Here is a 144179-nt window from a genome sequence, read left to right as displayed (position 1 = left end):
ATATTTCTTGAAAATAAAACAGGACACTATGTCCTAGAAGACTAAAAAGAGATGAGTTAAGATATACTGCGACTTCACACAGTCATGAATTTGGGTAAAAATAGTAAAACAGAGCAACAAAGGTGATAACATTTACTATTAAGGATTGCATGTGAAAGAGATGGACCAAAGACACAGGCAAGCAGGTCTTACCTGCCAAGCCTAAGGATCAGAGTCCTGTTCCCTTCACCTACATGGTGGGAAGGGAGACCTGACTCCTGAGCCTTTCTCTTCACACACACACACACACACACACACACACACACACACACACACACACACACAGATCTCAGTAGCATACATGTGTATGTGTAAGTATGTATGCACGTGCCTTACAACACACACACATACACACACACACACACACACACACACACACACACACACACACGAACTACTGAAGGAACACTTGTATTTCCGGCTTGGGTGGAATATAAATGATTAATTCTAAACATGTTTAAACAGGGCTCCATCTCCCTGCCCTCTTTTAGTTGGATGTTTTAAAGGAGAATTTGGTTGTCATCGGCAGAGCTGTCAGTCTGTGAAAACCAGATGATAAACAAATAAACCTTCGCACCTGATGAGGCTGTGAACAACTGAGGCCTCCTGTGCATGATTACACTAGTGTGCATGTTCTGCAATAGAGCTGAAGGGCATCCCTCAGAGTGAGATAGACAATGGACGGCTTTCCCTCCAAAACATTAGGAAAGAGGGTCTTGAATGAAAGAAACATTGAGAACTCCAAGAAGGGCCATTGTTCATATCTCAATGTACCCTAAAGGATATTTATTCATGTAAAGAAACATATTCTTAAAAGTTAATGGGCTACACCAGGTTTGGTGGCACACTCATGCTTTTATTCCCAGTGCTTGGGAGGCAGAAGCAGGTAGATCTCTATGGGTTTGAGACCCAACCTATCCCATCCAGCAAGCCCCAGGATAAATATCCCAAACCAAACCCAAAACAAAAGACAATCTTTGGGCTTGTGTTATTCTAAATATGTTAATAAATTAGCTATGATGAATCCCCTACAATGCTCTAACTTTAATGGGTACATCCTTATTTTAAAAGAACGGTGGGTATGATACATTTAATATCAATGAGGACATCTCACTTACAAGAATTAAAATGTATATGTCTATACATTTTGCTTGCGTCTGCCCACTCATATGTCATCTGCGTATGATGCTGTCTTAGTGTTGTACTTCTGTGAGAAGAAGCCATGACCAAGGCAACCCTTATAAAGGAAAGCATTTAACTGGGGCTGGTTTACAGGGTCAGAAGTTTAGTCCGTTAGCATCATGGCAGGTAGCATGGCCTCATGCAGGCAGAAATGGTGCCAGAGAAGGAGCTACAAGTTCTCCATGTGGATCCACAGGCAACAAAAAGAGAGAAAGCCACTGAGCTTGACTTGGGCCCTTGAAACCTAAAAGCCCACCCCCAGCCCCTGCAAGTAACATACTTTCTTCAGCAAGGCTACATGTCTTAGTATTTTCAAATAGTACCACTCCCTATGAGCCTGTGGGAGCTATCTTCATTCAAACTACCATGGTTACTCTGCATAATACTGCTCAGCATTAACACTGCACAGCAGTCATATTGTACAGCCTTATTGAGAACAGCACACTTTCTTGCAATCTCCTTATAATTTGGGGGTTATTTTCTGCTACCATGAAAGTGAAATAGGCTTCCTTTTACATAGATGCTTTAGTTTTCCACTGTCAGATGCATTTATACATTCTAACATTTATTCGGTTTTTCATATTTTTCAAAGATTCATTGTTTGTGAGGGATCAGACACATAGTAATAAAAGACTCATATCCCTAGTGGTGGTAATAGGCACCTGAAGGAAACATTGTAATAAAACCATGAAAGCGCTACAAAAAAATATAAATAGAGGGTTTTATTGAAACAAACTTGATGGCTCAGCCTGTAAGATCATTTGCTATTAAACCACGAGGATTCACATAAGAAACGCAGTGTCGGGGCTGGAAAGATGGCTCAATGGTTAAGAGCACAGTCTGCTCTTCCAGAGGTCTTGAGTTCAATTCCCAGCAACCCCATGGTGGCTCACAAACATCTATAGTATGAGCTGTGCCCTCTTCCGGCCTGCAGGTGTACATGCAGGCAGAATGCTGTACACATAAATAAATAAATAAATAAATAAATAAATAAATAAATAAATAAATCTAAACAAACAAAGAAACACAGCAGTTGCTCACCTGACAAGCCAGTTCTGGGAGGAAGCCAGGGACAGGTGGAGCCCTGCAGCTTGCTGGTAGCCAGCTGTCCTAGTTAGGGTTTCTCGTGCTGTGATGAAACACCATGCGCAAAGCAACTTGGGGAGGAAAGAGTTTATTTGGCTTACACTTCCACACCACTGTTCATCATTAAAATTAGGACAGAAACTCAGTCAGCAGGGCAGGATCCTGGAGGCAGGGGCTGATGCAGAGGCCATGAAGGGGTGCTGCTTACTGGCTCGTTCCGCATGGCTTGCTCAACCTGCTTTCTTATAGAACCCAGGACCACTAGCTCAGGATTTCACACCCACAATGGGCTGGCCACCCTCCCAACAGTCTCTAAGAAAATGCTCTATAGGTTTGCCTACAGTCCGGTCTCATAGAGGCATTTTCCCAATTGAGGTTTCCTCCTCTCCAGTGGTGCTAGCTTGTGTCAAGTTGACATAAAATAAGCAAGCAAGCTGGCCTAGCTCCAGGTTCAGTGAGTGACTGTGTCTCAAGGAGATGAGACAGGAAGTGACAAGGACACCCGACTTCTTCCTCTGTGTGTGCGTTCCTGCGTATGTGTGCGTATGTGTGAGTATGTGTGTGTGCATGCGTACGTGCATACATGTGTGTGGGGGTGTCTGGGGGTGTGGGGGTGTGCTTGTAGTGTGCATGCATGTGTGTGGGTATGGGTGTGTGGGGGTGCTTGTAGTGAATTTGTTGATTAATGATTGGTGTGGCTGGGTCCAGTCTGTTGTGGGTGATGAGTACCATTCCTGGGCAGGTGGATTCGCAGAGTGCTTCAGGTCTGCACTAAGTCCTCTGTATATATGCTTTGGTTGTTGGCTTGGTGTTTTGGGGGGAACTCCTGTAAGATTTATCTTTTTATATTCTAATATTTGTGCAAATAATGACAGGGGAGGTGTAAACTGAGGTAAAAACCTGCTATCTCAGTGAGGTAACTTTATTTTCTGAACTATATATGAAATATCTACTTATGAGCCTGATTCTACAACTAAACTGCTAGCTTTTTCGAAATCTTTCTATGTGTGTCCTACCGAGCTAGTTAACCTTTCTCTTGAGCTCCCCCAACAGGAGCCTGAACCATGTCACCATCATGGGGGCAGGGAGGCTCCAAGCCAAGTCTGTAGGGACTTAACCATGTCACCTTTACTATGGTGGGGCAGCTCAAGACTACCCAGCTGACTTTGCCTCAGGTCATAGAGCAAAGACCACAAGATCACTCCCAAGCAACTTGCCTTAAAATAGGAACTTTCCGTTCTTTAGTAGTCCTATTTAAGGAAGCTTTCAGAGGAAAACCCAAACTGCATCGCTTTAGGACATACCTAGCTGTGTTTTGTATATTTGTGCTTTATATATTTTCCTAACAATTAGACTTTCTATGTACAGTAATAAAAACTTCTGCCTGCTTTTGGGATCCTTTTCCTCTTACTAGGTGCCTCCCCAAGCCTTGATGTGAGGGTTTGAGCTTGATCTTATTGTATCTTCTTGTGCTGTGTTCAGTTTAAATCCCTGGGAGGCCTACTGTTATGTGGGGTCTGGGTCAAGGGGGACAGAAGGTGGAGGCTGGGAGAAGTAGAGGACAGAGAAGCTGCCAGCTGAGATGTATTGTATGAGCAAAGAATAAATATAAAATTTTAAAAGTAAAAGAAGAAAAGAAAGCAGGCTGAGCAACAATGAGAAGCAAACCAGTAATTAGCACTCCTCTGTGGTCTCTGCCCCAGTTACTGACCCCCAGATTCTGCCATGACTTCTGGAGGTATAAGATAAAATAAGAACACCTTTACTTCCCAGGTTGCTTTTGGTCTTGGCATTCATCACAGCAGTAGAATCCCTAACCAACCCAGCACCTCACCCATCTTTCTTCTGTTGGGGTGGCCCACCATTGCCTAGATGTTGGCTGCTGTAAAAGTCACTTTTATCCACCTTATGTAATTGTCATCTCAGAGGCTTTACTGTTGAATAAGCTCTCCCTCTCTAGTATGTTCTGAACTCTGGCTGGCTGGTTCAACCCAGCTTTTCTAGCTCAAACTCCTCTGCAAGCTGACTGATTTGATGTAGCTTCTCTCAGCTTCTCACCAATTTGCTCTGATAGGGCTCAAACTAACCCTGGAAGTTCGTTCTAGTCTTCTGATTCCTTCTTATTCTCTGGCTTCATCTGCCTCTGCTGACCTTCACGGAGCTGCATGAACTCATGAATGAACTCAACTCCATTTTCCTGCACCCACTGCACTGCCTCCCAACTGACTTCAACTCCACTCAACTGAACTGACTCAACTCAACTGCACTGCTCCTAAAAAGCCCCCTTTCCCTGTCTGTTCTCATGAGAGTTGGGGGTATCCTATCTCAGACTCATTCTGTCAAATCTTTCTCTGATTCATCACTTTGCCTGCTCCTCAATTAGCTGTCACCTTCAAATATGGCTGCTTCCTTTTATAAACTAACCTTACTTCATTGTTTGGGATTAAATATGTGTACTAAGGGTGTGTCGGAGAAATTAAAGGTGTGTGGCATCTCTGCATTCTAGCTGGATCACATAAAGCTAGAAGGTTTTTGGGTGTGATCAGAACAGCCATGTTGCTGCATTAAAATTCCTCTACAGGCTGTTAAACAAACAAAAAACAAAATAAAACAAAACAAGCAGAACCCTCATCACTGAGAAATTAAGAGTTATTATTCTGTATTCTACACAAGACAGCATGCACTACAAAACCATTGACCTGTAACAGGCCAGCCCCTGTGTGCAGGCCCGGTGACCCCAGGACAGTTGACCCTGCAAGGCTTTCACGGCTACACTCTAAACCTGAATTTCCTTCTAAGCTCATCTTTGTCTAGTCTCTTGCTTTGATCTGTCTTGTTTTCATGTCCTCTTTAAAGGCTGGCTTTGATAGCACAAACAAATTATCTTGGACTTTGGACTTTGGTTTTAAAGTGACTCAATTCATGGTGGTGGTCAGAAAATGAACTATGAAAGAGACTCTGAAATTTTGATTTTGATTTCTGTGATATCCCAGCTTTGCAGCAAGTAAGACCCTATCCATGAGATAAGGGAATGCTAATGGCTATTTTTATGTTTTAGTAGCTCAAATACTGTGGCAATGACAAGGTGTTAGCTTCTGTAGTGCCTTTGAGGAGGAGAAGTAAAATTAAAGAATGTGGAACTGAGTAGCTATTGGTGAGGGATTTTTTTTTGGTATATTCCCTAGAGAAAATACCTAATTATTCATTGAAAACTGGGGTGCTAACAGGTCCTCCTGGCAATCTTTGAAGTAATTCTTATCACTTGTTCATAGAGATCATCTCAGCTGGTGAAACGCTCCATCTAACCTTAATTGTGAGAGCAGCAAAACTTCAAAGAAGCTTAATTTACAGCTCACAAAGTAAAACTGGATGTCAGGATAAGACATGCATACTTCAGGGAATGGGAAATAAGTCTCACACTGACGGTGTCTCATGACATCTTTGATGACTGTGGGTAGTCAGTGTTCTTGGTCACACAGGGGAAACCCTTCCAGATAAAGTCTAAAGTTATTGCATTTTGTACATCAAAGCATTAAAAGGGAAGGAGATTGCAGCAAATACCACATGTGGGAATACAGGACTGATGTATTCAGCAAGTGATGTGGAAAGCTTCCATATTTCAGTAGGAGGCAGAGCAAGAAAGGCCATGCCAGGCTATCTATATGTAGTACACACTGTCCTGCCATGTGGCTCATATGACCTCATATGTCCTACAGTGGCACAAGGATTATTTCCATGAAGCAAAGATGCCCTGTAGAGTCTCTGGCACCCATGTCACTGGAAGCATCCACGTGCATTAGAGAACCCTTAAAACAGGACCGAGACAGATTCTAGCCACGGAAAGTAAACAAGAGACACTGAGCCAATGAGGAAAGCTGCTTCCCCTGACCTGGGGACAAGCTTATGCATCGAATCATAAACTCAGCAGCCTGCCATGGTTATTACAAAACAAAGGGATACATATTACATAACCGCTGAGCAGACCTAGCAGGTTTAGAAAAATTGAACTGGCAAGCGTCTCAGAATCCCATCCCTCTAGCAAACTCACTAGATCCCATTCAGCTCAAGCTCACTCTTTTGACGTTCTAGTAGAAGAAGAGGGAGTAGAGGAAGGAAAAAAAATGGTAGTTCTGTTTATAGATTGTTCAGGTCAGTGTGTTGAGGTGAGCCTAAAATAAACTGTTGTGTAAATATAACGCCATCCAAGGCAAGCCCTGTGAAACAGTGGTGACAGGATATACAGAACGAACAGTTTCAGTCAAGGCCACTCATTTTTGATGAGAGACAACTAATTCAAAATAAATACACAATTCTCACTAGCATACAGAAGTATATATAATGTGCACATTATGCACAGATTTAAAGCTTTTTTTTTTTTTTTAGCTTGACTAAGAATTTAGCAGGCACTGTAATTTAATCTTTATAGTTTCAGGGATAATAGAAAACACAGTAAAGACTTTTTTCTTTCTTTCTTTATAAATTTAGGGATAAATGTGTTCTAACCACAGGCTTGCTGCTAGTTCACAAGCCGATCTGATAGCCTGCTAGCTGGTCTGATCTGCCTCTAGGTTGCTTAGCAACCACTGACATCATCATCTGCCACCTGCCACCCGGTGTGTGCCAGAGGCACCAGGTATAAAAGGACCACCTGACTACCTCTTACCTCTCTCTCTTGCACTCTCTCTAAGTGGTGCCCCCTTTCCCTTTCAATCTCTCTCTCTCTCTCCCTCTCTCTCTCTCTCTCTCTCTCTCTCTCTCTCTCTGTCTCTCTCTCTCTCTACCCTCATTGCCCACTCATGCCCTAACTTCTTCCCCCAAATAAATCTGTCCATATGATTTCTCTTGCATGGCATTACTTTCTCCATGATAACACTTGTAGCCACAGCACGTGATTTTTTTCATTTTCTCATAAAGATCTGCCACCTCTTCACTTACTGGGAGAGCATTAGCGCTTCTCTTTGGCACATCCAAATGGCAGCTTCCCTGCTCTTATAATGTGAGGTCATTATTAATTACCCGAATGCAAGCTCTGCTATCTTGCCAGAGGTATGATAACCAACCACAGGTACCAAGTCACATGTAGATACTGTACGCAGAAATAGTATGCTGGAAGATCAGATTCTCATCCTCAAAAAGATAGTGTGAGATTTTATCAAGGTAATCAGAATGGAGGTCAGCTGTTTGCTGACATATAAAATATAAGCATATTGATAGGATAACAAGCAATATTTAATACATGCTGGCATTCTTCATGCCTATATCCAGTTTAATAGGTTTCCTTAAATGTTTACTTCTGTTTGAAGTAGAGACTTTTCAGTATTAATAACAGTAGATAATAATGATCTCTGCTACTAGGCAACAGTGTCCCAGAGCTTCCTGCTCCTATCTGACCTTGACTCGGGAAAGAAGGGCAGTCACACTGGTTGGGAATGGCGAATTGTTAGTTTGCAATTTTACATTTGATCACTTTGGATCCTAACCAGACAGTGCTACGGTATGACTCTGAAGTGCTCTCCCTATGCTGGTGTTTCAGGGCTTGCTTCCCACAGGTGGAACTCCTTGGGTGGGTGTGGGCAGGGCCTGTAGAATCCTGGAGGATACAGCCCTATATGGTGGAAGTGGAACAGCAAAGGAAGGCTTTGGAAGGCTCTAACCTGGCAATGGGCCAGCATCATCGCCTGCGTCCTGGTCTACCATGGAGGGACTCATTGTCTTCTCTTAAAGGTCGCGTGCTGTCGTAATTTAGAGAGAGCATTATGAAAGGAAGGCACTAGCCTTTAGGAGGCAGGAGGCTCCCCCTAAACCAAGGGCTGTTATATAGTGCTGGTTCCGCAACAGATAGATTCACCAACTCCGAAATGAAAAGATGGAGAAAACAGTGGCTGACAGTGTTCCAACACCACCTTAGGGCTTGATGTGGGAATTTAGCACATCGGTCTCTCCAAGCTTTGATCCTGTGAGTCCATGGGAGCCTACCTCTTAGGGAAGGGCAGTTTGCTTCAGGGACTGTGGTTAGTGTTTGGCAAGTTGACACAAACTAGGGTCATTTGGGAAGAGGGCACCTCAATCCACCCGAATGGCCTGTGAATATGCCTATGAAGCACGTTCTCGGTTGCTGGTTGTTGCTGGGCGCCCTGCCCCTGCGCAGGTGGTCTTGGTTTGTATTAGAAAGCAAACTGAGCATGCGCGGAAAGGAGGCCTGTAAGTAGCTTCCCTCCGTGTCTTGCCTCTGCTTCTGCTCAGCTTCCTGCTCTGACGCCTCTCCAAGATGGAGGGCAACGAGGACATGTAAGACAATCACCCTTTCCTCCCCAAGGAGTTGGTTTTAGTCAGTGTTTTATCACAGCAATAGTGATACAAAGTAGGACAGGGACACACCAAGAGATTTGCCAAATACGAAAGCATGACTGACACTTCAGGTTCCTCAATAGACTGGCAAACAGAAAACAATTGTCATAATGGCAGTTTGGGTTAGACTGACATATTTTAATACGAACATTGTTATTTAGCCAGATTATCCAAGGTGATCTGGCGGCTGCTGCTTAATAGGGGTCTGGCAGAATATTTTTGGTTTTCAGGTGAACCACAGGTATGTCTTGGTACGACTGGGCTTTAATTATAAATTAAAGAGCATAGTAATCATTGTCTGAGACAAACACGGTAACTAGGAAATAAAGCCTCCTGGGAATAAGGATCTGAGTTACCGCTCCAGACAAGCCACCTGGACCATCTGCAGGTAAGAGGAACCAGGAGCTGTTGGGTGAAAGAGAAGATGAGTATCATTTGCAGGCCTGAGACTAATTGCAGCGGACAAAGCTATAATTTTTCCTGCTAATGCCTCTCTGACAAGCATCTCCGGGAATCAAGACCAACCCTATTGCAAAGAAACTGAGACCAAAGGGAAACACTTAATTCCAGAAGCAAATGCAACTCAGAAGTGGAGTTTGTCTAGGCAGCAGAAGTTACTGGGACCTCTCCCATCCCTGGGATTGGGCCACTTCCACCAGCGTTTGTTCTGTGAACATTCTGTTTGATGGTTGCCCATATTGATCCCTCCCTCTGTAAAATTTTTCTAGAAAATTGAAAGTCTTCCACCGGTAATGCTTGAGAACTTAGTCTTCCCTCCCCTAGGGGTTACCCTGTAGCCAGTGGCCAACAGGGAGAGACAAGCAGTGTTGGTCTCTATTCTGTGAGTGGAAAATTCTCTGGGCACTGGCTGGGCTCTGTAGTTTTATGTGGAGTTCAGTTGAGCAGCCCAAGATGCTACTAAAGTCATTCTTGGCCAATTCCATACTTTCCCTTTGTCTGTTCTAGTTAATTAGTCTCTTACAACCCAGGCTCTATTGTTTTTATATAGAGTTCAACTGAGCAAACCAAGACTCTACTGAAGTCATTTTTGTCCAAGTCTGCACTTCTATAATTCTATACTTTGCCTGCTCTTCTTAATCTTTTCCAGGATTCTGTTAAGAACATTCCCTCAACAAATCATTTGTGTGACACTCCCTATCTAACACTCTGTCTCAAGGTTCCCCACCCTGAGTCCACAGGGGACAGCGATGGCCATTCATTTACTCATTTGGGAGCCATTTTCCATTTCCCACTTCACGTGGCAGACTTTAGTATACAGGCTTCCTCCCACCTCCCTTTGCTTTGTTTTGTTTTTGTTGTTGTTATTATTGCTTTGATTTGTGTTTTGAGAATGGCCCTACTGAGCAGTGTAGGGTGAACTTGTTAGAAGGTTCACACTCTCTCCCCTAGCCCCTTGAGTGGTGGGATTTGCACGTGCACCATGAGGTCCAGCTTTTTCTTTCTCTCCTAAGAAGAACAGCTATACAGCTTTCCTCTTGATAGTCCCGGAAACATTCACATTAATTTACTCTTGCTCTAGTCTTCCAAAGGAACCATTTATTTTCCAGTCCTCAGTTCCCCACGGACAGAATGTGTGTTGGTTTCCTGTCATAACCCCGATGATGAAAGCAATGACAGCCAAGAGTAGAACCCGGTTTACATTTAGAAAGCTCAACCCAACAGGTCTGCGCAGAAAGAGAAATCAAGCTACCCACCCCCATGTCATGTGACAGGCATTGTAGCAATCCAGGAAAGCAGATAATAGCTTGTGTTAATAAGCCAGAAATGGAATGAAGCAACCTAAAGGTATCTGTACAGGCAGTGTGCTGGGGAGAATTTGGAAAGTTGTTAGGCAGTGAGCTGCAGAACCAAGTGAAGGATTAAACTTTCAAGTTAGTTATTATGAGGATTCAAAACATATGTTGCTGTATGGTTGTTTTCTTCCAGATTAAAATATTTGTCGGTGCCCCTGGTGGATTTATAGTCTAATAGTAAAGCGTACCTAGTATGACCATTGTTTTAGAAGGTACTGGCAACATGATTTCATGTATATATATATATGTGTGTGTGTGTGTGTGTGTGTGTGTGTGTGTGTGTGTTGTGTGTGTGTGTATTTCATATGGCAGATATCTCAGATATCTCAGGCAAACATCTGATAAAGGTTAGAAAATAGAATGCAACAAAAGATCAAAAAACTGGATACTTATGTTGGTCCTCAGGGAGGGGACATTGAGGTCAGTTCCAGCTAAGAGGTCTCTGGGTCCTATTTCTGAAATGCAGGGTGTCTTCAGAAATGGTGCTTTACCTTGTACCTTGGGGGAGAGGATAACCAAGGGTGATTGCAGTTGGTTCTACATTTTGGGAGTCACTTGTCATTCCTGGACAACAAAAAGAGGGTGTCTCATGTCAGGTAATGGGTTGTTAGGTGGACTTTGGCTTTTGGAAGAAGCACCATCATCCCAGATGAGGAGTGTTCATAAAATTCTGTATGCATACTCAGACACAAAGTGATGTGCATCTCAGATTCTTTTTTCTAGGTGAATAGTTGATAGTTTGGTTTCTTGTGTCAAAGTGGATGGGAAGCGCCCACAAGGCTTCAATTCTACAGAAAGAATTATCAGCAGATGAGGAAAGCCAGCAGAGGGAGAAGTGGTCCTGGGAAAGACCACACCATTTGGTTGTCCAGAATCTAAGGTCATTCCCCCAAACCACATAAACAAGTAAAATTATATGGACTGAACAGGTTATATTTAGGAATATATAATTTAATTATATATGCATAAAATAATAATTAGTGAAAAAAGAGGCCAAGAATTTGAAAGAAATCAGGAAAGCAGTATGTGGGAGTGTTTGAATGAAGGAAAAGGAAGGGATAACATACTATACTTTCACATATTAAAAAAAATAAGTAGGATTCTTCTTTGGCGCATTGGTTTAATGTATGTAAGTTAATTCCTGTGTTACAGGTTAACAAGGGAAAGGTGACACTCCAACCCTATCAACTGAATCAGAAAAATCAACAAATTTCAACATTTTTTTTCATGAAAAATCGTGTCTTGAGCAACTGAGATGTGAAAGGGGCAAATTCTACAGATAGCATCACAGTCAATGGGGGGAAATAGAGCTTTCATTCTATATCTGGCCCAAAGCAAATATGTCCCTGTGTCTCACCTATTCAGTACAGCACTGGAGGTAATATGAACAGCTATATAAAATGTGAGAGATAAAATGCCCACACATCTGAAAGAGAGTGCAAAATGATTTTTATTTACAGATGATATAATTCTATATGAGGAAAACTCCAGAAATTTCATCAAAAACATATAGGATATGATAAATTATCTCACTAAATAATAGTAAATCAACAAATAAAAGTTAATGGCATTCCTATACTCAACTGTGTGATGGTTTAAATAAGGATGGCCCTCAAAGGCCCATATGTTGAGATACTGGTCCCCAGTTAGTGGAACTTTTTGGGAAGGAGTAGGAGGCATGGGCTTGTTGGATTAGGTGTAACCTACCTTGTCACAGGAGGATGTGTGACTTTGTTGGAGAACGTGTATAATGGGGCTGAGCTCAGAGTTTTCAAAACCTACACCAAGCCCAGTCCCTTTCTCTCTCTGCTCTGGAACCATGTCTGTCTCCTTCCCAAGATGGTGATCATGGTAGAACCAAAATAGATCTAGTCATGAAAAAATTCAGATTATTTATGAATGATCTAACTGAACAAATGAAATATGTGTGCACCGAGAATTTGAAAGCATTAATGGTCACAAAATGGGAAGTTGTGCTTACGAATCAAAAGAGTGATTGTTAAAATGTTCATATTAGCCAAAGAAATATAGACTTATTGCAATCCCAATCAAATCCTCAGGGGCATTGTTTATAGAAAATTTTAAATTCTAAAATTAATATGGAACCAAATTGGCAAAATAATTCTGGGACTGAAAATGAAAATAAAATCAAAAGAGGAAACAATGCTAAACTTAAAACTGTATTACAAATATATGGTAATTAAACAATATAATACTGGCATAAAATACATACATAGACAAATTAAGCACAGGAGAGAATTAGAAAATAAATTCAAGCATATATGATGAAATTATTTTAAAAAAGGGGTCCAAAACTCAATGGGTAAAGGATAACTTTTTAAATAAGTGTTGCTGGGGAACTTATATTTGACATTAAAGAACTGAAATTCAATTTTTATTATATATCATACACAAAAATAAATTCAAAATGAGTCAAATGTCCTGAATCTATAAAACATCTAAAAGAAAGGGCGAGAGGACTGAAGAGACAGCCCAGTGGTTAAGAGCACTGACTGCTCTTCAAGAGAACCCAGCTTCAATTCCCAGCCCCACACAGCAGCTCACAACCACCTGTAAGTCTGGTTCCAGAGGTTCTGATGGCCTCTTCTAGCCTCCTCGGGTACTGAACACACATGGTGGCCAGGCAGATGTACAGGCAAAACGCCTATTTTTTTTTCAGTCATTTTCTTTACAGCTGAAACTCTGGAACTTCGAATTTAACATCCTTGCCTGTGTCCTTCTTATCCAACACCAGAAAAAGTTTTGAGCTGGTTCCTGATCTACCCTGCTTTGTCTAAAAGAACCTTCATGAGTCGGCTGCCATACAGTGTCACACGGGTCATCTTACCCACAATTCACTTGGGAAGACCAACTCATCAAGGATGGCGTCTTGCACTGTGCTGTCAGGATGCAGCGTCTGGGGCACTTCTGCTTACTTTTCTTGCGGCTTTTCCGGGTTGGCTTTGGCAGAAACCTCCTCTGAGCAACTAAGACTATGAGCTTCCTGCGGAACCCTTTGTCTAGTTCAGGAACTAGCGGGACTTGGATTTCCTGTAAACATTTCAGCCGAGGAGCTGGTACAAAAACGATAATAGCTTTCTGACCGCCACCAACTCCAGTTTCCTCGGCGATGGTGATGTCGAGCTTCCGCAGCTGCGCATTGAGGTCTGCGTGCATCGCCAGCTGGAAAGGTGCCTGGAAGATGCCAGACTCCATCTTCTCTGGCTTCTCGCCATTGAGCTTCTCAATCTTGGCGCTGGAGCTGATCGTGACCTCTTCCTTACCGAGCGCTGGCTTTGAGAAGGGCACAGCTCTCGCCAACCCTTACAATTAAATTTTAAAATGAAAAGATAGGAAACAGTTCTTTGACATTGACTTTGACGAGGATTCTTTTGGTATTATGTGAAAAATTCAGACTCAAAAATTGAAAAATAAGATCACATCACGCTTCCGTGTGGCAAATAAAATAACAGAACTTCAAAGACGTATCCAAATGGATAAGGAAAAGTATTTGTAAGCAATATGTGAGATACAAGGCTAATATTAAATAGTTAGAAAGAACGTATACAAATCAATGGTAAGAGAACAGTTGTTTTACAATACGTTTGCTGACAGAAGTAGCTGTTATGAAAGCCATGCATCAACTCAAGCCAAACTGGGAAATAAAACAGACCCATACAAACAGTGCCATAGTCATGGGCCATGTAGATTGGGGCGAGTCCAAACCACTGGCCATGTGCTCTAGAAATGTGGTAAGGTTAACAAACGAACCACTGAAAATTGTGAGAAGGAGGCAGCCCATGGGAAAGGGCTCCTTGCGGTGTGCTTGCCTCCAAGACAAACCAGAAGCTGAGGAGCAATACGCCACTAATGACATCCCCTATGGAGATTGGGACCCAGAAGTATCACGTAATGATCATCACTGAGTAGTTTCCTAAAATTAACAGGAAAGACACATGGGTCTCCAACGCCGTATATTAAGCGTTTTGATAATTTTTACGACAGCTATTAAAAGCACTATTAAGAGGTATGTTCCAGAATATACATTTACAATCAATGCAGTTATAGGCCAGCCTGGGCTACAAGGACTTTTCCTAAAAAAACAAGCCAATTTAACTAAACTTGCTAACTAAATAAATACTGTAAAAACTCCCATTAAACACTGTTTAAATATTAACTTAAGTGTCTTAGCCACTCTAGAGTAATAACGAATACCTCAGCATATGCAAGTTTTACAATTTTAAAGATTTATTTTACTTTTAATTATATGTATGTTTATGTGTCTGCATGTGGATGTGTGCACGGTGAACGGGGCGGGGGGGGGGGGCGGGGGGTGCTGGAGGAGGCCAGAGACATCAGGTCCCGCTAGAGTTGGATTTACATGTGATTATGAAAGACATATGCTCTGGGACCTGGGAACCCAGCAAAAAAAGTACATACTATTAATTGCTCATGAATGTCTCCATCTTCAGGTTTCATAGTTTTGAATAGCTAGTAGTGACATCACTTTATAAATATATGACAATGTATTTAAACTTATTATAAAAATTATATGCGATAAAATGTCACAGTAAAACTCATTCTTTTATAGAAAACCATTATTTCATTTACTGTAAATATTCATTTAATATGCAATAATAATAAAAAGAAGTTAAGCAAAAAGAGAATAAGTTATATGTAAATGCATATTTTTGTCTCAGTTGTGTCTCTGTATGTGTTGTATGTATGTATGCATATTGTATGTGTGTGCCTGTCCATGTGCATTTGGAGGCCACAAGTTAGTGTCAGGTTTCTTCTTCAAGTGCTTTCCACATAAGGTTTTGAGATAAAATCTGAAACTGAAATTCACCATTTGTCTAGATCAGCTGTGCAGCCAGCCCACATTCTTTTGTTTCCACTCACCCATCTCCAGTGCTGGTGTTACAAATACACACACACACACACACACACACACACACACACACACACCACACACAGACACACAGACACACACACACACCACACACACAGACACACACACACCACACACACAGACACACACACACCACACACACACCACACACACACACAGACACACACACAAAGACACACACATACACACACCACACATACACACACACCACACACACACCACACACACACAAAGACACACACACACCACACACACACACACAGACACACACACACACCACACACACACACACAGACACACACACACACACACACACACAGCTTCACATGAGTACTGGGGTTCAAACTCAGGTGCTCATGTTTGTGTAGCAAGCGCTTTTTCCATTGGGCTACCTCCAGAGGTCCCTAGTGCCAATTTTCATTTTGGCAAAAATATCCTGCATTAAATCACTATTTTTTCCCTTGTCCTCAGTAAGCAAATAGAATAACCAAACGTGTAAGAATGTAAAAAACAAAAAACAAAAAAAACAAAACTAATGATGTCAGAGTACAGAATGTAAGGACACAGGGCATATTAAAATAAGTGTCTGGAGAAAGGCTAGCGAGGCCAGCTGAGACCACGCCCGACGCTGTTCTCCATGCTCAGATCTGGTTAGGACCCCGCGACTCATAGTCTATTGGGGGAAGAAGGTTGGCTTGATATGAGACCTACAAGGTCTCAACTCAACTCAGAAAAGAGAAGGAAAAATAGTAGAATTCAGGGACAATGATCTGAACGTGACACCAGAAGGAGAAAGGAGTCCAGCGTAGATGCCTCTTCGCCCTGTCTGATACGCCTAGTCCTAATTACTCTTTGGTGTGCCGTGTCAGTTTTGGTTCCCGATTCTCACCTCAGTCGCCTTTGACAGCAACCCAGAGAATCGGAGTTGGCTCGAGCTCAGGTGGCAGGCTGACAGGAGTTGGGCTTGGTTGGGAACTCCCTGTTCCTTCTGTGGTGTCTCAGCTCAGGAAATTGCTCTTCTCTTCCCCCCCGGCCCCACGCTCACTGCACTTGAGGAATTTCTTTCTCCTCCCTTGATTACACATTCTCTCACTGCACCCACAGAGTCTGAGGAACTAACTGCACATCAGCTAGACTCACCCTTTGGCAAGCCAGGACTCCTTTGTAAATTCTCTCATTATTTGTTCTCTAGAGTCAGGCCCAGTGTTTGCTGCGGGTCTATGCCATCCATTGGTTTTCTTTCACTTACTTACTGGAGACCTCTCCCTTTCATGTAAGTGATACAATGCTATGGAAGGACCCTCGCGTGTGGGAGAGAACTCTAATCCTTGTTCTGCCATTAACGTTTGCCAAGTTCCAGGTAAATGCGTTACCTTGCTGGGGTTTTCTAGCTATTTTCTCATGAAATACAGGGTAGAGTTGAAACGAATGTACTTTAATATTTTGCCTTGCCATAAAATTCTGGGTCTTAGTTGGTCCCCAGGGGATCTGCCAAGCTGTCCACCTGTTGCATCTCACAAAGGTATTACTATATTTATTATCATATTCTTTGAGTGTATTTAAATGACCCTAATCTTTTACTTATGCGATGATTTTTTTTTTAACTCATGCTGACTATGCACAAGGTACTTAGATTAAACACAAAGACTGGGAACACTGGAGTCAAACCTTCCAGCCTCACTGGGAACACAGTTGCGCACTCACATACATGATCATGCTGTAGAAGGCAGGAATGGAAGTGACCAGACAATGCTGAATGGTGGCATTCAGGAGTCCCGTAAAGGGGGACTGTCCCTCGAGGCTGAAAAATCAGTTACCTGTAAAAGAAGAAGAAAGAATATTTCACATAAGGAAAACACGATGTTAGGAAGCCTAGAGACTGGAGATTGGGTGTTTAAAGATGGCAGAGGAGTTGTGAGAGGGACAGCAGACATTTATAGACAAGGGGGCGTGGCCAGGTTTGCCCTTCATGGGGCAGTTTCTAGGTCGCTTTAAGCTTGGATACTGTACTATGGATATTAAAATGCTTCTGATAAGTGTTACTCAGAGATGTGTGCTGGTCTTATTTGCATTTGAAGAGGTTTAATTTGCATCCAGAATAATAACAAAGATTAACTGAATACATTTTATCTCACATTTACTATGGGTACAATTGTAAATTTTAATTTAATGTTCATTCCTGAGGAGGGGGCAGGGTTTATCTGTGTAGTCTTGGCTATCCTGGAAATCACTCTGTAGGCCAGGCTGGCCCAGAGATCCACCTGTCTCTGCCTTCCAAGTACTCGAATTAAAGGTATACTACCCTACCTGGCTACAATTGTACTTTTATTGACATACATTTGTCTGTCTTCTTTATCTGAACTACAGCAAGCTACCCCAAACTGGATGGGTTAAAACGAAAGGAATTCTGGGGCCTATAAGACTGAAACCATCAAGGCTGTGCCCCTGTGAAGGTACCTGAGAAGGGCCCTCTTTTCCCCTCTCCTGCCCATCAGCAGCTGTAGTCTCTGAGAATCCATAGGCCACTTTCTTAGAAATGGATTTAAGTGCTTAACACCCAAAAGAATGGTATGTGCCAAGCCATCAGAGAGCCGACTCAGAATCATTCATTCATTCATGCATCATTTATGAGCCCTTCCCATGTGTCAGCCACTATTATAGGCACAAGGACACAGCTGTGAACAGACAGGGAAGGTTTTTTTTTTCTTTTATGAAATACATCTGGGTAGAAGAGACAGGCAATAAATCATAAAACTAACACAGTTTAAAATAGAACAGACAATAAAAAAAGAAATGGCATAAAAGAGAAGGACAGGTAAAGATTTTGTGCCTTAGTTTGGATGGTGAGAGTGGGCTTCTACAAGGAGGTGGCAACTGAACTGAGACTTTAGTAGATTAGGTGCTCATCTCGTGCATGTAAGTGCACAAAAAGTCAGGGGCGGGAACGTCTGGGTGTCTGTGTAGAACACAAGGAAGGTCAGTGTGGTTGCAGCCTAGGGAGCCAAGGGGAAGGAGTAGCACTTATGGGAGTCAGCCCTGCTGCTAAGTATGCACCAGTGCAGATGTCATTGCAAGATGGTTTCTTCTAAAGACACACACACACACACACACACACACACACACACACACACACGAGAGAGAGAGAGAGAGAGAGAGAGAGAGAGAGAGAGAGAGAGAGAGAGAAAGACAGACAGAGACACAGAGAAAGACAGAGAGACAGAGACAGGTACTCAGACCAAGAGTATTGTTTTAGTTGAAGCTCTGAAGTTGCCTAGGAAGACAGCACAGAGGTCTGTGATTCCTTAAGCGTTAAGGAGAAAAGACAGACAGCAACTAAATCACTCTCCACCTTCTTAATGTTTTCCTTTGAGATTGTATTTTAATTACAGCATTTCCCCCTTCTTGCTCCTTCCTACAGACCTTCCTATATACCCCTCCTCACTCTTCTTGAAGGTTATGGCCTCTTTTTCAATAATCGTTAAGCATGCCTGTAAGTATTTGGGGATGGCAGTGTTTGTAGCTGTATCCACTGGGACTGGGCTCCACAACTCTTCATCTTGATTGGGTGTGCCTTTCTGTAGCGGATTTCATCTGTTGTAAAAATAGTTTCCTTAGTAAAGAGTGAAGACTAGAGGTTTGTTAGAGATTATGGTGGTTTAATAAATAAATGGCTGTAGGCTTTCCTCCAATAATCATTTTTTCCTTCCTTCCTTTCTTTCCTTCTTTCCCGCCTTCCTTCCGTCTTTTCTCCTGTTCTTCTTTCTTTTGTGAAGCAAAGTCTTTCTGTCACCATGAGCTCACTGATTAGGGGAGGCTAGCTGGCCAGTGAGCCCCTGGGATTCTCCTGTCTCTGATCCTTCAGTTCTGGGGTGACAGACATGGGGTACTTGTGGGTGCAGGGAATAATTTCCTCTTACTTATTCAACAATTCATTTACTCATGGAGCTATATCTTCTGAAAAGCTCTGAAAAGTAACTTTTCATGCCAGCTCCTCCCATTGAAAAGGGATCTGTTTCCTCATATCAAAGAAAAATCGTGTCGCTATGTAATAACTTGATTGCAAACACATGGGATACCATAGCAAGATGAAGCCTCATCTATGACATTTTAACCATCATTTTCAAGTATTCGTCTTTTCTGAGGTGGCGTCATTTGTTATGTGACTTTAGTTCTCGCTCTTTTACAAAACGGAAAGTAGTGGGCTTTTCTTCATGTGCATGTTGTTTAGCTCTGTGACGTGAGATTGCACACGGAAACAGCGCATCTCCTACCACATTGAGGATGTGCCGAACTAACCGCTGGATGAAGGAAGGTGAGATGGTTGTACGATGTAACTATGCCAGGTGTGCTCTCCTTGCCAGTGCTGGCCCAGAGGGAGCCTTTGGTGAGCTGCAAGTATAAAAATAACAGATTTAATCAGCCTCGCCAACTCATCAGCATGGAATTCCAATAGCGAAAGGATGGGCTTGAGAGTGGTTCTTCGGTTTAGGATTGCTCAACTCGAGATGATGGGTAACTGATCTATCTACATTGTCAAGGAATTGAGACAGGACACAAAACAAGCAAAAGGACAGCTCCTCATCACCATGTCTGCAGCCTCTCTACACCAGAGAAACAAGGGTTCCAGCCCAGTTAACATTTGCTATTAAAAGGTAAGATACATTATATATCTTATATAAGAGTAACAATGAACCAGAATTAAGGCCTGAATGAGTAAGTGCGTGTGTAGGGCCACATTCTTTCCCCAGACGTGGGCTCAGTATCTCAAACAGAACAGTCTGCTTTGTTTACAGCAAGGAAGTCCTACCCATGTGAGCTAGACTGTTAACCTAGTGGTGATCCTATCATGTGACCAGGAACCACTCAGTGTTCTAGGTTCCTCATCAACACTTCAAAGATAGTAACTTATGACTCTATCAAAATCCTGTATGCTACTATTAGATATAAAACAACAACAACAACAACAACAACACCCTTCCCCATGCATCACCCTACATGGAGGAAACCTTGAAACAGTCCTGCTGCAGTCACCCATGAGACAGGGATGCCCACTTCCCCCACTCCTTGATACCACACTCAAAGCCCTAACTGCAGCAGTAAGGCAAGAGAAGGAAATCAAAGGGATGCAAATAGGAAAAAGAAGACCTAAACTATCCTTGTTTGCAGGCGACAGGATATACAGACGAGGTCTCCAAGACTCTATCAGAAAACTTCTAAAAATGGTAGACAGACCCAGCAATATGGCAGGATACAGAACCAACCCACAGAACTCAATAACTTTTCTACACATTACTCACAAACATAAGAAGAAGGAGAGAGTAGATACAGTCCCACTCACCATAGTCTCAAAGAAACTGATATATTTAGGGGCAGACATAACTGAGGAGATGAAGGATCTCAACAGTGAAAACTTTAAATCTCTGGAGAAAGAGAGGAGGGAAAACCCTAGAAAATGAAAAGTCATTCCTTGCTCATGGATTGACAAAATTCATATTGTGAAAGTGACTCTTCTGCAATCCCATTGCGCGGTCTCATCTCGTTCTTCACAACAATAGAATAAAACTATCTTAAAATCAATATGGAACAACAAGAGAGTCTGGATAGCCGAATCAATCTGGATCAAACAGGACACTGCTGGAAGAATGATCATTTCAGATAATAAGATATCTTACAAAGCCACAGTAATGAAACCAATATGGTACTGAAACAAAACCAGACATGTAGACAGATGGAACGCAACCAAAAATCCAAAAATAAATGTATTGCACTCATACTTTATCCATCTAAAGAAAAGGAGGCCACAAACTAAAATTAAAAAAAAAAAAAAAAGAACAAGAGGGTGGCGGTGTGTGTAGGAAAGCTTGGAGGGAGGGAAAGGAAAGGGGGAAATGATGTAAGTATATTATAATCTCAAAAAGGCATCTTTTAAAAAACTGCCGGTTGAATTTTTAGAGAATTTCTTAGAAAAGCCCACACGCATGCTGTTGAGTGTGTGTTGTCTTTATTTCTGGGGAGCTGTGCCTTCTGGATCTGACCCTCAAAATGCTTACAAGACAAGCTAGTTGAATAAGCTAGGGCATCATGTGAAACTGGAAGATGGGCCAGGTCAGCACACAGAGGCTCGCGGTCACCTTCCATGTTAAATCAGGTCCTAGGACTTCATCAAGGACCCAGTAGAACCCAAGAAATATTTGCAAACTTGATTTATACAGGTTTCTGTGATATGATTTATTTCAATGCCTGTATATAGCTCTTTAAGTTGACCCAAAGGCTAGGGTAATACAGTCAAACTGTTTTCACATGCAAACACTGCTTAGAATGTAATCCTTTCAATGTAGTACAAAATACTCTAAAGGTTTCAATCCAGGAGGAATAGTTATCATCTTAGAGATAGTCAAATTATTTACCGAGTGTTAAAAATATTTAAAAACATTTATAGCCACTAAGAATTGCCCAGACTTTATCTCAAAATGTTGCAAAGAAGTTATTTGATTTGAGTGTTGCAGGGTCAGATAAAGTTTGTAAGCCAGTGGACAACCCTTTGATGTCAGTGTTAAGCAAGTAAACTTCAACTTCTAAGGAACCATCTTTCCCATGAGACCTCAGGCCCCATGATTCCGGCGAGCATACTTGCAGTCTTTGAAAGAAAGACAAGACACAGGCAAAAGCATGGGTGTGGATTTCTCTATTAAGACTGAGGTCAGGCCTGGGGACGGAGTGTGCGGACAGAGATAATAAAATGACTTTTTTTTTCTCCAGTCAGGCGATTCTGCTGCCAACAGGTTTGGCTCACTGACTCTGACTAACGTTGAGCAAACCTCCTGAAAAGGCCAGCTATCTAGGATAAAGGAAGCTATCTTCCTTTATCGTGTGGGTTAGCTTCTGTAAAATTGTCACAAACCTAGAAGCTCCTGGGTAGAGGGACTCTGAACTGAGGAATTAACCTCATCAGATTGACGTGCCTACTAGATATCTTCTTGATGGTTAATTGGAGGGTCCATCCCATTGTGGACACTGCCATCCCAGGGCTGGGTAAGGGAGACAGCTGAGCAAGCTGGAGGGAACAAGCCAGGAAGCAGACCTCCAAGATCTCTGCTTCCGTTCCTGCCCACAGGTTTCTGTCTTAGCACCTTCCTTCTCTTCCCTTGATGAAATTTAAAATGTAAGGCAAATACTGCCCCCTAATTGCTTTTGGTGTTTTATCAGTAATGCTAGTTTTCTCTTCCTGGGTCATTCCCTCTGGCCAGATGTATCTTGTGTCCTGGTTTCCTTTCCCTGCTTTCGTAAGCTCTTCTTTATATTTTTCTACATGGATATTTCTTATAATTAAATTTTTTTTTACATGTTGAATCCCATGTTGAGACTCAGTTCTTGAGAATCCAGTTTACCAGAGGATCTTCTCTGTGTCTTGCTTTCCTTGTGTGAAGGAAAAGCTACTCTCTAAGATGGTCGTAATGAATTAAAGGGAACCAATGAGTTTAAAGCATAATTGCACAGCAGCATCTAATTTAGTTTTAGTTAATAAGTAGAATTGTTGTTGTTGTTATTACTATTACAATATCTTAATGATTTTTTTTCTAAACTAGCATGTTAGGAGATCCTGAGCTTTTAAATCACCTGGGTAACATAGGACTAAATAAATGTAAAATAAAAGAATTCAGATTAAAAACTACATAAACTATTGATAAGATCTAGTAGTAAAAGTTCAGACTTAAGATTATCTTATCCGTCAGTCATTTAATGTGAAAAGTGCTATTGATTGGGCTTAATCCACCTGGCCTTCATGTTATGTGGCCATTGGGATTGAGTTCTCCTTTGAATGTAAGGAAAACCAAGAGTTCTCAGTTAAATTGAACCAACTTCTCACAGATAGAAATACAAATGCCAGAAGAGGCCTATAAAAGGCACCAAAATATTTTCCTGGCTTTACTATCCTAGTTATTGCATATATTCTGCAATTACACTGAGGGCATGGTGGTAGCTCAGCAGGGACTATAATTTGAGGTTATGCTTTTCCCCAAATAACATTATTCATATTTAACATAACTATTTAATATTATTTCCCCAAAACTGAAACAGTGGAATAACTTAAGGGTTGACATCCTTTTAAAAAATAAGAATTACAAATATTTAATAAAAATAAAAGAAAATGGGAATCCAGTATTGCCTCCTATCAAATTGAAATAAAACTTTAAAATGTAACAAAAAATAATAGAGAGCTGCCAAAGGAGTCTATTTATCTATCTATCTATCTATCTATCTATCTATCTATCTATCTATCATCTATATATCTGCCTATTCATTATTTATTTATTTTGTATCTTATTCCTGGCACACTTCTAAATAGATAATTTTCTTACATAGGAACAGTTTACATGTGTGTATAACATGTAGCTAGACTCATCTTTATCTAGATCCATCTTAAAAGTTGAAGAAAAACTTAGTATTTAAGATCATGTTGTACTTTGGGATATTTCTGGTGTTATTTGGTGGATATTTAATTTAACAGTATCTTCTGCTTTGTTTAATGGGGTTCTCTGAGATCTTCTCACTCAGATTTACTTTGACTGAGTTCTTTTTAAGTCAGATTTGCTATGGTTAAGAACAGTAGCACAGAATACTGCCTCATTTGGAAGTGATGCTTTGCTTTTCCCAGGAGATCAGTAGCATAAGCCAAGACTGTTTCCAGGACACTAAAAGAACCCTGCAGTGTTTGTGCTGCATTCAGAATGTTTAGATCAATCAGTCTTGTCTTAAAAGTTCATAAGGGCAGTGTTGTTTTCTCAGAAGAATAAGCCAGCTCTCCTGGTGTCATCAGCTGCCTCCCAGTGATGGAGAGATGGCTGGTTTGAGCAGTTATGATAGTGCTCAATTATTTCACGTTTTCCTCTACTCTGTCTTTGCTCTTTCAGAAACAAACACAAAGCAGACATGAATGTGGCACTGCTCAGTTTGTAGAAGTTGCATAGCCTCTGAGAAGCTCTTGACCACACAAATACTAATAAAAGTTGCAGAGACATCACCCAGCTGTCAGTCCCATGTGCTACCTCTTCTTACTTTGTCCTCTTTCACTGTATGGCTGTGCCATCTTCATCCAATGACCTCATTCACTGTATGGTTGTGCTGTGGGAAGCCATGCCAGAATCCTGTGCTTAGGCTGCATTTTGTGACCTTTGAGTTGCTGACCTTTGCCTCACAAGGTCTTGTGTTCTAGGCTATCCGTGGACTATTTACCTTTGAAAGAAGTAGGGAAGTCCCAACTTGGAACCACCTAGAGGATCAAGGAAGTTCTTACAGGGAACTACTCTAAGAACTAGGAAGTTCTACAGAGAGCGATTCAGGTTATTGTATTCTTGCCTGGGGGCTAGGGTGAGTGAGATTAGAATAGATCCTATTGACCTTGCTCTGTATATATTCTTACTAGTCGGGCATTAAAGGAAATCTTAATCAGAAATTTCCTGACTTGATTTGTTATTACTCGCGCCTCTTTATCCTACTTTCAATCCCCACTCCCTTTTTCAGGTGAACCCTGATTTGATTTTTTCCAGCAGGCCCGGGCCTGACATTGTGCCACCTTCATCCAATGACCTCATTCACTGTATGGCTGTGCCACCTTCATCCAATGCCCTCATTCACTGTATGGCTGTGCCACCTTCATCTGATGACCGCATTCACTGTATGGCTGTGCCACCTTCATCCGATGACCTCCTTCATTGTATGGCTGTGCCACCTTCATCCGATGACCTCATTCACTGTATGGCTGTGCCACCTTCATCCAATGACCTCATTCACTGTATGGCTGTGCCACTGTCGTCCAAGGGCCAGACTCAGGGACGAGTGTGAGTGATCTACTTTTTGTTTGTGAAAATTTTCCCTCCCTTCCCTCCCTTCACTCCCTTCCTCCTTCTTTTCCTTCCTTTATCTTCCTTCTTTCTTAACTTTCTTTGGTTAAATCAGAACACAATGTTAAGGCTTTCGTCACAGCAGTTTTCATGCACCCCTTGTTCTTCTTCACCCCTTCCCCACATCCTCACTAGTCCCTTGTACCAGTCTTACTGCTCCCCCTTTTTCCTCTCCTACCCTCTCACGTCTATTTCCTTACCCTTTTCTTTTAGACCTCCTTTTCTTCCTTCCTTCCCTCTTCTGTCCACCATTCTCCCTGCGTCATGTACTAATGCAACGATCCCTTAAATGGCTTCCTTCCTTTCTGTGTCTTCCCTCTAATCCACTTTCTATGCCCAACAATCTTATTTTATCATGACCTTAGGGTTCTCAGTTTTCTTTTTGTTGTTGTTGTTGTTGTTGTATTTTATGGTTATGACCTTCAAACCTCTTTGAATACCCAACCCTAATAGAATAAATTAAGCATACATCTATCGTACTGTTTTTTTTTTTTTTAGTTATCTCTACAGACTACAAGGCTTTTCTACTTCTTGTTGTATGAACGCTCAGCTACAAAACCTTAAAAGGTTAGATGCAGGTGACAAAAATATAATGGTAAGCAGCACACTAATATGCTCTATGGTAATATCTCATGTCCAATACATACTTAAAGTAAAGTACAATTGGATATCTGAGATATTGCTTGGCCTTTTGAATTAACTTACACATCTATTCATTTATAGCCAACTTATCACAACCATACACTATGAGGATTCAGGATCTAACACAGGTGCTGGATCATGTGAGGCAAGTGCTCTATCATTGAGCTACACTCAGCACACCAGACCTGTTTGTGTCATGACTTTTATTCATGAAGTTATAACAAAGAGTTTGCTGTGGTAGGAAACATGGCTGCCTCCTTTTCTCATGAACTCTGCCTGCTTGAATGTTAGTTGATTTTAGTCCACTGTCAATATCAGGTGTATCTGGTTTCATAACCAACTTTCAGTAACTAAGCTCTCAAAAAACACAAAATTTCTCTTACAATGCTGAAGGCCAGAAATCCAAAACCAATACTACTGGGCTGGAATTCAGAATGGTAAGGCTGCAGATTCCCAGGAGGGCTTAGAGAAAGAAGCATTACTTTTGGATTTGTGTTCCATCACACCTTACCTAGCACCTGTGCCCCTAACCTCTGCTTCTGAGACTCCTTTACTTTATTTGTGGTATGACTCACCTTTATAACTACTTAGCTGGCTGCATTTGAGGATTACCTGTCTAATCAAAGGGAAATTGTTTGGGTAGATCCAACTTTAGCACACAGGAATTCTTTTATTTTTAAATCAGAGATTTGGAATATGAAGAGCTTTTTCTTTATGGTCTTGACGATGAATTCCACCCTGTCTCCTAGAAGGAAAAGAAGGGAGTTCAGCGAACATGTAGAATGCCTCTGGAAGAAAACCTCCACCTGCAGACGAGATGAAGCTGCAGCTACCACTCGGATGATAGCCATGTAAGACCCGAGCAAAGAAGCCATCTAGCAGGCTTGTGAACTCCTACCTGGGAAAACCGCGTGGGAACTAGGGGATGATTTTAAGCCACATAACTTATATACATTGTTAGTTACCACTAGAAAATAAATGAGCAACGCAAACCTACATATATTCTTGTAAGAATTAGTTCTTTAATCCTAGTCTCAGTTGTATTCAGCATTGTGACAGTGCTATGAGTTCGAGTGAGTGAGACTGCCATGGAGTGAGACTCCATTCCTTCGTCATGACATACTTGCTTGAATGTTCTTGGCATATGACTAGTAAACCGGTTGATCTAAAGTCAGAGAGCCTGGCTGATCTATCAGCATTTGAAGTCACTATCATGACACTTAAGGGCTTCCCTGGTCTTAATTTTCATTCCTTTCCCTAAATCTCCCCCCCCACCTTTTTTCTTTCTTTCTTTTTTTTTCTTTTTGTTAGAGCCATGTAGGGCACTCACTGATCTCCAAGTGCACTTTGCTTCACACAGTATTGGAAAGCTCTGGAAGAGCTTTCTTGTTTTCCTTGTGTCGATAAGCCCTCTGCCATTATTTAACATGGCCCAACGCAAACATGACCTTTCTTGGGAATATTTCCTATCTTTTATTTTCCTTGTAGAGCAATCTCTGTCCACAGCCCTTTTATACCCTTCTGCATCGTGCATACTATGCAAAGTTACAGTTTATTTTCCTTTCATCCATTGTTAAATTGTGAATATTGCAGGACTAAGACTTGGATTTTTACACATATCTCGTTTCCTCCCTGAGCTGAGGATCTGATGAGGAGTTACCAGGGTTGCTTTGCTTCTTCTGATCATATGACACTGTTTTCTTTGGAAACATTTCTTTCTCCGTGTACTGTGTTAACCACAAAATTCTCTTTGTCCTTGATGGCATAGCATGTGAATCACAGTACGTTGTACTCTGACCTGTGGAGCACGGCCTAGGAATGTATGTGATCCAAACTGCTCGTTAAGATTCTGTAACTGTAGTGCTGGTAAAGAACAGAGCCTGCACAGATTCAAGGCCGATGGTGTCCCAGCACTGCGACAGGGAAGTGGGCATGAGTTCTCATCCCTGACCAGGAAGCTAGCTGCAACTGACACCCACTTACCGAGGAAAAGGTGGTTGTGTCCCATGCAGTCTCATTGGCTATATCAACTACACATAAGCGTACACAGGAAGACAAATGTCCAGCAGTAAGTAGATAGCTAACACACACACACACACACACACACACACACACACACACACACACACACACACACACACAGGAAATAAAACAAACAAAAAACCCTCAGCAAGTTGTTGCTGTCGTCGTCGTCGTTGTTGTTTTAAATCTCAATTTGCTTTATCTGGATTTTTTTTTTTTTGTCTCAGTGGTCTTTTGTTTATATATTATGGTTTCCAATTTTGTGCCTTTTCTGTATGTGTGTGTTTCTTTTTTGATTGTGTGTGTGTGTGTCTGTTTGTGTGTTTAATTGTGGTTTGTGTATTTGTTTGATTTTTGTTCACTTGGTTGTTTTCCAAAGAGAGAAAGACTAGGTATGGAAGTGAGTGAGGAGTCGGGAGAATATGGGGGGAGTCGGGAGAATATGGGGGGAGTTGGGAGAATATGGGGGGGGGAGTGTTGGGAGGAGGGGAAACTGGGATCAGAATATATTGTATGGTAAATTTTTTCAATTATGCTATATATGTATATTAAATTTAAAAAAAAAAAAAAGGCTCTTAGGTGTAATGTTGTGGGGAACGTAAGCCCAGACCCATTTGAAAACAGACTTTTTGCAGTCATTGCTGTAAAGAAGCAAGCCACCAGACAGAAAGGGGAGGAGACCAGCTGGGAAATCTCAAGGTTTACTGCCTTGAATGTGGATGTCTCTGGGTCTACCTCTGTCCCTGCCCTTTGTGGCCCTTCCCATTTCCTGGGAGCTCGGAAAACCTTGAGTATGTTCGTTTTTGTCTTTTGCATGGGACACTTGGGTTCTTGCACACCTGTAAAAGCTCTGCTCGTCACATCAAGTACTTGGCCCGAGGTCTGACTTCCAGGTAGTAAAAGCCAAACACGGTCTGTCACTTGGGAGGCTGAGGCAGGAGGAACACTGCGAATTCAAGGACAGCCCGAGCTATTGAACGAGATGGCCCTTAAAACGCATACACACATACAAGTAACATTATACAGACTGAGAAAGTTTTGTCTGTGGTTTTAGGAATACATATACGTGTTGTGTGTATGCACATGCGTGTGTGCATGTGTGTGTGTGTGTGTGTGTGTGTGTGTGTGTGTGTGTGAAATGACAAAAAAGGGCCATGAATTCAAAGGAGAGTGAGAAAGAAGACTTGGGAGTGTGGACTGGAAGGAGAAAAGGGAAGGAGAAAATGAAATAATGACATTATAATCTTAAAAAAAAACAAATATATTTGAGCAGTCTCTGTTCAATAACGCCACACTATTGTATGGACTGCCTTCTCCCTGTCTCACTTTGGTTTGGGTCACCGTCACATTTGTTTGAAGAAAAGACTAAGGACTCCAGACTGTGTGAATCATCCCAGCTATTTTTGAACTCCGTTGTGAAAGGCTGATTCTCCTGCACAACAAGAGCCCCCAGGAATGCAGTGACTCTCACACACCATCATTACGCACGCTCACAGGTAATTAAATGTCTCTGACAAACGGGATTTGTCATGGCTAGACTAGGAATCACTTACTTTTAGGTGGAACCTTTAACTGTATTGTCTTTATAGGTTAATTGCACCTGAAATATTTATTTCTGTGATCTCCAGTTAATGTTTTTCTTTTTCAGTAAATTCTCAGCAATTACACACTTGTTGCACATTCCCAGAGTTAAGTCTTATCTCTTTAAAGTTCTGATTTGGGAACATGAAGAGAATAAAGAAGTTCTGTTTGTTTGTTTGTTTTTTGTTTTTGGAACTTTCTTATTATTTTTTCACTGATATTTTTAGTTTACACACAAAATACTGAGCTTCATTGTAATGTTCTATACAAATAGATCTTCCTGCTTTGCTCACATCACTCCAAAATGATTGCTTTGGGGTTGCTGAGGATTTTGATGCATGCTAAGGTTGGGTGTGACATAGCATTGACTTAAGTCCCCAGGTCAGCCACCTGCCTGCTGACATGTGCCTCTACACTGGACTGTAAGCTTTCTAGAAACTGCTTCTTGAGAAACAATCACATAGGAATTTCTCTCTTCTCTTAAGGTTGATTAAAAGTAAAGAATTTAAAAAGAAAACATCAGGTCTGAGATTCTTAGAAAAAAATCAATAGTTTCCCAGCATTTTCCATAATAGTAGTTGTAATAATAACAGTATCTTAAATAATACGAAATTTCTCTAACGTCCTGTTTAAAAAATCTTTTTTCTTCATAATCTTGTAAGAGTTGATACAGTTTGTAACAATGGGGTGTTATATTCATTTTTGCCCAATGGTGGTATTGGGCCATATCACCATATAAAGGGAAAATTTAAATAACAAATTCTTCCACAGCTCACTGCTTCAGAGAACAGGAAGCCCAGGTCTCTGCTTAGATCCCTAATTTGCAACTGTTTTCCTTTCTTTGAATTTCAGGATTACTTGTAATGTTCAATTTTTGTTATTTTAGTGTCGTTCACATTAAGTGATTCAAAAGTATTAAAACCAAAATCAATACTAAAGAAAATAGGGTGAAAAAAAAAAAAGACTTTTAAGTCTCTCAGAGGAGATGAAACACATCACTCTATCAAATTGACTATATGCATTTCCTTTTCTTTCCAGCATTTTAAAGCTAGCGAGTGTAAATAATATATTCATAATTATATCTGTAGATTGTATAAAAACTACATTTGTGGCATTAAAAAAAAAAGCTTGAGTATGTCTTTTCTTCCAGACTGTCTGCCTGTAATTACTGATAAAATACCACTTTGCTAAGCCTGATAAAAACCTAAATTCTAAAATTCTGCATCTAACCTTCAGAGGTAGGGTGATCCCTGTTTGTAATAAAATGTTTGTATGCAAGGAACACAGACACTGCATGTCTGGACGACTTTTTTGACTGTTGTTAGGAAGGCTTTGATTTTCCAGACTCAAATAACACTGCTGTAAATTACCTATTTGCGGTTACTCCAAGTCATGTCTGTGCAAAACTATTAGATGGCCTGTCCCCAGTCTCACTTTTAAGCCCAATATTATTTATACTAAGTTGTTTAGAATAACTTTATAAAAGTGGTGTTTGAAAGTAGTAGAAAGCATATAATAAAACCACCAGCATAAAATTTGAGGTCTTTTAAAATGTAGTAATAATCACTGGCTACATCTCTGATAAAAGTGCTCATTTACTTAAAATAATGATAAAAATTTTAAGTCTTAACAGCCTATGAATGGAGTTGATTACTGGGAAAATATTGAAAAAATAAAAGAAGCAGGAATATGGTATAAATGGTATTGAAATAATGCTCTATTTTAATATATTTTATTAATTTATTCATATTACATCTCAAGTGTTATCCCAGCCCTTGTATCCTCCCATTCCTCCCTCCCTCCCATTTTCTACGTACTCCCCTCCTCCCCCTGTATATGCTCATAGGGTATCAAGTCTCTTCTTGTTAGCCTTCTATTCTTTCTCTGAGTGCTACCAGGCCTCCCCATCCTGAGGACATGGTCAAATATGGGAACCCAGAGTTCATGTGAAAGTCAGACCTCAATCTCCACTCAACTGTGGAGAATGTCCTGCCCATTGGCTAGATCTGGGTAGGAGTTCGAAGTTTAGTGCATGTATTGTCCTTGCCTGGTGCCATAGTTTAAACAGGACCCCTGGGCCAAGATCTGCCCATCATAATGTTCTTCTTGTAGTTTTCTAGGACCCTCTGGATCCTTCTATTTCCCCATTCTCCCATGCTTCTCTCACCTAGAGTCCCAATAGGATGTTCTCCCTTCTGTCCCACTATTCCTGGTAAGTGAAGACTTTCATGGGACATATCCCTTGGGCTAGTGTCCAGATATAAGTGAGTATATACCATTTGGCTCTTTCTGCTTCTGGGTTAACTCACTTATTATGATCATTTCTAGTTCAATCCATTTGTCCACAAATTTCGGGAATCCCTTGTTTTTAATAGCCGAGTAGTATTCCATAGTGTAAATGTACCACAGTTTCTTTATCCAGTCTTATACAGAGGGACACTTAGGCTGTTTCCATGTTCTGGCTATTATGAATAAGGCTGCTATGAACATGGTTGAGCAAATGTTCTTGTTGTATGCTGGAGTATCTTCTGGGTATATTCCAAGGAGTGGAATAGCTGGGTCTTGGGGAAGCCCTATTCCCAGCAATAGTAATTAAAACAGCACGGTACTGGCACAGCAATAGGCTGGTTGATCAGTGGAATCGAATTGAAGACCCAGATATGAATCCACACACATATGGTCACTTGATTTTTGACAAATAAGCCAAATCTATTCAATGGAAAAAGGATAGCATCTTCAACAAATGGTGCTGGTCTAAATGGATGTCTATGTGTAAAAAAATGCAATTGGACCCATATTTGTCATCATGCACAAAACCTGAACATAAAACCAGAGATACTAAGTCAGTTTGAAGAGAAAGTGGGGAAGAGCCTGGAACACATTGCCACAGGAGACAAATTCCTGAACAGAACACCAACATCCCAGGCCTTAAGGTCAACAATTAATAAATGGGACCTCATGAGGCTGAGAAGCTTCTGTAAAGCAGGAGACACTGTCAACAGAACAAAGTGACAGCCTACAGACTGGGAAAAGATCTTCAGCAACCCTACATCTGACAAAGGTCTAATATCCAAAATATATAAAGGACTCAAGAAATTAAACACCACCAGATGTTTAATTTCCCAAACCCAATTGAGAAACGGGGCTCAGAATTAACAGAGAATTCTCAACAGAGGAATATTGAATGGCTGAGAAACACTTAAAGAAATGCTCAACGTCCTTAGTCACCAGGGAATTGCAAATCAAAACAACTCTGAGATTCCATCTTACACCCATCAGAATGACTAAGATAAAAAATTCAAGTGACACCACATGCTGGCGAGGATGTGGAGAGAGAGGAACACTCCTTCATTGCTGGTGGGAATGCAAACTAGTATAACCACTTTGGAAATCTATCTGGTGCTATATTGAAGAGAGAATCTTAATGCTTTCCCTTATACCATAATCTTCTGAAATGGTTATTCCATGTTACAAAAATAGAAAAATGGGTTTAGAAAGCAAGCTTAGCCGGCATAGCGCTTGTGCCTGCGAATGTAAGAACCTGAGTTAAACCCATATAGAAATGTATGGCATGGTGGATGAGCTTCAATCACAAGGTAAGGAGGCAGAGACAGGACAGTCAAGGAAGCTTACCGACCGCCAGCACTTCCTAATTGGTCAGCCCCAAGAGTCCAGTGGAAGCCCCGCCCTACAACGAAACAATAACAAATGAAACAACCACATCCGAATGCAAGGTAAAAGACACCCAAGGCTGATTCCTGGCTTTTAGAGTCATAAGAACCCAGGTGCACACGCTTTCACACACGTGATCACCTGCACACATACGAACACCTGTGTCTACTTGAATATACACAAAAAAAAATACACGTTACAGAATTACAAGAATGACCACACCTGTGAGTCATGTACGTAGTTTTGAAACGACAAGATGGCTCATCTGGTAATGATGCTTGAGGCGAAGACTGACGACCTCAGTTCCGTCTCCAGGACCCACACAGTGCAAGTTATTCTCTGACCTTCACATGTATGTCCTAGCACATGCACCCTACGCACAAAATAAATAACTAAAACAAAGTGTTTTTTAAAAGACAAGCCTGGCGCAGTGACACACGTCTTTAATCCCAGAACTCAGGAAGTAAAGGCAGGTGGGTCTCTGTGAGTTTGAGGCCAGCCTGGTATACTAAGTGAGTCCATGGCAGCCAAAGCTACACAGAAAAACCCTGTGTCGGAAAAAAAGAAAGATTTAGTTTCAAAATATGATACCATGTTTGTTGGACATTGTATTCAAATGGAAAACTGAGCCAGTAACTTAATATACAAGAAGACTGGTATACTTGGTATTTCATTTTCTGCACTGGGCCATACCTACCCTTTTATTTTATTGTTCTAAAAGGTAAAATTTACTACTCATGGTGGATCATAATTATTATACCATCACTTGGGACACAGAGGCATGAGGATGGCCATGTGTTCAAGGGCAGCCTGGGTGGGCTACAAAATAAGACATCCTGCCTCAGACAACAAAGATAACTATAAAATGTTTATTACTATCCGGCATATTCAAAAATCCTTTTGATTATGTCCATGTTAAAAAAAGTTCACATCATTCTCAAAACTCTTTTTATTTTTCTGCTCAAATCTGTGTCGCTTCCATTTTTACAGATATTGTTGGAGTAAAGTGAATTCCCTCCAGTGGGCTGTATCCTGATAGCACATTTTGGAAGAATTCTATTGATGGGTCGCTAAATTCTGAAGCTCATCCAAAACCATGAGGGGCTGGGATCCCAACCAAGATAACAGCTTGATTCAACTTCATCACTGAGTCGTGCCCATCCTTAATTCAGAGTGGACGGTCGTGCTTTGAAAGCTGTCCCATCGCTTGTTTGGGCGTTCAGCCGTCAACCAGCAGTTTCGTGTGTCCTTGCCTGTCCCTGACTAGAGCAACAAGCCCTCATTCTTTTTCTTTTTTTTATTTCTCTTTTCTTCATTTCTGGTCCTTTATAATTTATCTACGAGAGGTCTTTGCACACTCTGACACTAAACATGATCTTAAGAGATTCACATTTCCCAAAGGCCAAAGACCAGATATTTACTACAATATTCTCTACAAAATAATCTATACTTGTGTTTCCAACTTTAACTCTGTAGCTGACCTCTCCACATGTGGATTCCATTGCCTCTATCACATTTTCCTGTTTTACTCACTGTTTTCCATCAGCCCAGACTGAAAATCCTCCTCTTTCTTACCTCTCCTAAACTTCCACCCATTTAACATCCAACTTAAGTACCACAGCCTGTTAAAAGCCATCTTTGACTCTCCCTGCCAGCAATGCTTCATTTTCCCTCTTCCCTCAGTTCTTTAAGCTAGATTAAGGACTGGTATTCTACTTTGAATGCACGTGATCTTCAGCATCTTTCCACCACTGATTATAAATGATCAATTCTTTCTAGGAAGGGCTTATTCCTATATTTACTTTTGCTGTTGCTTGTGGGTCCAGCACAGACATCTATGTGTGAGTAGTGGGCATCAAATATATCTTTCTACACTGAGACCACAGCAGAAAATGAAAATAATTTGAGCTTTAAGATGTCTTATGAAAATGGAAATAGGAGATGAACTCTGTTCTTTATTTTCCGTCTTATTTTTCACAAATGAGAATGGAGATAATTTGCTCTGTGATTTAAGGAAAATAGCTTTCTTTTGACTCAAGCTCTTGTTTTATAATCTCAGAACGTAACTCTGAATTTTATACCATAATAAGAGGTGATAAGAGACACTATGAAGATAACCCTGAGATAAGGAATATCATAAATATGTATATTATAAAGCATATTATAAAGAAGCTTAATGACCCTATGGGTTTAAGCAGAATACCAGTCCTTGAACTAGTCTAAAGTGCTGAGGGAAGATGAAAAATAAAACGTGGCTGGTATGGAGAGTCAAAGATGGCTTTGAGAGTCAAAGGTGGCTTTGAAGAGGCTGTGGTTAAGTTGGATGATAAATGAGGGGACAATTTATGCTTATTTTATAAAAAGCATTTTAAAAAGCCTGCTCTTAGAGTGCAGGTAGAATACCTAACTCTTCATGCACTCCTTTTCCCTACTCAGCAATGTTTGAAGCAGAAATTCCCATACGATTAAGTACTCCAAGTGAACTAACAGCCTGGCTAATGCCTCCTGATGGCAAGTAAATAGACCAATCAGATGCAGAGAATCACCGTGGGTTCTTTTCACAACCAAAAGGTAGATTGGCTGGCAACGAGTATGGGGGTAAAAGCAAGTGGTGTGGGGTTGTGCTATGCAAGCAGGAAAGATATTCCTATGATACCCTAATATGCTCCCTGATGAACTCAAACATGAATTAATTGCTCAACAGTTTGGACAATCAAAGTTTACACTAGACAGTCAGTGTTGGCCTAAACTACCGCAAACCTGCCTATCTTCTGTGTATGTAATCTTATCATTCAAACCAATAACACTACAGATTATGTTTCTTTCTTTGAATGTCACCTTTGAGGGACTGGTCTCAGCTAGTTATTGAAATCTATTTAATTGATAAGATTCTATAAAGTAGAGGCCTTATAATCCTAGCTCTGGAAAATACTTTGTTCAGAGACATTTCTGAAACCTATTAAAGAAACAAATGTTCAAGATGTAGATGATTTCAGCCCTGTTATGTAAGTGCAGATATTTACTCAAATTAATTAGTACCCCATTTCTGAAATTTTCTTGAAGAATAGTTAACATGTGTATAACTGATTTCCTGTTGTTAAAAATAAATTCAAGGGGCCAGGAGGTGGTGGCACACGTCTTTAGTCCCAGCACTCAGGAGGCAGAGGCAGGCATGTCTCTCTGAAGTCAAAGCCATCCTAGTCTACAGAGTGAGTTCTAGGCCAGCCAAGGATACACAGAGAAAACCAGTCTAGAAAACCTCCCGATAAATATTATTATTATTGATTAATCAATTAAGGATTGTAAAGAAGGTGACTGCATTTTTAGCATTGAAAATGAGATGGCATGAAACAGATATGAACATGGAGACATTTATTTGGGGAGAAAGGATGAAGAGTTGGGACCAGTAGGCCATGAGGGTAGGGAAAGACAAAGACAGAGACAGCGGGGGAGTGCTTAGAGAAAGTGCAAGAGAAAAGTACAAGAGCAACAAAGAAGGCAAAGGATGCAGGTGGTCTCTTTGTCCTTTTATGCTGGGCTCACTCCTGGTGGTGGGCAGGTGATGATGTCAGAGGTCGCTAAGCAACCTGGAGGCAGGCTTGTAAAGCTGTTTCTATGCTAACAGCAACTCCAATTGAAGTGCCTCAATGAGGCAACACTTCCATCTTGATCAAGAGGGCACACTTCTCACAGAGGAACAGCAAGCACACTAGGTCATGGCATCTACTTGGTTTTCATCTTCACAGATAGAGACTATGTCCTTTCCCCATTGGCTGCCATCCAGGCCTTACAGTCTTTCTCCACTGGATAATTTTAAAAGAGTCAGAGCAAAGTGAATGAAAAGAATAAGTTTATCACTTAGTTCACTCAAGTTCTGAGGATGTAGCCTGCCCTTTCCATAAATAAATGTTTTACTGGCTGGGGAGGATTAAAACATTAGCATAAAACTCTTAGTGTGTGAGGGTGACAAAAAGACGGGATGTCTTTGCAGCAAACACAAGTTTTACTGCCTTTGATAGAAAAGATTAATGTTTACTATTTCTTACACTCCGAGTTGCTACAGTTGGGGCAGTTAAGTGTTCTCAGTATCCACTGAAAGTTTGCAAGTGCTTTTATCTCCCTGATCTCTGGCAAAAACAAAAGTATAAACAAAATCAAATTGAATAAAGATTAGCACGAGCTTTGACTTTGAAGTTTAAATTAACTTTAGACAGGTACACCTCACACACACACAGAACCCTGAGTTTGACTGTCCTGTTGCCTAGTCAATGTCATCCTTCCTGCTCTTTCCCTGCAGAGCTCTGGCTGTGTGTGGATGTGGAGTGGACTGAAGTTGATCTTTTGTTTTGTTTTTTGTTTGTATGTTTGTTTTTCGAGTCGGGGTTTCTCTGTGTAGCCTTGGTTGTCCTGGACTGGCTTTGTAGACCAGGCTTGCCTCGAACTCACAGGTATCCATCTGCCTCTGCCTCCCTAACGCTGGGATTAAAGGCATGCACCACTACTGCTCAGTGGTTTAGACTGAAGTTGAATTAAGCCACTTAATGTTATTCTATAGTTATTCATGACTAGTAAATGAATATAAATCTCTCTCCCTCTCTCCCTCTCTCTCTTCCTCCCTTTCTCTCTCTCCCTCTCTCCCTCCCTCTCTTCCTCCCTTTCTCTCTCTCTCTCCCTCCCTCTCTTTCCCTCCTTCCCTCCGTTCCTCCCTCCCTCCCTCCTTCCTCCTTTCTCTCTCACTCTCTTTTCTTTTTAGAGGCAGCAAGCAGCCGGTGGTACTGAGGCAATGCTTCTTCAAAATGGGGCTCTGAGGAAGAGCTGGGCTCCACAGACAGACTTGAACTAGGAGTTTCAGGTGAATCAAAGTATCTCAGAGAGCAAGTTTTGGTTATTTCAAAACAGGCAACAGGAGAAGTATAAAGACCAAAAAATGCAGTGAAAGAAATATCCAGGAAATAGGTGTGGCTATACACTTGACCTTCCCCAAAAGGCCAAGAAGGTTGAGAGGAGGCCAGTGAACTCCAGTTCTGGCAGTGCAAACATTTTAATGCTTGAGAGCAGGGATTCTGTGGTTTTTAGCTGTCTCCCTTGACCCCCACCCCCACCCCCGAGGAAATTTGTGGCTGACCCTTGGGCTCCAACTGGTGGAGAAAAGAAGAATTCCAACAGTGGTAATTGAAAGCAATGATACAAATCTCCCACAGAAACCTCATGAGGAGGTGCCCAAGGGTCCCAAAAGCAGTTAGATTCTAGTACAGGGAAAGGGGTCTATAGTGGTCTGCAGAGGTGTGAGCTGCTTTGAGGGCAGGGGCGACAGGAGGTGGGGGGCGACGACAGAGGGACATCCCTAAGGTGTGAGGCTCAGCTGAAGAGCTTTTATACACAGAACTGACAGCCAGGAGGTTAGTGGAGGAAAATTCGGTAAGAAAACAAGAAGGTGATTCATGTTGAATTCTGCGACGAGATTTGGGCTTTAGGAAACCGGAGCCGGTACTGAGGCAGCTGGGGAGGAAGTTGAGGCAGGATGGCCATTGAAAAGAACCTGAAAAGGTGTGACAAAACAACGGGAAGGAGGATGGTGAGTGGGCTCAGAACAAAATGGCCGTCTTCAGTCCATTTACAGTACTGCAATTATTGATTGGGTTCTAGCTCAATCGACTCTCACTAGCCCCTTCCGCCCTTCTCCTATTTCTGGTGTTGGTTTGTTTCGTAGCCGTGATGGATTAGCATTTACTTTTCGGCACTAGAGTTACAGTTGATTTCTTCTATTGCCCTTTGGCCATTTCTTGGTGGTTTTTGTTTTGTTTTGTTTTACTTTACACGTGTGTCCTCTTGTGATTAAAATGTGTTCCTAACGTACTACTGTCAACTTTGCAATAATACACAACTGCTTCTTTATAAAGAAACAGGTAAGCTTTCTGCTCTTCGTGCTGGCTTTAAGGGAGATGAGCCTACTACCGTGGAAGGGCTTATTTATCGTTCTTGTTAATCATTATTGACATGCATCTAAAGAATTCACGTGTTTGTGTTTAGTGTTAATTTTTACTTCATACTCTGAGAACAAGTTTCTTCAAAATTTTTTTGTTTACATAAAAGTGTCTGTATTTTACTTAGTATTGTTTTGATTTAAAGCAAAGGAAAATTTATGGTAATTATTCATACACCAAACCCTTTAATATCATGGTATCACTTAATTATACACTAATTTTTATCAAATATGTACTATGTGCTAATCACTCACTGATCTTAGGTATTTTTTTTACTACTTACCAAATGCTTCTTACTAATATGGCATTTGAATAAGTATTATCGTATTGATCCCTTGTTTATCTCTACTTTCAAAGAACATTTTTGGATACAAGTTTATAGGACGAGTCAATGTTTTGTTTCTACTGTTTAACATATTAATTTTAACTTAATTTTATGGTGAGAAATTAGTCTTTGGATCTTTATTTCCTTTATTCATTTTATTTTGCTTTCACTGATTTTTTTGCCTTTATTTTTCCTTTTGTGTTGTTGTTCTTGCTGGCTTTCTGTCTTCTGGGTTCTTTTCTCCCAATCTAAACAATGAGGCTGAAGGGCCACACAGAGTGAGTGAGAAATGGAAGCTTTATTAAATGCCTGGTACGAGAAAGATCCTACCTAAAGCTGGAGGCTCACCTAAGGGTGTCTTAAAAAGAAGTATTCCAACTTCTCGCTTTTTTTCCTCATTTTTACAAAAATGATATTGGTCCTCATGGTATCAATTGTTACTCACATTTTTCTCTTCTCTACGTATTTCAATTTTTTACTTGTTAAATAGTGTTCAGGTAACATGTATTGACATATTTTCTAGTTTGCTTGTGAGTCCAGCTCTTTTCACACACACACATGCACGCACACACACACACACACACACACACGCACACACACACACACATGTGCACCCACATACACACATGCACAAATGAAAAGAGAATAAAGTATTTGTCGATAATTCTAATATATTGAAAACTAGCCTTGGCCGGCTGTGAGATGGCTTTTAGGAACTGCCTCTTTTATTACTGTTGTTAGTTTTATTACCGTTCGTGTTTCTGCTTCTTTTATTATCATAGTTCCTGTTCTACTCAGGCTATCCAGAAGGAAAAATAAGGAAGACTGAGAAACGCAAAATAATGAAGACTGAGATGTGGGTTTATTTAACTTTGAAATTTTATTTCTTCCTTTTGCAGTTAGGTTGAGACGCAGCTCCATCAGACTTTTCCATGAGTCGAAGTGAGCTGTGGCTATACTTGGAAATCCCTTGCACTTGTGGTGTGGGGCAGCAGCCTATTTGATTGTTAACTGTCCTTCTCAGAGTCACTCATTTCAGCCAGTTATTTCTTTTCTGTCGTCAGCATGTGATGTGAGGGTTACACTTTGTTCCCAGCCCTATCCATCCGCCCATTCCCTATACCTCACTCTCCCAGTTATAGTTTCTGGGATCTTGAACAACTCCTTCCACTGTGCTGGAGACTCTGGGTTCTTACCAGACACATTTCTCTCCCCACACAGGTGAAGAATCATTTTTTTTTCTGTTTGACATTCTGCCTACTACAATGATTCATCCCCACCCTTCACTTTTAGCACCTCCGGGAATGAGGCTGGAGCTCAGAGGGGCCTTTTTATTCTTTGGCTTACATTGAACACTGGGAAAAACCAATTCAGAAGGCCCCGTGTGAGCAATTCTGCTGAAGGAGGGTGATTTTTACTACAGTGGCGCTGAGCCATAGCCATCTGGCAAAAGGAGCCCTGCTCATAGCATCCTGGATTTGTTCCTCTGATCTTATGATTTGGCGATTTTAACAGAATACAGCTCGCAGTGAGTTCATGATGGACAACTCAGGGCCAGCGGCCCCTTGTGATCTTGTTGGTAGATCCTCCATCTCTCCAGGGGCATAGTGGAAATGGTATTGTCCATGGCATTTTTCTAGAGCTCCTATTGGGACTTTCACGAGCATCATATTCTGGTTGGCTCAAGCGGCAGGGCAGACTACACTACAGCCTCTGTCTGCACACACCTTCATTATTGTGGGCCCCCGGGCCCATCTAATTCTGCAGCCTCGAATGTCTGCTGGTAAAAAGCTTCAAGAACTTTTAAGCATGTGGTGCTTGCTTTCAAAGATGTTATCTTTCTTTTCTTTCTTTTCTTTCTTTCTTTCTTTCTTTCTTTCTTTCTTTCTTTCTTTTTTTCTTTTAAATAATATCTCAGCCACGGTATGAAGCTCCTAATTTCACTGGTGTGAATACTCCTGAATATTTGGGCAATGGTATTTTCACTGGGATATATTCTTTCCCTTTGTTACTAGGTTCTGATCTTTGAGGACTGACTCAGATTTGAAAACTAGCACTTTTGTCAGGATGGTTGCCTTCAGCCTTCTGTTTGTCCAACGTATATTTGTTTCTTCTACAGAATCAAATGATGTACCCTTTAATTTCTATATACTGGTGCCTACGCTACTAGGATCTGGTAAACATCTATTTAAGTCTGTCCTTCACACCTGGCTGCTATTGTACACGCACAGAGGGTGCATGCAGTAAACTGCTACCAGTGGCCTTTATTATTATTATTATTATTATTATTATTATTATTATTATTATTATTATTATTTATCATTGTAGATCTGCTCTGTGACTTACTCTCCTGGCCTACTGACACTACTCTCTGCTTATCTTTGGTCTATTTTCTTATCCTCTTCACTGGGGCATTTTTTACAGTATGGGAGAATGGAGTCTCTTTTTGAACCTTCCATTTCCACTCTTGGTGGTGGAACTACTCTGTCAAGCTCACTTTTGAGTTTCCTTTTTCTTTTCATCCTTTCTCTTTTGTTTCTTTCATTTCCTTTCATCCATTCATCTTTTTTCCCTCTCTTTCCTTTCTTTTCCCCTTTACTTTCTTTTCACCCATTTTCTTTCTTTCCTTCCTTCCTTCCTTCCTTCTGTCTTTCTTTCTCTTGCTTTAAAAGGATCAATTAAGCCATTCCCTAAGCCTTCTATGAAACTTCTGTTTTTTTCTTCATCCTCATCTATGAACCACTGCCTTTTTACACTCCATCTTACAATTTGGGGAATGAGTGTAACAATCTTCCCTGGAGTTCTAGGGACATTTTAGTACATCCATAGTTGATGCAATAAGGATTAAAAAAAAAAAAAAAAAAAAAGACCTTACCATTCGTTTAAGTTGGTGTGTGGAAATGTTTAGGGGAGAAAATAAGAGCAAACATTGAAGGTTTTTTATTTCAACAGAAGATTTGAAGCCATGAGTTATTTTGAAATCTTTCTTATATTCAGTTAAGACTACATTTAATATTGTGAGTTTTTTTGAGACTCGCATGTCATGGTAAAGGAGATTGTATTTGTTTCTTCTTTACTTTATAATAAGAAAGTTCTATCTGCCTTGATAACTACAAAGGTTTATATTTTTTAAACATTTATAAAAATGCACAGTGAGGCTGTGAAGTGATAGAAAGCAAGATAAATATTTCATTATTACTTCCATGAAACAATCCTCCTGTCCTGTGACCTTTTCAAGAATTGATGTGCTACATGCGCAAATTATAGTCATAAATTATCTTCCCTCAGGAACTGACTCACCCACTGGATGAAACTCAGTGAACAAAGTCATTTGGCTTGTGAACTCGTGATTTAGTACTATTGCTTCAGTGTAAATTTCTCCAGCAGAGACATTCCATACATCAATAAACAAGGGTATATACACTGACTTAAAGGGTGAAAAGATGAAAAGTTGCTCGTTTTTGCGCTTTCAAATACTTAGTACATTAATTACCTGCTCTGTGCACCCAGAAAACAAGAACAGATAAGAAACTGCTTGTTGCCTGTGCTTTCTGGCTACATGTCACTGAAGAACTTCTTATTAGAATTAAAATTAGAATTAAAAGAGTCTATTTTTTAAGGATTTATTTTATTTTTAATTATATATAGATGTAATTATTTGTGTATGGGTACATACACATGAATGTGGTTACCTGTAGAGGCCAGAGGAGCCATTTCTCTCTAGAAATGAAGTTATAGGTAGTTATAAACTGCCCAATGTGGGTGCTGAGAATCAAACTCAGAGGTACATTCTCATGACCAGTGAGGCATCACTCCAATTCTCAGTGTGTTCGATGTACTTCTTGATCAATTTTGTTATTACAAATGTTCAGGATCCTCAAGAAGGTCACAAAACAATTATATTAATAATTGCAGTGGCAAGTTGTAGACAGCGGTGGCTACCCTAGGGTTACAGTCCCAGAATCCTTCATTTCTTTTACTGTAGTGAAAAATCTCTACAATTTAATTAATCCTATGGTCCTCGTGTGCTTTGATGGGGATCATATTGCTTCTGGTTGCAAAGCAGTATGTGAAGCTATGGCCACAGACTTCCAAATCAGAGTCAATTGGTCTCTTCCTCTAATTCATTCTTCATTCGCAGTGCTGTTACCCCACAAATTTCACTAGGATTTGCTCATGTGACCAAAATGCCAACTGAATTAGTTGTATGTAACTACTGATTTTAGATAAGAAGGTTGTGTCTTCACCATTGATAACACTATATTTTGTTCTAACTTTGGGCAAAGTTATCTGCCTGGTCAAGAGAACACTTGGGTAGTCTATTAGCTGTTCATATAGCACATGTATAGTTCTAAATCAGCAACCAGTGAGAACCTGGCTTCCATTAAAAACACAAATGTGTACGACTCATTGTATTAATGTGCTGGTTAGTGTTATGCCAACTTGACACAAACTGGAGTTATCAGAATGGAAGGAAACTCAATTGAGAAAATGCTTCTAAAAATTCCATTGTAAAGCATTTTATTAATGAGAAAATTGATGGTGGAGGGCTTATCTCTTTGCAGACGATGCCATCCCTGGGCTGGTGGTCTGGGGTTCTTTAAGAAATTGCATGAGCAAGCAGGAGCAAGCCAGTGAGAAGCACCCGTCCATGGCCTCTGCATCAGCTGCTGCCTCTATGTCTCTACCCTGTGTAAGTTCCTGTCTTGACTTCCTCAGTGATGGACTGTTACCTGAAAGTGTAAACAGGAATAAACTCTTTCCTCCCCAAGTTGCTTTCCCAAGTGTTTCATCCCAACCACAGTAATCCTAACTAAGATAATGAGCTACATTTTTGTTTGTTAACAGTTGCAGACATATAAGATCTGGCACAGAGGCATAGTAGCAGGCAGGTGTGGCAACTCAACCAAGAAGCTAAGACCTCAGATCAACAGCAAATTAATGAAGCAGAGAATCAAATGTCTAATAGGGTGAGGTTTAAACTCGAAAACCCTACTGCAGAGACAGTTTCTTCAGCAAGGCTATACCCTCCAAACCTCTCCAAATATCACCATTAACCAAGGACAGAATATTCAAATAGCTGAGGCTACTGGAGATGTTCTCAGTCCAACCACTGCAATCAGTTTTCTTTTACTATAATGTAATACAGGGATCTGAGCATCTTCTATAGAAATTACATTCATTAAATTCATTTTTATTAAAGCCCAGGAATGTGGTTCCAGCTCTAGAGGTCTCAAATGGATAACATCACATTATATGCAAGGGGGACAGATCACGGGGCAAAATGGGAAGCCAGAAAAATGTTAGTGAAGGCCTACTAACTACTTTTTTCTAGATTCAACCTCTTGAAAGTCCTACTGAGGAGGACCTGACTCCCAGCACTTGAACCTCTGTGACACACCTACAAACCACATCCAGACAACAGAGGAGTGAAAGCTATTCATCCCTACACTTGTGTCTTCAGTATGCAGATAGCCATGGCCAGTATCTCCACTGCAATCTACTGTGAAGTCCTAAATCAGAATCACACAATTAAAGCCATTCTGTGTTCCTGAGATACAGAAACAGTCATTATTCTAAGGTATGTCTATCATAATGTGTGCCATAGAAGTGGAAACATAACATACAGACTAAGCCAATTAGTGACCTTTATTCCTTTGCACTAAGAAAAACAAGGGAGGACATATAAGCTATGTTGGTCAACTTAGACAAAGCAAACCAACCACCACCACCACCACCAACAACAACAACAACAGCAAACCTGCTATTAGTATCACCACCCCCGATTTCAAGTTGTACTACAGACATAAGACATAAAGTAATTAAAGCAATAAGGTACTGGCCTTATTGATTAATGAATTAAAGATTCACATAAAATCCCATGCTCCAGCAGCCACATGACTTGACAAAGAAGCCAAAAATACACACTGGAGAAAAGACAACATTTTCAATAAATGATACTGGTCAATCTGGATAGTGAGATGTAGAAGAATTAAACTTGATTCTTATCTCTTAACCTACATGAAACTCAACTCCATATGGATCAAGGAAGGATCTTCACATAAAGTCTGAAACCCGAATTTAATAAAGAAGAAAGCAAGGCAAATGCTTCAGCTTACAGGAACAGGAAAGAACTTTCTGAATAGGATTGAATAGCACAACATTAAAAACAACAACAGACAAACGCAACTTCATAAAACTGAAAAGCTTCTGTACAACAAAGGACATCTAAAGGAAGAGAGTCTACTGAATGAGAAAAATATTCTTACAAGATATACATCCAACAGAAGGTTAATGAATAGAGTATGTGAGTAATCCAAAATCTAGACTCAAAGAAAACAAACAAAAATATATACCAACACAAAAAAGCTGATTTAAAACTGGGGCATGGAGCTGAACAGAGAGTTTCTCAAAATCATAGCTGGGAAACACTTAAAATAATATCTAACATCCTTAGTCATCAGGAAAAAATGCAAATTAAAACTATTTTGAGATTTCATCTTACCCCTGTTAGAATGGCTATGGTAAAAAAATAAATGTGTGCATATGAGGAAAGAGAAATGCATATTCATTGTTGGTGGGAGTGCAAATTGGTATACCCACTATGGAAGTTTTTGTGACAATTCCTGAAAAAGCCAGAAATATATCCACCATATGACTTGGCTCTACTCCTCTTTAGTGTATACCCGAAAGGACATTTTTACTTTAGTGTACTTTGGGGTATACTTTAGTATACACCTTAATGGAAAGAGTTGTTTTTTCATCCATGTCTATTGCCAATATCCAAGAAATAGAAACATCCTAGATAGCTGTCTTAGTTAGGGTTTCATTGCTGTGAAGAGGCACCATGACCAAAGCATCTCCAACACAATACAAGAGATGGAGGAAAGAAACTCATGTGCAGAAGATACAATGGAACAGTTTTGATGCAACCATCAAAAAAAATTTTAAATCAAAAAAAATTCCTGACAAAAAATATCCAAGAAATCAGGGACACCATGAAAAGACAAAACTTAAGGATTTAAAAAAAAAAATTGAGGAAAGAAGATTCTGTCTCTAAAGCCTAGAATATATTTTCAACAAAATCATAGGAAAAAAAAACTCCCAATTTAAATAAAGAAAAGCTTATAAACATATAAGAGGCCTACAGAACATGAAATAGAGTACAGCAAAAAAGAAAAATCTCCCACCACATATTAACCAAAACACTAAATGTACAGAACAAAGAAAAAGTATTAAAAATAGTGAGGAAAAAGACCAAGTAACATACAATGGCAAACCTATCAGAATCATATCCAACTTTTCAGCAGAGACTATAAAAGTCAGAAGGGCCTGAGCAGATGTCTTGCAAACTCAGAGAGAACACAGATACAAGTCTAGACTACTATATCCAGCAAAACTTTGAACAACCATTGATGAAGAAAACAAGATATTACACAACAAAACAAATTTAAACAGAATCTATCTACAAATCCTGCCCTACAGAAGGTACTAGAAGGAAAGCTCCAACCCAAGGAGGCTAACTATACCCAGTAAAAGACAGGAAATAGATAACTTCACTTTAGCAAAACAAAAATGAAACAAGCACTACAACCAACATCAAAATCAAAAGAAATAACAGGCACTGGTCATTAATTTCTCTCAACATCAATGTTCTCAACTCTTCAATAAAGAGACATAGATGTGTAAACTGGACCCAACATTCTGCTGCATACAAGAAATACACCTCAGCAACAAAGATAGACATTACCTGAGAACAAATGGCTGGAAGAAACTCTTCCAAGCAAATGGGCATAAGAACTAAGCTGGAGTAGCCATTCTAATATCTCATAGAATAGACCTTTAACCATAATAAATCAAAAGAGATGAGAAAGGACATGTTGGACTCATCAAAGGAAAACTCAACCATGATGATATCACAATTCTGAACATCTATGCCCCCAAATACAAGGTTATTATGTGGGTACATTTTAAAAAGAAACATTAATAAATCTTAAGCCACACATTGATCCCTATTTCAACACCCTTCTCTCATCAAATGATAGGTCAATGAAACAGAAGCTAAACCAAAAAATAACACTAAAAGATGTCATTAATCAAATGGGCCTACCAGATATCTACAGAACTTTTGACCCAAACACAAAAGATTGTATCCTATTCTCAGCACCTCAGAGAATTGATCATATAGTAGGTCAAAAAGCATGCCTCAAAAGATATAAGAAGATTGAAATAATACCTTGTATCCTATCAGACCACCATGAACTAAAGCTGGACCTCAAACAACAGCAGAAATAACAAAAAGCCTACACACATAAACAAAACATCTCTCTACTAAATGAAAACTGAGTCAGAGAAGAAACAAGAAAGAAATTAGAAACTTCCTAAAAGTCAATGAAAATTAAGGTACAAAGTACCCAAATTTATGAGATACAATAAAATCAGCGCTAAGAGGAAAGTTCATAGCACTAAGTGCCTTCATAAAGAGATTGGAAACATCTCATACAAGCAACTTAATGGCACATCTGGAAGCTCTAGGAAAGAAAAGAAGAAGACACATACAAGAGGAGTAAATGGTTGAAAATAATTAAACTCAAGGTTGAAATCAATAAATTAGAAACAAAGAGAACAATTCAAAGAGTCAACAAAACTAAAGGTTGTTTCTTTGAGAAAATCAACAAGATAGGCAAATCATTAGCCAAACTAACTAAAAGGCAGAGACACTATTCAAATCAACAAAATCTGAAATAAAAAAGGAGGCATAAAAGATACCAAGGAAACCCAAACAGTTATTAAGTCTCATTTCAAAAGCCTATCTACATGCCACAACAAATGAAAACCTAAATGAACTGTACAAATTTCTGGATAGATTCCACTTACCAAAGTTGAAGCAAAATCAGGTAGACAAACTAAATAATCCTATATCTCCTGTGGAAATAAAAGCAGTCATCAAAAGTCTCCAATTAAAAAAAAGGCCCAGGACTAGGACCAGATGGTTTCAGCATAGAATTCTACCAGACCTTCAAAGAAGAGCTAATAACAATGCTTTTCCAACTATTTCACAATATAGAAATGGAAGGAACACTATAAAACTCATTCTATGAGGCCACCATCATCTTGATACCTAAACTACACACAGACTCAATAAAAAAGAGAATTTTAGAGCAATATCTTTTATGAACATTGATACAAAAATACTCAATAAAATACAAACTGAATCTAAGAAAACATCAAAGGTATCATTCACGATGTCTAAGTAGTTTTCATCTTAGACATGCAAGGATGGTTCAATATATGGAAATCTATCCATGTAATCCACTATAAAAAAAAAACTAAAAGAAAAAAAATAAAACATATGGTATCTCCTTCAATGCCAAAAACAAACAAACAAACAAACAAAACAACATTTGACAAAATCCAACAAGCATTCATGTTAAAGTCTTGGAAAAATCAGTGATACAAGGCACATGCCTAAACATAATAAAGGCTATATACAGCAAGCCAAGAGCCAACATCAAATTAAGTGGAAATTCCTAAAATCAGGAAGTAGACAAGGCTGCTCACTTTCTCCATATCTCAATATAGTACTTGAAGTTCTAATGAGAGCAGTAAGATAACAAATGGAGATAGAGAGGATCCACATAGGAAATGAGGAACTCAAAGTATCACTGTTTAACAGATGATAAGAAAATGTACATAAATGACCCCAAACATTCTACAAAGAAAATCCTATATCGGATAAACACCTTCAGCAAAGGGACCAGATGCAAGACTAATTTAAAAAAATTAGTAGCCCTCTTGTATATAAATAACAAACGGGCTGAGAAAGGAATTAGGGAAACTATACCCTTCACAATAGCCACAAATAATAGAAAGTATATTGGTGTAACTCTAGCCAAACAAATGAAAGACTTGTATGAAAAAAAAAGCTTCAAGTCTCTGAAGAAAGAAATTGAAGAAGATATGAAAGGATGGAAAGATTTCCTATGCTCATACATCAGGAGGATCAACATAGTAAAAATGGACATCTTACCAAAAGCAATCTACAGATTCAATGCAATTCCCATTAAATACCTACACAATTATTTACAGACTTTGAAAGATCTCTTAACTTCGTATGGGAAATCAAAAATGATCAACTAAATGATCCTGTACAATAAAAGATTTTCATAAAGGATTTCCATCCCTGATCTCAAGCTGTACTATAGAGCAACAGTAATAAAAAGTGTGTGGTACTGGCATAGAAATAAGCTGGTTGATCAATGGAATAAAATCGAAAACTCAGAAATAAATCTATACACCTATGGACACTTGATTTTTGACAAAGAAGCCAAATCCATACAATGGAAAAAGAAAGCATCTTCAAAAGATGGTACTGGACTAACTGGTTATCTACATGTAGAAAAATACAAATAGATCCATATTTATCACCCTGCACAAAATGTCCAAGTGGATTAAAGACCTCAACATGAAACCAAACACATTAAATCTGTTAGAAGAAAGAGGGGAAGAGCCTTTAACTTACGGGTAAAAAAGATAGCTTTCTGAGCAGAACACCAACAGCTCAGGCTGTAAGATCAATAATTAATAAATGGGACCTTATGAAATAGAAAAAGCTTCTGTAAGGCAAAGGACACTGTCAAGGAAGAAAATAACAGCCTGAGAGAAGATCTTTGCCAACCCTACATCTGACAAAGGGCTAATATCCAAAATATATAAAGAACTCAAGAAATTAAGCACCACCAAACCAAATAATCCAATTAAAAATGGGGTACAGATCTAAACAGAGAATTCTCAACATAAGAACATCAAATAGCCAAGAAACACCTAAAGAAATGTGCAACGTACTTAGTTATCAGAGAAATGCAAACCAAAACAACTCTGAGATTCCATCTTATGTCCACCGGAACGGCTAAGATCAAAACGTCAAATGACAACACATGCTGGCTAGAATGTGGAGAAAGGGGAACACTCCTCCATTGTTGGTAGGAGTGAAAACTTGTAAAAACACTTTGGAAATCAATCTGGCACTTTTTAGGAAAATTTGGAATAGTGCTACCACAAGACCCAGCTAGACCTCTCCTGGGCATACAACAAGGACATTTGCTCAACTGTGCTCATAGGAGCTTTATTAGTAATAGCTAGAATCTGGAAACAATGTAGATGTCCCTGAACAGAAGAAACTGTGGTACATTTACACAATGGAATACTACTCAGCTATTAAAAACAAGGAAATATTGAAATTTGCTGAAAAATGGATGGAAGTAGAAATGATCATCCTGACTGAGGTAACCCAGACACAGAAAGGCATGTGCGGGATATACTCACTTATAAGTGGATATTAGCCCAATATAGATGTTCTCTGAGACAATCCACACAGTGGGGGATTGGGACAGATGCTGGGAATCACTGCTGTACTCTGGGTAGGACACTGAGAGTTCTCTCCAGTGATGGACTCCCAGAGAGATTAAGAGTTAGGCAGTGTTCCAGTAGGTGGTCCTCTACACACGCACAGACTGGTAGCACTAAGTGAATATCTGGGGAGGGGGTGGGGATAGTGCATACAAAGTATAGGTTTGCAAACCACTCTAATAGTTCAAATGATCTCAAGTATATATACATATCAATAAAACTGGACTATTTAGAAATTGATGTAACTAGTCTATCCTCTTCCAAACAAACAAAAAATGACCTGTGTATCTTCTATAAAAGTGAGCAGTATTATTAGTTAATGTTTGATCACTGGAAAATGCACTTCATGGCCACCGTGCAAGTATGTTTATCTGAGTTTTGTGCTATCATCATTCTGTTGTTTTTTTTTCCTTTGTTGCTGTCTTTAGGGGAAATGGTGACAAGATCTCTGTCATAAATAACTTCTTACCAAAGGACGGCTGGAAAGTGACTAAGTCAGCTTTGTTTCTGTTGAGACTTGTTTACTGGAGGCAGGAACTAAACATTATTTTCTCTTGTTCCAGTAAAAGTGGGTGGGGTCAATGAAACCTTGCGACGTCTCCGTGAGCTGAGTCACAGTGAGCGCGAGGCTTCCAGGCGAACTTCTATTCTGACAAAGGCCAGGACCTACAGAGAACAGTTCTCCCTTACCTTTAAAACACTGGCATTTTTTGTGTGTGTATTCAGATGTGACAGTGTGGCTGGCAGAGACTCAATAAACATGTGCTTAGCACCAGGCCACTCTAGAGAAATACCCCAGAGACACTTCTGGCTTCTTCCTATGAATCATTATAATTACACTCAAAGATGTGTTCAAGGCAGAAGCAGGGGTTTCTTTGATTTATTTGCAAGTGAATTATCTACTTTTAAAACAAATTAACTTACTTAGATGGGTTAACTTAACTTAGTATTTTAATGGGAGGCAGAGGCAGACAGATTGCTGTGAGTTCGAGGCCAGCCTGGTCTACAAAGTGAGTCTAGGGCAGCCAAGGCTACACAGAGAAACCCTGTCTCAAAAACAAAACAAAACAAAACAAACAAACAAACAAACAAAGTCATTTTAAGGAATGACTTTGGTGTCATAGATCAATGTTAATAACACTACTGATGTAAATTCAATTATTAGAGTTCTTGTTTAAAGTGTGGGACTTTGAGAAACATCTTTAAAGGTTGTAGATAGCTAGTCTGCAAGGTGTAGTTCAGATAGACCGTAGCCTGGATTATTAACTCTTTATGTAATCTGAAACCAGCAAAAATGTGTAACTTTTAGTTATAAATATACTCTTAATTTTAAGGGTCTCATATATACAATCACATAGGAATGAATAAGTCATACATATATGCAGGCTACATTTATCTATAGTAATTTCCTGATAATAAATGAAAGTGACACTGGGAGTCATTTTCCTAGTGCCTTGGCTATCCTAGAACTCACCCTATAGACCAGGCTGGCCTCAAATTCACAGAATTCCACCTGTGTCTGACCCCCAGAGTTCTGGGATGATGGGGGGGGGGGGTACACCACCACTCCTGGCTTCAGTTATTTTCTTAAGGGGGAAAATCCTTGAGATTTGGACAAAGACTTACCCAAGGTAGGAAAGCCTTCCTAATGCACTGGATTTGCACCTGCACTGAATAGCTTTCCCTGGCCAACCATGTTAGCACCATCCTGCCCAGCCCCTGTTTTCTGAATACTGCCTCCAGCTCGTATGTATCTTCTCCTCCTTAGTATAGCTGCCTTCTGTTTTCTGTGTTATATATGCCGGAATCATTGAAGGGCAGCCTCCATTGTTCATTCCTCCTTCTGATTCTTGACAAAACCAATTTGACATTCTTTGTCTCTAAAATGAACTTTATTTGATATTTGTAAAGTTCGGGAGATCCTTAGAACAAGACTTTGAAGAGGTGAGCGCTTCCCTCCCTTTGCTTCCCCTCACCCCTCACCCAACTTTGAAAATTGTTGTCAAAGCAATGAGAATGACACCAAGTTTGCGTGAGAACAGTGTGAACTAAAGCAGTGGGTGAACGTCTCGTTGCTGAGACCTCCCAGGTGACATGAATTAAGTTATCCATACTAGGTTAAACCGTGGATTGTCAGATATTTCCTTGCACTGGGAGACTTTCAGTTGGCGAGCAGCTTTCAATTCCATTTTGAGCTGTCTGTGTTTCTTGGTGGACGTGTGTGGTGGTTTGAAACAAAAAAAAAAATAACCTCTTAGTCCCGTACGGAATGGTACTGTTAGGAGGTGTGGCTTCGTTGGAGTAGGTGTGGTCCTATTGGAGGAAGAGGTCAGTGGGGGCGGGCTTTGGGAACTCAGGTACTCATACCATGCCCATTTAGTGGTTCTCGCTATTGCTTCTCCAGCACCACGGCTGCCTGCTGGCCACCATGCTTCCTACCATGACGGCGATGGACTAAGCCTCTGAAGCTGTAAGGCATCGCCAGTCAAATATTTTCCTTTATAAGAGTTGCCGTGGTCATGGTGTCTCTTCACAGCAATAGAAACCCTAACTAAGACGCCGTGAGAATGAGGCTATCTGTTTCGCATCAACCACATGGCAAGACTCGCAGATGACTTTACTCCTGGGAGTAGAAAGGGGATAGACGGGAAGGCAATGGGCACATGGAAATGTTTAAATATCAAGAAAATCAAGCTTCAAAACTTACCAGTCACACCAGAACAAGAAAACTTGCAACACCCTCACTTGGGCTACATAAAGAGGTGGACATAGCTCTGCAGTGGTAATCATCCCACACATTTGTCATATGACCACCTAGCATATGTAACAAAGACACAAAGGCAGAGAACACCTGACGGGGGCAGGAATTTCTGAGACTTAATATTAGTCATTAAGGTTGGGGCATGGAAATGCCACCTGGTTTTTGCCTCAGTCTACATATCAAGGAAAACTGGACTACCAGGGAAATTCTTGCTAATAAAATGGCTGCAGCAGGTGAACTTGTTATTCAGAAAGTTCTGACATTTTGGAAAGATAAGAAAGGTGGTTCTGACATAGCACGCTCTCAACAACTGGTATAAAATTTAGGTTTTCTAGAACCTTAGGCCCCTTGGTTCTCATCCAAACCTCTTTTCCCTGTCCAGGGTGTTGCTGAGCTTGCAGCTAGCAAAGGTTTTTACTTCTCATCTATGGTGATAAAAGTGTTTATGAACATTGCTAATGCTAATCTCACAAACAAAGAATGGATTCGATGTTTATGAATGACTGGGTTACAAAAGTGGCTTCTCTGAATTCTGATCTGCTTAAAATGCTTAGAACGTTTTGCTTAATTCTATTTTCTGCCTAAAGGCTCTGAAAGAAACTATGCTTTCTTGAACTTAATAAGTGTGAAGAGTGAGCATGACTGAAATATAGTTGTAATGCATTACATTGAGCTAATTTACATCACCTTAAATAATGCCATTGTGCTCAGGTTAGACTGTGTTCTCAGAGCAAAGCCTCTTAATCATCGCTAATTAGTCCAGATCTAACTTCCTGCTTAGGCAGCGCTTTTGCCTTATGAATAAATCCTGAAGAAGCAGTCAATGACATAGAAAATATATTTGACAGTGATGTATACTTGAAATTATTCAGAATACGCCCATTCTTCTTAAACTCTAAGACAGGACAGTATTGTTGGTAAGGCTTTAACGGACCTGTGAAATTCTCAAAACATTTTACTTGCAATTAAAAACTCATCTCATGGCTAGGAAACTTCTTCCTCTTCCTCTTCTTTTTCTTTTGGAAAGAAGGTTCCCAGCAGGTGAGCTTTTGTTAGGGTGCTTATGAGCGTGTGGGGATGCTATGCGGATATGTTTTAGGCTATAGCCCCTGCTGTCTTAGACCTTGGGAGCTGAATAGAATGACTCTGAAGATATCAGAAAGGAGTTGAAATTCTCTAGATGCCCAGACTCAAAACTACTCTGCCATGAGACAGGAGAGGGTAGCAGTTTGTGGAGGCAAGGCCAGCCTATTTTCTGGCTAGCCTATTTTCTAGCTTTGAAAGGGGTGTGTGTGTGTGTGTGTGTGTGTGTGTGTGTGTGTGTGTGTGTGTGTGTGTGTACTTTCCATAAGGCAGAGGGACAGATCTTTAATGTTCACACGGGAAATGTACAATTTATCAGCTCACTGCATGAATTCCTTAGCCCAGCTAAACTTAAAGTAAGACAAGTCAATGAGAAGCAGCTCTCAGCTTGAAAGGATGCCTTCTGAAGGAGTGGTGAACTGTTTACCACTTCTCTGTCCTCCCACTCTTTCTTACACACTGAAATGCTCCATTCTTCTTTCTCCGGCAAGACTCAACTTGCTTTTGGCCATCTGCTTGCAAAGGGATCCTCCTGTGGCTGGTCCTAAAACATAAAGTTCAACATGTGAATGTTAAAGTGTGTTCCCACTATAAATATCAGTGTTCCTCACCAGATCCAGACACACAATTTATAGATTCTAAGTCTTCTATTCACATTCATTTAAGTTTTTCAAAGTAAAAACCATTTTTATTAAAAATTAAAGGAAAACCTTTTAACCGCCCCCCCCCAGAGAATACAATTCCTCTATCAAGATTTTAAATATCTTATATGCAATATGTGTGGATTTTTAATATTAAATTTGCTCCAGGTTAAAGTACTATTAATGAGAATACAAGCAGCGTAGTTATTTCTGTCATTAAATTAGACAAATTCAAAGTAATCTCATTAAGACAGATGGTATTTAAATAAGTTTACATAGAATTAGATTTAAGATCTTTGGTATTTATATTTATACTGTTTTTATAAAACAGGGATTAGAAGCTTTTCATTAGTATCTTGTATTACAATGAAATACTGTCTTTTCAGTTCTCTCCTTCCTGTACTATACCTGTGCTGTTTTTATTTACTCAATAGGGTATTTAAACTTGTTAGTGGTATGTGCTTTCGGATAAATGGTACCCAGGACTGCCTTTTCCTTTCATATGTAAACCTTGAAGGTCAAAGAAATTCTGTTTGTTTAATTACTTACTGACAGCATTTTTGCAAATGTTAACTGACCAAGGGATTTAGGCTATTTCATTTTGTTTTTCTGGCATGGCATTTAGCTTTACTTTGGCTTTTGAGCTCCTCTGGACTCCAGAGTTCTGAGTGTAGCATTCAGTGTATGGTCCTCACTGCATCTCTGAGCTGAGAAACATTTTAAGAAGCCCGTGGATCTTGCTTGGCTGGTTAACTCCTTGCTTATCTAAGACACACACAAAGAATTCTGAGTTCAAGTTCTAGCTCTGCATAAACCAGGTATCTTGGTGTACACCCAAGTAGATGGAGGTGGGGAGATTAGAAGTTCAAGGTCATCTTTGGCTACATAGTGAATTCAAGCTGCATTTCTCAAAAACGAAGGCAGAAGGGAAGGGAAGGAAAAGAAAGGGACTCAAAAGCTTCTTTGGGAGCACAGGCAGAAAAAGAAAACCACACCACATGATATTCCTAAAGTGGCTACATTCGTGACCATGAATCACGAAGGAAAGCATAGTCACACCAAGATATTTGGGTATTTTTCAGGTGAAGATAGCAAGGGTAAATTTGTCTGGGCAGCAAGATGGCTCAGGGGTAAAGACACATGCTATCAAGCCCGATGATCTCTGTTTGACCACGGAGGCCCGCATGCTTGAAGAAGAAACTCAAGTCCTTTAGCCTCCACATGTGCGCTGGGGTGTGTACGGAGCATAACTCCCCCCCTCCCACTCAAGCACACCTGCAGATACACAGATAAATAAGTGCCTGGAATATACCCTAAAAGAGTAACAACATTCATTTTATACAGCATTGCCACTACTTGCATATCCTTTTTGTTTGTTTGCTTGCTTGTTTTTTGAGACAGGGTTTCTCTATGCTATCTTGGCCTTGCATATACTATTTTTAAATAGTGGTCACAAGGAACTTAATTTGGAGCTATTAAAAGATTATAGCTTGGGAGACTTGATTCCCTATGAGCATATACAGGGGGAGGAAGTCCCCCTCAGTCACAATCATAGGGGAGGGGAATAAGGGGAAAATGGGAGGGAGGGAAGAATGGGAGGATGCAAGGGAGGGAATAACCATTGAGATGTAATATGAATAAATTAATAAAAAAAATTACAGCTTGGTTAATGTCAGAGGCAGTCCCCGCTCTCCCCCACACCATGGAGAATGTGGTGTCCATTGACTAGATCTGAACAGGGGGTCTAGATTTACTGCATGCATTGTCCTTGGTTGGTGCACCAGTTTGTGCAGCCCACCCCCCACCTTGACCTGGGTCTAGCCTTGATGGTCTTCTTGTGGGGATCCTGGACACACTGGGTCCTTCTACACCAACTCCCATTCTTCCATACCACTCTCACCTGGCGTCCAGCATCAGTTCTGAGCATCTGTCCCAAACTCTGGTGTCCCAATTTGATCACTTCTCTTTGGTGGGGAGGCCCAGCAGCATACAAGGGAAGGGGAAGGGGATGCAGCCTATCCAGATGAGATCTGATAGACCGTGGTCATATGGTGAGGGAGGGGGGCCCTTCTGTCAGAGGTCTAGGGGAGGGGGATAGGCTGAAAGAGGAGGAAGGGGAGAATGGGAAGATACAAGTAAGGGGATAACAATCGGGATGTAATCTGAATAAATTATAATAAAAACAAAAACAATGATGGCTTGGAACAAATCCATATCACTGCCCTCAGGATGAATAGTGTTGAAACCATCAGTCATGAATTTGTTAATTATTTATAACTTTGTAAAAAAGGAGTGCTATAACATGTTTCTATAGTCCCAGCTACCTGTAAAGCTGAGGACATTTTGAGTATAGGAATTTAAAGTCAGTCTGGGAAACACAGTGAAACTGGTTTTTAATAAGAAGAAAGTGTGGGAAACCAACTTGCGCCTAATTTTAAAAGTAAATCTGTTGTTGTTGTTGTTGTTGTTGTTGTTGTTTCTATTGGATATTTGAAACAGGGTTTCTCTGTGTAGCCATGGCTGTCCTGGACTCACTTGGTAGACTGGTCTGGACTCGAACTCAGTGATCTGCTGGCCTCAGCCTCCTGAGCACAGGGATCAAAGGCATGCACCACCATGCCTGGCTAACTTGTGCTTAATTTAAGCATATAAAAATTTTCACAGCATGTGAACAATATAATTATAACTATGAAGAATATTAAATTATTACAAAGAATGTATTATTGTAGTCCTGGTGATATGAAAGATCATAAAATGAAAGTAATACAACATTTTTATTTAATCTAGCAACAGATATGAATATATGTTTTAGTTGTGACATAACCACAAAATTGATAAAAGACTTAGACTCTGCTATTAAGACCTCAGAACTCAGTGGGAGAGATACAGACACATAAATATAGGATCATGAAGTGTCCTAAGAGAAAAGTAAACAAAAAAATGTTTGACACAAGAATATATGGTAAAGTTTTGTTGTTGTTGTTGTTGTTGTTGTTGTTGTTGTTTAGGAAAACTAAGGGAATAGCCATGGTCATATTGTAGACAGAGGGAACAATTTGTATAAACAAGGTAGTGATTAGCCAACTTCATTATTAAATTATTGTTTCAAATTTCATTGCTGATTGCTAGAGCTTGAATAAAAAGAATGTACTAAGGGTTGTGTCCTGGGTTTTGGCTGCCAGCTGATAGGCTTTGAAGTGATTGGACTTCACTTCAGGTCCACTGAGGGTCCCTTGAGAGAGTTATACTATGTTGACTTTGTTAGGAGGTGATGAAGGTAGTGCCTCATTGAAGGAAATAGGTCACTGGAGTGCTGTTTTAAAAGAAAAGCCTAATCATTTTATTTTACCAATAAAGACTCAGTACCCAGATGTTGGGGTGAAAACCTGCTAGCTCAGAGAGGCAGAGAAACAACCCAGCTGACCTTCCTATTCAGCTCCCATCCCAATGGAAAAGGCTCACAAGCTCACTAGCTCAGCTGACAGCCCATGAGAAAAAGGCCAAAAAACCCAGGGCCAAAAGATTGCTATCTCAAAGCTCAAAAAGCCCCAAAGCCAAAGGCCAAGGAGCTAAAGAGCTAAAAAGCCCTTTGTACTTCTACACACTCTCTTAAATACCCCTCAACTCAGTCCCTCCTACTCTTTACTCCCTGTCAGCCAGTTTCTTGTTCCACCTCTTGATCTAGGGTTAAATTTATCAAATACTGTGTATAGAAAGCTCTTGGATTAAAGGTATGTGCTAGAATTGGCTGAACCACAGCTTAGGCACCTGTTTACAATAAACAGAAAGTCTTGGATTTCAGGTGTGTATTAGGGCTCAACCACACTAAACAAAAGATAGGTTTTTAAAGCTCACAATCTCAGGGATCACAACTGGATCAAATATCCTCCAACACTGGAGATTTGTTCTTTGAGACTGCCTTTTGCCCAGATCACTTCCTGTCTTTCCTTTCTCTGCTCCCTAGACCACCCAAAGTGAGTAGCATCCATGACATAAAACCACTGCCATTGTATTCTACCACAACACCAGAACCGGTAGACCCAAAGACTGTACTAAAGTCCACGGACTGAGTGTTAAAATCAATATTTCTCTCTTTTCTTAAGTTGTTCTTATCATATATTTTCTCTTGGCAACACGTAGTGTGAAGGAATCGGGTCATCTCAGTGACTAAACCTGACCCTTTGGGCTGGTTTGTGGAAGGAATCTGGAAATTTGGTTATGTGCATCAGAGAAGACCAAGGATACTAAAAACATGGCCAAATATATGATGGAGGGCATCTTAGAAGATGAAAATACTGACAGCAATGTAGCTGATGAGGCCTGTGCTCATGAGGTCTCTGATAGAAACAAAAACTTTCTCTATGGGTAATAGGACCAGAAGCCATTCATGTTACATTCAGAAAAAGAACATGTCTATCTTTTGCCTCTGCCCCGAGACTTTGTGAGAGGCTGAGTCCAATCATGACAGATTAATCAGTCTAGACTACCAAGTTAAAAGGCAATTCCATCATTCAGTCTATGGCCTGGTTTCTAGCTACATTGGTATGGAAATTAGGAAACCCTAAAAAATATTTAAAAACTTTGCATCTGGGGGAAAAAAAGGTTATGGATGAGGAGGCAAAGTTCCAGAAGAGATGTTAGAAAGAAGCCACTACTTTTTAATTGGAACAGTAGGAGAGATGCCTTGAGGACAACTAGGGAACTGGCTAGCCCTCAGCCACGGCAAGACCAAGGGTAGGCAGGAGTAAGTTTATTTAAAAGGTTTTCTCTTGAGAAGAGCATCTTGTTTCACAGGGATGCTCAAGAAGCTGTTGTTTCACTGGACCGAGATGCCCAGGTATGAGGAAATGGATGCAGCTGCAGTCAGGGAGTGAGGCTACTACTCTGACCGCACACCTTACCACTGTCCCTGTGAGGCAGGTGCTGCAGACATAGGAAAATGCAAGAGTTCTAGGACAGTGGGAGGCTTCCACCCAAATTTCAAAGGAAAAGCCCAGGCGCTAAGCAATGGGCAATAGGGCCAAAGATTGGAGGTAGCCATTATCATGATGATCCAAAAGCTACAAGTGTAAAGATTAAAGTATTATAAAGACCTCAGGATACAAGACATGTTGGCAACATGAAATAGCTCCAGAGGAAAGCATCAGGAAGAGTGTAGAGCCAGCGTAAATGCTATGTGGGCTAAAAGTGGCAAGGTTTCATCTTTTTGAGCCAATTAGAAATCATGTGCCATGTATGCTGTGCACGGATCTTAAAAGATTTAACCTCTGCCTACCTGATCCAGTCTGTCCTTGCTACATCACATTCTCATTTTGGAATCAGAAGGTCACCTCTGTGCCACTGTGTGTGTGTGTGTGTGTGTGTGTGTGTGTTTGTGTGTGTGTGTGTGTGTGTGTGTGTGTGTATGTTGTATGTACCTGTGTGATATGTGTGTATTTCTGTTAGTTTTATTTGTGTGTGTGGCTTGTGTATGTGTATGGTATATGTGCATGTGTGTGTGGTATATGTGTGCATGATGTGTGTTTGTATTTGTGTATATGTGTGGTATTCGTATTTGTGTGTATGTGTTTATCAGTGTGTCTGTGGTGTGTGCATGTGTGTGTGGTATGTATGTTTAACGTGTTTGTGTATGTGCATGTGTGTCTGTTAAGCTTATACCTATGTTTCTTATCTTATAGGATACCACCACTACTATTTTGTCCCTAAGCATTAGAAAGAAGTATTTCAGACTTTGAATTATACGCATAAACATTTTTGGAGCTTTAAAAACTGTACTAAATTTTTTTTTTCTGTGTGTGTGTGTGAGTATATACCATGTCCGTGTAGCTTGCCATTTAGCCTAGAAAGTTACACTGGATTTCCTGGAGCCAGAGTTAGAGGCAGTTGTGAGCTGCTTGGTATGGGTACTGGGAACCAAAGTCAGGTCCCCAGGAACAGCAGCAAGGGTTCCTAACCACGAACATGTCTCTCCAGAATTGAGTGTTGACATTTTAAAGGGACTCTTAGAGACTAATTAAACGTATCTTGCAGAGATGGCTCTGAGCATTTGGGGGTCAAACGGAAGATGTTATGATTTTATCCTGGATTGCCCATGACAGTTACTTGTGTTGAATATATGGTCTGTCAGTGCTGAGCGTTTGGGGGAGGGGTGAAAACATTAGGAGTTTGGCCTAGCTGGAGGAATTGTGTCACTGTGAGAGTGGCTTGCACCTGGCCCCTGGTTGCTGCTCCTGCCTCTCCCACCCACCCCCCCAGGTTTCCATTTATTTGCTTTGCCTACCACAGTGTTCCTAGACCACGCTCTAAATAAACATCTCCTATTATTTCTGCCATGCATCGCTTCACAGTTACAAGAATGATACCTTAAATGCTGATCTAAGGCTGAAGTTTGAGAGGAAAGAAAGGAACATCCCCACCCAGGGGAAACTCACAACTAGGCAAGGAAGGAAGACATCCAGAGTAGTCCTCTGAAAACTGATACAATAGGACATGATGTGTCCAGGTGTGTCATCTCTTGTGGTGGCTTTCCAGAGCCTCTTAATGATTGACCTTCAAGAAATCGTGATGACTGGAAATGACAATCTCTGTGACCATCTGACGTTCGATAGCAGCGTCGAGAGGAGTCTGGCAAGCAAGAAGATTCCTGGGATAGATTATCTGTGAGATGAGACAAGCACACTAAAGAAGAAAGAAGATGGGTTTGTTCAGAGGTGACCAGGAGGGAAAGGATATTTCAGTCACAAGAAGCCTTGCAAGCACCAAGACGATGCTACTGGTTGAAATGAATGTATGGATTTCAGAGTGTAAAACATGCATGGGTACTCTAGGGCATCGTGAGGGGGTACCCTAGGGTCTCAAGAGGGGGTACCCTAGGGCCTCATGAGGGCGCACCCAAGGCCTCATCACATGTAACCCAGGGAAGCAGGACGGGCCTGCACATAATGCTGCACACCTCATCTTGATAGTGACAACAGTCCTGTAAAAGGTATGAAAGAAGCTGGCTTTGCTAGCCCAAGACTCCAGTCCTGTTAATGCCTGTCTACTGCTCTGAAGAGGCCCAGGGTAAGGTCTTTGGACTGGATGCAGATGCCCTTTCATTTCACTTTATCTCTTGAGTCGCCAGAGCTGATGGCTCAGGCAACTGATCAGGATCAAAAGAAAAAAGAGGAAAGGGAGCCCAGAGTTTCTTTTCTAGGGACTGGCTGCACTGCAGCTGAGGAGGAGAACTTAAACTGACCTCAATTTTCCTATATCTGAGACTGTAAAAGCAGCTTCTGGCCAGAAACGGTAGGGAGAGGGGTCATAAAAGAAGGCTCTTTGATCTGTAGCTAGGCCTCTTTGTGGAGCTCTCCAGTAAGCGCATGTAAACTTAGGCTTAGGCTTAGTAGCTGGAGAAGACTGATGGCCCTGAGTCTTAACTCATTTGTGAATCTACAGGGAAATAAGAAGCAAAAGAGAGACAGAAAATAATCACTTACAAACACACACATTCAAGAGAAAAGGTGGATGAAATTAGACATCTCGACTTCAACTGAAGTCAAGTTTCTCAATTTCAACACCGTTTATTGTTGGTGGCTGTACTTATACTTCTGAGAAAATGGAATTACCTCATAGTAAAAAGAGGACAATTAATCACAAAAACAGATGAATTCTAAAATACAACAGGTCACATGTTTTAAAGCTAAACATTTATCTATGTATCTATAACGTAAGTTCATAGTGAGTTCAGAATGACAAAGGTTGACAGGGACTAAGGTTAATAGGGTCTGAAACTTATAATAATATATGACTTATCAGTTAGGATGGACCTAACTATACATTATCCAGCTATCTCTTAGTCCATAATGAGTTCAGGACAATAATTTTATCTGTCTTTTATTCTAAGAAACAGAGTAAACTCAGATATCTCTAGGTAGCTTCACACCAACTTGGCATTATGGGAAGTTTAAACCAACTAGTGTATATTTATGGTGAAATACTAGAATTCATGGTGCCATCTGGAGTGAAGGCTTATCTGAAGCCCCAAATCTTCTACAAGGCTATCCTGAGTGAGGCATTTGGAGGTCCACAAAGGTATTTATTGTAGCCATAAACCCTCTAAAATTGTTTTAGAAGATCTAAAACAATTTAACTTTTTAAACTATTTGAATCAAGATAAGAGTTCCATAATCAGGGATTAATTCATCAGAAAAATAAACAGTACATGCTCAAACAAGATCCTGTAGGGAGTTTGCTCAATCAGAGCTGGTCAATACCCAGAAAGCAACAGTTCACACCAATGCCAGATGATTTTTATTTTTATTTTTTGGTTTTTTGAGACAACATTTCTCTATGCAACCTTGGCTGTCCTTAAAGTCACAGTGATTCACCTACCTCTGCCTCCCAGGGTGTTGGGATTAAAGGCATGAACCACCATGCCAGGCTCTAATGTCAGATCTTAGAGAGATGCAGCAATGTACAATTGAGAGGGTAGTCAGAGGTTGGTAGCAATTCTGGGGTGCAGCACAGTACAGATCTTGCAAAATACCAGATCCCTTCCAGAGATCTTTCATGCCTAATGAACTTCCCCCAAATCAATGGCTCCTGACAGGGTGTCAGATGCTGGAAGCAGTTCTGGGGTGCACCACAGTACAGACCTTGTAAATACTGGATCATCTCCTAGACAGCCCACATGCCTAGTGAGCTCGCTTAACAGGGGGGCTCTTGGCACAGTCCCTCACTGGGGAGACTGGGAGAGAATTGCGAGTCTCAGGTCTCCATATGCTGCCCCAGGGAAGTAGATTCAAAGACAGAAGATATAAGCCAAAGGCATCACTGCTACAGTATTTACACCTACCGACCCTTTTTAGTTTCCCTGCTTAAATTCCATGGTGTGTGTGTAGGCTTTTTGTAACTTACCAGGAAAGTAGGTCAGAGGGGAGGACATCCTATTGGGACTCTAGGTATGAGAAGCATGGGAGAATGGGGAAATAGAAGGATCCAGAGGGTCCCAGAAACCTACAAGAAGAACATTATGACATGTAGATCTGGGTCCAGGGGTCCTGCTCAAACTGTGGTACCAGCCAAGGACAATATAGGCAGTAAACTTCGAACCCCTACCCAGATCTAGCCGAAAGACAGGACATTCTCCACCATTGAGTGGAGAGTGGGGACTGACTTTCATGTGAACTCTGGTGCCCCATTTTTGACCATGTCCCTTTGATGGGGAGGCCTGATGGCACTCAGAGGAAGGATAGCAGGTTACCAAGAAGAGACTTGATACCCTATGAGCATATACAGGGGGAGGAGGTCCCCCTCAGTCGCAGACATATGGGAGGGGAGTAGGGGGAAAGCGGGAGGGAGGGAGGGAGAAATGGGAGGATACAAGGGATGGTCTAACAATTGAGATATACTATGAATAAATTAATAAAATATGTTAAAAAATTCCATGGTGTGGATATTTCACTAGAGTGCAGTAAGGGAGATACATGGTTAATGACTCCCATTATAGAAACTAGTTTGGGGTTCTATTTTGAATTTTACCACAATTTTTTTTGTTTCATCTCCATAAATAAAACTTACCTCAGTGCACCTTAGCCTCTGGTAAGCAAGCAAGCAAATATAGAATTAAACAAAAATCAATGCCTTGAGAACATCTCTGTAGTCTCCTTCAATCTCCAAGCCAGCTACTAGTCATGTTATAAGTAAGGCCTGAAATCTTCCTGTGTTCTGCTTAGCAATCGGTGATCACAAAGTGTCAAATAAAATTCAATATTTATATGTCATGAGCAAGGCTTGTGGCCGTGATGTGGGTGGTAAGACTGTGAGCAGGTACTCTCACTATTCATGACTCTTACAGGCACTGCCAAGCATAAAGGAGAACTAAGGTTTGACGTTTATCTAAGTCATTAGCAGCTGCTTCTCTTAGTTAAGACATTTTCCTGTAGCCTCAGTTTATTCATCTATAAAATGAAGGGGCTGGCCAAGATGATATCCAAAGTCCCCTTTACGTTTTGGTGATAATACAAGGTAGAATCCTATACTGTACAGTGGCCCTATAACTTTACTCTATGGAGTAAGACTTTGGTTGGATGTTTGCTCTAATTAATTACTCAAGAAGGGATCATGGATTTGAGATGGGGAGATGGTGGGCACACAGGAAGAGTTGGGGAGATGGAAGTACAATGCACTTTCATTGAAAACTGGAATAAAGATATGAGCAATGGCCTCCAATGTGATTATTGTAATAGGCAGTAAGCTAATATTAATTCGAGGAAATATTACATATAATGGGGTCTTTAATGAAGTCATAAGGAGACAACAGCTGGGAAGATGAAAGAGGGTCTCAACTTTTATGTCCAGGAGATGGGAAAAATGAGGCTGTAGTGGCAGGAGTTTTCTTAAGGGAAGGTAGAACTTACACTCTGCTTTTACAACACACATGAGGCAGTATATAAAATACAATAGTCGCTTCCACATTCCATGAGTAATCTACTCCTGAGGGCAAACTGGCTGAAACTACTTGACTGATTTAGTCAAGGAATAAAGTGGCTTGCTTCATAGTTTCATCAGAACTCTTTGTGGCATTAGAATGAAAACCCACACAGCGTTATTTCCAGGCACTAGCTCCTTCTGCTCAGTGGTCAGCGTGGAGAATGCATCTGAATGCTGGCCGAGGAGCTCAGTGAGTCAGAAGTGTGGGCAGGTAGAAGGGGAAGTGGAAGCCTGCGTCAGAGCAGTGTTGGTTTTGGGTAGGCTCTGGTTTCCTTGGGCAAACTTCCACCTCCCTGACTCACGGGATTGACTATGCTCTCTGCTGATCCTGTTTCCCTGTAGCTCTTTTAGACTGAATAAGAAAGATACTGACTAAATGGCCCCTGGTTTCCTTATCTGTAAAATAGTGATATATTTCAAAGTAGATCATTTAGCTAGAAAAAAAAAACCTAAAAAACAAAATAAATGAGAACATCTATATAATCCAGTTGAATATGGCTAAAATGAGAAATTTTAAGAAATGAGATAGACCAGGCATGGCGTGCATGCCTATAGTCCCAACACTTGGAAGATGGGAAATAAACCAGGAGAAGTTCAAGGGTAATCACAGAAACAGTGTGAGTTTAAGACCAGACTACACTACATATGATCTGTCTCAGAGCAACAAAAGTAGGTAAGTGAGGTAAGTGAGATGGCCCAGTGGGTAAAGGCCCTTGTTGACAAGCTTACTGACCCAAGTTCAACCCATAGGACCTACATGGGAAGAAAGGTATTCACTCTAGCAAGTTGTCTTCTGGGTTAGAGGGCATACACATGCCATGATACACACTCCCTACACACACACACACACACACACACACACACACACACACACACACACTAAAGTACACAGAGCATAGGCCTTTCACTCACTCAAGGCATTGGTAGAGAACTTTATTTGACCGGTTTTTTTTTTTCAATTGCTTGTTTCAAACCTCAGTTATACAGGGTTATTATCGACAATGATCAACTTTACTCAATGACTGTCAACAGTTTCACTCCTCGTATTACCAATGAATACAGTTTAAGACAATTGGAAGTATATACTGTACTTAAGTCGAGTTTCTAGAATTCCAGTCTGTTGGTACAGTCTATCAGTGTGCCCTCCATTTTGAAAGTGAAGTATATGCCAAGCAAATGGTTTGAATACGGGCTCACCGCAGAAGGGTCTCTTTGGAATTCTCACACTCCACTTGTCTTGTCTGATTATAATGACTATCTAAAGAGATCCTGAGCATGCCTGGAAATTTTGTATCCCTAAAATCCCTCACTCACTGGTTAGTCTCTAGTCCATAGCACAATACCCAGAAAGTGGAGTTCACCAGGTCATGTACGTGATGTGTATGTCCTGAAACCTAGCATTCAACAGGCCTACTTGCAAATTCCTATTTCCTTGGTGTTTAGATTCTTAAGCAAACCACATCAGTCTGTGGGCTTCTATAATTACACAATCACTTTTTTTGGGCAAAGTTGGGCACTTGCACGATCAAGCCAAATGAAAGATCTCTGCTCCTAAAGTGATCATAGATGCATGTTACAAACTCCGTCCTTCTGAATAATTACCACTCCAAATGAACTGTTGTCTTTGTTTTATGTTTACTGAATTCGGTGTCAGAATTGAGTCAATCACAAGTTTCTTTACAAAATGCTGTACATAGTGATTTTCTAGGTGCAGTAATCATGCCCTTATTTGTACTCTTAAGTCGTTTGTAGAAACACATTTTACATTATTTGTTTGTATATGTGTATGCACATATATTTGTTCTCTCATTGTATGTATTTGCTCTTCTAGTTCCATGTAAACCATTTAATTTTTTTCTTATTAATATAGTATACAAAGTGTCTAATCTGTGCTGGGAATGCTTTCTGGTTATTGACATGTTTTTTCTTTTTCCTTCTCCTCCTCTCCTCTCCCCTTCCTTTCCCTCTCCTCCCCTTCCCTCTCCCCTCCCCCTCTCTCCCCTCCCCCCCTCTCCCCTTCTCTTCCAGAGGTGGAGAAAGAGAGGGACAGAGAGATTGACTGAGAATGTTCTTCTGATTGTGAGCACTCCAAGATCTACAGTTTGAGCTTGTAGCCTGAGAAATCGAATGACCAATGGGTCTAGTCCAGGCCTTGTGGTCAGAAAAGGAGGAGAACAGTTATCATAGCTGCTAGCTCAGTCCCTCAAGCTGTAGACTTGTTGATGGCAGCAATGAAGCCTATACCCCAGTCCACAACTGGTCACAAAGAATCCATTCACACTCTGGAGTTTATTTGTCATACTTGGAGGGGCTGTGGGCTACACTGTCATTCCATTCAGGCTTTTAGTGGACCAGATGAGGTCCTTACAATCACAGCGGACAATCTGCTTTACTCAGTTCACCAATCCAAGTGCTAATTTTATCCATATCCATTTCATAGAATCCCCATCCCTCACCAGTGATTTATTAGTAATTAACCAGCCACACTGTGGCCTCGCCAGACAGGCATGTGAAATTAGGCACGGCAAGGTGGAGAAAAGGTTTCAAAAAGTTTTCTACAGAATTAATATTCTCCGCAAAAAATTTTTTTAAGATATCATAAACCATACATGGGTTTGAGATAAGTGGATTAGCATATATTAGTGGGAGTCACACTTGTTGGTAAGGACAAAGGAACAAAGATAGAAATCATGGGTGGTTGTGGTCCCTGAAACGGTCTACCACTCTGAGTATAGCATAGGGTGTGAAAAGGGAGAAGTTAAATGCCAGCCACACCACTTCCCCCTTTCCATCTTGTTCCCACCTCTCTCTCTCTCCCTTTCTAGTTTATGGCTGAACAAAAACAAGCAAATAAATTAAAACAAAAGAACAAACAAAACAAAACAAAACCCTCAAAAGCATTGCAGCCAGGCATGGTGATGCACGCCTTTAATCCCAGCACTCAGGGAAGCAGAGGAAGGTGGATCTCTGTGAGTTCGAGGCCAGCCTAGTCTACAAAGCGAGGCCAGGGCAGCCAAGGCTATACAGAGAAACTGTACTGACAAACCAAAAATGACCAACAAAAACTAAAACAAAACACCTCAAGAAAAGCAAACCAAACCAACCAAACAACAACAACAACAAAAAAAACCAAAAAAACCAAAACATTGCTAGCTGTACACTATGGGAAAACTGAGATGGGGTTGTGGGGAGTAGAATTTGGTCATGTTCCAACGAGGCCTACGGTTGTCCTTGGTGGGCAGCAGTAAATACTTTTTGGAAAAATAACTGTTGAAAGGTGAAAAGCAGAGACAGAACCAAAGAGAACAAGATGTAGCCAGTGAAGGGACCAAGAGGATGAGCTATAACTTGTGCCCTATAGAATAGTATCAGTGACATCAGGAGGATTAAAAATTAATTTTCAGATCCAAAGAGCTAAGAGAGACATTTATATAACAAACCAGTCTCCCAATTCTGGAAAGCACCAAGAGCCAGAATATTGGTGCAGGATAATATAGGGAGAAGAGCAAGGAGGAAAGAAGAGAAGATAAGCCAAGACTCTTTTCTCCAATATAGATACTTCTAGACTTTTGAGGTCATTCCAGACAAGTCTCCTTTATGTTAGCTGAAATATCTAAAGTAAAAGATGCAGCTGATATTTTACTGAGCATCATAGCTTACCAACAAAGCACAAGGTAGACAGAGCATCCTTGGCTTAGTTCTGTGATTTTGTGGCTGGCTGGGTACCAGCACTGCGATGTTGCTGGCCAGCCTTGGCAAAGAGTGCATCACGGCCTTGTGCTAGCTTAGGAAAAGACCAGTTCAAAATATGGAGTGCAGTTTCCACACCACTGTAAGGTCAGCGTGATCAGTCACATGATGACATCTTGACTATTCTATAATTGATTAGGAGTGATTTTTATTAGCTTCCTAAACTTGGTTGTGGGATGTCAGTCAGTTTAAAGCTTCCCCTTTGAGGGCAAAGAAGAGTTAAGTTTTTCATTAGCAGGAAGGAGTGAAAGGATGCTTATGGGTCTGTCTGATATAGGCACTTCTTTTTTTTCTTGTTTATCTGTTTATTGTAGTGTCAAGAATTGAACCCAGGACCTTGGATAATGTGTCACTGGGTTACATTTTCAGGCCTTGTCTGGTATCTAAATTCTTCAGAGGCACTCAATGATAAGATCACATCAGTTCTAGCTAGAACTGAGACTCTTCTATTAATATGAGATGAGCAAAATCTTGTCCTTCAGGGTCATAATCCCCTACTGTCCAAATACTTGTTGTACATTGGACTTGTCAGAGAACACATTGCTCCTAAATTTTACACTTTGTCCTTTTACTTATAGACCTTAGACAATAACGTCACTTGTCTCCCTGATATCATTCAGTTCTGTCCTGTCAATAAAACAGCTAGTCATCCACTGTCACAAGCAGAAACTTTCTCAGCATGCTTGAAATTCCCAAGTGCTTAGGCAAGGTTAGATGATCTAAGACTCCTTCAGCTAAGCTGACAGCATTGCATTGTGAAGTGGATGTGATAAGTGTACAACCACCCAGTCTAGTAGTGTGTCTCTTGACAGTTTCAGGGTTTCTTTGCCCACCATGAATTAAATATAGCCAAAGCATTCACCATTTGACTGACCTTTGCGGTCCCTCAGAAAACAAAACCTCAAGGGGAAATAGGCACCTCAGGCTTTCGTTAGCTTCAGAAGAGGAGTCTGTGAAACCTTCTCCTGCTTCCCTGTCCCACACCCTCCATCTGCTGCCAACGTTAACTCCAGCAGCTCTTGTTTCTTTCTCCAAGATGGATCCCAGTGACCAGGACCCATGTGCCTGAAGCCAGCACAAAACCTGACTATATTACTTTAAACATGCATCTCTTTTCTGTGTCAGAGCTGGCCATACACTTTTTCAAAGCTACTTGTTTGACTGCATTGTCCTTCCCCGCACACTCAGAAGGAAGGCTTGCCTCAAATGAAGGTCCAAAAGGAAGCATCATGGACGTGCCATGTTGTCCACCCTTTTATGTTTTACTGCTGGCTTGTGCCTTTGATTCTATCACATTTCTTTGTGAGCTTGAGTGTGTGCGTGCGTGCGTGCGTGCGTGCGTGCGTGCGTGCGTGTGTGTGTGTGTGTGTATGTGTTGGAGGCATGTTTCATGCATGTGAGGCTGTCCAAGCAGCCTGAAAGAAATTAAACTATTCTAAAGAGACACTCCAGGATAACATACTCGTGGAAAAAAAATAAATGAGAATTTGCTCAGAAAGCCCCACGTTGGGAGAAGGAAAGGGTGGAAACTGGATAGAGATTTTATAGCCCTAACAGCTTGCTGAGTCACCTTATCGGGTGAGACAGAAGGCCCCACAAACAGAGGTCAATGGTGGCCAGGACCACAAGTTAGCCAGGACTGCTTAGATGTGCATGCCCTCAGCCTTCTATATAAACTTGCACTTTACTTCAGGACCCGAAAGATCAATTAAAAAGGACTCATGGGTCTCTTTGTTCCTCTTCTCAAAGTGATCATACTGAATAAGTTTCCCTGTTTTGCTTTCTACTATTGATTTGTCTGTTTTAATTGACTTCTTGAGTATAGGCAAATAAACTTGGCTACATGGGCTATAAACTACTGTGAAGCCCCAGTTTAGTAGCGTACATGCTGTGTGTGTGCGCGCTCACACACACGTAAGATGACAGCATTTTAGGAGTCAGTTCTTTCCTACTGCTCTTTTTCTGGGATTGAGTCTCTGCCCACAATTTGACAGGCACTCTCCTCTCTTCTTCTGCCATCTGACCTCAAGCCTAGTGAGATTACAAATGCGCATCCTGCATCTAGCCTGTTCACATGGATTCTGCAGCTCAGGCTCAGGCCATCACACTTGCCCATCAAGTAACTTTACCTACTGAAGCCACTTGCAAGTAGTTTTGAAAGGACCATAGGAGAGAAAAAAACCAATTGTCCTACAGTTACACTTTTTGTTACCTATGTCGTCCAAGTGTTATCTTGTGGATGGAGTTGGGTCAAGTACAGATACACGTACACACTATCATCATGTATGTCCAATTGAAGTAGTGTAACTGTCCATGCGAGAGGCAAGATATTCTAAAGAGCGGCACTTTTGTGCCTATGTTTGGCTATCAGACTATTGAAAACTTGGTTTCAAGGAATTGCGACTTCCCAGGCATCTCATGCTGGGGAGATAAAAGGCTGACGTACTGGGGCAAGCAGGCTACAGTAGAAATTACGGTGCAGAAATCAATTACACATAGTGCTAACAAGTCTTTGACAGCCTTAGAGGAGAAACTGAAGCCAGTACAATGAGAGAAGGCAATGGCAGGCAGACAGGACCGCATCTTGGCAAGGACGGCATAACATTGTACATACATAATGCTCTTTATTTAAATACTAGTCTCATGTCAGGGCCTCAGAGGTGGACTTGGAGGGTCACTGGAGTCTTTGCCCTTCATACCAATGTGGTCATACTGAGGAAAGTCCCGTTCTCTGCGTTTCAGCATCACTTGTCTCTTTAATTGGCCCGTTGCAGGTGAGTAGCCAAGCCTGCTTGTTTGATGCCTAGAGCCCAGACTTTGATCCTAACAACTTTGATCACAGTTGAAGCAAGTAAATTATAATAGCTATACTTTGATGGTTACTTATTATATTTTTATACTATACAGAACATTATTAAATACTAATTATTTTCCATTACGCATTACTTCATGAAACAGTTCCTGATTCTTTTGTGTGTGGGGGGGGGGTTCAAGACAGGGTTTCTCTGTGTAGCCTTGGCTGACTGGGGCTCGCTTTGTAGACCAGGCTGGCCTTGAACTCACAGAGATCTGCCTGTGTCTGCATCCTGAGTGTTGGGATTACAGGTGTGTGCCACCACGCACAGCTCATGATTCTTATTTTATTGACAAGCAGGCCCCATGGGACATAGTAACTTGCCGAAGACCTAACATTATTAATTGGAATGGTCTGAACTCAAATCTCTGTGAGTACAGTCAAACCTATACACCAATGATTCATTTTGCCATTAGTGATAACCAGCATAGGTTTTCTCTTTTCACAACAGCATTTGATTTTATTGTGTACATATTTCTGCCAAATACTATGCATTGAAAAAAAAAAAAAAAAAAAAAAAAAAAAAAAAAAAAAAAAAGAAGAAACAGCCGGGCGTGGTGGCGCACGCCTTTAATCCCAGCACTCGGGAGGCAGAGGCAGGCGGATCGTTGTGAGTTCGAGGCCAGCCTGGTCTACAAAGTGAGTCCAGGACGGCCAAGGCTACACAGAGAAACCCTGTCTCGTAAAACCAAAAAAAAAAAAAAAAAAAAAAAAAAAGAAAAAAAGAAGAAGAAGATTACTCATGAAATGTGATGTGAACTGTTTATCCTAAGGACTCATAGCATTATTTTCATGAATATAGGAACGTCTTCTGACTCTGAGGAAACATGATTCAACAGAGAAACATCTGGCTATGCTCAAGTGAAAACGCAGGGCTGCCTCCACCTGCAGACCGAAAGGCCAACTGCAGTCTTTCCAGTTTCCCAAGCACATCTGTTCACAGAGTGACAGCCAATGTGGTGACAGACTGTGGGTATCAGCAGATGTCTGTAAAGCCTCAGCTAGGATGTGCGTCAACACTGAGTGATGAGACACACTGAAAGCAGTGAATGCCTGAAGTGATTGTCTTAGAGAGGAGGTAGGCCATGTGGTCTGGGGCTGTAAAGACGATGAGGATGTAAAAGGGGCTGCATGTTTCACGAAAGAAAATCTAATATCGCTTCACCTGTCAAATGAGGAACACACGGGATTATATAAAACTTAATACATATCTTCTGAGAGCTTACCATGTGTCAGTCAGAGCTTTTAGTGTGTGGGTTGCAGCGGAAAACAAAACACAGATGTCTATCTTCATGCATCTTTGACTAGATAATGAGCTTGAAAATATTTTATAAATTCTACTCAGTCATTCCCATAATGATGTTATGCTTCATGTCTACAATAAATTGAGACATTCCCTATTTCTCACTGATGTACTGGCTCTAGGCAGAGTGTTAGAAATGAAGGTAGTTGTTCCCGCCTTTCATCTCAGCATTTAAGCAGATCTCTGGGATCTCTGTAAGTTCAAGGCCAGCCTCAGGGCTTTAGGATAGCCTGGATTATGTAGAGATACCTTGCTTCAAAAATACATACATACATACATACATACATACATACAGTCAGTCAGTCAGTCAGTCAGTCAATTAGTCAGTCAGTCAGTTAAAGCTGATGTCAGTTACCTGGATGGAGCACCTTGATTTCTCTCAGTCCCTTGCCCACTGCACTTGGTCACCACAAGGTACACTTTTCAAGGGTTGAGACAAACTCTTTAATAAAAGTATGCATTCCTGAGATCCACTTCCAATTTCCTGAACCCAGGTCTCTGGGTGTAGTGCTTGCTGGTCTGTATTTATAGCCACTGGCCCTGGAGATTCCACTGTTCACTCAAGCTGAAGAACCACACCGCCCTAGAGTATGCAGTTAGCAGGAGAAATCAATTGTGAAAGGTCCCAGGGCAAGAAGCTAGCAGCTGAAGCCAGGACTCTCCTATACTGGACATGCGTTTCTGGAATTGGTTTGCTCCCTCAGATCAGCCGAGCATGAACATTCAAGATTTTAGGGCTCAAGGAAAGATTCACTTGTGACTCACCGGAACTGCATGGTTTGCTGCCTTACACAACAGGCAACCCCATCCTATTGAGCTGTTAAACAGAATAAGCCAAATTAAGTAAATAGCATAAAGTAAGTGGAACAAATGGCAGCTGTAGTACATTTAGAAACTAATGGAAATTACCACTCATATAGGCCCTCTGTATGACAAAATACTATATTCTGTTGTTTTAAAATTCAGCCTTGCATTTACATTTATGTGTCATAAAATGGAGTGAAATGAATTAAATTAGAAATAATAATGTTTAGCCATGAGTTTAATATTCTAACATATCCTTCTCTTTCCCTTTTCTTTTTTATTAAAAATGAATGTTCTTCATACAACATATTCTGGTTATGGTTGACTCTCTCTCAACTATTCCCACATCTTCCCCACCTTCCCACCCACCTACATTCTCATCCTTTCTTGATCGCTTTCATTAGAAAACAATCACCTAAAAGGGGAAAAAACAAAACAAAACAATAAAATGAAATAAAAAGCAAACCTGAATAGGACAAAAAAAAAAACTGAATTGTGTTTCTTGTGTTTGTTCTTGTTTGTTTGTTTTGCTTTGTTTTCCATTTTTCTTTCCATTTCTTTTGTCTTTCTCTTTTTACTTATTACTTTTTAATTTTCAGATAGAGTCTCGAGTATCCCACATCTAACTCATTACTGTAGCCAAGGCTAACCTTGCATTTCAGATCTTGCTTCTGTCTCTTCAGTGCGGCAATTACGGACTGGTGTGTGTCACCGCGGGCAGTTTGTGTGGCTCTGGGGATTGACCCAGAGTTTTGTTGTATTGGACAAGCGTTCTACTGTCTGAGCAATATCTGCTGAGCTGTGTTAACATGTTCTTGAAGGCCTCTCCTAACAACTCTTGTTTAAGCTTGCTAGTCTTTTACTTTAATTTCTATGCCAAAGGCATTCAATGAGAAATCAGGAAGTCTAGTCTTGAGCTATTATCTCAATATTTAGGTATCTTGATAACTGATTCTGCTTAGACGGTCTGTTTGGAATCATTCTCCATTCTTCCTTCACTTTCTTTCTCCCAGTCTCACTTTCTGTTGCATTATAACTATGCAAAATACAGTTTACCATCCTGACTCAGAATTTTATTTTAACATACAGAAGCCTGTCTGATGAAACTAAAATGTTTCTAAAGCCTTAAAAAAAAAAACCCTAATAGCTACATATTAAAACCATCAAGGCTGCCCACTCAGGTTCAGGTGCCACACCAGATATTCTTACCATGCCAGGATGCTTCAAAAATAAAAAAATAAAAACAAAAACAAAAATAAAAACAAAACAAAACAAAACAAAACAAAAAATTAGAGATTGGTCTCCTGTTCTTTTTTCATTAGACATACTTTCTAACATTAATCCATGAGATAATATAAGGAATTATTGTTAATGTTGATTTTTACCACTATAGTTATCAATTGATATTCTTTTTGACCTTTTAATCTGAATTATAGAGGGCAAAACATTATAAATGGCCTTTCATGTGTGTGGGTGTCCTGCCCTGATATGTCTGTGTGCCATGTGCTTTTCTGGTGTCCACAGAGGACAGAAGTGGGCGTTAGATCACTTGGGACGGGAATACAGAAAGTTAGGAGTTTCTGTGTAAATGCTGGACATTGAACCCCATTCTCTGGAGAATCGGCAAGTGCTCTTACCCTCAGAGCCATCTCTCTAGTTTCCTGAAAACTCATTTTAAAACAATTATTTACTCTTAATTACACTCTATATGATAATGTACTTTTTTTTTTTTTAAAGAAAACAAGTTTTTTCTTTTTAGCCCTGGTGGGTCTGGAACTCATAAAGATCTATCTGCTTTTGGCTCCTAAGTGTTAAGGTTAAAGGTGTGCACCACCACACCCAGCCCTGACAGTGCTTTTTTTTTTTTTCTCACCAAAACAATAAATACAAAGCAAGCTATAGATATGTTATTGGTCCCATTAATTTGGGGGCAAAAAGAGCCCCATATATCTTCAGGATTTGTATAAATCAATGTTCATCCCTTAATACTTCAAAGAGTAGGCTAACAATGTTGCTCAAGTGGAGAAGAAACATGCCTAAGAAAGGAAGAAGAGAAGCTGTAAATAGCTTTGGGTGTTGTTGTTGATATTTACTTTCCATTCTGGAAACCAAAGCATCAAAACAGACAAATTTAAAGCATTCCTGAAGAGCTGTTGGAAATGACTCAGTAACTGACCATCACATAGATGGTGTTTAGTGGTCAAATCTGAGTGAGTGGCATGGTCACTATACCCAACATTCACCATATTTCTGTGATGAGAACACTGAAAAAACTCTCCTTTCCAGCTATTTTAAAATACATATTATCGTAGCTATAGTTGCTCCGCAGTACAATAGACTACTAAGACATGTTCCAATCCTTGTAGCGTTGTCTTAAGCTCTTTTGACCTCCCCTACAGTGTTTCCCATGCCTGATAACTACCATTCCGTTTTTTTCCATTTTGGGGATCCTACAAATGATGCGTTTTGGCACTTTTTTTTTTTTTCTGTGTCTGGCTTATTTCACTTTAATGATGTCGTGTTTCCTCAGTACCACTGCAAAGGACAGGATTCCATCACTTTTGTGGCTGAAGGGTATTAGATCGTGTACAAACATGTAGTGATAAGTTAGTAAACTCTTGGGCTTTATCCATCTCAACCCAATGAAGGAATAAATACAGCACTCCATTTTGGGGGCAAGGGGGAGGTGTATACCCAAGAGTGAAAGTGCTGGAACACATTCTTATACTTCTACATTTTTTTTGGTGTACTTTTTTTCTTTTTTAATATATTTTATTAATTTATTCATATTACATCTCAATTGTTATCCCATCCCTTGTATCCTCCCATTCCTCCCTCCCTCCCATTTTCCCCTTACTCTCTTCCCCTATGACTGGGACTGAGGGGGACCTCTTCCCCCTGTATATGCTCATAGGGTATCAAGTCTCTTCTTGGTAGCCTGCTATCATTCCTCTGAGTGCCACTAGGCCTCCCCATCCAGGGGACATGGTCAAATATGAGGCACCAGATACGTGTTAAAGTCAGACCCCATTCTCCACTCAACTGTGAAGAATGTCCTGTCCATTGGCTAGATCTGGGTACGGGTTTGAAATTTACTGCATGTATTGTCCTTGGCTGGTGCCATAGTTTGAGCAGGACCCCTGGGCCCAGATCCACCTGTCATAATGTTCTTCTTGTAGGTTTCTAGGACCCTGTGGATCCTTCTATTTCCCCATTCTCCCATGCTTTGAGCAACCTCCACAGTCTCCCACAGTGCCAGTGCTGACTTATAATTGAGCATTAAAACTAGTCAAAACCAGGTACATTCCTGCTCTAAGGCAGGGGTGCTCAACTTCCCTAATACCACAACCTTTTACTATAGTTCCTCAAGTTGTGCTGACCCCAACCATAAAATTATTTTTGTTGCTACTTCATTGTGAATCACGATGTAAAATCTTTGTTTTCCAATGGTCTTAGGTGATCTCTGAGCAAAGGTCATTTGATGCCTAAGGGGGTTAATACCCACAGGTTGAGAATCACTGCTCAAAGATTTATAGGCTAGGAGCCATAGAGCTACAAATCTAATACAGCAGGGACTTAGATGCTTTTTTTTTTTTTTTTTTTACAAAGGGACAGAGCCCTGTATCATGTCTGTAAGCCATTTAGTATGGTTTCATGACTATATTTTAAAGTAAGTCAACAGTAAACCAGCAGAGCGCATGCACTCACATACACACACACAGGAAGAATATACGTAGTGCATTAAGAAAGAATATATTGAAATAGCTCATTTTTGTATTTTTATATCTGTTGTACATTTGGGTGTTATTGAAAATTGTCGGGGCTTTCCGTTTTTTGTTTGTTTGTTTGTTTGTTTGTTTTGTGATTTGCCCTTAGATGTTTGAGGTTTCACTTAACTGGCAAATTAACGAGCCACACTCTTCTCCATAAATATATCTAAATGCTATGACAATCAAAATAAAACAATGATTCACATGTGCACCTTCGTTCCCAGGCCTGATCTGAAAGGTTAGGGTCCTTGGCCCTGCCTCCTGCTAAGTGTTCTGCCCAACACTTTGGAATGTGAACTCGCCTGAGCTAGTTCTTGCTTAGCATAATTTCACTGGTGGCTTGTCTGTCTAAGGTAGTCGGGGGATATTAAAATAGTGCAAGAATAAAATCTCAGTCAGTCAACCGTACGGCCACCTTATAAGGGGGAGGAGAACAATTCCCTCTCCCAAGGGCTTGAGAAAGATTACTTTACAGGCTCCAGCCCCTGCCTAGGAGCCTTCCTCCTCCGGTCCTCCATCTTGGCCCAGCCACAGGCCTCTGCGACCGACTGTCGTTTCACAATAACCCTCAGCCACGGCTTTTGCCTCACTCCGCCATGTGCTCAGTTCTTCCCTTACTCTGCCTTCTGGTCGGGAGCCTGGCTGCCGGATAGTGACCTTCAGGGGCCCCCTCACCCCGTTACAACCTGATTGATTGTACAACTCTCCGCAGTTTAAGGTGCCTAAAAGAAGAGTGTGAGGAAAAGTCAAAGACTGGGCACCCTCATCCTCAGGTACTGGCAACAGAGGCCAATAGCATCAGAGACCAGTGACATCAGAAGCCAATAGCGTTCCAGCTGGGCTGGCATCTGCCCATGTGTCCCTTCCTGACAGGCTGCCTGCTGCCATGAAGGATCTTCTTCAGTATGCTGCCGGCTTCTTGGCTCTTTTCTCCACCGCGTTTTTGATTGTGGCCACCTGGACAGACTGCTGGATGGTGAACGCCGATGACTCTCTGGAGGTAAGAAACCAGCATCCTCGATTTTGATCTAAAAATCTCTGTCAGCCTTCCTGCTGAGCATAGGCTTGTGTACGTCTAGCAAAAAGCAAAGCTAGCCAACAAAGACAAGCTGATCCTTAATGAACCTTAACCCTGTAGGTTTGTTTAACCCTGGCACTAATCTATGAGGTAGGTACTGTTGTCCCATTTCGCAGATGAGGCAACTAAATAATCCATCTGTTTTTCTAAGGGTATATTTTCACAAGTATAAATACATAATTAATGCCTGCGACAGAGTCATCTAGAAACTCCCCCTTTGCTTTCTATGTAGGAAATACAGCATGGATATAGTGACAGCCTGTGTCTTTCTAAGATAAGTGTTTCTCCCTTGGTGTCAGAACTCAGAGTACCATGAGAGATGTTCTAAAGCAATTCATGCAAGGTGTGGAACAGTCTGTGAAAGACTTTCTGAAAGAAAGTAATCCCAGGCCTTTGGAAAAGTGAACTCCAGGTGTGTAAAACCTACTTAGCTGGTACACTATGGGGACACGTGTGTTACTTTACTCAGAGGAAAACACAGAGGGCAAAAGTCTTCCCAGCACACCTCAGTGCTCAGGGACAGGCATAGATTAAAATGGCTACCCAGCAGGAGTGAAGTGAGATGGCCAGGGGGAACTTACACTTGAGGGTTTGACTTTCTCACTGAAAACATTTTTTTTTTAAAGAGGCGAAGTTCAGAAGCTTTTGCTGTGGTAATAATAGGGCTAGTGAGGCAGAGCTGAGCAAAATTCAACTTTTCAAAATTAGGTAAGGCTGAGAAAAATGCAAGTCAGATAAACATCATGACGTGAGGAACTCAGAAGCGTAAAGAGGAAATCCATGTTCTCTCTGCACATCCTGGAGGAATGGTCCACACACGCTAATGCTGTAGCGTCATGGCTATGAAGGTTAAGAAAGATCTGGGGGATGCTTATGCATTTTTATTCCACTTCTGTTTACAAACTCTCAGGTCGGAATTAGGAATGACACTCAGAATTTTTCTCTTCTGTTGTGGAATCTTCCCCCATTTTACTTTTCTTGGGCTGAAATTTCCTCTAATTTTTACATGACCTTTCACAACCAAGGGAGTTGTAAATGCCTTCTTATTACACAGAGTTTGTGTTTCTCAAAATAATTATGAAATGGAAGTCCTCTGGGTTGTCTGCTCTGTACTGAGGCCAGGCATGCAATTCATCTGAGCAGTAATGAAGAAAAAAAAACCGTGCCCTTTGGACAATATTCAGGGGGAAGCACAGATCAAACACCATGAAGCTATTAGTTTCTCATTATCCAGGCTGCCAGGCGTAAGTGATCAATAGAAAAGTATGTTGCACTTGAGTACCTTTTAAATTGAGTTCTTAAACATGCTTTTAAAATATGTAAAATCCCACCCAAAGTCATTGGTTAAACATTCTCTAAGATAGTTTGAAAGTATTTTTGCTTCAAGTGAGAGGTGTTCACCTTCTCCGTTAAGAAGTAGAGTTTTACAAAGAGCCAGACCGACTGAGCAGAAGGCAGGAGCCCCAGCTTTGAGGCACCATCTTCCTTTCATTTTAGTTTGTCAAGTCACCATCCACATTGTACAAGAATATCACTAGTGTAAGTGAATGAAGTGAGTAGTCTAAATTATTAACTTTAAATATTTTAATGTTCTTTTTTAATAATTAATTAATTATTTTACATCCTAATCATAGCCCCCTCCCTCTTCTGCCTTCCATCCCACCCTCCCTCTATCTTCTCCTGATCTCCCTTCCTCTACCCCTCAAAAAAGGGGACCCCCCACCCCCACCACCACCACCAACCTACCCAAGCTCATCAAGTCACATTAGGACTGAGCTTGTCCTCTTCCTAGGTAGTCTGGTGAGGCAGCCTCACCAGGGGGAAGTCATTGAAAAGAACCAACAGTCCTTCCATCTCCACCCCCCCACTCCCGCCCCCTCCCGCTTTCCCACAGACCCACTGCTCCACCACTTTCCTTCAAAAAAGATTATCAATCAAGCACAGCATAGCAAGGTACAAACATTCATACTGAGGCTGGATCCTAAGATTAAAAAGGGAGAAAAGGGTCCTGAGAGCAGGCAAAAGAGTCAGAGACGCCTCCACTCTCACTGTTGGGAGTCCCACAAAAACACCAAGCTAAACAACCGCAGCATGTATGCGGAGGAAGAACATCAGACCCATGCAGGCCCGGTGATTGCTGCCTCAGTCTCTGGGCACCACTATGGGGCCTGCTTAGCTGATTCTGTGGACCTCGTTCTTCCGGTGTTCTCCACCCCTCTGGCTTCTACAACCCTTCCTTCCTCTCAGGGGTTCCCTGAGTTCCCAGTGGAGGGACTCAGGGGAGATCTCCGTTTTCAGTCCTCTCTCAGACTAATGTTTGGCTGCCGTTCTCGGCTCCTGAAATGCCTTTCCTATTTCCTCTGAGTGAAAATGTGTTCTCCAAAGAGTCCGCATGTGGAAACTGGCCTGTAAGCGCTAACTCCCCCTTTCCCTTTTAACAGTCTCTACAATATATTTAAAGGGATATCAATCTCTTCTAATAATTTCTTTAATTGGTCAGGATAAAATTTATTATTTTATGCCAACGTTTGTATGTTCTCATAAGCAATGGCCCCTTTAGGCTGTGTTCTCTCTTGTACATCTTGCCACCGGCCCATGATAGCATTTCTCTTCTTTTAAACAATTGCTGCGAGGGGGTGGGTAAGAGAGAGTGTAATAAAATATGTAAATAAAAACATTTGAAGAGACAGGAGAAGTATTTGGCTCCTAGCTTTGTTAATGTAAGTGTGTGGGTTGGAAAATAGATTCTTTGGTTCAGTTTAACTTGGCAAATACATAAAATGTAGGTCACGAAGAAGCACTGTGCTTATGATACTAAAAGAGAAAAAGACAAAGCAGGTGTTCATCTTGCCTTTCAGGAAGGGACACTGGGTGCTTTTTTTTTTTAAAGATGAGTGTGAACTAGAAGAAATAACACAGATCAGTTCACATTTGAGCAGTAAGTGAGCAGACAACCATTGGAGCAGAGACGATAAAGCTGTTGTTCCCCATGAGGTGTATTGAAATTGGGCTTGTGGAAGATAGGGCTTTCAAGCTAAGCCTCCAAATGATACCGTGTCAAAGGTAGAAATGCCACGCAGGCCTTTGGATGACTAGGCAGTGTGGCAAAAAACAAAACAAAACAAAACAAAAACAAAAACAAACAAAAAACCACACACAGAATGAGGACTATCCCTAGGCTTGTAAAAGGATATGGCTCAGAGCAGGAGGCAGAAAGAAACCAGATAGTCTAGCATTTCACTTTCTTCGAATGATTGTTGGGAAAAGTAACTGCAATAAAAAAATGTAAATAAAAACATTCTTTGGTTTTACTACTGTAAATGCTTTGTATTTAGTAAATAAAAAAAAATTAAAGCAAGAACTGGCCCCCAGGAAAAGCAGTGGGCATGATCCTAAGCTACAGGCTGAGGGTCTCTCCTCTCTCCACTATCCCTGTTGTTCCTGAGGAGACCTTGGTGCTGAAGAGAGTGGTTGGGCAGTCTTTCAGGCCAGTGGCCACTCAGCTCTTGGGCCATGTGAACCACCTTCTCTTGGGAAAAAAATCACATCCTTTGTCTTCAGCTCTCCTTTCTCAGACAGAAGATGGAGCTGGATTCAATTGCACCTTTGTCAGTTGTTTCTTCAACATCCCTTGACTGTCTGCAACCCCTGAGCAAGGGCTGGTTATTGAGGAATCAGTATGGTCAGAGCTCCCCAGAGGGGGAAAAGACTTCCATTGGAAGTTCAGTGTGAATGATGCTTAACTTCAGGCTTGCTCCATATTCTCATTTTTCATCCCTACCTTCCCTCTCTCTTGTCCTTAATCTCACCACCATCTCCTCTCTCTCCCTCCTTCCTTCCTTGTTTTTTATTCTTCCCTTTCATCCCTTTTCTCTTTATGTTCTTCGGATCTCCTCTTGCTGCACAAGTGTTCCTTAGCACCCACAGCATGGCTGTCCTTACAGTGGCTTCCTGGCCATGTGGGTTGCGGATACTCTGAAGCATCTGTAGGTGATTCTCAGAGTAGCGAGGGACAAAAACATTGGTGAACACACAGTCACAGTTCAGTGTGACAAGTGTCATGACTGAGAGTGAATCTTTCTCTGTCTTGGCAGTGGCGTCTTCTCCAAAGTGACCTCTAAACTAGGAGTGAAAAAGCAAGCGAAGGAACAGCAGCGGGAAGTGTTCCAATCAAAGAAAAGAAACTCACTGACATACAGGTGTGATCGTGCTGTACGCTTTTGGTATTATACACATTTTCTGATGGAGACAGGAAATTATAGGGGCTAGGTAATCAAAGGCTTAAAGTATTATGCAAAATATAGGTCCAATCCCATAGGCAAGAGGGCCTCACTGTAGGCAAATACATACATGCCTTTTAGAAATATCAGCCTTTCTGGATGCTCGTGGTGGGTGGCTCAAGGGAGTAATAGAATAAGCTATGAAGAGGCCATCTAGAGGACATTTGCATAAGCCAGGAGGAAAACAATGGTTGTGTAAACTATAATGGTAGTAAGCATAGAAATATGTGGAAAGATGTGGGAAATTTACAGAGGTGGGTGGGACTGGTGATTGCCTGAGCACGGGAAGGTACTGGGGAAAGGGAAGCCGAGGATGAAATCCACCTTACAGACTTGGGGTGGCTGTGGCTCACACATCCAGTGCTTATCTGGACATGGGGATTTCTATACTAAAGTTGTGGAGCAAGCTCCGTAGTACAGCATCATTGTTTTTTTCCAGGTTTAGCTTAGCATGTTCTTCGGTGGGGGAAGTTTCCCCCATACAAGGACTCATATGACTTAGCTTCTTGTGAGGATTAAATGATCCCGTGTACACAAAGTATTTACCACAGCATCAGGTAAACGCAAGCCAGCCAATAAATGTCAGTTGCATAATGATTAATTCACAGTCTGCTGTTTTGTTTTGTTCTGGGGGAGGAGATGACATTTTGTATAACGCTCGCCTAGCTGAGAGATTGAAGAATGAAGTTCTCTTCTCATTGCTGCTATTGATTCTCTTAGAGAAATGTTGTTTGTTTCTCCGGGCAGTGATATGCCCAGCTTTGTACTTATGACTGATTACTGCTTGACTCAAGGAGCAAGGTAGACAACAGAGCCCCATAGCAGAAGCTGCCTATCTACAAGTGAGTGCTCACAATGAATGAGGTTTAGTGATCATAAACACATGACTATGATGCTAATTATCTTGTAGGGTTAGTACTTATTTACTTTCTTGCAGGGGTAGAAACAATACTTTTTAAAGAAAGTTGCTGCTCTCTCCATTATCAGAAGGGGGAAAAAACTGTTTGCGTAGGGCAATTCAATTTTCAGTTAATTTTTTGTTAATTATTTCCTAGAAATTGCTATACTCTGAGCACTGTTATGATTAAATTTTTATTACTTCAATAGAAGGTTGTTCACATTAGAATTTATTTCGCCCTCATAATCAGATTTTCTCCTAGGATTTCTTTTTGCCTTGCCGAAGCTATAATTCCTCCGGACGTAAAGTATGTATTAAAATTATTATCTATAATGTGTGCTCTGATTATTTATATAGCAGTTTTGCCTCCCGTTTGATTTAAAAATCTTTTGGCAGATATTGGAGACTGTGAGTAGACTCCTATTCAGATCACGACTTCCTACTGCACTGAGAGCCACATTACAGGAGCTTAGGGTGCATTTGGGCACAGGAACTCAGCAAGTAGTTGTTACAACGTGTGGCATATTGCTGAGTGAACGAACAAAATATGATCATTAAAGACTCACATTAAACCCTACATAAGAAGCGTGTTTATAGTGAAACAACCATCTTTCAAAAAGCAAGATCTTATACCTTGCTACAATGTAAACAATCAATACATGCATTTGGCTCATTTTTTTTAATAAGATTTTTTTTTTTTTACAAAATAAAGTTCTACTCTTTTAAGGTGTTTAATAAAACTGGTGAAAAGTATAGTTGGCTTAAATGATGAGGATTCTCGGCTTTGTCCTTTAAATAAGAAAAGTTTTTATAAAGAAAGGAAAAGACATCTAATTGTTACTGAGATGAAATTTGTGGCCTCTGACACAGAGCAGTTAGCACTACTCACTTTGCTTTTTTTTTTAATGAAAGATTGTAATGCATGCAACAAGAGAATTATATAAATATCTAAGGGTTTGCATAGGTTCGTGGGTGTAATTCAACTCATTTAGCCATGGGAGTTCTGGTGGCTGGTGCCACAGGACAGCGAAGCCTTGAAGGGCAACGGCTTTGACAGTCCAAATAGCCTATAAGGAACTAGTTAGTGTATGACACTATAGCTCCTGGGTAGAATCTTCATTGATGTAATTGCTAGTGGAGTTTAGAGTGACACCAGGGCAGTCTAAACTCTCCACTTTGAATGCAGTTATTTCAGCTCATGGATTTAACTGTTGTGATTTGTTGGTTCTGCTTAAAACTACACACGAAGCCGAGCGTGGCGACCTATCTTTGTAATTCCCGAACTCGAGAGTTAAACACAGGAGGATTGCTGCAAGTTCCAGGAGAGCTTGAGCTACTGACTGGGTGTCTATTGCATCACACCGGAAGAAGATGAATTAACAGCTGAACATATGCACATATAAGGCAAAAAGTGCACAGTGTAGTGCTGGCCACTTTACACGTCAGATCTCAAGGCAGAGTTAAGCTGGTGGGCGTTTATGTGGATTGACAACAAGCGGAAGACTTTCTGTCCCATAAATATCTCTGGAGCATCTGCTGTGTATCAGGAAGGTGGATGGTGGGATCCATGAAACAAGGAGCTGCATCTACCCTGCTTGTTGCTGCGTTCCCGGTACTAGCTGACACGCCCATTGGAACATGACGAGCGTTCAGTGAGACAGATCAGAACACAGCATCGTAGACAGATCCCTGGGGGTAGGAGGAGCTAAACTCCAGCTGGAAACACCATAGAGGGGTGCCTTACCGAAAAAGGAAGGGGGAAAAGGAATGGCTTTGAAGGGGGATTTGAATTCCGGGTAGAAATTTAATAAGTTGAGAGCGACGGGCATTGTTTTTAGTATAGACCAGGTTTGAATAGTTCAGCGTACCGAGGGACACGCAGCCGGCCGGCTGTCTGTGCGTGGGTGAAGTGGTCTTTGCAGAGTGGGTGAGGACGGGATAAGAAAGCCCCATCAGCAGGCAAGCACTCACTCACTGTTGTTAAATGGTGCCATCCACAAAGAGATGGGGAGACGAAGCTAAGCAAATAGGAACGGGAAGACTGGTGTCTGGGCTGTCTGTCCTCTCTGTCCACTTTGCATTCCCCGTGAGCAGTCAGATGTGTTGGGCCTTTTGTTTTGTTGCTGCTTTGGACAACTTCATCCTCTCCTTGTGTGGGAAATGGTCCACATTTCACTTTCTGGAGAAATTACGTCACTGAAGCATAAATCCCTACAGCATTGCTGTTATTTATACACATGTGTTATTTATACACATGCCAAGTACACGTTTAAAGGGAAGAAGCTCAAAATTAGAATTCTCCATTTCAAATGACTCCGTCTGATTAAAAATTTTTAGCTCCCCATTTTACAGTTTTTGCCCTTTCTGAAAGGTTAGACACACTATTTAAGCACTGGTTAGCCTTTAAAGAACCTTATTTTAAGACTTTCAAGCACTTCCGTTGGCTTGCCTTGCAAAACAGTTCTTAATAAGCCATTTTATCACAGGCAGTGAGGCTGACTGAAAGTAATAGACTGTAGCAAGGAGGGCTTTCCTAGAATAATAACATAAAAGTCTTTTAACCTTGTACTTTGTGCACAAAGGCACCTTTAAGGGCGTCTGCGGTAAGCACTGTATTAAACACAGAAGTTCAGTTAATTACAGCCACCATTCTCACGTCTCTTAGCTTAGTGTAAATACCAAGCGATTTAATAGTATGCCCCTGAGCATTAATACCTAATGAAATTGGATTCCTTGTTTCCTCTAATGACCTCATTGCTTCTCGAAATATGGTCATGGCAGGTAAATGATCAATAGCCTAGAAATTGACACCAGTCCTGGATGATAGTCGAATATCCTTATTATTAAGGGCTGTGCGTGAGCTACACTGAGTACAGCGGGAGCGGCCATGTATAATGCAACGAAAATGTTTTCCCAGCTGACTTAGGCAGTAGGAATATGTGAGCAATCATTGTTTGATTACATAGCCGTGGTTTCGTATCCATTCTAGTTAGGCTAAGCTGGGTTTGTGAGCTGGGAGACAGAGGGCACTGGCACTAACAAGGCCTGCTTTTCTTCACAGTATAGTGGGTCAGTATGTAGCCTCACTCTATCGGTTTCCTGGGGCTGCCATTAAAAAAAAAAAAAAAAGACTTGAGGAAATTATTCTCTCCTAGTCCTGCAGGCCAGAACTATACAATCCAGATCTTTGCAAAGTTCTATTTATCGCCTGTGACGCTCTGGAGAGGGTGGCTCTGGGTATTTCCACATTCTAGTCACTGTGAGTTGTCCCTGACTTGTGACAGTGTGATTCCCAACACCGCAGTGGTCCTGTGGCCTCCTTCCTTTCTGCCTGTGCTTTTCTTTTGTGAACACATGATAAGGATACCGTTATCCATTAGTTCAGACCCTACTTGTACAGTCAATGCTGTACCCTCTTTTCAGTCCCTCACCTCAGTCGTATCTACAATCAGGGCCATAGTCATATGCTCTAGGGACTCATTGAAAAGACTGTCATTCAGTGCATTATGTCATCAATTTTTCTGCTATAATTTTTTTAATGAAACTCAATATAGCCACTACTTAGGTCATGGTATTTAGAAATTTACTGCCCTTTTCATTTGAGCTAATAACTTACACTGTGTATTAGCAATTTTTAATACTTTTAACCTACCTATCATTATCTCCTTTATACAGACAAGGGCATTGAAATTCAAAAAAGGAAAGATCTTGTCCAAGGTTATAACATAGCTATTTAAAACGCCAATCTGTGTTTAAAACTTATGCTTGCATATGTGTATATGTGCATATCTTTCTTTAGAAATCAATGTGTCGGGTTGTACAAGATGGATTTTCCTCATTAGAGTTTTGACCTCTGTGTTTCTCCAGGTCAGATAATCTTCCATAAATCTAGCATATTATTTTCATATTGAACTATAGGGACAGCCTGCCAAATGGTGATTTGAAGTCTGAGAGCCTTGGCACAAGGGTCAAGTTAGGGCCACCTCACTGAAGGCTGTCTGCCAACACCCAAGTAGCATTAAACATTAGTTGTATGTGCACCACAAGCAAGGCTTGGGAGTACACTCAGGGACAGCTCCGTTGAAGTCTTATATCCTGCATTATTATTGACTGTGCTGTTCCAGTGTTTTTCCTTCCCCGAGCCTCCATAACTGCTCATCAATGATCTCTAATAAGCAAATGACATAATAATAGACTTAAATATCGGATACTGTAAAGTATAGACTCAATATAATTGTTACTCATTACCAATTCTAAGTAATTACACACACGGCCATAATGAGAGTATCAGTAGAGTTTTAGCAAGCCTCAAACAGAAGAAGGAGCAAGAGTTTCTGAGAGCTCATTTGACTATGTTACCATGCTCATATTAAATATGGTCTTCTATTGTGAGAAGTGTTTTTCTGTCTTTTTCCTTCCTATGGACATCATCTGAACACCTCTCCATTTGCCGCTCTCTCATCCCCCCCCACACACACACCATATTTTTTATTCTATGGGAATGAGGTTTAACATTTTACTTCCCACAATGACTCTAAAGGTTGTCTGAGCTATCTTTCCATTTCCAAGCCCACGGCATCTGTAACTCAGTCTCAAGAATAATCACATTGCCTCTGCTCCATCGGCATAAGCTCTGTCAAGTATACTTGAAACTATTGTCTGCTAAGGGGTTTACTATTGGTTTTAAAAAGTTTGGGCTGGAGTGATGGTTAAGAGCACAGATTACTCTTCCAGAGGTTCTGAGCTCATTCCCAGCAACCACATGGTGGCTCATAACCATCTAAAATGAGATCTGGTCCCTTCTTCTGGCCTGTTGGTTCATATGAAGGTAGAACACTGTAAATATTAAATAAATAAATCTTTTTTAAATGTTTATGGTGACATACAGTCCACCAATCAAGCATTGAAAGACTCAGGACACTGGTTGGTGCCTTTTGGCTCTGTGTGGACATCATCTTCTGCATGTCAATTCCAAGTAAAAACACTTTACAACTGTCTAATTACATTAGATTATTTCTCAGTCCCTTTATACTCATGTCATAGCTTGAACATTTGCAATATGTCAGCATAGCCAAGAATAAGACAGTCGTGGATCTGCAGCCATTTATTATTGTTGCATTTTTTCATTTATCGGTTTTCTTTGCTAATTTTAAATTTATGAACCTCATATAAAGCAGCATCTTTCTTCATGAAAGTCAATGTCCATAATGAAGAGGCATTAATGTGTGCTGCTGATAGACTTGAGACATTAACATTATCATCTATTGTTTTATAGATTTATTTATGAGTAAATGTTAGCACGTGGAAGTGAGATAGATTGCCGTCATGTTAAAGCATGACTCAAAGACAGAAGAATATATTCAGTTCTGGTTTTATCCCTCTCAGCCATCCCTTATTTCTCCACATGTCCCCTCCAGTTGGGAAGTAAATTAATTTCGTGGCCCATAAAGCCTTTAATTTTCATTGTTTAAGGGAATATAATCTAACAGCATTGCTTTATATAAATAGATTTCTTGTTACGCTTGTAACCACTGCACTTTGCTAGGAAATATCATAGCTCTGAGTTTGCATCTCATCAGGAGGAAATGAAGTTGGTTCCATGAGTGGTTTTACACCATGTCTTTTCCAACCTCCAGGTGAGCACAAAGTGCCGTGGCCTCTGGTGGGAGTGCGTCACCAACGCATTTGATGGAATTCGTACCTGTGACGAGTATGACTCTATATACGCAGAACACCCTTGTACGTATGCTATAAACCTTCCTGTTTGCCAGAAAGTGTACGCCAAGGGACACGGAGCTCAGATTTCTATTTGTCTGTTGTGTGGTCTTAAGGCTTTAATTTGTAATATTGGCAATTAGAAATGGGTATCATTTTTGAAACGTGGATCGAAACGTATTTTTATCATTTTCTTGAGAAATTATAGGCACTTGTATTGAAGCTTGCATAAATATAAAATCCTGAGTCATATGTGTGGCCTTACGTTACTGTGTCTAATCTTGTGTTCTGTGATGGTTCTTTGGAAATTAACGTCTCTTCTCTCGCCCCCTCCCCCCTTCCCTACCCCCACCCCCCACCCCCCACCCCCACCGTCTCTGCTCTGACTCCGCTCCGCGCTCTTCTAGTGAAGCTGGTGGTAACTCGAGCACTGATGATCACGGCTGACATTCTAGCCAGCTTTGGATTTATCACCCTGCTCCTTGGTCTTGACTGTGTGAAGTTCCTACCGGATGAGCCACAGGTTAAAGTCCGCCTCTGCTTTGTGGCTGGGACCACATTACTCATCGCAGGTACTGAGTCCCGGCTCATCCTTGGGTCGTGCCACACAAATTTACCAGTTCTCCTTGCTTAAGACAGTTTATCCATATCCTACCTCCCAGTCGTGTACAGCTCTCATGTGTACCGGTGAACTTATTTAACAACAATTTATTTATACAAGGTTATTTGAGAAAGATCTTTAAGACTCCACTGAATAGTCTGTTCTTTATAAATCAATAAAATAAAGATTGAAGTTACTGGAGAAAAATCTTCGTAGGTGTTTAACAAACGAGATGATCAAACAAAGTGACCTAAGTTAGCTAAGGGTTGAAACCGTTGTCCAGAATTAGACAGCCATACAAGTAGATTTTTAAAGCATGCATTCTGTTTTGAAGTTTGACAAAAGGTATTTCTAAATTAGTTGGTAGATGTAACACTATTATAGGAAGCATGATAACATATCTTTTTTTCTAATGTTTTTTAATAGCTTGGGTGAACAATTAGAATTATAAACCCAAATAATGGTCAATATAGACATTACCAACTCTCCGGGAGGGAAGATTCTTTCCCCAGAGGGCAAACGTTTTTCAAAAGTCTCTTTCAACATATTGCTTTGTCTCCTAGTTGCCACCTTTCTCTTTTAGATCTAGCCTATAATATGCAATTTGTACCTAAACAGTAAAACCAATGTGCTATCATTTCAAGCGTTTGAGAGCCTAATCTGTGGGCTTTAGTCAAAGCAGCCCACTATGGCATAGTGTAGAATATGGTATAGTGACTGCTAGAAACAAAAGGCAGTTTTCTACATGGGATTTGTTTATCTCTCCGCCCCCCCCCCCATTTCCAGCACATTGAACTGAAGGGTATTGGACATAGTTTACATGCAGGTATTTGTGTTTACATGTATGCGTTTCTGGGATAGCCCCGTTAACATGTGGGTGTTGGCTGTATATTGGGGACAGCACGTATCCCAGTTAGGGTCACTACTGCTATGATGAAACGCCATGACCAAACGCAAGTTGAGGAGGAAAGGGTTTATTTGGCTTACACTTCCATATAGTGGTCCATCACTGAAGGAAGTCAACACAGGAGCTGAAATAGAGCAGGAACCTGGAGTCAGGAGCTGATGCCCAGGCCACAGAAGGGTGTTTCTCGTTGGTTTTCTCATCATGGCCTGCTCCGTCTATTTTCTTATAGAACCTAGGACCACCGTTCCAGAGATAGCACCACCCACACAATAGGCTGGCCCCTACCCTATGAGTCACTAACTAAGAAAACGCCCCACAGCCAGATCTTATGGAGACATGTCCTCCCTTAAGGTTCCCTCCTTTCAGATAACTCTAGTTTCTGCAAACTTGACATAAAACTATGTTGCCCAGCACTGTTAATTGTGGGTGTTGACTTTGTATGTGGGGCAGATCAGCTTACTTGTGAGTGTTAACTGTATCAGGGACAGCACAGTTGCATGTGGGTACTGGATGTGATTCTGGGACAGTTTAACGTAAAAGTGTTGACTATGTATCTGGAATAACTTCAGTCATGGATATTGGAAACACAGAGTTTTTTTTTTTTAACAGCGTGTACTTTTAATTGCAAATTAATGTAGAGGGCCCAGAGAGTGGCAGCACATGCCTTTAATAGCAGTACTCAGGAGACAGATAGATCTTGGTGAGCTTGAGGCCAGCTTAATCTACACAGTGAGTTCCAGGAAAGCCAGTGCTACAGAAAGAAATCATGTCTCTTTTAAAAAAACGTTTTGAGACAGGACTGAGACCATAATTTATAATGGAAGACAATTAACGTAGAATGAAAAAAAAAAGGTCTATGTTATTTGTCTTCCATGTTTCCTCTGTTTAAAAAAATTTTTTTTAAATATTTTCATTTTTGAAACTGTCATTAGCCACATGAGACATTATGTTGAGGGACAAGCCATATGTATGACAGGAGCCTCATGAGGTCATAATGGGACTAACATTTTCTGTCATATCATCACAGCATAAAGCATTACTCACAAAATTGTGGCAGTGTTGGCACAGATGAACATACACACACAACTACATGCTACTTGATGACGGTAATGTAAGGTGTATTACCATATTGTATGCTTAATATAATATGTTTTTATCTTTATTTTGGAGTGTACTCCATCCACTTCTCTAAAAACTGTTTTCGATAAAGCATTGTCCTCTGCTGCATCAGACTCCTAATGCTCATGGGTGCAGCAATTCCCCACTGCAAAGTTTCCTCTTGATGTTGACCTCGATTTCATATTGATTTGCTCACTGTCGCCTTGGAAGCAATGAGCTGTGATATGTTTGTATATGTGTAAGTCCATGTGTGTGTGTGTGTGTGTGTGTGTATGTGTGTGTGTGTGTATGCATCTCAAGGTTACAGCATGCCATCACACAAATTTCTCTGTGAGGTGATGATACAAAAATAACTTTTTGGTGATACACAGACAGATGAGCACTGGCTTATTTCATTTCGGCATTTTGTTCTGTGACAAGGCACACTGAGAGGCAGTGATATAAGCTGTCTAAGCCCCCGTTGTCTGTGAATCGCCTTAGCAATGCTGTCGCTTCACACGGCAAGGCGCGTGTGTAACGGTAAGCCAGTCCTTGCGACTTATATTTGGAGGTCGCACGTCATTGCTCCTGATCCCTCTGCCCATTTCTTTCAGGCGCCCCAGGAATCGTTGGTTCTGTGTGGTATGCTGTGGATGTTTATGTCGAACGCTCTTCTCTGATTTTTCACAATATATTTCTTGGGATCCAATATAAATTTGGTTGGTCCTGCTGGCTTGGAATGGCAGGGTCCTTGGGTTGCTTTTTGGCAGGCGCTCTCCTCACCTGCTGCTTGTACCTCTTTAAAGGTAAGGACAAGGCAGGGTAAGCGACCCCCTCTTACCGTCGTCATCCCCAACCCAAAGGAAACATCTCATCAGACCAAATGGCCCCACTACCCTTCACGTTTGCAGTTGTTCAAACAAAGTTGAATTGCAGAACTCAAGGTTTATCCCCCAGTCATGAATATTAGTGGAATAGGAAACCCACAGCTGCACTCTGTCCAGCATTCAAGCACACATGAGCAGTTTATGGACAACAATCATTTATGCATCTATTCTCACAAAATCAACTAAATTCATGTTTAGCATTCAACAGAGAACCCAACCAAGAGTCAATCAATATTTGTTGGCAAATAACTTAATGTATTATTTGGTTTTATAAATATCTACCTAATATACCAGGATCTCTTCATAATAAATCAGAAGAAGTTACTCAGCCATATAACTTTCAGACTGAAATACTTAGAACTTTATCTGAGATTTAGGATTTCTAGATGATTTCAACTGTGACTCTTATGGGTGTGGTGGGAGGTTGTGGGTATGGGGGTGTGCACGTGAATGTCTGTGTGCATGCATATGCATGTGTTTACATGTGCATGTGTTTGCATGTATATATGTACATATATGTGTGCATGCATGTGAGAGAGTGCATGTGTGTGTCTGTGTGCCTGTTGTCTGTGTGTGTGAAAAAGAGACTATGTATGTGCATATGAAAGACTGTGAATGTTTTCATGCATATATCTACATATATGTGTGTGCATGTGTGAGAGTGTTTGTGTGTGAATGTGTGTGTGCATATATATGTACATATATGTATGTACAAGTGTGTGAAAGTGTGCATGGATGTGTGTGTGATTGTGTGTGCTTGTGTATATATATGTACATATGTGTGTGTGTTTGCGTGTGTGCGAATGTGTATGTGTGTGTAAATGTCCTTGTCTGTTATGGAGAAGAACATATAAAATGACTATTTTTTCATTTTGAAAGTTAATTGGGTCATATGTATTTTCATGTGTCTGTATTTATCTCCTTTGAACAGATGTTGGGGCTGAGAGGAACTACCCTTATGCAATGAGGAAGCCTTATTCAACTGCAGGAGTTTCCATGGCCAAGTCCTACAAGGCCCCTCGGACAGAGACGGCCAAAATGTACGCTGTAGACACCAGGGTGTAAAATCTGCCACATACCAATCTGTGTTGTTTAATTAATCAATCAACGTGTTCAAGCTAATAAAATAACTGATCGATTTTGGAGCATTTCTTTACATTTCAAATTCAACCTAATCAATTGCTGATTCAATCAAAAGATTCGATCCTGTTGTCAGTTCTCCTGTCATTCTTGCTACTGCCCCCCCCTCCCCCCCTTCCCCCACCCCCGTCTCTCTGTATATAGCAGTCACGGCTGATAGAATGTAGAAATATGCTTCGGGTGTCTTTATTGCTTTTGGAGATTATGACATGGTGATATTAAAGTGAGATGATGCTTCAGAAACACAAAGCAATTTTAAACAGGTCCAAGGTTCTAATTTTGAAAGGATCGAGGAGCTCTTAGCTCTCCCTGACTCAAAGCACAATTTTTATACTCTCGGGGAATGTGTCAATAACTTGAAGGAAAGTTATTGTTCTAAATTTAAACTTGTATATCAGAATCTAACATATTTAAATATTATTAAAATGGAAACAGAAAATACCAGCCTCATGTACTTGCCTCCAGTGGGAGCTGCAGAAGAGAACTTCCCCATCATACTCGAGATGCTAACGGCAAGTACTAACTTATCGTTGGCGTCAAGGGTGATGCCTCCTCACTAATTCAACAGGTCAGAGTGTGATTTTCATAGTACCCCAAATGTGCCTATACATTGACAAATTACCATCCTGTTGTATAGTAACTTGAGCAGGGAGTTGCTCCCACGTGGATTGAATTCACCTGGCAAGATAAGCACACATCACCAGATGCTCAGACTGTAGCTGTGAATACCGAGAATGGGACCAAATGTGGACAATAGGTATTGATCCTAAGATGCTAAACATGATTCTCAAATCTACCAAAGAAATTCCTCACAAAATATATGTGGTTTGCTTTTAGAATTAAAAAAAAAAGTATGAACACATAAGCCAGTATAGACTCTTAAAGAGCTACATGCATATTTATAAGACAGTCATCTTGAATATTTTAAATCTCTAAGTTCTTTGAAAGGCTACAAAATTTAACCTCAAATTTCCTGATTTCCTCTAATTCAAGCAGATATAATACTCTTGTACTAGCCTTAAAAACCATCAAACAAACTAAAATTTAGTTCTTTAGTGGGGGAAAGGAAAAGGAAGTTGTGAATCTCTGCCCTCCCCAAAGAAGTGTTCTAACACAGAAAACTAAGAACAATGTGAAAATGAAACGCAGGAACCTACAGTGTGTGATGAGCTCACGGAGGTAGCATTGGTGTCCTCTTCCTACTTTCCTCTGCAGAGATTATAATCTTAATTCACTGCTAAGAGCAGCTGACCCCTCTTATTGCTGTGCACGGATGTCATTAAAGGGGTGATGACAGGTTAAAAACTTGTGTAGTATGCAGAGTGTGGATATTATTCTATGCATTTCAAAACATTTTGTGTTCCCTCCCCTCAAACTTGTTTATGGTTTGTGAGTGTTAGATGGGAGCAGGTGGGTACGTGCCTGCGTGTACAATGTGTACAGATATCTTCAGTGTGTACGTGTCTAGAGGTGTGTTCAGAGGCCAGAGGAAGATGTCAGCTGTAATAGTGTTAATTTTCAACTTGGCACAATTTAAAATTATCTGCGAAGAGAGTCTCAAAAAAGGGGTAGGGTAGATCATGTTGTCCTGTGGGCATGTTTGTGGCCGTGCCCTTGACCGTACTGACTAGCATGAGAAGACCATTTACTGCCGGTGACAGCATTCCCTCAGCTGGGGTTCCCGGACCACTGTAAAAGAGATGAGCAGGCAACCTGAGCTCAAGTATGCCTGCAATAATTAACTGCCTTCTGCTCTGACCAGCTGTCCCCACTTCCTGCAGCCTGGATTTCCCTACAGTGATGGACGGCAAACTGGAATTTGGAGCCACATAAACTCTCAAGTAAACTCCTTTGTTAGGATGCTAGATCACACTGATGGAAAACAAAACTAAGATATCACGTGTCACTCAATTGCATCAAAAACAGGGTCTCCCACTGAACCTGAACTTGGTAGTCAGCCTGCCATCTGTGCCTTACCCACAAGCCTCTAGCACTGGGGAGACAGGCTGGTTCAACCACCCCCAACATTTTACTTAGGGGTTGGGGATCCAAACTCAGGGCCTCCTGTTTAGGCAGCAAGTTCTTTTAACCGCTGGGCTGTCTCTCCAGGCAGGCCTTCAACCTTGCTATTTTTTTTCTCCTACTCTAATTTTGTCACAGTATCTAGCATGCTTTCAATATTCTAATAAGTATCTTATTATTCTTCTGAGCGAAGACATGGAAATTAAATAGCTCTCTAGATTATAAACAGTTTTTTAATTTTTTCAGTTATCATTTATATGAGACTATTTCAGAGACTGGCCATAATTCATATTCATGATTATTTTGATTTTAGTAATTAAAATGTTTTGTGTGGCATAGAAGTAATGTCAGCATTTGGGATTTTGAGTTATTTGAAGTATTTATTCTTAATAACACTGTGGTTAATAAGACAGCACAAAACTAAACACACACACACACACACACACACACACACACACACACACACACACACACATATATATATATATATTGTATAGCAGCAGATGTAAAACAGATATTATATAGTTAAGGATTAGTGTGACAAAGTAGTTGCTCAAAAATGCCAAGAAAAGTATAGCATAAGCCTAACTGTACACACACATGGTCCTCTTAGGCTCAGGCATGAAAACAGTCAAGAAGACACTGAATTCCTGCATTCAGCTGTGGCTGCTCATCGCAATAGAAAAGGTGGGAAAAAATGTGCAGCGTTATTTACCTCCCTTGACATGTGCATTGAAATTCACCCTTTGCCATTATATACTTGCATGTGCATTACAGGAAGATGTAAACTACAAAAATTCTCAAATACATTTTATTTAAACACTGCGTTACTATTGTCATTATAACCAATTAACCGAAAAAAGCACAGTGAGAGAGGCATTGTTTATTTTGGTGTCGCTCTGTGGTTCAGAGGTGCCAGTCAGTCCTCAGAGGGAAAGCATGTGGGTGCAGAGAGGCTTCATCAGGACCAGAAAATGAAAGGAAGAAGGAAGGATCCAGGACAAGATGTAGGTGCCAGGGACACGCCCCCAGGGACACATTCTCAGGGACATGCCCTCAATGACCTCCCAACAATTCATCATCCACATTGGAAGACGTATGTTCAGATCAGGATGACATGGGGACACAGGATGGTATGCCCCTTCATCAGCTGAAAAGAACGGCGTGTACAGGTTTTCGGTACTATGAATTCTAAAATAACACTGGGGACCCAGAGTTTCTCTGGTTGAATCCATTCTAATTATTTTATTTCTCTAATTATTGTTCTTCGGTTAGTAGAGACTTCATCAGCTACCTCATATTTATTTTTTCTATTTACACTCTTGTTATTGGTTTTCTTTTCAATAATGTTAATGGCGAGATGCATGCAATCTGTTACTGTTAATTCAATAATGTTAATGTTGTGGCTGTGTGAGGTCACCTGTGTAGTCTGGGCTGGGCTGTATCAGCTGCTCTCTTATTGCTGCAACCGAATATCTGAAGACGTCTAAATGCAGGAAGAGTTCATTTTCACTCTCAGTTTCAGTCCATCCTTCTGTGGAAAAGGCTACAGGGGCAGAGTAGCTCAGGTCATGGTAGGAAAAGTCAGGGACAATTGTGTTATCTAGCTTTCTCCTTCATCACCCACACAGTAAACCTGCCCAGATTCAGGGCAGGGTTTCCCTGCCAATGAATTAACTCTGGAAATGTCCTCACAGACACACCTCATTGTGTGGGCTCTGTGGGTCTCATTGTATCCTCAGTAGCCCTCTGCCTGGTCCAGTTTTTTATTCTTTTTTAAAAATCATCTATTTTTTTTTTATTAGAGTGTATTTACATTACATCCTGATTGCTGTCCCCTCACTCATATTTTCTGGTTCCCACTCTCCCTCCCTCCCTCCCTCTTTGGCCCTATTCCCCTCCACTAGGCCTCTGACAGGGGTGGGGCCTGCATCCCCACCACATCACAACATGAGTCATACATCCCCTTCTTCTGTGTGGCCAGAGGGCCTCCCCGCCAAGGGGAGGTATCAAATGAGGAGCACTAGAGTTTACGTCAGAGGCAACCCCTGCTCCTCCCCAAGCATGGATAATGAGCTGCCCATCATCTACATCTGTACAGGGGGTCTAGGTCCTCTGCTTGCAACGTCCTTGGTTGGAGCATCAGTTTGTGCAGCACCCCTGAGTCTAGGCCTTGATGGTCTCCCTGTGGGGCTCCTGTCCCCTCTGGGTCCTTCCATCCCCCAACTATTCCATACAACTCTGAGCACTCTGCCCAGAGTCTGGCTGTGAGTCCCAGCATCTGTCCAGATCCCCCACTGGATGGAGTCTCTCAGAGGACATCTATGTTTGGGATAATATCCAGCTTTCAATCAAGATAACCCACCCAGGGCTCAGGAAGTTCTGACCCTGCCCTCCAGCCAGCCATTACCTCCTCTCCTGAAGTAACAACCACTCAGTTTCAAACACTGCAGATTTGGTTTTTTTTAATAATATATTTTTAAATTTTTTATTAATTTATTCTTGTTACATCTCAATGGTTATCCCATCCCTTGTATCCTCCCATTCTTCCCTCCCTCCCATTTTCCCCTTACTCCCCTCCCCTATGACTGTTCCTGAGGAGGACCTCCTCCCCCTGTATATGCTCATAGGGTATCAAGTCTCTTCTTGGTAGCCTGCTATCTTTCCTCTGAGTGCCACCAGGCCTCCCCATCCAGGGGACATGGTCAAATATGTGGCACCAGAGTTCGTGTGAAAGTCATACCCCTCAGATTTGTTTTATTGGTTTCTGGACAATTGTCTGTTTGTCACCCCTGCCTGGCTTCTTTCCCTCAGTAGCATATTATGAGGTTTAAGACGCATCACGTGGTTGCATGTAGCTATGTAGCTCACGCAGTTCAGGCTGTTTATTTTGTAACCGTACACTGCTGCATGAACATGCTCCAAACTCCATTTCAGTAGTGGTAGATACTGGATTTGTTTCGAATATTTTCCTATTACAAAGGATGTTGCCACGAGCATTCTTGAATGTCGTTTTGGCAGACGTCTGCGCTCACTTTTCTTGGAATCATACCTGGGGGTGAGGTTGCTCTATCACAGGGACCTGCGTGCTCAGCTAACATACCTGGGAGTGAGGTTGCTCCATCACAGGGACCTGCGTGCTCAGCTAACATACCTGGGAGTAAGGATGCTCTCCCACAGGGACCTGCGTGCTCAGCTAACATACCTGGGAGTGAGGATGCTCTATCACAGGGACCTGCGTGCTCAGATAACATACCTGGGAGTGAGGTTGCTCTCCCACAGGGACCTGCGTGCTCAGCTAACATACCTGGGAGTGAGGTTGCTCTCCCACAGGGATGTGCGTGCTCAGCTAACATACCTGGGAGTGAGGATGCTCTCCCACAGGGACGTGCGTGCTCATCTAACGTGCCTGGGAGTGAGGTTGCTCTCCCACAGGGACGTGCGTGCTCATCTGGTACCAACTTCGATCTCACACACTTGTGAGCCTTCTTCTTGCTTCACATCTATATGAACACCTGTGTTTTCTCTTCCTATAGCCAGTCTGGTGGCTATACATGGCCCTGAAAAACAAAATTAAAATTACATTTAATTTTAGTCTCCTTAGTGGATAGTGGACTACCCTATGCTTTGTAAGTTTACTGTTCATTTGGCTATCACATCAATGAATTTAATATTCAAGGCATTTATAAGTTTTTCTACGTGCTCCTTGTTTTTTATTTCTTATTAAATTTTAGGTGGTTATTATATATTTTTGATATAAGGCCTTGATCAAGGATATAAAATACAAAAGGAATACAGTGAGGGGTTGTTTGGTTTTGTTTTGTTTGGTTGGTTGGTTTGGTTTTACTCTATGAATGGTGCTTTTGAATGAAATTTAACACAATCCATCTCTTTATACTTCCTTTTTGTTTTCTATTTAAATATTTTTGACTTTCTGAGGATATCCTCCTCTGCTTGTTTATAGCCTATGTATCTGAATAATCTTTTACATTTTATTTTATTCAAACTGTAACATATATAAAAAGTGTATGTCTCAAGTTAATTAAATATTACTTTTAATAAACCTAAAATACTATATAATTATCTTTGAGATAAAGAAATAATAGTAGAGTAAAATTCGCAACTCAACATTTATATATGTGCTACATAATTTCTCTGTAATGTGGCTAATAAGTGACTCAAACTTGACAATCATGTTAAGTATTTGAGAGAAGATAATTTCCATAAAATTGTATTGTGTTGTATAGCTGCACAGCTTTCTTTTTATATTATTTGCCTTAGTTTTCTTATTTATAGAATTATAAATTTTTAAATTCTCAAATAATCCAAATTACAATTTAATGATAACATACAGTTCAGCTACGTGTACTATTTAAAAAGCTGGTTGAATACAAGTACACACTTATAAATGTATATACATACTTGTGTTAGTTATTGATATTAAAATTGATATTAATCTAGAGTACTTAGATTATAATATGAAAAAGAATTTATTCATTGTCCATTGTTAATGCCTTTGAAAATAGTTTGCCTAAGAGAAATACTTCGTACATCATAGGGTGACATTTTATTTTGTTTGAAAGCACAGCTGTTTAACTTTTAAATTATCGTTATTGTTGTTATTGGAGGAGGAGCATTCTGTGGTATGTGTATGAAGGTGAGAGGGCGACTTCACAGAGTCAGCTTTCCCCTTCCCCTTTTACGTGGCTGCTTGGGGTGAAATTCAGTTCGTCATATTTGTGTGGGAAGTACTTTACTAACAAAGTCATCTTGTCAGTCCTGTTTCTGTTTTAGGTATAGCTGAAATCTCAGCCATGCATTCCTTATGGCACTCAAGTTCTCTGTTGGATTTCAATATGAGTTTACTTTAATACATTTATATAAAGAATAAAATGAGTGGTTCTGTTGGGTTTGAATAATTATGGCACACACAAGCTTCTCTAGTTGAATGTTTAATCATCAGAGAGTGGCACTACTTTAGAGGCGTTAGAAGGTGCGGCCTTGTTGGAGAAAGCGTGTCATTTGGGACGGTCTTTGAGGTTTGAAAGGCCCACAGTAGGCACAGTGTTGCTTTCTCTGTCTATGGACCAGGATGTAGTTCTCAGCTACTGTTCAGTGCCTTGATTGCTATACCCCAACCAAGATATGAATGAACTAACCCTTGAAAACTGCAAGCAATTCTCAGTTAAATGCTTTCTTTTTTATAAGAGGCGCCTTATAGAACAGTGACAAAGACAAATTCTATAACCGAGAGTATAAATTCTAAAATCACCTTAAACTTTCAGCTCTAAATTTTTTTTAAATTAAGAATTTAGAAATATGTAAAAAATGGTCCTGCTCAAACTATGGCACCAGCCAAGGACAATACGTGCAGTAAACTTTGAACTCCTACCCAGATCTAGCCAATGGACAGGACATTCTTCACAGTTGACTGGAGAGTGGGGTCTGACTTTCACATGAACTCTGGTGCCCCATATTTGACCACATGCCCTGGATTGGGAGGCCTGGCGGCACTCAGAGGAAGGACAGCAGGTTACCAAGAAGAGACTCGATACCCTATAAGCATATACAGGGGGAGGAAATCCCCCTCATTCACAGTCATAGGGGAGGGGAGTAAGGGAAAAATGGGAGGGAGGGAGGAATGGGAGGATACAAGGGATGGGATAACAATTGAGATGCAATATGAATAAATTAATAAAATTTATTTTAAAAAGAAATATGTAAAAAGGAAGGCACACTTATTCTAACACTCTTCTAATAAAAATATAAAGAACTGGGAACATGTTACATGGTTACTATCTGTTTGTGAAGTAGCCTTCCATCATAACATCTGCTGTGTTAATTGTTCATAGCACCTTCATTCAGCCCGTACTTAAGGAAGAAATGATCACAGAAGTTGGAACAAGCACCACAAGGTGCTTAACAATCTCTTCACCAAAAATTAAATTTAAACAAGCACTTATAAACAGTGATAGCCAGAAACACAAACACTTTTTCTGTCAAACACTTGAAAATCATTAAAGACAGAAAGAGTTGGATAAGAGACTTAGAAGTATGGAATAGTATCAATCGAGCAGCAGACAGAAGTTTGAGGTTGTCTTGCTTAGTGCCCTGATTTTATAAAGGTGTTATTTTGATGGGTTTTTTAACCACATGATAAAATAATATTCAAGATTTTTAAACCAATAATAATATATGATAATACTATATTTAAATCTATAAGAATGTGAATGTTACAAAAGAGTGCATTGTTATTTAGGCCCACTAGCATACACATTATGATCAATTGGGAAAACCCTGATGCTTCCTTAAATATTTTTATCACCGTTCTTTTTATTTGACAAAACATTATGCTAAAGAATCCAAGCATTTAAAAAAAAGAACCCTACTAAGTCATTTCCTAAGCTCAAGTCATTATTTGTATCCTAGCCCCAATCTTTTCTCTCTTGTGTGTTTGGATGCAATACCCTTTATCTTCCTCCCTTCCTCTAGCCCATGCTAAATACTTCATACAGGCTGCCTTCCATTTTTTTTCTTGCCACAAGGTAACCAAACGATAGCCTGATCCTTTGGGCTATAGTTTTGTCAGTGGGCCAGCATGGCCGCCCTGCCAGAGTGAAAAATAGGAACCCGGGAACCTCCTCTGCTTCTCCTTTTATCACTCCCGTCCATTTCACACTGCAAACAGGAGGCTTGTCTTTGTGTGCGTCCCTTGCCTCTTGCTCTAGAGCACCTCCCCCTCTTGAGTCTTCCACTGAACACCTGACCCATCTTTAAGAGTGCACCATTTTGGGAGGCAGCCCTTCACTGGACTTGGTTAGGTACGTGTCCCTAACTGTAGCGTATTTGTGTTATATTTCAACTCCGTAAGATTGTGTGATCTTCAAGAGGACAAATGCATTACTCCATTCCAGCCTTTGTCTGGCATGATGCCTAATAGGATTCCAATACCCATTTTGAATAAATGGGTAAATGAATGACAATAGTATACTGGCCTGGAATAGCTATTGTATGTGTAATAATTTATTTGTTCACTGGATCATTCCTTTATTCATACACAAACTTTTAAAATTGTATTGAAGGGGCTACCAATGTGTTTTTAAGCAGCCAGGGCAGAGGTAGGACAGAGCTACATGTTAATTATCACAAAATAATTATCCTCCTGACGGTATATACAAGCTACCATAAGACCAGCTGTCTCTACACCTGTCTGTGTAGTAGAAGGCTTCAGAAGAAGTGGAGCTTTTTTTTTTTTAACTAAACAAAAGAAGATTATACACATTCTCAAAGCAAAGAAGTTACACCAAAGAGTTCTATGCTGAAAGAACAATGCACACAAAGTAATGAAATCAAGAAAGGGCAGCTTAAATTTTATAAAACTGATAACCACACTACAATCCACAGACCTAAAGAGGCTACATAAAAAAGAAGACCCTAGGATGGATGTTTAATTCTCATTCAGAAGGACAACTAGAAAGGACACCAGAGTGCTTAAGGAGAGGGAACAGGATGGGAGCCTACCATAGAGGTCCTCTGAAAGACTCCACTCAACAGGAGATCAAAGCAGATGCTGAGACACACAGCCAAACTTTGGGGCAGCACACAGGGAAACCTAGGGAAGAGTTGGGCGATAGAAGGACTTCAAGGGGACAGGAGTTCCACAAGGAGAACAACAGAGCCAACAAATCTGGGCCCAGGGGACCTGCAGAGACTGATATACAAACCAAGTACCTTATATGGAGAGGACTAGACCCCCTGCTCAGATGTAGTTGATAGCAGCACAGACTCCATGTGGGATCCATAATATGGCCAGTAGGGGCTGCCTCTGACATGGACCCTATTTTCCACTCTGGCAGGGCGGCCATGCTGGCCCACTGACAAAGAGGATGCAGTCAATCCTGATGAGACTTGATAAACTGGAGTTAGATGGTGGGGAGAAGGGCTCCCCCTTTCTGAGGACCAGGAGAAGGGGGAGGGGGAATAAGAAAGGAGAGGGGAGGTGTGGGAAGGATTGTAAGCTTTGTCACAGGTGAAAGCAGTCCTGGCAGGATTTGCCCTTGGACACACCATGGATACTCCCTGAGATTCACCTTGAGATAGACTGGGCAGAGCCATCCTGGGCCTGGAATTCAGGAAGCGGACCTGGGGACTCCATCTGGACTATTGTGTTTCTAATCAACCCTCAATGGGAGAGGGAAACCGCCCCTTGCACGTGAGAGACAGGCAGGCAGAGAGGACAGAGAGGAGCAGCAGGTTCAGACCGGGCTTGAGAGCACGTGGATCAGGAAGAGGATCAGTGAGCAGGCCGGACCAGCGCATAGGCCAGAGACACCTAGGGGGGACCCGTCCCGTGGAACGGATACCGGAAAGTTCACTCTTTTTTCCCTTTAACCTCTTTTCCCTCTTGTGTAAGCTAGTTGGGTTGTATAATAAAGTTTAATTGTTAAGAAACAGAGCCAACAGGGAGGAGATGGCGGACGGGCTACAATCAGGATGTAAAGTTAATAAATTAAAATAAACAAACTTATAAAAGAATATAATACTGCAAGCAATTCTTTATTCTCAAAGTACAAGTGAAGAAAGTGGCCTTTGGCATATACAATTAATTTGCAACGACAACCATGAAAAAATAGTATTCCTTATTCTTTCCATGTTAGAAAAATTCAGGTTATGGTGTTTATGTTAAAAAGTTCTGTATCACTACTGGAATACAATCTAGAGTAAATGCCTGTAGCAAAGTCTTGTTGAGCCAGGCTTTCCCACCAAGCATGAAATGCTGATTCCCTAATGCATCCCCTCATTTTATCCTTTCCTTTATATTTTAATCTTCTTTCAAATCAATTCTTTCATCTTGTTTTGATTTTTTTAAAAAAATCTTAACATTCTCAGGCTTTAAAAAATCATTCCAACCTCCCAGTAGGGAAAGAAATTTGGAATTATGCACAAGAGATCTCTGCAGTAGGTTTTGAAGCCCTTTAGCTCATAAATTGTTCTTGAATAAGATGGATTCTGAAAAGTGGTAATTACCTTAAATGTACTATACACAATCAACACTGTATTCTTATTTTTAAAAGCTGGTGAGTTAGTCATTATAGGATTTTTCTGAAGTTGTATTTGTTCCCTAAAGTAGAAAATCATAAAGCAGAAAACAAATAAATCTCAATAGAGCAGCAGCCTTGTTAACAGGAGAAAGTATAAACACGAGCTGTCTTGATGGTTGCTGGGGCATTACAGAAGGATTTTTTTTCTCTTACCTATGCCATGCTTCTCCCCAATACCTCTCTCTTAGGGGGTTTGCCTACTTCTAATTTCTTATATCCTTCCAAGAAGATAAATAAATTTACAGCAATTATAGACTCCTTGAAATTGCAAATATCATTACTCAATATTACCCCTTAACAATAAAAGTACAAATTAAACATTTGTTAAGGTGTTTCCTCTTATCTTTTTTGTTGTGGGTGCATCTTTCCCTTCATGTTTATTATTGTTTGCCTATTCTGTCTACTCAAACATCTCCATCATTGAAGGGTTTTGCTGCTACCAGCAGTGTTACAGTGAATGTAGTTTTTTAAATATATTCTCTCTCTTTATAACATGAGGCATGGGTCACGTATTATTATATTTTGCTTTTTATAGTTGCCATTTGAGTACGTGTTTCTGAAAATGGAACACACACACACATATATGTTGTCTTAGCCAGTATTTTTTCCTATGAAGATACAACATGACCACGTCAGTTCTTATAAAAGAAAGCAGTTCACTGGGGCTGGCTCCCAGTTCAGAGGTTTAGTCCATTATCATCATGAAGGAGTGAAGGGCAGCACACAGGCAGCCATGGCAGCCAGGAGGTCTACATCTGGATGTAAAGTCAGCAGGAAAGGAGAGCACTGGGCTTGGCTTGGGTTTCTGAAACCCTGAAGCCCACCCCCAGTGACACACTTTCTCCTACTAGGTCACGCCTCCTCCTTCCAAATAATGCCATTCCCTGTGTGCCTATGAGGGTATTTTCATTCAAACCAACACATTTTCCTCCGTTTTTATTCCTACTCTTTGCTGTGCGCTCAGTTTGAAAGCATGAATCACAAAAGTGCTCAATACCTGACACGTATGGCCATGGTGCTTGAAATACGTTCATGTCACGAGATGTTTGGATTTTATATTCACCTATTGTTTCTATGGGGATTTGAAGGAACTGCCAGGGTTTTCTTTATTATATGACTTAGAGTTTATCTTAGAATATACAAAAACTTAAAATATATTAAAATTCTTTTCAATTTGTGTGTGAGCAATAGAATTCTGATGTTCCTTGGGTTAATTCATGTTATTCTTATAATAAAGTATACTCTAAACAAAAAGTAAGAGAGTTTGTTAATTCCCATTGCTTGTAGAAGGACTTATGATTTAGGATTAGAGTTAACAAGTACAAAACAGAGTTAGGCTGAAATTAAATGCGTAACAACTATTAAGAGCTATGCAGTAGGAAAAGAAAAAAATATTTATTTGGTTACTTAAAACAGATCTGAGAAAGCTATCATATCATGCATAAATATTTCCCTTTCTTGTAAGGAGTTAGTAACATAGCTTGAACATCGTTATCACAGTTAATGATACTAACATTTGACAGTTCCTTACTTCAGTTTACGCCAGTGTTTGTTCTGATCTAGGTATGTGAAAAGTACCCTTGACATTGTATGGAACGGCCCATCCTTTGCAACTGATAGAATTCAAATGATAGATTGTAATTTTAATCTCTCTGAACTGAATCGAGAGACAGTTAGCCTGCTTAGCTCATACAGTGGGAAAGTGAAATTTGCTGAAAGCTGTCAAAATAAAGGTGGGGGAGCTAGGGATCTAGATACAGAGAGATTGTCATAGCCAGAGGTGGTGCATGACTCCAGAAAACAGCTTCTTCCAGACACAACAGGACTGATGCACGCATGAGCTCAGAGAGACCGACCAAACGCGTAAGACCTGTACAGGGACAAGCCAGTCAGAAGGCCAGCAACTAGAAGAGGAGGTTGTCACAAAGTGTCACTCCTAACAAAGAAGCTATGAACTCTGCTTTTTTTTAAAGAATAATTTTTTTCTTGCTGTTTTTATTTGCTTGATTCTTTATTTCTTTCTTTGGCAATTAGAGCAGGAGGGAGAGAGATCCTGAGGTTGGGTGGGAAGTGGCGTGGAGAACTTAGGAGCAGGGAAAAAGGAAGCATAATTAATACATTGCATTAAAAGATTTAATAGCAAAATATATTTTACCCCTCTTTAGGGAGCAAAATGTGAAATGAGCTAAAACTAAAGTATAGGTATTATCTGAATAGTTGTCTGCTTTGAAGTCATTCTTGTCTTTACAATAAAACAAAATGACAACAGCTATGTATCCTATACATTTATACACATAGTCATTAATAACTTGTCATCTATCTACCTATTCAATATATATATCCATCTACCCATCCATTCATCAAATTATTATCCATCTGTTACCTAGTATAAAGAAACTGAAAGTCTTACACATTTAGGCCTGCCCTCAAGTCTGCACATAGCATCCAGAGTTACCCTTATCAGCAACCAACTATTGTTAACCGTGTGTGTGTGTGTGTGTGTGTGTGTGTGTGTGTGTGTGTGTGTGTTTGTGTGTGTGTGTTTGTGTGTGTATGTTTGTGTGTGTGTGTATGTTTGTGTGTGTGTGTATGTGTGTGTGTGTTTGTGTGTGTGTGTTTGTGTGTGTGTGTTTGTGTGTGTGTGTGTGTGTGTATGTGTGTGTTTGTGTGTGTGTGTGTTTGTGTGTGTGTGTGTGTGTGTGTGTGTGTGTGTGTGTGTGTGTATGGCTGTTCATCCCCTTTAGCAGATTACCAAAGTATTACTTTCACGTGCATATTCTCCTTACAGCAATAAGACTACCATTCTAGAGATATGTTGTAAACTCAACTTTCTTAACCAGAATATTTTATTAACAACTTAGTGACTGAGCCTACGTCAATTATACTGATTAACCAAAACAGTAGGAAATGAGGATTAATGGACACAATGACAAAACCTTAAGGATATCAGTTCTGAGGAATGATTCTCCGGTCGGGAGCCTCAGGATTTCTTCTGCTGGAACCTGGGGTAACCAGACCCCGGAGCCTCAGCAGGAGCCGGAGCTCTGAAGCCTTCCCTCGAGCGGTTTCTCTAGGAGCATCTTGAAGGGAAGCGATAAACAGCCAAATCTATCCCAAGTCTCCAATCAGCCCCCCGCCGCCAGTTCTGACTCATTTATATATCTCCTCCCAGAGTCTGTTCACGGGATCTTTTCAGCTGGCAGCAATTAAGCTCCTGCATGAGGTGGTTGCTCTTCTAGTGAATTAACCTCACCTGTTCTCTCAAGAGACAGTTCCAATCCCACACTCAGGATCCTAAAGAACAGGTTTCTCTCCTTCACTATGTAGTTTGACATTAGAGAATTTTACACCCAATCCTAACCCAGATCGCTTCAAATGGCATTAGTATATTTTTTTATCCATTACAGATGGCAATCACCACACAGATACCATGAAGGTATACAGTTGTCCACTAATTATTTCTAATGAATTCCCGGCCTTTCTTAGATTTTGTCTCTCATGATCTTTCAGTGGTGCATACTGACTACAGATCTAAATGTAGAAGGTAGTTAGTAACTATTTGCTAAGACCTTCAACATTATAAACGTATCTGGATATGTCTGCTCATTTTCCTACCCAGTGGAGGAAGAAACAAAAACACCAGCACCACTATTTATTAAGGGTAAGTAGCAGGTAGTAATTATGAGAGAAGACAAAGTTACACGAATTTGCTTTTCATAGCCTCTAAGTATATTTTCAGAGTAAGACCTTCCCAGCAAATATGAAAATGCAAACAAGAAACCTGCGCACACTGACGGCTCAGTGAAGCTGAGCGTTGTGGTGCTTCAGCTTGACAGGGTAGTCCAAGACCTGATGCCTTCACTGATGGGCAGTGGTTCCATCTTAAGCCGTCATGCCCCTGACGTGACGAAGCGTGAGGCAAGAACTATTTTCCAAACACACAAATAATTACTTTGTGTTTATCATGAAACTAGCTTATTTTGTAAAGAACACTATTTTTATTGCATTGTTCTTAGAATTGCAGTTAGTTAAAAGGTCATTAGTAATGATAATATTTTACCAGGACATGACATTGAATTTTTTAAAAATGTCTGTATGTAGTAGTTTTCACAGAGCAAACTTAATTTCCAAGTGAAATTTTCTCTTGTAATATATATTCTATTTCCTTTTTTTGTTCTTATCGAAAAAACAAAATCTCTACCAAGACGAGAGTCTTGCAGAAGCACATTTTTCATTGTTTTCTTTGCTCTTACACAATTCTGAAGGATTCCACATTGCACTTTAATGTAATATTCGAGGTGGGTTTCATCTCACAGTGCACACAAATGCTATCCAAGCTGATCGGGCCTCTATTTCAATTCCGTGAAAAATATTAAATTTTAAGGTTGCCTCTTACAAAAAGCTGTGCTTCTAACACAAATGATAGAAACATGAAACTATACAACGGAAAATACAGAGACTATGTGGTCACAAAGGAGAGATGCATATGTAGTGTCATGGTGTGATTATTGCATCCCACATGAACAGCGTAGGTCGCGGTGAGCAAATCTATGCTAGAAGCTCACTTGAAGCCTCATCCTCTGAAGGTGACTATTTTGAATGTTCTACTCTCTTGGCTGGCAAGCATCCATCCATACTCATTTTCAGTTTTGGATTACTCAATGTATCAGATACCTAACACAAATTTGAGCCGCATCGTTATTCCATTATTTGCAAATGTTAACCTCATTACTGACTCGTTTTGCTTAGACTTGTTAAAAGTTTGGTATCAGTAGTAACCCAACTTCAGGCTTCATTTACTCATAAGCTAAAGCCAATTAATCTGTCTGGTTACTTTCATAGGTTTTCGCCCTCTGGTGGACGCTGAGGGAAAGATCTAAACTCTTTAGCAGCAGAAAGAAAATCGAAATGTTCCATTCAAATTAAAGTTTGAGATAGTCAGTTGAAATAGAAATTTTAAGGAGGCACCAAGAAATCCAAATATAGAAACAGACTCTAAAGACAGCAGGAAAGCAATGGGCCTGTCTTTTTGAATGCCCACTTTTAGTGCTGTGGTAACCAGGGGATCTAAATCAGCATTATAATTTTAATCAATATTGCTTTTCTATAGATTATAGAGAGTATCTATCTGGCAGTTAGAGTAATTTCCACCAACCATCTATTGCTCAATGGGGGGAAGTTTCTTGACATCCCATTATTATGACTCAACACAGGTAGTAACATTTGCTGCAGATGGATTAGAAGAAACTATGAGTCTTAACAAAGACCAGACATCAGGCCTTAAACATCAGATGAAAACCGCCTACTGTATTTGTTGATAGATTTTAACTGGGAAAAAAAACTTCTAGAAAATAAGCTTTTTCTACTGTCTCAACCCACCTGCATATACCCCAGTCTCATGCTTTTCTCCCTATGCCTAACCCACAACATACCAGTCCAAACGACTGTAGACCCAGTATGTATTTTGGCTAAACTTGAACTGACACACATATGCAAGTAGCCTTGGATTAGATTGTGATAACTTCCACTCTGGTGCTTACTCTTAGACGAAATCCAGCGGTTGAATCATAGTCCCCATCTCTGGATCGTCCAGCCATTGTCTAGGTATGAATTAACACCAACTGCCTGAGACCCACGTGGGGTGTATTTTGGGATCCTTTGTCCATAGGATACGAATAAAAAATTCTTTTCCTGAAGTCATTTTCTTCAGGTACATTTAATTATTATTCCCATTCTCTGGTTTAAGGAGTAATCCGCTGGAATATTATTTGCAGCTGATACATGACACTGTGCCCATTTAAAAGGGACAGAATACTTTAATTTGTGTATAATGTACAGAAATCAAATCAGTTTGTGGTGCACTGATCTCTCCAGACACTTAAAAGAGAAATTTGAGCTCTTCCTTTCTCCCTTTTCTCTCTTCCTTTTTTCCCTTTACATTTTTAAACAGAGGTTCAGTATGTTGTCCAGGCTGGCCTCAGACCTCACTTGGTTGTCTCGTCTCTATTCCTCAGTGTCCAAGTCACAGGTGTCTACTACCATATCTGCTTAATGTTTTCAACAAAATAAATAATCATCCAGACAATCAAATGCTTAGACAGTCCAGATGTGTGCGTAAAAGATGAAACCTCCTGTGTTTTCACCTCCTAAGCTCACTTAACATTTTGAGTTTCCTTATATTCTGACCTCCCCTGTGGGCTTGAAATTGAGAATTTTCACCTCCAAGACATCTAGTTGCTTAATTGTATGTCTAAGTAAAGCGGCTCATACCTTTAAGTTAAATAACACTATAGATTGGAGAGTAAAACAAATAAGTACTCTGCACTGTATTATCCCACACACCTTTTCACTGGAGTCATGTTTCTAGAAACAACACTTGTCAGTTCTCAGCGATTTGTCTGAGATGCCTATGGCTTTACAGATAATGTACTGGAATGCTTTCATTCAGCGGTCACTTTCTTTGTCTTATCTGAAACCCAGGCATAGGTCTGATGCTATAGTCTGCGACTTCACATGTAATTTCCTACATTCATTTGGTAACACACACACACACACACACACACACACACACACACACACACATTAACGTACTAACAATAATAATTTATCTAAGCCATATCAGTTACTTATCTATAGTTAATCATTTTAGAACAATATCACTTATATTGGTCATAGCTAAATCATTTTTTAATTCATTCAACACCTGATTTTTGTGGTTTTAATAATTGCTTTTATACTTTTTATTTCCATTTTTTCAGCCAGCTGTTTATGGACAGCTTTGCAGTCTATTTCTCTCTGTATCACGCCTCCTAGGTCCTTGTTGCATGCTTCTGCCACGTATGTTCTCACTGGGGTCTGTTTGCCTTAATTATATTAATTAATTAATTAATGTCCCCTGGCAAGTGTGGATGAGAGCCACACTCCTGCCCTTGGTGCTTCTGTGGGACTTCAGCTTAGAGTTTCTCGCCTATTCTTGGTCTCTTCTCTGAAGAGTGCCGCAATGGGGAAACTCAGATTGCTAATGTTGTAGAAGATTGCTCTTCATGTCAAGAAATGATAAGATGACCACAAGGGCACAGTGAAGCAATGGCACTTACAGACCCCGGTACAGTACCCAGCAGTGAAAAGAAGTGCACTATGAAGCTGTGGAAGACACAGAGAAAAACGTGCCGTGCGAGTGTCTTTAAAACCCCAAGGAGCCAAGCCAAGAAGCCTACAACTGTATGATTCCAAATAAACGTTCTGCTGGAAAAGGCAAAACGGGGGAGACAAGGAAAAGATCGCTGGTGGCCAGGAGTGGGAGTGGAAGGAGGAGCTTGGGTATATAAAGCACTGGGATTCTCATAACAATGACACTGCAAGGGCCTCATGGTGGTGCTTGATGTCATGGCAAATCCATCAAAGCCACAAAATGTACAACACAGCAGTGGATGGTGACGATCTGTCGAAGCCGCGTCATCGTGTGAAGGGTTAAACATCGGCTGACGTGTGGAAGACCCTGAAACCCTGTGCCCGTGTGGGAACAGAAACTACAGCAAATGTTTGCACCTTCTCCTCAGGACTGAGGCGAATCTAAAACTGTTCTAAAACTTTGAAAGAAGTTTCCTGGCTACTAGGCTGTCCATAACACACCTGAGGACAAAAGTGGACCTAGCGGACCAGTTTCGAGCTACTGTTGGACTCCAGGAAGGACACACGGCGCAGGGTCATACCAGAGATGTGATAAGAAACCTTCAGAGTCTGGAAATTCAACAGCATTTGCAGACAACACCATTATATGAAGTCGGACAGTAGATGGGACAAGTTCTTGACTGACTCATAGGAGGGTAGGAAATACTTTGGTAAAGCAGTTGAGAAAAGACTGGAGATAGAATTAGTTAAGGTAAATTGACAATCAGGTGCATATGCCAATGATCTTAGGAAGCCCATTCACCAGTGAGGGGCAGCTAGTGGGGAATCTGGCATGGGTTTTCCTGCCCTGCCTCTAAGCCCTGCCAAACGATACTTGGGACTCTCTCATTGCTACTTTTCCTGTCAGTCTTCAAGTGGAAAACTGTACCTATAACACTGTTTCTTCTTATGTTGCTGTAATACATGCAAACTGGGAGGGGCCAGGGAAAAGACTGGGTTCTCAAGTTCACATTTAACAAGGACAATGAGACCCTCTACCCTTCTCTCCTCATATCATCATCATCATCACCATCATCTATGGCTTATGTTTGCAGCAATCTTCCACTTCTGAGTTCATGTTCTCTCTTCTCCAGCCGGGGAACAAAACTTGCCACCTTTCCTCTTCCTTTTCATTTCTTTTCCTCTGTCAATTTCAAACAGAATTTTTCTTCCTATTCTCTCATTTCAATTTTAACTCCAGTGTTCTCCCCCTAGTCACACCTGAATCCACCTCAGGGCCACTGTTAAATTATTAGTTTTATACTGACTCTGTATTAGAGGCTGGCTGAAGATGGAGATGTTGGGACATCAAATAACATGCTGTGGAAGGCAGTGGGAGGCTAAAAGGATGCAAATGACTCCTAGCACGTATTTCTGGACCCTTAAGGACTAAAATGCTAGTGTTGTTATCTAGTATAAAAGTGTAATGAAGCAATGCTACAATGCTACAATGCTATTAAAACATCACTAGGGCCAACGTTTTTTCCTGACATCCACTCTATTGTCTGCTTGCAAGTGTTCAGGCTCCATAGTGGGACTCTAGAAATTTCCACTAAGCTGAAGAATTGCCCCTAAAATCGACCATGTTTGCAAATATCTCCAAGACATTATACACTGTTGGTTCTGGCTAAAATCAGTTCGTTTTCAGAATTTCCTCATACGGAGGTGGAGGACCTAATGCAGCTAAGCATGGAGAAGGGTGCAGTTCAGAGTTTTGAGTGGGAAGGCAGATTCTAGCTGTTGGACTCACAGCCATGTCTGTACCTAGAAAAAAAAAGAGGTGAAAGGTTGTCATATCTCATGTGAATATACAGGCAGTGCACACAGGAGATGAAATCTGGCCTTTCTTGGATCACTGGGGCAACAGAAATGTATTCCTGCCCTAAAGAAAAACATTTACAGCTCTCCTTGCTACAGTGATGGCTGAGTCACCCTAAGGTGGAAATTCCCAAATGATCTGCTTACACATGTTACTGACTAACCCACCTGGATACATTTATAACATAGAAACTGAAACCAGAAGGGAGCTTTCTCTGCTAGGGACCAGGAAGATAATCCCTCTAAATACTAATGCTGTTTTTGCTACTGGTCTCATCATAGGAAACCCATCTCTCACTAAGAGCATTGGACTATTACTAAACCTCACCGTGTCATGCTTAGGTTCTCACAAATACAAATAGTTCAGTGTCTCCTTGTAATAAGTAATAAGCATGTTGAGATAAGTGGTGACAAGCTAGCAATTAAAATGTACACATAATAAAGACTAGACATTCTGAATTAAAGAAAAACATTCAAATTAGTGTTCTTGCATCTAGATTCCATACAATACGTCCATTAAACAAGCATTTCCATCCACAAAGTGGTAACCTTGAGAGACCTTGAATTTTTTTCCAGTGGCTCTTTTAGAAATCACTATTTCCTTGAAGGGCTATTTTTGAGTCACTGGAAAAGATCAATAGTAATATTTTATAGCTCTCTCTTTTTGCATACTTATTCTTTTTATCCTGGGTATTTGTCTAACTCTGAATTACATTGACATTTTTATATATTAACTTTATCTGAAACACAAGCATTCCCACATATTTACATATCGATTACATCTGCTTTTGAAGTGTAGTGGCAGGGTCATTAGTCCCTCAAGAAATGGTACAGGCTACAAAGTCAGAATTGTTTCTCTCTGTCCTCTCACAGGAAAGGACATCTTCACTAATCTTCCTTAAAGGCCTCAGACTTGGTAGCATTTGGTAGAAATCAAGAGATAAGCCAGTTACCAATACAATTCGGATTACTAGTTTATTAGCTCACTGCTGGAATCCATATGCATACTAAAATGATTACTTTGTGTGGATTATGATAATTTAGACTCTTGTTTTCAACACATATGTATTTACTTTACTTCTTATCTTGCTGGTCCTCAGAGTAAGCAATAAAAACTCAATTATTATCACTATATGAGAAAGACTATTTCACTTCTTGCTCTAGTGTTTTTTTTTTCAGAATGGGTTTTTAATTGACTAATCCACCCTATTCAATTATTATATTATATTTTCTTATCTCATTTTTACTTAGCAAAAGGATAAGAATAGTATCTATCTTTTTATAAAGAACATCAATTGTCCAAAGGAAAAAAAAACTTTTAAAAAGGTTCTTCTTTCTGAATAAAGAAAACATAGATATATTGTGGAGAGCTGCGAGGTGCTGCGCCTTAATATGGTGTAGGCTTCTGCCTTCCGCCATCCCGATGGCGAGCGCTCTCTAAGATAAACAAGTCCTTATATGGCAAAAGGCTGTGCAAAGGTAACTGGTGATCTGATGATGAGCAGTCCTGCTCTGACGTGGACCTATGAGGAGGTGGCACCTGGCATGAGCTGATTGGCCCTTGAGTTGTACTTAAGCTTGGCCCTTCCCTTCTTCGGGGCCATTCCCACTGAGCTTAATCCTGAGTAAAGATCTCGAGAAGAAGTCTGGTTGTTGGTGTCTTATTTCCGCTGGACGGTGCGGTGCCAACAATATATCCTATATCGAATGCATATAGAATGTTTAAGATGAGTGAGGGATACAGTTAAGGGTTACTGCTTTCATGTAGCATCAAGTATGGTGCCATGTTGGCAACACGTAGTGATTTAAATCCGTAACATTGTCTTATCAACTCAACTTTAACAGTTATATAATGTGTTACATAATCATTATTAGATGTGACAAAAATCAATAACTAAAAGTATATGAGGGAAAACATTTTGAAGTGCATAATCTTGAACTGAGGTCAGCAAAGCTGGGGAATGGCATTAAAACAGAATTAGAGTTGATTTTATACAGTCTCCTTACCCCAGGAACTACCTCCATTCAGAATGAATGAATGCAATGAACAGTAACTATTTTCCAGGTAGACTGTTGCTGATGTAGACAGCGCAAATCCAGCAGTAACTTAGCCTACAGCCTGAGAACATTTGGCCACTGGCTTGTTTATGTTAGTTTTAATTGATTTGTCCTACTGACATCAATATTGTGGTCTGAATAATATGATTCTGACAATCGGTCCCCGTGGTGGGGAAATATTATCTCTTTTTTTACAAATGTGCCTGTTGCTTTTATTATGTTATGAAAACCACAGGTGTTTTATTGATAAACTAATTAAAGCAATGATCTTAGAAAATGTGGAAATGCTGGTGGCACTCAGAGGACAGATAGCAGGCTACCAAGAAGAGACTTGATAACCTATGAGCATATACAGGGGGAGGAGATACCCCTCAGTCACAGACATAAGGGAGGGGAATAGGGGGAAAGCGGGAGGGAGAGAGGAATGGAAGGATAGAAGGGATGGGCTAACAATTGAGATGTAATATGAATAAATTAATAAAATATGAAAAAAGAAAACAGAAAATGTGTAAATGGAAGATATACCAACTGTCATCTTTTTTCAGAGTATGTTTGCATACAATTTCTTGTTGTCAGGAGTTGATGGAACAGGGGATTTATTTGTTTGTGTCTTTGTTTATAGGGCATGTATGAAAGTCAGAGTTCACTTTGCGAGATTCGGTTCTCCCTCCCAAGGTATGGATCCCAGGGATTGAACTTAGGTCGTCAGGCTTGTCAGCAACTGCCTTTACCCAACCAAGCCTTATGCTTACCTTTTAACAAGTTAACACAGTTTAAACATAATGGGAAAACCCAACAGCTTTGCCAGAAACTGTTGCTTGAAGGACTCATTTATTATTCGATTTTGTCAAACCCACAGATTTGTCACTGAGTTATTATAATCAGAGTGCAGATTTTGTACATGATTTACCGATCTGACTTGCTTTAACTCGCTTTTTCTACCTCTTTCTTCTCTTGCCCCTCATTGGAGCACTGGGAGATGGGGAAGGAGGAAGCCTACTATGGCTTTGCACTCTTGTAGTCCAAGCCGAATCCCGCTTAAGTCTCTTGAGTTCAGGGATCACAGCTACCAATCAGGAATCACCATGCTTGGCCATACTTCCTTGCTCCATTCCTCCCTCGTCACACAGAGGAATACTAGAACGCCTGAACGGGAGCCATCACTCTGGAATACAGTAAGTGTGAGGCTTTGCTTCTGCACCTCCAGAGCACTGAAAATGGTAGCAACATTGTTTTTCAGAGAGCCTTTGCGGAGAACAAGTGAGAGCTTGAGGTACGCACACGCGGGAGATGCTGAATCATCTGCCACTAAGCGGGTCTGTCCACAAAATGTGTGAATGAAGCGTGCTCTCGTCCCTTCCTAAAATGGCACAGGGTATTCTCGTATGGAGTATAAGCCAGACAAAAGATCTCTAACAGATCCTGTAATAAATCCCTGAGCCACCTACAGGGAGGAGGAGTTGCCTAAGTTAAAGCCTTGCTTCTTGCCTATGTCTCTCCAAGTGCTCCCTCCTCCTCCCAACTGAGAGTGCACTCATGTTTAATCACTGCTGGGGGGAAAAAAAAACCAGTACTTCGCTTTTTTATTTTCTGAAATAGGAAAAACAGAACGTCACCTGTGAAACTGCGGAAAAAGATGGAGGCTAGAGAGACTGCATAGCTGGAAGGCAACGGACCTGCACCCGTCGTCCCTGAGAGGCTAAGGCAGAGTGAGTAACCCTGGAGAGAGCAGAGTCAGAGGTCCTTCTCAGGGGCAAGAGGGACCAGTGGACTAAGTGCTGGAGGACTGCCACACAGACTTCCCCGTGGACTGGTGTTGTTTATTAAAATGTGGGTGAAGAGAGAGCTGTCTCTTATGCTCTCTTCTAAGGAATGCTAGGTCACTTAACTTCCTCCAGCTGTCCCTTCCGCTTACTTCCCAAGCCTCCAATGTATTCCATTCATATCATCAAATGCCTACTCCCTCATTAAAATGGACGTCTACTCAGGTTTATAATCTCCTTTCCATGAGATCACAAGTTTACCCTCATTTTTAGGGGATTAATTATTTTTGTTGCTAATACATCGTAAAAATCACTTGGCATTAGCTTTTCAAATGCAAACTAGCACACAATAAATCTAACAAACTAAAATTCTTTTATTTTTATATGTTTTTTATTTTGAAATCACTGCAGTGTCTATTTCACTGTTGTATAGTCTTTACTTTACAGAATGTAATGCAATAATTACACTGATGCAGGTCCATGACTCACCCTTAGTTGAAACTTACAGGTTCCTTTAAGAAGAGGCTCACTGTGTGTTCCCACTCTCCATGGTTGCTGGGAAGAGGGAAGGGACTCGGGAGAAGGAACTGACTGCAAATCTTCTGTACTTTTGGTTGAATTATCAGTTAGAATAAAGTCCCCCCCCCAGAACATTACTAAAAGATAAGTAACATTCTGAAGTTGACAAGAATTTCATGTAAGGTGTCATGAAATTTCACTCTTAAGTCAAGTGATAGAAAAAAAAAACCAGATAAATAACTCTAAGATTAAAGGCCAAGAGAAAGGAGCAGGAACAAGTGAGAAGCTAGCTCGCAGCTGATCACACTTAGGAAGACCTAAGGGCGCTGAGTAGATATTGTAACAGAGATGCTGGTGCTGAACTGGACATGGAAGATAGAGTAGTGAGGATGAGGAAGGGAAGGAGGAAGGAAGGAAGGAAGGAAGGAAGGAAGGAAGGAAGGAAGGAAGAAAAGCTGTCAGTTTGTGGCTGAATCCGGGAACGGGAGGTGTGCCCAGAGCTGAACCGAAAGGGACAATTTGAAGTCTCCGTGAAATGAATCGATGCTCATGAGCTTATTGTGAACCTCCAGTATCAAACTAATATTTATTCTTGCTCTTTATCTTCTAGTTCCTTAACTCCTGGCCGTCTTAGTCCTTCTATTCTCAGACAACCCTTTCCCCTGCAGAGAGTCTGTATGACTTTGTTGGCGGCTGCCATCGCAAAGTTACCACAAACAAGCTGGTGGCTTCGTCAGCAGATTATTTTCCCTAATGATTCTGGAGGAGAGACTCAGAATCAAAAGTCCAGCAGGGCTCCTGTCTTCTGATACCCTCCTCCTCCTCAGCTTGCAGTCAGCCATCATCCTCTTGTGGCTTTACAGCATTTGCCCTCTGCTCTTGTCCAGGTGCTAATCTCCCTTCTGAGCAGAACCAGTCAGACTCCCTTAGACCCATACTGGTTCCGTAAAGTTAATTGAATTGGCCTTCCAAAGGCTGTCGCTCCACACACTTTCATACCCTGAGGTACTAACCATCGGGCCCGATCAGAATAATTGAGTGGACGCACAACACGGCCCACAGCAATGTATATCAGAGGGATAGTTTCATCCTTTCCTGTCAATAAGGAACTCCATGTAGCAGCCAGGGACATAGAAGGGAAGACTGAATGTGATAAATGGTAATAAATATCAAGCTCTCTTCTATCGGATCCAGAGCGACGTCGGAAGGCTTCTGACGCCAGAATACCTAATTCAAGAGCATAGGCCCTACGATGGAGGTAGGATACATTTACCTGAGCTCTGAGTCAGCAGAGTGTTGTGAGAAGATGCTATCACTGGGTCAGGGGATGCTATTCAGGTCTCATGTGTTTCGCTGAGATGCCAAAGACTTTTCTCAGAGCTGATATCTCATCAGGTATCACTAAGCTGTGCTGGTAACACCTTCCTTAAGTGTGTCCTATAGGGATGCAGAGCCCAGTGCCTACTTTTTCTCTTTAGTATTTCTAATCTAATACATTGGCAACCCAAGTAATGAAGTCTTGGCAGGAAATTATATATATATATATATACACACACACATGCCTGTTTTATATATTTTAGCAATAGTAAAGTTCAGTTGGTTCTAGCCTTTAATAATCAGTTAAAATGTTCCTCTTGGCTTTTTGCTTTTGAGGGCAAATGTTCGTGAGATCCCGAGCATCAAATCTCTGACCCTTATGTCAGTATAACAGAGAAAATTCAACTAATATATGCAATAAGTAGTGATATTAAAGTGAAATAACTTGTAAAGAAATAAAATAAAGGTCCAGGAGGAACTGAATGTTAATACGTCAAATGCACTGCATCCATTAAGGTGCTTCCAATAGGCCATTTCCCACATCCTGTGTCCAGGGGCGGGGAACATCCTCTGTGTGTCAGAGATGCCAGGGAGTCAGTCATCTTATTCTGCATTCTGCATTCTAGGAGCTCATCAGTGTCAGTCAAGTTCTTTCTGTTTATTAATTTCCTCTTCTTAATAGGGGATGTGTGGAAAACTGAGAAACATTCTCCCATACTTGGAGTGGGCCCATGAATCTCCCAGTGGCTTGGCTCAGGCTGTAAGCACGTCCTTTGTAGGAAATGTGGAGGCACATATATTTGTGTGGATCCTTACTGGATCTTGCAGGAACTAAAAGATCAGGGAGAGCTATCATTTCCCAGCAGAGTAAGTACTTAGAAAGGAAATCGTTGTGTTCAGAGTGTCAAAATATAATGAAAGTCTCATCAAGTGTGTAAATACGGTGTGGTTTAGGCTGCAAATTGTCCCCAAAATATTAGTTCTCTGGAATTTGTTTCCTGAAATTACTAGTTGTCACTCCATGTTTTGTCCTGGCAAAGAGAAACAAGAATGTGCGCAAGGCACGCCTCTAGGTCAACATTTACATCCAAGACTGCCTTCTCAGCAAGGTGATCGCACTCAGACAGGTGGGGGGGGGGGGGGGGTGCAGAAGAAGATGGCACTGACCGCCTTCCTCCTGCTCTGAGTTGGCATAGGAACTGCAGATGAGAAGATGGACAGCAGTAGAAGACACACTGCAAGAAAGGTTAAATATTTCTTTAAAAGAAACAGAAGCTTTAAAACTGGGCTTGTGAGAAAGGATGGAAAGTGACAGAAATTGCGATCCTCTAATGCAGTCCCTACCATCCGGGGGAGGGGGTGGGCTTTTAAATACCCGAATGTTTGTAAGTGGTACTTTGCATCATGGGATGAGGTGGCAAGTATAGGAGCAGTTGCATCTGATTATAATAGCCACTTGCCCCCATTTCATAGCAAAGATCTATTAATACATCAGTTAGGAGAGAGAGAGACAGACGGGGGGGGGGGGCAGAGCAGATACCCTCTAGAGAGTATCCTCTGATGAGCACTTTCTGAAGGTGGCATTTATGAAATAGAGGTAAGATGTGAAAAATCTCAAACTATTTCTTAGGACTTGATAGGGCTGAAATAAGCATTAGTGTTTTTAGAAGACAATTTCTTTCTGGCCTTATTTATTTATTTATTTATTTATTTATTTATTCATTCATTCATTCATTCATTCATTTATGTTTACAATGACCTCAGCCCATTCAGAGGTTGTAATTCTAAGGCCCAGGCCATTTATGCAGATTATTGAGGCAATGTATTTAATGTTGTTTTTTCGTTCGATTTTTCCACTCTGAGGCTATTTAGACAAGTTCAACACCAGCTATGTGAACCACCATGCAGCAAATAAAAGTCATGACACAACCACATCTACAACAGTGCTCTTTTAAAAATTGCAGCAGAGGAGTTAGGCAGTATGATATTTAAAATACAGTGACTTTTCTTAAGATTTAAGGTAGCCTAACCAAGAAGAGACTTGATACCCTATGAGCATATACAAGGTGAGGAAGTCCCCCTCAGTCACAGTCATAGGGGAGGAGAGTAAGGGGAAAATGGGAGGGAGGGAGGAATGGGAGGATACAAGGGATGGGATAACCATTGAGATGTAATATGAATAAATTAATAAAATATATTTTAAAAAAAGATTTAAGGTAGCCTAATGGAAGGCTTTTCCTCAGAAAGAGGAACGGGTCAAGAAAATAAGGCTACGTGATGTTCTTTAGAAATAAATGTTCACTTGGAAGAAAGAAATTTGCATTTTTAAAAACTAACTCTATTTAAATAAAGAAAAAGAGGTCAATATTTTCATGCATATCCCTTTGACAAACATTTTGTTAGGTTTAGTGACCATAATTTCCTTGATGCTATGTGAAAAGTGATTTTTATTTTAGGAGAAAGATCTATTTATTATTGCAGAATTTAATTATCCTTTGCCAAACAATAATTTCTCAAATTGATAGTTTTTTTTTATCTTTGTTTAAGTAATGACTTCAGGCTAGGAAGCATATAGAAAAAAAAAGAATCACTAAGTATTTTTCTTTTTAATATATTTTTTGCTAATTCTTTGAGAATTTCATCATGTGTACATGATCATAATTACTCCAACTCCTTCTGGAAACTGTTGCCAGGTCCTCCCCACCCCCACACCCACTCCCAGGTCCTCCCCACCTCCACACCCACTCCCAGGTCCTCCCCACCTCCCCACCCACTCTCAGGTCCTCCCCACCTCCTTACCCACTCTCAGGTCCTCCCCACCTCCACACCCACTCCCAGGTCCTCCCCACCTCCACACCCACTCCCAGGTCCTCCCCACCTCCCCACCCACTCTCAGGTCCTCCCCACCTCCTTACCCACTCTCAGGTCCTCCCCACCTCCACACCCACTCTCAGGTCCTCCCCACCTCCACACCCACTCTCAGGTCCTCCCCACCTCCACACCCACTCCCAGGTCCTCCCCACCTCCCCACCCACTCTCAGGTCCTCCCCACCTCCACACCCACTCCCAGGTCCTCCCCACCTCCACACCCACTCTCAGGTCCTCCCCACCTCCACACCCACTCCCAGGTCCTCCCCACCTCCACACCCACTCCCAGGTCCTCCCCACCTCCCCACCCACTCTCAGGTCCTCCCCACCTCCTCACCCACTCCCAGGTCCTCCCCACCTCCCCACCCACTCTCAGGTCCTCCCCACCTCCACACCCACTCTCAGGTCCTCCCCACCTCCTCACCCACTCCCAGGTCCTCCCCACCTCCCCACCCACTCTCAGGTCCTCCCCACCTCCCCACCCACTCTCAGGTCCTCCCCACCTCCTTACCCACTCTCAGGTCCTCCCCACCTCCACACCCACTCCCAGGTCCTCCCCACCTCCACACCCACTCCCAGGTCCTCCCCACCTCCACACCCACTCTCAGGTCCTCCCCACCTCCACACCCACTCCCAGGTCCTCCCCACCTCCACACCCACTCCCAGGTCTTCCCCACCTCCACACCCACTCTCAGGTCCTCCCCACCTCCTCACCCACTCCCAGGTCCTCCCCACCTCCCCACCCACTCTCAGGTCCTCCCCACCTCCTTACCCACTCTCAGGTCCTCCCCACCTCCACACCCACTCCCAGGTCCTCCCCACCTCCACACCCACTCCCAGGTCCTCCCCACCTCCCCACCCACTCTCAGGTCCTCCCCACCTCCTTACCCACTCTCAGGTCCTCCCCACCTCCACACCCACTCTCAGGTCCTCCCCACCTCCACACCCACTCTCAGGTCCTCCCCACCTCCTCACCCACTCTCAGGTCCTCCCCACCTCCTCACCCACTCTCAGGTCCTCCCCACCTCCTCACCCACTCCCAGGTCCTCCCCACCTCCCCACCCACTCTCAGGTCCTCCCCACCTCCACACCCACTCTCAGGTCCTCCCCACCTCCACACCCACTCTCAGATCCTCCCCACCTCCACACCCACTCTCAGGTCCTCCCCACCTCCACACCCACTCTCAGGTCCTCCCCACCTCCTCACCCACTCTCAGGTCCTCCCCACCTCCTCACCCACTCCCAGGTCCTCCCCACCTCCACACCCACTCCTAGGCCCACCCCACCTCCCCACCCACTCCCAGGTCCTCCCCACCTCCCCACCCACTCTCAGGTCCTCCCCACCTCCTTACCCACTCTCAGGTCCTCCCCACCTCCACACCCACTCTCAGGTCCTCCCCACCTCCACACCCACTCTCAGGTCCTCCCCACCTCCACACCCACTCCCAGGTCCTCCCCACCTCCCCACCCACTCTCAGGTCCTCCCCACCTCCTCACCCACTCTCAGGTCCTCCCCACCTCCACACCCACTCTCAGGTCCTCCCCACCTCCACACCCACTCTCAGGTCCTCCCCACCTCCACACCCACTCCCAGGTCCTCCCCACCTCCCCACCCACTCTCAGGTCCTCCCCACCTCCTCACCCACTCTCAGGTCCTCCCCACCTCCACACCCACTCTCAGGTCCTCCCCACCTCCCCACCCACTCTCAGGTCCTCCCCACCTCCTCACCCACTCTCAGGTCCTCCTCACCTCCACACCCACTCCTAGGCCCACCCCACCTCCACACCCACTCCCAGGCCCACCCCACCTCCCCACCTCCTCACCCACACTCAGGTCCTCCCCACCTCCTCACCCACACTCAGGTCCTCCCCACCTCCTCACCCACACTCAGGTCCTCCCCACCTCCTCACCCACACTCAGGTCCTCCCCACCTCCTCACCCACTCCCAGGTCCTCCCCACCTCCTCACCCACTCCCAGGCCCACCCCACCTCCTCACCCACTCCCAGGCCCACCCCACCTCCCCACCTACTCACAATGTTATAACCCACTGCGTCCCATTTGTGCTGCCCATGGGTAGGGACCATCCACTATAGCATGGTTGACCTCCCAGGGGCTGCACTCTTAAGGAAAATTTACTCTACCTCCCCCCGACCCACAACCCGGGACCATTAATTGTCAATAGCTGCCCAGCTGGGAATGAGGTATTGTATACCCCTCCCCTCTCTATGTTGGAATGTTGGCTGGCTTGAACTTGTGCTGTCAGCCATAGCTGTTCTGAGTTCCTGAGCACAGACATCCTGTCATGCTGAGAAGACACTGCTTTGTTCCAGCTCTCCTTAGCTTCCGGTTCTTGCAATCTTTTGGTCCTCTCTTCTGCAATGATCCCTGAACATTGTAAGAGGGAAGCATGACGTACATGTCCCTTTATGGCCGAACACTCCAATTATCCTCAAGAATACTACATTTGCATATTATACTATTTTAGCTCATTTTCATCTACATCCCTTTCACTTAGTTGGTTACTTTTCTGTTTTGGATATGGAGAATTCCACATTGACCCAAGTTTCTGAAACGTAGCCAAGTTAAATTTTTTTTTTTTAATCAAGAACTCTTTGGGCAACTGTGTGATAAAGTAAGATCTGGGAGTGGAAAATCTCACCATCTCCAGATAAAAGGACAGCGCTTAAGGGTGGAGAAATGATCACCAATTATACACACCAAGAACAGTGAAGTGATAAGTGTTTTTTTCATTCTTCTTACAGATAAGACAAGCTGCTATACATAACTTTTCCCCCATTTTATTTTTCACCCTGTGTAAAAACTGGAAAATAAATGATGAGCCCGGCATAATTTTGGATAGATAGGGTGGCTGCTGGCAGAATCCGGATTCCTTGTGTTTCTGCAGACAAAGCACATCAGAATTGACTTTCTTGTTCCTGATCCTAATGGTTTCAGACTTGACATTGGCAACTGTTACTTCAGGAAATACGGCTCAAATTTACTTCGGATGAGTTAAATGAGTTGGCAAAGGCTTAGTAATCAAGACTCTGGCTATAGAGTAGAATAGAGTCTTATTAAAGCCAAGAGATGCTCTTCGGAACCCTAAGACCTAGCACTCAATTGGAGCGTTCATCCCTACATATTTCTATTTGTTGATTGGACAAGCTGCTCCAGCTCTTCTGCCGTTCTCTGCTGTGAGTAGGTGAGACATATTTTCTTTTTGTTTTTAATCTCTTTTTATTCTGAAGCTTGATTTTGTACCTCTCTATTTAATACATGCCTTTGAGTCTCCCAATAGTTTCGCGCTCTTCTAAGTGTGTATATCTGCTGCGCAACGATAGTTTTTCAAGGTTTCATAAGGGAACCCGGAAGTATGTCAACAACTCACCATGTATGGGATCCATGTCTCCAAGCGCAAAAACAGTCACGGTGCGTCTGGGAGGATCAGTTCGGCACCTTTTCAGCCAGCACTGGAGACAGAAAAGCACGACTCCACAGAGGAAAATCACTAAGAAAATCAGCAGTAGGAACCTGGCATCGAGGATAACCGAGGAGTAAGTGAGGGGGAGCAGACAGGAGTTAGGGTTTCTGTCCCCGTCTGGCATGTGCACAGGGTCTCAGCTATACTCAAGAGCAAGCGAGCTGGAATGTACACTAAGGCCTTACAGGAATCCCCTATCCCGCTACATTGCCAGTGGGCCTGGAGGTCCTCAGGAAGAACTGGTGCCGAGAGCTGGTGACAGTCATCGGCTCCTTGAAAACTGGAGGGTTAATCTAGAAAGTGAAGTCACTCTTCTCCCCTTTTTTATTCTTTCCCCCCTCTTTTCCTTCATTTTATCCAACATCTTATCCATTCATTCAACTAGTATTTAAGCAAATGTACATGTTTGAGGTATTAGTGTTAAGGATTCAAGATAGAGAAGATAGGGTCTCTGCCTTTGAGGAATTGAATGTTTTATTAACAGAATTGATTGATACTAAGTTTGGAAAATATGATAGTTACAGTTTAGGGAATTAGAAGAACTGATTTAAATTTTCTGGAGGGATAGCTCATTAAAGACATATTTGGCTATATTGCAACCAGAATGGAAGAATCACTTAGAGAGATTTCAAGAGGGAACAATTATTTTATCATTAACAAACTCTAGCTATAAAATAAACTTGGAGTCTTAAAAACAATAGATCATCACAGGAGGCATTTAACAAACATGGTCCGGAAACTGATATTTCTATAGATACCAACGCACATTCATCTGTATATATCAATAAGATGATGATGTTAGTCTTAAACTGCTCACTGGTCAAGCTGTAAAGAAAGAAACTATAGCAAGCACAGACCTAAGTGGGGCAGGTATATCCTACCTATGTCCACAAGGCTCGGGGATCTGTATGGAAGTGGGGTAGGCAGAAAGGGTATAAGAGCCAGGGGGACCAAATGTTTGTAACGAAACAGTATTTGCTGGATGTTACTATTTCAAATGACCTAAGTGGACAAGTGCGCATAAACAGTCGCATGTTTTAAAAAATGATTTGAAGAGAAGCTTACCAGATATACCAGCGGTCAGGATGCTCATGGTCATAATTTACACACCTAGTAATAAAGAAAGAGCAGTAAGTGTCTAATTCTAGACGGCTAAAGGCTATTCTTTGGGACCTTAAACTTTATACTCAACACATTTATTTTCCCAGAATACCCAACTGCTCACTCCCTTACAGAGATGTTCCAAATACACTAAGTGAATATTTACTATGTGTCCACTTCACTCAAAGTCCTGAGAAGACAGGTAAATTTGAAATCAATAGATGTACCAAAAAACAAAAAACAAAACAAACAAACAAACAAAAAAACCCAAAAACAACAACAACAACAACAACAACAAAAACCAAAAAAAAACCTTCACTGCAATAGCTTTGATTCTGGAAGTAGATATTCTTAAGCATAAAGAGGCTAGTGAGGAACATTTTAAGGTCAAAGGTCTGAGGCATTAGACAATAGCCATTCCACCATTCTCACTGCTTGTTTACATGTCCAGAGTAGAACCCTTTGTAATTTGAATTCTCTACAGAGGGTTTATAATCTGTGGGATTAGTTTGTAGGGTGTGAAATGCCCTTCAACTGATGAGTGCCTCTCTCTGGGAGGCACAGTGCACTCAATGCACAGGGACTTCTTTCAGACCTCAATACACTGATGCTGTCATGGCATGCTGGGGGTGCACAAATGGTCCTGGTCACCCGAGCCTGAGCTTCTGACATGGAGATGTTTTTCGGTCATGCTGTCTTCAGGCAACATTAAAATGATGCCAAGAGCTTCACAGCATGAAAACATTCATAATGTATGGCTCTCAGCATCCTTCAGGAGGCGCTACGCCAGGTTTTCCAGTATTCATGTCAGAAACCATGTTTGACATGATTTCTTTTTTACCAAATATAGAAGACAAAAGTCTTTTACTGTGGCAAAATTTAATTTTTTTCTTTTGAGCTTGGAATTTGGGGTTTGTTTCTGTTTGGGGGCACTTACAGTGGCAGCAAAGTTTATAAATACAAGTGGCTAAGAGGAAAATAGACACTGATATGTCACTTTAAAAAAGATCCTGAGGAACCGAGTATGGGTGGCACACACCTTTAATTGCAGCACTTGGGAGGCAGAGGCAGGTGGATCTCTGTGAGTTCGAGGCCAGCCTGGCCTACAAAGCAAGTCCAGGACAGCCAAGGCTACACAGAGAAACCCTGTTTTGAAAAACCAAAACAAACAAACAAACGAAAACCTAACCAACCAAACAAAAAAGATGCTGAGAAAAGTGAGCATCAGCGGAGGAGCTTGAAAAAAATTAACGATGAATCTTATCAGGGGACATGGTGTCATTGCCACCGGGGGTCTATGGCCTGAGCTCGGGTGGCTGCTCTTCCTCATGCACTGAACACATTCCCAGCCGAGACAGAGAAAGACTGTAAGGACACAATGGTCAAACCATCTGCATAAAGCAGGAACCATCCTCAAAAGACAGGGCCTGCTTGTTCTGGTAGGAACAGAAATTCTCACATGTATCATTTGAGATAGTGTAACATTTTTACAATTTGAGCTTTTTGTATACACACACACACACACACACACACACACACACACATACACACATACACACACATACACACACATACACACACACACATACACACACACATACACACACACACACACATGACTTTTGTAGTCATAACATTTTAAATTACTAGAATACAAACATCTAAAACACACAGTGCGCTACTTAAGCTATGAACAAAACAGGAACTCTTCTTTTATATCCTTGGCCTTCTTTTGAAGTATCTCATCCCCAAATAGAATCCTCTGCCTCTAGCCTTTTCATTTAAGATGGCCCATAGGACTTAAAGTCAATCATAAATACTGAGTACCTCATTTTACGTGCTAATTGCAACTTTTGAGCCATTTCACACACGGATGTCAGTGTTAACACTTAAGCCAACCTCATTTCACTTTCTCCTTCCGAGCCCATTGCACCCCCTGGTGGAGGTTCTAATAAACAAAAGGTCGGGGGAACTACACTGGAGAAATGAAGTCATGGTGTATTTTCACAGCATCTGGCATGGAGGGACCATTTATTTAATTCTAATCGTTTTACACATACGCCCTTGAGACCCAGAGTGAGGACATCCGTTCTGGAACTTGAAGATACAGGAAGAAACCTACAGAGCTATCCAGGAACAAGTCTTAAGCTAGAAGATGGATCTGGCTGCGGTGACATCCTTCCTTCTTCCTGGATTCCAGTCTTTCTCAAATTGTGCTTTTCTTTTCTTTTTTCAAATGTATGTATTTATTCACTTTACATCCCAATCACAGCCCCTACTCTCCTCCCGGTGCCACTGTCTTCCCCCTTTCACCCCTTTCCCTTCTACTCAGAAAAGGGGAGCACCACCCCCAGCCCACGAGAGTACACCTAGTCATGTCAGGACTAAGTGCAATCTCTTAGGACAGCCCAGCTAGGGGCAAGTGATCGAAAGCAGGCAACAGAGTCCATGTCAGAGACAGGGCCTGTTGCAGTTGCTAGGGGACCCACATGAAGACCAAACTGCCCATCAGTTACATATGTGTGGCGGGGAGGGGCTACATCCAACCAAATACCATGAATGGAATAGATCAAACTGAGCTTTGGAAAGTAATTTAGAGACCTTGAATGAGCTCTAAGAATATTACAATGCCTCAAATCTTTAATGTTGTATTTCTAAAGTCAAAAGAGTTTGCATTCTTAAAATTAAGGTTTTGCTGAAGAGTAGCCATCCCAGGATGCTGATCGCCTTAAGCCAACCACCAGTCAACTTGCAAAGGAGGAGACTGTGCAATGAGCAGGTTTAAACGATGTAGCTATATTATATGTTACACCTGTGTCCCCAAGACTTGGGCATCATTTTGAGAGGGGGCGATGGGGAGGAGGCTACAGAAAGAGTGTGAGAGCAGAGATCTTGCATACTTTTACTCCCAGCACTCAGCAAGCAGAGGCAAGCAGATCTCTGAGTTTGAAGCCAACCTGGTCCACAGAACAAGTTCCAGGATAACCAGGGCTACATAGAGAAACCCTGTCTTGAAAAACAAACAAAACAAAACAAAATCAAGAAAATAAACAACAACAAAAAGGAGTGTAAATGCCAGAGGAAGTGAAGGTCTCTAATGAAACAGCATTGGTGTGAATAGGGACACACTCATGAAGTCTCACCCCACGCGAGGAGCTAGGGACAGAAGTTAGCTACATAGAAAGGCAGAGTCACTTTTCTTTAGGCATGCAGGCCCTGAGAAGCAGCTCACTCCCCAGGAAATAATGTGCCACACCCATGCACATATAGGCAGACCTAGATGAATTAAATGGCTAGGAAGGAGCCAGAGAAGTAACAAGAAAGGGAGGGAAAGTGCAAGAACTTGGGAGGGAAAGGTAGGAGAAAAGTTGGAAGTGTAAATCAGGCTCAAACGCATTATTTGCATGTAGGAATATTAAACAAAATACTTAATTTTCAAAAAAGCTCAAGAAAAATGGGTCAATGTCGGGGAAAGCAAGAAGTGCTCTTAGATTTGAGGACACGTTTGCAATGACTAGACTTCTCTACAAGTAGATATCCAAGGAAACACACTGCGTACTGCGGCACCTAGGGATATTGTTGAATGGTCCGTGCTCATCAAGATGGTTAGCTTGATCCTTACTGTTCTCTGCGCTGTAAATCTATGGAATGAAGTTGCAAATTTGTTAAGGTGGTAACTTCAAGAAGGCACCTGGAGAGCTCTGCCGCTCTCATCCAGTGTTCTTACAGCAGAAACTGTTATGGACCAGGTACATAGGTTTATGTGAAATTCTTTGCTTTCAAACTCCAGTGACATACGGAGGGAGCCCATTGCTCTCTTCCTCCTGTAAAATTCGACCTCCCAGTATTCAGGGAAAAGACTTGTGTGGCGTAGCTCTCTTGGAGGACGCAAGAACACTCCTAGAAAGGAACTGGCAATGGCGACTTGTCCCTTAGCACCCTGCGACACTGCAGGTGGGGTCCTCAGGCCTATTTCTACATGGAGTCTACACCTAATATTCTGTTCCAAAAGGCTTTAAAGAAATGCTGAAAAACAACTGAGAAGCATGTTCAGGGAGGGCATCTGAAAAGAAAATAGCTAAGAGTGACATCAGTTCGCTGACGGAAGGTGAGTCTGAAGCTCAGCAGGCACCAGGCTCTGGCTCTGGCCTGAGATTTCCCATGTTAATGGAAGAAGAGAAAGAATGTCATGTGCAGAGGGACAGAGGGAAGAGCATCGCCTATCAATCGTACAGCTGCTCCTTCTATAGAAGCCTGAGGAAAGTTCTGCTAGCAAGAGGAAAGGCATCTCCACAATATTTTTAGAATAAATGAAATAACAAATTTCGTGGGTTTTTGTTCTTTTGAAAAATACCTTCTCAACGTGAGCCCATGTGCAATTTAACTATAATCACTTGGAGGTGGGTGAAGAGCAAATCACGTCATCTAGAACTTGACTGTAAATTACATGGTTTCTACAAAAAGCACAGCCTGCTTCTCTCTGTTATTTCACCAAGCGTGCACTAAAATTGAATTAAAAGTTGAATATGAATATATCTTTGCTGTAATAATACTGGGCACTGAATTCTCAGAACTTGGTACAAATCTGAGATTTTACTATTTGCTCTCCTACTTTATCTAGTCATGTCCTTGCTTTTTCCCCCCTGGATTTTTAAGTAAATTTACTTATTTACTCTTTAAATATATTTTATTAATTTATTCACATCACATCTCAATGGTTATCCCATCCCTTGTATCCTCCCATTCTTCCCTCCCTCCCATTTTCCCCTTAATCCCCTCCCCTATGACTGTGACTGAGGGGAACCTCTTCCCCCTGTATATGCTCATAGGGTATCAAGTCTCTTCTTGGTAACCTGCTATCCTTCCTCTGAGTGCTACCAGGTCTCCCCATCCAGGGGACGTGGTCAAATATGGGGCACCAGAGTTCATTTGAAAGTCAGACTTCACTAGTAACGCGGATGATAATGGAAGAAACATGTCCATGCTTTTAATGACAGGGTGTCACTGCATATTCCAGGCTGGGCTTGAACTGATTATGTAGCCCAGTCTAGCCCTGAAGTGGGATCCTTATGGCCCAGCCTCCCCTCAGAGTTCTGGAATTAAAGCATGCACCATCGTACCTTGACCTTTTCCTAATATTAAACAAAATGTTTAACCCACTGAGCCATGCAAATTGCAGGCATCTCATTAGGAAATGTATTCATGTAATTAATTTACAAAGTCACTTATATACATATATCATATTCATATTTTGTAAATCACTATGTACTCGGACGGTATAATTGGTCATTTATCAGAAGAGGGATGGGTTAAAGGTATAACTGATTAAAATGAAAGGGGGCTGCAACAGGTTTTATTTCATTCAACCAGTTATGATATTTAGAGTTTATATAAAGCAGAACGATTTATTATTTATACTAAAACTTCAGCTATAAAGATAAAAAACAAAAAGTAATTCATATCACAACAAAATCCAGTATTGGAATATAGATTCAAGTGAAACAAATAGGAGATCCTTTTATATCGCATATAAACTGATTTTGAAAATCTTGTAACATAAAAGTTGACATATTAAAAAAAAATGTCACTTGGGTCATCAAAATCTCTTCTCAGCGGGGCCTCCGCCACAGCGAGACTCCCCTCTCTCCACCTATCATCTCTCCTTCACATCCTTGCATCCAAACATATGTCTCCTTCCTTGTGCCTGTTTGCACCTGAGCTTTGGGCCCATTGCTTTCCTCTTGTTTTTCACTTCTAAAGGATACTTAGAGTTGACCATGTCTATGTGGCTTTTTGCCTCGTGGGTTTGTGTGACTCCTTCACTGAGAATCTGGTGGTTGGATGAGTCCGCTTTTGGGCCAGGTAATGTATTGAAATCAATGGTCCCGGAGCATAGGCATGATTCTAAAGTCAAGCTCTCTCCCATTGAGGCAAGTGATAAAAAAGAGAATCTTGTTTGAATGTGTGACTTTTGCTCCTTCCTAAAATAGCATGTCTTTTTTTTTTTTTTTATTACAGACTCATCTTGAACTGTGTCTGTCTTTAGTGGATTCATTGCTTTTATATTATTCCCTGGAATATATACGTTCCCTGGAATATCCCTTTTCTGCCTTTCTTCCCTGGTGTTTTGAATGTTACCTGAGGCAGTTTTTCTGCTTTTACCGAACAGAAGATAAATGAGGATAAACATAACGGACGCTGAGATGTGAAATGGCTTACCAAAGAGCGCTCGTGCCTAAGTGAGCCTAAGCATCAGTTAGAACCGTGCTGTGGACTAGTCATCTCCCTCTTCTTCTCAGTTTCTTCAATAGAAAGGGAAAGCTCAGAAGCTGAGGGCGCTACTGGAACTCTCAGGCCTCCCGGTACCATCCTCGTTTGTCCTAACAACTAGACAGCAGAGTCAGTATTTAAGGCTCATCCCAGGCATAGGAGTCTACTGTTCTATGTCAGAGTCAGAAAACAAGGAGGCTAGAAGTGGACAGCCTTGATGTTCAGAGTCAATGAAAAACTGCTCAGTCTCAAGGGCAGAAGACACAGTACAATAGTAGGTCCAAAAATGAATGCAAAGAAACAGCAATGGACAGTCACGCAGACACTGAAAGAGCAACTCAGGCGTCACAGACTGTCAACAAGGTGATCTGAAACAGTGAATAATTCCAGGGCTAGCATTGCTCCTCTTGGCCCCGTCTCCTGCTTCAGAAGCAATGGCCACAGCCAGGGCTTTGAGAAGGTGAGGCAATAATAATTGAGAACAGCTGGCTGGCAGAGTCCTCCTCCCCGAACACAGCGCTTGGCAGAAGGGCTTTTCTGACACTTGCACTCAGTCACACTGCATTACAGTCCTCATTCATCATCATCAGGGTTATTAATGGCACCTTCTCATCTCCCGACTAGAATTCTGAGAACCATTAAGTCTCAAAAAGTAAGGAAATGAAGCAATCAGTCACTTAATTCGCATCCGATGCCCTTTGAAATGCACACACAACACGGGATAAAAATGTGGGTTCATTTGATTATATTTGAAAATGAATTGCTTTGAAACTGCTCCTTGAAATCACCATACTTACCAGTTTTCGGGTAAGGGAAGCATGCTCTAACAACCAGGGAAACCTCACAGGAGGAGAACTCAACCTAAATGCCTGAAGATCCACTAGTTTCTTTATTCAGTGAAATAATCATAATGGCAATTGCATTTCCTGATTTTCTAAGAAAAAAAAAGTAATAATTTTTTTCCTTACATGAGCATCTTTGGGACTTTCAAATGACTTGGGTCTTTGTTCTTTGAATTTGTCAAATGCTAAATAAATGGCCAGGCATGATGGCACACACCTTTAATCGCAGTACCCAGAGGCAGAGGCAGGTGGATCTCTGTGAATTTGAGGCCAGCCTGGTTTACAAAGTGAGTTCAGAACAGCCAGAGCTACACAGAGAAACTCTGTCTCGAATACCCTGCCCCCCCCCAAAAAAATTAAAGACTAAATAAAAACATAGAATATCTTGTTATTTACTTACATTTCATTTTCTTCACAGGATAGATCCGAGCGCACCAGCTGAAACACATATTTAGAACAATAAAATCCACACATTTTATTGGCTTAATCCTTTAATGAAAGCAGTGCCTGGAGACAGTGTGATTTTACACCTTTTTTAAAATTAAAAGCTTTGCAGTGTGTTTTATTGTTGGTACACGGAGTTTTAATTGGAAAAAAAAATCTCTGGGTAGAGTCTTAGGCTCAGCACGCAGAGCAGAGCCACCGAAGTTACTCTGCAAATTGCAGGAGATGGATCTGAAGAGAATTTTGGTTTCTCTGTAGATTCTGCTTGATCTAGAGAGCCACTGGGACTCTTGAATTTCTTTGTTTTTCTATTTTAGTGAGAGGCAGGAGGTCCATTGTTTCAGCATGATTTTAATGCAAAGGAAAAGAATTCCCAGTCAGGGGAAACAGAAGTCAATCCTTTAGGCTGTTACTAGCAATTAAATATACATATAAAGGGGGTGACTTTAATTACTGAGGTCAATTTATGGTCAAATGATATTGCCATGGGGGGGTGAAATAAAATAAAAACTCTTTATCAAAGAGGAGAAGAAATAACCTTTTAGGGGCCCAAACTCTCAGGAATCTAACAAAGTTATCTCAGTCCTTGGTGCCGAACCTTAGAAGCTATGACAGTCCACACCAACAACCACAAGAAAAGAGGCGTTTTTTTTTCTCTAGAGACCCTATTTTTACTCTGAATTGAGATTCCTTTGTACAATGAGGAGACGTTGCAAAGTCACTTTACATGCAGCACTGAGGGTGGGTAAGGCCTGTTGGAACATTTCTTTTCCCAGACTATCACACGTAAATATAAGTACAAATAAGGCATTGCAAAATTTCAAGTGATAGGCTCGCGGATTTTGTGTTAGACCTGTTCTTCCCCCTCGATCCCAAACATGCCTTTTTTTCAGCACCTAGTATTTATGCCAGATGGAGCAAGGGATTGGCCATCAGAGAGCATGATAATGAACAATTTATAAGCACAGAAAATGAGTTGCATTCTCTTTTGCTAGAACGCTGCAAAGAGATTTGCATACTAACCGAGAGGGAAAAATGAACATTCAAATTCCGTCTATAAAGAAACTTTGTTTATGATTAGAGGCGACCATTTTGGGTCTAGCTTAACAGATAAAACAAATTAAGCCAGCATTTCCCTTTCAAGTCACTTCCTAGTCTTTTCTGTCATACCCTAGCAAGGAGCGCATGGAGCCTCATTGTCTGTTATGAAATAGCGAAAAGAAGTCTTAATATGCTGTAAACTTAAATCTTTCAGGTGCACCGCATTCAAGTAACAGAGATACAAGGATGCCATTATTGGTTACAAAGAGATGCTGGCACACAGCAACCACACAAATTTAAAACGGTTCTGTCGGCAGCAGTCGGCGCTGAAAAACTGTCAAGGAGCCAGTGAGTTGCAGAGGCTGGGAAATGCTTTCTAAGTTAATACAGCCATAGCTGCTCTGTGTCAACAGCATTTCCAAGTTTGAAGACACCACAAAGCTTAACCAAGTGAAGTAAAGTGTACATTTGCATCACTTATTTCAGTAACGTTGCACCTAAGTAACAGAGAAATGAGACTGGGGGTCATGCATGCATGCTCTGGTTTTCATTCCAGGAACAATAAATATTATAAAGCATGGGGTGCTCATAGCACCTTGAACAGAATCCTTTACATGCAGTCGTTAAATCACACACAGGACAAAACCTCCATACAGCAAACCCTAAAGGACCCCAGAGAGCTCGCAGAAGTATTGACAGTTACCTGGAAGAGTGACAAGCACAGGCTTCCCAGTGTTGGGATTTTGGAAGCAACACCGAAGGGATTGGATCTTGACATACCAGGAAAAAAAAAAAAAAAGATCTGCCCAGATATGGTGGTTTGCTCACCCTGATTAACTCTCTCAGAATGTGTCGGCCGTTCTCTGTTATGGGTCCTGCCTCAGAGTGCATTAATGACAGACTACGTGACCAATAAAGGGTGTCCAGGGACGGAATGTTGGCCGCATGCTCACAGGTCCTAGTTGCTCAAGGAGTTTAAGGTCAGAACCCGGTCCTGCTTGTCAAGGCTTTTCAATGCTGACCTGCAGAGCCACCTGGCTGTTTGAATAACTTTCAGCATCCAAGTGCATGTTTTATTCCAGGGGACATAAGAAGTTTTTTTCTTTCTTTCTTCTTCGTTTTACTTCATGTTTTTAAGTAGCGTCTTGTAGCTGGAAACATTGATTTAATTTCTTTGCAGATCATCTTTGCTCTCCTTTTCCTACATGTCATTTTGAGTAGGTGTTGATCTCAGCCTTGAGCCTGCAATGATCTGATTAGCAAATTTAAAAATTGAAGATTCAGTGGGAAGGTGTGGATAAATAGACATACGGTTCCATATATAATTAAAAATTCTAGAAGGTAATTATTCAGCAATATCTACTAAACTAAAAGGCACCCTTTGGCCAAGATTTTATTTTTCTATAATATGTCCTCTGTCTTTACATTGTTGAAATCTATATATGGTATATACAGTAATATGCAATGCTGCTCAGTAAATACCAAATGCCCACCAACCTAATCAAGCACAAAATGGCTACCTCCATGCGACAGAACAGGAGGTGGCTATGATGGTGATTTCCAGAAACTGCTTTTAGATATGGGGGCAGACTCAGAAAGTAGTTTTGAGGGGATTTTAAGTATTATGGGTTAAATAAAATGAGTCAATGATAGGACTTTTCCTGTATCTTGTTGTATTTTTTAATACAAAAAGGAAGGCATAGCTAGGGTGGAGTTTTTTTCTGTGTAAAATATGTTGCATATGCTTTTATGTGCACAGAATGTGCCATAGATTGTCAAAAAGTGCTTATAAAAGAGGAGAGTAAGAAAAAAACCATGGAAGAGAAACCTTCTCCTCACTATCTGTTTCTTGTCTGTTTGCTATGTGCTCATTTCACAGTTGTCTATATGTCATTCACAAATTTTATATATTTCAATTCAAAGGGCCAAAATTGAAGTAAAAGATCTAGAATTCAGAAGCACATTGCAGCCTAAATCCCACTAAAGTTTACCAAATTTCACTTAAATCACTCTATAGAAACCCATTTATGATCCCATGTGTAGATTATAGTTACATTGGGAACAAGCGGGTCATCTTAGTTACCTAAACTGCAACTCTGAACTTGCCATTAAGGCTTCTGGATGATTTGAGCTGCATCTGGACAGGAGAAGCAGGCTCGGTGGCAGCCGTGATCTGCTTAGTATGCAGACACAGACACAGACACAGCCATGAATTTCAAAGCAGAGGAAGGGCTCCATGCCAAGGCCAACAGGAGAAAAGTAAACCAAGCCTACAGTATTATTTGTGCCTAAGACAGCCTCCATTTTGAGTGTCTTTGAAGCCTGTAATTAAACAGAATGAAAAATAGGCTTTTCACTGGTGAACTTATTTATTAGTTGGTCAGAAGCCGACTTCCGTCAGGGAAGTCAATGATCTTAAGAATTTCTAGGAAGGAAGGGAAGGCCAGATGACGAGAAAAGAAATGGAATGGAAACAAGGCAGCGAGCCTCAGAAACTGGCACAGTGACCAACCAGATACGAGGGGTAAATAACTCTTGTCTAATAGCATACGACTGTGCAGCAGGTGGCCAGTGGCACAGCCAGGGAGTGGAGATGCAATCTACAGGCCCAGGGATGCTGCGAGCACTACTGTTCCATTGCTGCTGACAGAAAAATCCTGCCCATGACTCCTGTCATCCCCAGTCTGTCATCCATTGATGTTTCTCTGTGTGACTTTTAAGGTCTGCACGGTGCAGTGGACCTAAGACGGTACTTTCTCTACATATTCCCAAGCGTCAACACAGTTGGGTGGTCTTGGCAGGGGGGGTGGGGCGATGGTGATGACGAATGACATTTGACCTGGATTCTCATTAGGCTTTGCATTTGAAGGTAATTGGAGAGCCACAATTTAGGAATCAATATGGAACTTGCATGTCCTCTTCACCCAGTTTTCCCTAGTGGCAGCATCTTCCATAACAGTTTATGGTACCACAACTAGGAAGCTCACAGCAACAGAACAAGCATCACAGTGGGTTTTTTTTTTATAAACCATTTTTGTTGTATTGTTTAAAACTTCTCTTTAACTATGAGCATAAACATGTGGTAGTGAATTCTAATCACAAGGAGACTCTAGTTGAATATGGACGATTGATTTTGCTACTAATGAGGTCACTCGGGGTTGTATGCACTTACATTTGAATAGAAGGACCTGAGGAAGCAAAGATCCCAAAAAGAATTGAAGAGAAGGGAAAAAATGACACATGCTGTTATTGTTAAAACAGACAAAACCGTGTGGATGTCTTGAGTACTTGCATGGCAAGCCTTAGATCTTTAATTCCATAACAAGAGCCCTGGCACATATGCATTTATCTGTTCAGTTGTTAGGATTTCTCCAGATCCTCTCTTTGCTCGGGAGAAGGAAGCACACCAAAGTGGATGGTGACTGTTGACTATGAAAACCATTGCGGGATTCTGAGCCTAGCAAAATCTCCAATTCCCTGAAGCTCAGAAGTCATATTGATGTTTGTCCTTAAAGGTCATAGGATCCAGCTGTTCAAAAGGAGCTGAGGGCCCAAACTCAAAGGATTAAGTGAGAATAAATAACAGGTATGTGTGCATGTGTCATGCAAAAGGTCTGAAAAACCAGAAAGGAGGTAGCACCAGCTACTTTCTTTCCTCCTGGGAAGTGAGAGAGCAGAGCAAGGCGCTCGAGTTGAGAGACCCTGGCTGAAGTCCCCACTGGCCCTCAGCATAACTGTGAAACAGCTATGCATTGTTTAATGTAATGCTTCCGGTTGATGTGAGAGGGCAAAAAGGAGCTCCAATTTTAAGTCCCCTTTGTTGAAGTTTTATTAGAATAAAACTATTTGAATATGAGAAGGTGTCAAGCAAACAAACTGAAATGCCATGGAAAGAAGAGGACTAATCACTGTAAAGGAAAACCATTTAGATAAACCAAACAGCCTCTTGGGGGACATGGTGTGCCTACTGCTTTTTGAGTGGAAAAACTTGACATTGGTTTGTTCTACACTCATTACTAGATTGTACCAGCAACTAAGAGACCATGTCTGAAATGAACCGTTAAATGTAGTCCGCTGCCGATTTAACACAAATTATATCACTTTGAAAAGTGCTCGGACATAACTTGGAGTTAAACATTTGCTCCAAGTGCAGATGCTTACGGTAATAATTGACAAGCGTGCTCAGTCTAGATGTGTGAAGTTGCTTTATTAACTCAGGACATCACTGAGTTCCTGAAAAAAAAAAATGAATTCTGGTTATGTTTTAAAAAGCCATTGGGTAAACATTGTTGTTGCTAAATAGCGGAGCTTGCTGTTGTATTACATATTACGTGACCAATAATAAATGCTAACTTCCAGCTCCTTACACAGATCTCTATAGACTCTCCTCTCTGATCACATATTTGAAGTGTAGGAATCTCAACTCCACAGTCGGTTTTAAAAGACACTACCTGCCGGGCAGTGGTGGCGCACGCCTTGAATCCCAGCACTTGGGAGGCAGAGACAGGTGGATCGCTGTGAGTTCGAGGCCAGCCTGGTCTACAAAGTGAGTCTAGGACAGCCACAGCTACACAGAGAAACCCTGTCTCGAAAAACCAAAATAAATAAATAAATAAATGAATAAATAAATAAATAAATTAATTAAAATAAATAAATTAAAGACACTACCCAAGGCCTTGTGTGACCATGCTTTTGGTTTTCTGCTGCTATGTCATGTGGCTTCCCCCTTTAATTTCAGCTGGAATTCTGGTGGTCCTTTTTCCTTATACGTTTTAGAGTCAGTTTTAAATTCACGAAGATGATTTTTTAAAAATGTTCCAAACTACTTTGTTAATTAGAAGAGATAATGGATGAGCTTGAAATTTGCCAATGCTATTGTTCACATGATAGTAATGCGTACATATGACTTGCTGTTCGCATCTATTGGTATGAAACTGGCTATTCTTGGCTTGTGGATAAGACACAACTCCAGGAAAACTATTTTGTTTCTATAGACCAAATTGTCCTAAATAGCAATGGTTTTCTCATTCAAACATGTCATGTTAGCTATAGCTGCTGTACCCCGTGTCTCTGTCACTAGTCTGTGGAGTTTTTCATGGTGATTCACACTGCATTTCCATCATTGATTTGCATAGAGCCATTCCTTTTACAGGTGGGGGAAATGCCATCACAGAACTCAGAAAACAACAATGGGGCCAATGTTCCTGACGGGAGGAGCATAGGCATGGAATGGGGAGCAGAAATGGCTGTGTTTGTCAGCAGTGTGTTACAAAACATTCTCTTTAACTTCAACTGATTGCCTCCCACTCACGGCATACACACTGAGCTATCGCTGCCTTCTTTGAGGTTCTGTGGGATATTCTCTCCATTGAGATATATAGACATCTTTGGTTCCTATTGTGCACCAGACCCTGACATCAAGAGATAAAGTCTCAGGAAATAGTAACCAGCAGAATTCTGCTGAGTGGATGTTGAGCATTTTAAGCACTATGTCTATTTTACGGTGGATTTTGTAGAAGAGACTATATTGGAGATGAATCCTGAAGGATACATAAAATTCAGAAATGGAGCCAAGTCAAGATCTGTAAGACTATTTGAGGAGTGCATCCAGGGCTATAATGTAGGTATGAGCAAGGGTGTGTGGCCAGCTCACAGGAGCTGGCATCATCAGAAAAAGGAGACCAGGCATGTTTTCCTGTCATGAACAAAACTGTTCTGGGGATGGGTTTTTTTTTTTTCTGGTATATTATCTAGTTATGGTTCAGGATGAAGAAAATGGCAAGTGCAAGGTTTGCCATTACTAGCATCTCAACCAGAAAGTGGCTGTAGATACTTCAAATAGTATTAATGATTATTAATCAGAATTAAGAATCAATCCTAGATTTACTCAGTGATAGATTTATTCAGATGTTAAGTGTACTAGTTGTTGGTCTGATTAAATAGACTTTAGACTATGAATGTAACAAAATGTCCAAGAAGTAAAATATTTATGTTCTTATAGCCTAATTTTGACAGAAATTTTCATGAATGCTTATTATGAAAGGAAATGAACGAGTGACTAGTCAAGGCTCCCAGGGGACAATCTCTGCTCCATGAATTTGCAGCTCTCCTGTGGCTGAGGGAATGAGCGCTTTGTCTTTGTAATTTAGTCTATAATTTGGGTTGTGATAGGGTGACACTAAGTGGCTGGAAATGGAAAGGCTTTGTCAATGAAAATCAAAATAAGAACAAAAAATTACACTTGTGGTGACATGACTCCTTGGCAACAGCAGGGGAAAATTAAAATCATAGTAACTCAGAATCATTAAAAATCAATAGCTAGCAACCTTTTTTTCCTCTTTGGAGCTTATGATCCTTACAAATGGATGAGAAAGGCCAAGAGAACCACAATCATAATCTCATTTGGAAAATAACCCCTTTATTTTTAAACAAAGCAAAAATATTGTTCTGTGTCTTTCTGCTACTACAGCCAGTTCCTGTTTTTATTGTCCTTAGTGATTTTAGAAATTTCTTTTGAGAAACATTTGTTTTCACCTATGGAAAGTCAAAACTTTTCCTAGTCTAAAATCACTCACTTCCTTATTCAATGAGCATTAGCTCGAATCATCAAGAGTGATTGCTTTTAGCTCGCTTGATTAATATTGCCAATTATATCTTATTCAATGTTTTATCCCCTGCCTTGAATGTCTGATTGATGGTGACAGGTATGTGTTGTCTACACAGGGACCATTTTTCTATCAATGTAATACTAAAGATTTTACAGAGGCTCCATTTAACCTTTGAGTAGATTTTACAAAATGCCGACCTTTTCTCCTTTAACTGGGTTCTTTGTAGAGTTCTACATGTTGGTTCTAATCCTGGCTTTAGAAGTCACAAAAAAAATAATAATAACAACCAACTTTCCTCTAGCTCATGTTGGATGAGTCTTTAGACATTAGGCCCCAGCTTTCCACTTACTGTTCTTCCCTTCTCTGGGTTAACCACTTTGCTTGCCTCATCTGAACGGTGGCAGTCCCAAATTCATGTGTAAGGGGAAAAGTTGGCAACATGATTTTCTCCAGTCACATGTCTTTCTTTTGATTTTCTTATTGCCTCTCAGTTGTGGGTTATTATTTAGCTAACTCCTTCAACACAAGTGTTCTGAGTAGCCCAGCATTAATTGCCTTGGTCATAACTTGATCCTGCCCTTAGTTTTAATTGTCATCTATACGTTATTGCTGCTTATATCCCTCACTGACTGAGGACTCCCTCAGCAGCAACCTATGTCTTCATCTACCATGCAGCTGTACCCCTCTCAAAGCTGCAAATACACTTCCAGCCAAATCTATCCACAGAATCCTATATGCAGGCAACATTTATTTTGCATTTCTGTGTGACATTTTTCCACCCATTCCATTAGTC

At 41.1% G+C, this 144179-nt stretch overlaps 2 protein-coding genes and 2 long non-coding RNA genes across 4 annotated transcripts; 3 read left to right on the top strand and 1 right to left on the bottom strand.

The window, feature by feature from the left end:
- The first annotated feature begins 16565 nt into the window (after positions 1-16565).
- Positions 16566-26879, top strand: LOC311609361. Its single transcript, XR_014783364.1, has 3 exons — positions 16566-16741; positions 19920-20033; positions 26675-26879. It is a non-coding gene; the product is annotated as an uncharacterized lncRNA (long non-coding RNA).
- A 51877-nt stretch (positions 26880-78756) lies between these two features.
- On the top strand, positions 78757-94979 carry CLDN16 (claudin 16). The gene is made up of 5 exons (XM_084802398.1): positions 78757-79357; positions 90250-90352; positions 90736-90900; positions 93549-93740; positions 94753-94979. Exons 1-5 carry the CDS (start codon positions 79244-79246, stop codon positions 94884-94886), a joined length of 708 nt encoding a protein of 235 aa, XP_084658524.1. The 5' UTR covers positions 78757-79243; the 3' UTR covers positions 94887-94979.
- A 9900-nt stretch (positions 94980-104879) lies between these two features.
- LOC311609437 lies at positions 104880-112302 on the top strand. Its single transcript, XR_014783390.1, has 2 exons — positions 104880-112075; positions 112107-112302. It is a non-coding gene; the product is annotated as an uncharacterized lncRNA (long non-coding RNA).
- TMEM207 (transmembrane protein 207) lies at positions 107462-137644 on the bottom strand. The gene is made up of 5 exons (XM_084802539.1): positions 137482-137644; positions 135694-135731; positions 128146-128190; positions 126988-127130; positions 107462-115018 (listed from the first exon to the last, which is right to left on the bottom strand). The coding sequence occupies exons 1-5, from the start codon at positions 137554-137556 to the stop codon at positions 114888-114890; spliced, it is 432 nt and encodes a 143-aa protein (XP_084658665.1). The 5' UTR covers positions 137557-137644; the 3' UTR covers positions 107462-114887.
- Positions 137645-144179: the final 6535 nt, after the last annotated feature.

The sequence above is a fragment of the Acomys minous genome, assembly GCF_964271855.1.
Source record: "Acomys minous genome assembly, chromosome: 11".
NCBI classification, from domain to species: Eukaryota; Metazoa; Chordata; class Mammalia; order Rodentia; family Muridae; genus Acomys; species Acomys minous.
The sequence above is the reverse complement of the archived record's forward strand: the minus strand, read 5'-3'. Positions and strand labels throughout refer to the sequence as shown.

Excerpts from the sequence above, each read along its gene's own strand:
- CLDN16 (XM_084802398.1), top strand. The coding sequence starts at position 79,244 with ATGAAGGATCTTCTTCAGTATGCTGCCGGCTTCTTGGCTCTTTTCTCC. Across the intron at positions 90,353-90,735 it reads TATATACGCAGAACACCCTT|TGAAGCTGGTGGTAACTCGA; the intron begins GTACGTATGCTA and ends GCGCTCTTCTAG. Across the intron at positions 90,901-93,548 it reads GACCACATTACTCATCGCAG|GCGCCCCAGGAATCGTTGGT; the intron begins GTACTGAGTCCC and ends CATTTCTTTCAG.
- TMEM207 (XM_084802539.1), bottom strand. The coding sequence starts at position 137,556 with ATGTCAAGATCCAATCCCTTCGGTGTTGCTTCCAAAATCCCAACACTG. Across the intron at positions 128,191-135,693 it reads TCCTGTGAAGAAAATGAAAT|GTGTGTAAATTATGACCATG; the intron begins GTAAGTAAATAA and ends CTTTATTACTAG. Across the intron at positions 115,019-126,987 it reads AGACATGGATCCCATACATG|GTACAGACATGGCTGTGAGT; the intron begins GTGAGTTGTTGA and ends TTTTTTTTCTAG.